Below are 144,179 nucleotides of genomic sequence, written 5' to 3' on the forward strand. Positions count from 1 at the left end.
TCTGCAAAAATCATGCACCAAAAAGTAACAGGGCTTACGGAGGAAACAGGATTGAGAGCAAACTGATCACTCAGAAGCTATGTAACTTTGTAATTAGAGCACTAACAAAAACAGTAAGAATTTCAATAAAATAAACAGCACAGTTTAAAAGATCCTAAACTCCTGACAAACTATGGTAAATATAGGACTTTTTTTTTTTTTCTTTTTAAAGGTAACCTAATAGAACCCTTCCATATAGGGAATGGTTGAGGTTACTGAGTTAAGGACACAAGGCTGAAATAAAATTAAAATGCACAAAGGTCAGGAGGAACAGTATACATACTTAAAAGACAGAGCATGCGGCCAGACTGAGCCAAGAAAAATGTAGGGTGATGGCTATCTGGTCCAGACCTTTATCCCCAACCCTCATGCTGCATTCAGCTGCTGTTACTTGGTGCAAAACGTTAATGTGTTGAGGGGGAAATTGCTTATGAAGTAACATGATTTGCAGGTGTGTTTACTGGCCAGTGAGCTAGCCATTTTTTTGTTTGTTTGCCAGTGAGCTAAATACCATTACAAAACTACGGGTATACCTTACTTTATCGCGTTTCGCTTAATGCTCTTGGCAGATAATGTGTTTTTTTCAAATTGAAGGTTTGTGGCCACCTTGCATCGAGCAAGTCTGTTGGTGCCATTTTTCCAACATCATTTGCTCACTTTGTGTCTCTGCCACACTTTGGTAATTCTCACAATATTTGAAGCTTTTTCATTATTATATTTGTTTCGGTTATCTGTGATCAGTGATCTTTGTTACTGTTGCAAGAAGATTATGACTTGCTGAAGGCTAAGGTGATGGTTAGCATTTTTAGCAATAAAGTATTTTTGAATTAAGGTATGTACACTGTGTTTTTAGACATGATGCTGTTGCACACTTAATAGACTACAGTATACTATAAACATAATTTTTATGTGTACTGGGAAACCAAAAACTTCGTGTGACTCGCTTTGTGATATTTGCTTTATTGTGGTGGTCTGGAACTGAACCCACAGTATCTCCAAGGTATGCCTGTACATGTTTTGTAGCAGAACAGACTTCATATTTACCAAGTCTTTTTTTCACTCCAGAACCCTCACACATGTTCCATCCTCAGTACTAAATTGCAAATAGTTGTCTTTAAAGTGTCTCCCCTCCAGTGGAATGTTATTTGAGAGGAAAGAGAGCTAATACTTAACTGGACAGCCCTGTCTGACATTTAAAGATAATCATTACCTCATTTAATCATCAACAACCATAGCCTTGTATCCTCAGGTGAGGAGACTAAGTCCCAAAGAGGTTTGGGAACTTTGCCTAAGGTCACACAGTTAAGTACTACAGTAGAAATTTAAGTTCACATATTTCTGGTTAGAAAATTGCTTTTGTGTACCACACTGCTTCTGGCAAAATAAGTTTGAGATCTTTAACAAGAGTGGTTGACTAACACACTTAATAGGATTGATGAAGTACCTCTGTTTCTCCCCTCTATGGTCTCTCCTCCTATAGCACTGAAATTGAAAGAGCAATGTAGCATAGCAAGGGGTTAAGCAGAACTGTTGGTACCAGGGTATCTAGATTTGAAATTTGATTTGCTAGCTTTGTTCCCTATTAGTTATTTCATTTTAGTCAGATTGTCTTTATGTACCTCAGTTTTTTGTCTGTAAAATGGTAATAATGAGTACTTACCTCTTGAGATTGAGTATTAAGTGAGTTAATAGATCAAAACTTTTAAATGGTACCTGGCACATGGTGACTGCTCAGTAGATGTTAACTGTTTGTCACTCCTCATTGCTTCTCTCATTTCCTTTTTGGTTCATTCTTTTTCTACTGTAATTCTATACCGTTTTCCTCATTTCTCTCTTCCCCTCCCCATCTCTTCATATCATTGATTTGAAATAGATTAAATATAGATTGTACTTACGACTACTGATGTTTCCATCACTTCCTAAGTTTTCATTGATGTTTTGGGTGAATATGTTTGGATGCCTGTTGTTTGTAGGGCTGGACAATTTTAAAAAATAGTGATTGTGAGGACTTGTTTTGTTTCTTAAGGTAAGTGCTGTGCAGCTATTTTAGTCTAACCTTTTTGTGTGCTGAAGTTTTTAACATTAAGCAAGAAAAGAAATAGTGTTACGGTATATTTCAGTGACAACATCTTACCTTAGTTTGTTTGTTTCTTTTTGTGTGGTACGCGGGCCTCTCACTGTTGTGGCCCGTCCCGTTGCGGAGCACAGGCTCCGGACGTGCAGGCTCAGTGGCCATGGCTTACGGGCCCAGCCGCTCTGCGGCATGTGGGGTCTTCCCGGACCGGGGCACGAACCCGTATCCCCTGCATTGGCAGGCGGATTCTCAACCACTGCGCCACCAGGGAAGCCCCCCTTAGTTTTATCTTTAAGGAGAATTCAGAATTTTTATTATTTGTAGATGGCAGGATTTTATACCAGGAAAATCAACTGAGGAGCTAGTAAGTGGTTTAAATGATTACCATGGCAAAATAAATCTATTTAATTTTCACATGCTTGTGAAATTTCCTTTGGATGAATTCTAATTTCATTCCACTGTGTTCAAAGAATATACTTAACTTTCAATCCCTTAAGTTTATTGAGACTTAATTTACAGCCTAGCATATGGTCAGTCCTGGAGGATGTTCATGTGTACTCAAGAAGACTGTATATTCTTGCTGCTGGGTAGAGTGTTCTATAGATGTCTGTATGATCTAGTTGGTGTATAGTTGTTAAAGTTTTTTGTTTACTTGGTGATCTGCTTAGTTCTATCCATTATTGAAAGTGGGGAGTTGAAGTCTTCTCTTTTTTTTTTTTTTTTTTTTTTTTTGGCCCGCACCATGCAGCATGTGGGATCTTAGTTCCCCAACCAGAGGGATCGAACCTGCACCCCCTGCAGTGGGAGTGCAGAGTCTTAACCACTGGACTGCCAGGGAAGGCCCTGAAATCTTTTAACTATTGTTGTTGGATTGTCTGTTTCTCGCTCCTCTGTCATTTTTTGCTTCATATGTTTTGGGGCTCTGTTAGGTTGCATATATATATATAATTGTCTTTTTTTTTTTTTTTTTTTTTTTTTGGCGGTACACGGGCCTCTCACTGCTGTGGCCCCTCCCGTTGCGGAGTGCAGGCCCAGTGGCCATGGCTCACAGGCCCAGCCGCTCCACGGCATGTGGGATCCTCCCGGACCGGGGCACGAACCCGTGTCCCCTGCATCGGCAGGTGGACCCTCAACCACTGCGCCACCAGGGAAGCCCTAATTGTCATATTTTCTTGATGAATGGACCCTTTTATTGTAAAATTTTCCTCTTTATCTTTAGTAATATTTTTTTGTCTTACAGTCTTTTTTTTCTGATAAACATATAGCCACTCCAGCTTTCTTATGGTTGCTGTTTTGCATGATGGATATTTTTCCATCCTTTTACTTTCAACCAGTTTATATCCTTGAATCCAAAATCTGTCTCCAATTGACAGCATGTGGTTGGATCTTTCTTATTTTCTTTTTTCTTTTTTTTTTAAATTTTATTTACTTTGGCTACACTGGGTCTTAGTTGTGGCACGCGGGATCTTCGTTGTGACATGTGGGATCTTTTACTTGCAGCACGTAGGATCTTTTAGTGGTGGCATGCATGCGGGATCTAGTTCCCCCACCAGGGGTTGAACCCAGGCCCCCCCCTGCATTGGGAATGCAGAGTCTTACCCACTAGACCACCAGGGAAGTCCCTGGATCTTTCTTTTTAAATCCAGTCTATCTTTGTGTTTTGATTGGATTTTATGAGCCATTCACGTTTAATGTCATTATTGATATAGGTGGATTTACATTTGCCATTTTACATTGTTTTCTATATCTCATGGCTTTTTTGTTCCTTTGTTTTTCCTTTACTGATTTCTTTTGCCTTAAGTTAATGTTTTCTAATGTATTTTAATTCCTTTTAATCATTTTTTCCACTGTGTTTTTTGTTAATATTCTTTTAACAGATTTATTGAGACATTCACATACCATACAATTCATCCATTTAAAGTGTACAATTCAATGGTTTTTGTCCTGTCAATAATTTTTTAAATTGTGTTAATATATATATATATATCACAAAACTTGCTACTTTAACATTTTTAAGTGTACAATTTAGTGGCATTATTTACATTCACAGTGTTGTACAACCATCACAACTATTTCCAAAACTTGTTCATCACCCCAAGCAGAAATTTTTAACTGTTATCCAGTAATTCTTTATCTTCCTTTTCCCCCAGCCCCTGGTAACCTCTACTTTCTGTCTATGAATTTGCCTATTCTAGATATTCATATAAGTGGAACCATACAGTATTTGTCCTTTTGTATCTGGTTTAATTCACTTAGCATGATGTTTTCAAGGCTTATCCGTGTTGTAGCATGTATCAGAACTGTATTGCTTTTTATGACTGAAAAACATTCTTTTGTATGGATACACCACATTTTGTTCATTCATTCGTTGATGGACATTTGGGTTGTTAACACATTTTGGCTAGTATGATTAATGCTGCTATAAACATTTGTGTACATGTTTTTGGTGTGGACGTATGTTATTTCTCTTGAATATATACATAGGAGTGGAATGACTGGGTCATTTGTTAATTCTATGTTTAACTCTTTGAGAAATTGCCAAACTGTTTTTCAAAGGGGCTGTACCATTTTGCATTCTTGCTAACAGTGTATGACGGTCCCACTTTCTCCACATCCTTGCCAACAATTGTTATCTGTTCTCCCCTTTTTTGGGTGGTAAAATGTACATAATGTAAAATTTACCATTTTAACTTCTGTTTTTGTTTTTTGGCTGCACTGTGCGGCATGTGCGATCTTAGTTTCCCAGCAAGGGATCGAACCCGTGTCCCCTGCATTGGGAGCTTGGAGGCTTAACCACTGGACTGCCAGGGAAGTCCCCTCATGGCATTTTTGTGGGTAGCATTGTTTCAGTTTTAAAGATCTGGAAAATTAGAGTAGTTGTTACTGGCCTTTAAGATAGGGCAGCTTGTAAGGGGCAGAGGTGGGATTTTGAACAAGAGTTATGTTTGAATCCAGAAGTTATTTTTACTTGCTCCATTCCTCTGTCTTGCTCTTAATCTCTCAGCCTAGCACATTAAGGAAAACGTATCCAATTCTTATGTGATGGTAGAGAGATGACTGTTAAAAACAGCAGAATAGAGCAGAGTATGCTATGCTGAGACCTGCTGTACCTGCCCAGCAGCGTTGGAAATCTAGAAATATGGGGAACTTAGAGGTAGAAGAAACTGAGAAACCAAGAGACAGAAAGGTGAGAGTATATAAGGGATAGGGATGGCAAGCAGCTTGAGGCTTTGCCAGTGGAATACTTTGCAAGAAGCAGAAGGTGATTTAGTTCTGTGGTCTGAGAGAAAGGTATTTTGTTTGGGGAGAGGTTTCATTCAGACTGCCACCTTTTCCATTTACTTTAATGTTATTTTGTTGAAAGAGACAGTCCCTTAGTTACCACAGAATGCTTTTGTCTAGAATAATTTGTCCTCTGACTTTTGCCAGATATTTTTGATTTGTCTATGGATGGAGAGTTATTGGGATGCATACAGATGGAACAATGTTGAGCATAAACAAAACAACACGAGAATATAATTTTAAGATGTTTTAACTCAAATAATCTAATGTTAAAGGAGTGCAAAGCAAGAGAGCAGTTAGTGCCGTGTGTGTGTGTGTGTTTTATTGTGGGAAAAATATATAAACAATTTACAATTTTAACCATTATTAAGTATAGTTCAGTGGCATTAAGTGCATTAACATTGTGCAACCATCACCACCATCCATCTCCAGAACTTTTCATCTTCCCAAACTGCAACTCTGTACCCATTAAACAATAATTCCCCATTTCCTGCTCTTCCCAACCCCTGGTAACCACCCTTCTACTTTCCTTCTCTGACTGTAGGTACCTCATATAAGTGGAGTCATGGAATATTTGCCCCTTTGTGACTGGTTTATTTCACTTAGCATTACATCCTCAAGGTTCATCCAAGTCAGAATTTCCTTCCTTTTTTACACTAAATACTATTACATTGTATGTGTATACCAAATGTTGTTTATCCATTCATCCTTGGGTTGCTTCCCGGAAATTATTTTTGAATAGCGATAACATTGGTTTAGTGGACAAAATAATAGAATTAATTTTTTAGACTTACTGAAACACCACTTTAATTTTGGTGTGCCTCAGGGTTTCGACACTTGGGAATATATTATGCTATTTCTTCCCACCCCCCCAAGATTGTGACCCCCTCACTTTCAGAAGGAGGTGTGTATTCGGGGGGCTCCCAGATGATACTAATGAATCCATCTCCCACTCTTGTGAACATTAGCGTTCTGTTCAAGACCCCCAAGTTCTCCTTCAATTCCTGACTTACAGAGTCAATTGTCTAGTGGGTGTTTTCACCTCTGTTTCAGTGTCGAAAACTGTACTTGTCACTGACATCACTACTACCTACTGTTCTCTACCCTCCCCTTTGAAAAGAAGTAGAAAGGAAAGGAAACTTGAGTCCAGGATTGTATAAGCCAAGAAAGCTCAGACCTTCAAGAAGGGAGGTGGGGGTAGTGGCAGCCAGTTGTGGCTAACGCTAAGAAGAGGGCAAACAGGGTGAACGGCAAGGGGCAGTCATTTGATTACCAGTTAATTGTCAGTTAGTAGAGCATTGGTGATCTGTGAACCAGACCTCCCCCACCCCCAAATGTACCTATTTACAAAGCTTTGCATGTAATTTTACCGGAGTTAATCCTCAAACCTATCCATAGACCTCAGTTAAGACCCAGTGGCTTAAAACAGTTTTGATAGCTTAGATACAGCTAGATGATGAGAGAGAGAGTGGAAAAAGTGAAAGGGAAGGGAGAAGCAGAGGCATTCTTTTTAAGATTTGGGGGGAAAGGGAAGGACAGAGGTTGGTGATTTTTCATTTCAGTAACAAAGATTCAGGCATATTTATAGGCTAAGAACAAGGTTTCCGGGAAAAGATTGAGGGAGCATCATTCATTGGGGATCATGAGCAGTGGGATCAAAAGAAAGAGATTGGAGCAAATTTGAAGTAGAGAGAATGAAGTTGAATTGGTTAGCTGATATTTTGAGTGGTAAGAAAAAAAAATGCCAGCCAACCCAAAGTGGCTGAAGAAAATGATAGGTGGGTTTTTCTGGGTTTTAAAATTGTCTACTTCACATAAAATTTTTTGTTAGTGTATGTAGGTTGTATAAAAATGGAAAACAAAAGTGAAAGGGAGGCTGTTCAACCATGTTATCTTTTGTTTTTCCACTTTATGTATTAAAGATTTTTCTGTTTTTAGCCTCCCCAGTACCCGATGTTATCGGTCTTAAGCTTTTTATTATGCCAATTTGATAAGTGAAAGAAAATCTTGTTAGAACGCCATCTCTGGGTTAAGTGATTATATTTAAGCTTGAAGTAAATACCATGGACTAAATGGAAGTGTGGTTGCCTTATAACCAAATATCTATAAATCAGTCAGCTGAGGTTCTCAATCTCGTGGTACATTAGAATAAGTCATGGGGGAGATTTTTTGAAAAGAACTGATGCCTAGACTTAACTCCCGAATATTGTAATTTATTCAGTCTGGAGAGGGGTTTGGACGTTGGTGTTTTTAAAAGCACTTTGGATGATTTTACTACACAGCTAAGAATGTAGAATTGAGGGTTTGGTGGTATTCCTCTATACACCTTTGCTAGATTTCTGCAAAGAGGAATTCCATTGTTAAACAGTTTGGATCTGTAGCCCTGTCATGGCTCTGGGAGTGTCTGTGGCCAAAAACCTTCCCAAAAGGGGAGAGTCAAGGTCATTTGACAAAATAGGTCATATCGGAGGAGTAGTATACAGTTAACAATCAGATTTTATTACTTGGTTTATGTCTTAAATACATTGTAGGAATGTGTATATTCAAGGCATTAGCAAATTGAAGACAGTTTTGCCACTCCATAACTGAATCGAAATGACAACTAAGTGAATACCTTGATAATGTCTTTGGAATCCCAGGAAGAAACTGAAATGTTATAAGGCTATACTTGTATGTTTTCTTGACATAACTGCTGATGTACTGTTATCAGTTTATTAAGTTAAATGTAGTATTAATGAAACTTGAGCTTTTCAGCTTTGTCCTCTCTTTTATATAGCCACTTTCTCCTGACTAGATTCACTGGTAATATTAAATTCGAACAATTCCTTAGTTCATGTTTTTTATGTCTAAAACAATGTGCTTTTTTTCTTCTACTTGTAGGTTATGCAATGGTCTCTGCAAGATGGTTTATTCTTGAATTGGAGCTTTTTAAGACTGACAAATGCTGGTACTTCATCTTCTATAAGTGGACTATAATTTCTTTTTTCAAGACAACTACATAAGCAGACAAAATTGCAAAGATCTGCCCTGTGTCGAGTATGACAGCCACGACTCGTGGCTCTCCAGTAGGAGGGAATGACAGCCAGGGCCAGGCTCCTGATGGACAGTCTCAGCCCCCCCTCCAACAGAATCAGGTAGGACATTTAAGATACTAGTTAAAGCTACATTGATGTGTCTATTATGGGATATTAAATAATGGAGCATGTTCTGAATAATTTGTGAAGTAACCATAAAACTGTTATTTTAAGAAATATAAACATAGGTCTTACACAGTAACAAGAAACTCAAGTGCTGTAGATGGTGATGCTTGGGTATGCAGGTCCCCCTCCCCCCTTTTTTTCCTGGTGTCTCATACTATCAGTAATCATTAAAATCAAGTATTTAAGCCCTGTGTCAATTCCAGAGCAAAGCATTAAATCATTTGATGTAGCCTATGGTTAGAGTATGGACTCAAGTCATATTGCTTGTGTTCAAATTTTAGCTTTGTACCATGCTAGCTTTATGACTTTGGGTAAATTATATGACCTTTAAGCCTCAGTTTTTTAGCTATAAAATAAGGATAATAATAGTATAACTACTTCGTAGGATCATTAAGAGGATCAAATGAAATAATGTTTGCAAAGAGCTTAAAGTAGATTTTGGTATCTAGATTTTTATGCTGGCCTCAAAGCTCATAGTATTCTTCTTCTATTCTCTGGATGAATTTGTATAAGACTTCAGTTATTTCTTCATTAATTATTTAGATTTTACTGGTGAAACCATCTGGTCTGGGGCTTTATTTGTGGAACGGTTGTAATTGCAGATCCACCTTTTTTTTTTTAATAGGGGAATTTTCTGATTTTTTTTTTTCCTGGTGGCTTTTGGTAATGTGTTTTTCAAGGAATTTGTCCACTTCATCTAGATTGTCAAATTATTGGAGTAAAACTTTATAATATCCTTTTTTATTATCTTTTTAATGTCTTAGGGTCTGTGGTAACATCTCCTTTTTCATCTCTGATACTGCTGATTTGTGTTCTCTCTCCTGATTACTCTTTCCTAAAGGATTTATCAATTTCATCAAACCTTCCCCCAAACTAATTTTTGGCTTTAACTCTCTCCGCCCTTCCCACTTACATGCTTTTAACTCTTTATTTCTTGTTCCCTTTACTTCTTTTGGGTTTGGATTGCTGCTCTTTTTCTCATTTCTTGAAATGTAAGTTTAGATAATTAATTTTCAGCCTTCTATTGTATGTAATTTTATACTGGGACATATTAAACCACATAAGACAAACATTAAAACTTGTGATATGCAGCTCAAACAGCACTTAGAGGTGAATTTGTAGCTGAGGTGCATGCATGTGAATCACAAACTTGCTGCTTACAGGTGGTACATGTTTGTGTAGAATTCTGTATGGATAAGTTTTTAGGCAAAAGTACTGTTATTGTAGAGTACTTACATTTGTCATTTGTGGTTAAGTTCTTATTGTCCGGCTATTATAGATTACGTATTCTCTCTATTACAGGTATGATAGGAAAGAGCTGCGTGTGCGCGTGCGCTCGTGCACTTTCCCTCCCTCCCCCCTTCCCCCTTTCATCCTCTCCCTCTGCCATTTTAGAGAAGTGAGCACGTCAGGTTTTAATGTTTTTTTTTCCAAATAAATGTCAACTTTATTCCTTTTCCTCTCCAGTTCCCACTTTTAGGACATGTAATACTTTGTATATGGTCACGAGTCTTGGACAGAGTTGTTAAGTCTTTCCTGTGTCATAAATTTGTTAGCCAGTACTCATGTTTCTTTAAACATAGTCTAAAGTTTGTGTTGGATGCCAGAGATTTATATTTTTAAACCAGGAGCTTGTAGCTTGAGTTCCAGTATCTTTTGCTGTCTCTTTTCTGTTTCATACCTGCATCATGCATGGACTTTTAACTTCTTCTGCAGTGTTTGTGGTTTGCATGGCTTTAGACAGAAATTAAACCTCTAACCTTACTTTTATTTTAAGGTGTACTTGATAATTCTAAGAGCTCTTGGGTTTGTGATACTCAGCTTAATATTATGTATCTGCATTATGTCCTCTTCCTTTAAATAGCTCTTTACATTTTTGAGGATGAATGATAATTAAAACAAAAAAAGGAACAAACAAATTGCATTCTTCTTTTTTGGGGGCCGCGCCACTCGGCTTGTGGGAACTTAGTTCCCCAACCAGGGATTGAACCCCGGGCCCTCAGTGAGAGCATGGAGTCCTAACCGCTGGACCGCCAGGGAATTCCCACAAATTGCATTCTTAACTATCTGTAGAATCTCTCTTTCACTTTCTTATTCTCTACTTGTTAATGTTAGGATTTTAGTTATTTCAGAAGATTTGACACTTACTGGACCAAGAGGAAGCAACCATAGCATTAATCACTACCCAACTTACGGCTTACTTTGAAAATGCTTTTTTCATATTGGCATAAAGGGAATTTCTAAAACCAATCAGATTTTTCACTTAATCTATAATAGTTTTTAAAAGGGTGTTCCCATAGGAGAGAATTTTAGGCTCTAGTATATATAATAGTAAAGCTCAGTGATAAATGAAACAGCCTTGGCAAAGGCCCTATGGGATGAACACTCTTGGGAGATGTTCTTGGGAGGGTGCAGACTTTCTGGAATGGAATTCAGTAAAATATATGTCAGTAGCCCTAAAAGAAATAATTTATACTGTTGTTGTAGTAATTATATTTCCAGGTTTCTGTCCTAAGGAAAAATTGAAGTTCAACACAAATATTTATGTATAAAAGATTCAGTATAGTTTTGTTTTATGTTAGCAATAAAAATTGCAGAATGTTAAATGTCCCTTAATTTTGTTTAATTAATTTAATACTATGTGGCCATTAATCAACTCTTTAAAAAAGATTGTTTATGATGTGGGAAAATACTCAAATGTTGAATGGAAAAGGACACAGACTTAAGCAAGTATAACCCCAATTTTATTGAAAATTTATACATATATATAGACAGGATTTTTGGGGGGTCACAGAAGAAAAACTGCAAGGAAATAATTGAAAATGTCATTGGTGCTTATCTGTTGGTGTGGTATTGCGGGTATCTTAATTGTTATTTTTGTCTTTAGGATTTCTGTGAGCATGTATATAATACATATATACCGGGGAAATGGGCCTTTTTAAAAAGTAACGAAGCAGACTTCCTAAGTTACATACTTGAAATGCAAATATTTCTATTGGGCTTCTAAAACTTGAATTCTGTTCTATAGATTTTTGCCTTGAAGCTAGCCCTATAGCACCTGCGTAGTGTTCGCCATCTTAAGTAAAAGTTTGCTATTTACTTGCAAATTGGCTCTATGAGTTCATATATAAACTTTGTAAGTAGAATATATTAATGGTGGTATACCCACCTATCTTCAATACAAGTACTTATTTATGCATCTGTTCAATAAATGCTAAAATGATAGGGAAAGGGGCCTTCTTTAAAAGGGCCATCCACCTACAGTAGGTAGAAAATACAAGAATATACGAGTAAAAGTCAGCTTAAAATTTAGATTAGTCTCAATTTGAAAGAGAAAAATACCATCTGCTTTCAAAATTAATAAGGGTCATAAAAGTTCATTCACTTAATTGTGGAAATATTGTACACAGCTAAAGTATGGGGGAAAGAAAAAGAAGCACAAAGAATGAAGAATGAAAGAATAAAATTAGCCTTATTAGTTGAAAATGATGTGACTTATTTAGAAACCACAATGAAGTTTTAATTGTTTGGATAATAGTTGGAGACTAGGGGAATTGTGGAATAAAATTTATTTTTTCTCTTCAGAATGAAAAATAAATGTTATGTCAGAAACTTTAATCTGTAAAATGTGTACAATAATTTCTATCATGAAGGGCTCATACAATGGGAAATGTAGGTGGAGAAGCAGTATACACTGTGGATAAGAACTCAAACTTTAGAATTAGACCTGGATTCAGATCCTGACCACAGAATTGGAGCTATGTGACCTAGGGCTAATTACTTATTGTCTGAGTTTGTTTTTTTCATCTGTTAAGTGGCAGAAGAATACTTCCTTAGGCTCTTGAGGATTAAATGAAATTATTTTAAAGCATAGTAGCACAGAGACTGCCTGAAACATCATAAACTTACAATGATCATATCTTCTTTAAAAGCTTACATTATTTCCCCCTAATCTGTGTTGGTGTTTGAATTTAATTAAGACTTCATCGCCTGATTCTTCCAATGAAAATTCCCCGGCAACTCCCCCAGATGAACAAGGTCAAGTTGATGCCCCACCACAGCTTGAAGATGAGGAACCTGCATTTCCACATACTGACCTGGCAAAGTTGGATGACATGATCAATAGGTGAGTTGATTTTGTTTTGCTTTTTAATGTGTGTCATACCCAGGAAAAACAAAAGTATTTCAGCACAGTGATTAGTACTAAGAAAAGAGGAAGAGTGGATAGGAATATCCCAGTAACCATACTGCCTCCTTAAATAGCCTTAACATCTTAGTCATTGCCAAGTACTTTGCAACTCATGGTTCTTAATGGATTTAAAAAATGAAAGGAAGTATCAGTGTCAATAAAGTGTTCAGATTAATGATGATCACCCTAGCTGGTGTGTTACTGAAGTAGAACCGTATGTGTGATTTCCCTTACTGGCATGTGGGTTACTGGATGACTTTAATACTTTTTGCATGGCTCTGAGGTAAACCAGGTCATAAGAAGATTGAGTTCCTCAGAGCCTGCCCCCTTGTGAACCCTTGATTAGTTTGAGACATTTAACCATCTCAGCTATTTGTTTCTCCTGATCTTCATCTCAGGGGAGTGGTTCAGAGTATACATTTTCATACTCATAGTACAAACATTCACCCACACCCACCTCCCCGCCCCATGCTTTTTTTTTTTTTTTTGGCGGTACGAGGGCCTCTCACTGTTGTGGCCTCTCCTGTTGCGGAGCACAAGCTCCGGACGCGCAGGCTCGGCGGCCATGGCTCACAGGCCCAGCCGCTGCACAGCATGTGGGATCTTCCCGGACCGGGGCACGAACCTGCGTCCCCTGCATCGGCAGGCGGACTCTCAACCACTGCGCCACCAGGGAAGCCCCCGTCCCATGCTTTGATTATTTGGTGTAAGACTCTGAGAGTATGAAAGTTTAAGCTTGTGTGTATGGGAAGGAAAAGATTTAAAGAAGATAAGGGAAGAGCATTTCAGGGAACCATCCTGCATGTCTCTGGTCTTTACCAGGCTGTGAGCTCAACAAGTGAGTCCTAAGGAGGTGTGACACATCCCTCCAACCCCCCAAAAGAAAAGTAATGAAAATACACTTATAGGCACTTACTTGCCTTAGTAAGTTTACTTTTTAAAAGTCAGTTAACACCATTACATATATAATGTCAGGGGAAATAGAAACCCTTTGTGTTTTTAAAAAAACATTCTGATTACAGTAATATAATGTAAGTACATCTTGTTAAACATAGAAATATATTATGTCAGTAATGTTCTTTGTAATTTCCTCTGTAGATACACACCTCCCAACCAAAAGTTACTACTAACAGTAAGGTGTACATTCTTCCAGGTTGTCTTTCTGTTTATTATCATATGTGCTGCTTTCTGTACAAATATGGAATTCTTACTATAATATCATTTTATAACTTGTTTTCCTCACTTCATTTATTTTAAATATTTTTCCTATTAATAAATATATATTTAACTCATTGTTTTTAAAGGTATGTTTGAAAGAACACATTAATGTGATTCTTTTGACAGATGCCTGTAGTAATGGTATATAATGAATTGGTCAAACAAACAAACAGTTGTATAAAGTTGTAATGTCCCTGCCCATTCTCTGTAGCAGAGTTATCATAGCAAAAGGTTGTACTGTTACTTTTCAATTTTTGTCTAGTGGTTGCTGATGATAAAGTGTACTTCTTACGCTCACTCAAGGGCAAAGTTGCATGTTAGCAAATCTGCAAGGGGAGAGAAACACAAGTGATGTTTTTTTATGTAAATAAAAACAATGAGAAAGGGTGGTATACATTGGTTTCTAATAGATTATGTGGTCATGGAGCACTTTTTATCAAAATGGGGTTTTTTGGAGCACTGGTTAAGTTGGGTGGTAGTGAGGGATGAAGGGGTAGGAAGAGGATGGACTCCCAGATGGTTGGGCCGCTGGCACTGGGAGCAGAGAAAGCACCACCTGGGTGTATGCTGCATCGTTGTTTGAGGGAGGAGGGTGCCTGTGGAGGCATAAAGACTTGGAGACCTACGTCTAACTTAACCTTCAGGAAAAGTTGATGAGGCAGAAATTAGTCATTTGCCACCTAGATTTTTTCTTCTTTATGAGGAAGTGGATGACAACTAAGAGGTTCATCATGTCTCCTTTAACCTGAATCCTGAAAGAACACTTTCCTATGAACTCTAACAATAGGTATCCATTTAAGTGATACTTGATTATTATAGTAGTTTTATATTCTAGTCATACTTGATTATTATAGTAGTTTTATATTCTGTTATTAAAATAATTTTATTTTCCCTTCTCTCATTGCTATATCTTTTGTTTGACAGTTCCTTAAAAAATTTTTGTTTGTAGAGACAACAGATGATGCTTAGTCCCACGAAGCAGATGTTCTGCCAACCTTGTGGTTTTAATATTTTAGTTTCATTTTAATATTTTCATGGTGAGCTAAGTGAGTAATTGTAATTAGTAACTCATTTATAGTGCCTCTTTCAGTGTTCAACCAATAAACATCTTTTTATATTATTAAAACTCTTAGGCCTCGATGGGTGGTTCCAGTTTTGCCGAAAGGGGAATTAGAAGTGCTTTTAGAAGCTGCTATTGATCTTAGTAAAAAAGGTAAGTTTAAATGGTCTTAAGCTTTCCATAAGGTATGGTACTAGCTAATAGTTTCACTTCATGCCTGAAGGCTTTTTCTGTGTATTCCTAGACTAGAACATTTAACTAAGTTTTCTTGCTATGGCTTATGATTTGTCCCTAGAGCAAGGGTTCATATCCTTCAGACAGCCTTCAAGGATGTTTGTGAACTTCCTGAAGTTATACATAAAATTTGTATATATTCATATTTAAACTGTCTAGCTTATGTGTTGATTATTCTTTAATACACAGAAAAGGTTTGGATTTTCTCTAAAAGAAAAAAAGACCTGAAAGATGAGGTCCTGTGTTTTTTTAAAAAAATAACCCAATAAAAAGGAGTCATGCTGTTATTCTTGTCTAGAAGTAAAAGCTTAACTTTGGAATTAATCATTATTTTTTTCAGTGACTAGTTTTCTTTAGGTGCAATTGAATTCTCTTAGCAAAGAGCTACTATTGTAATATCTACTCATTTTTAAGGCATTGGAGATTAAAATAAACAGCAATAATGTTTCAATTTCTGAAATAGGGTAGCCATGGATATGTTCTAATTATCAATAGGAATTATCACAATTGAAATTAAATGTTGTAAAAATTATTGTCTTTAGTACCTTGCTTAAGTCTGTCTCATTCCACGGCAAGGGTAAAATTTCCTTTGTCTTAGAGTAATTACCCTCCTTCATTTAAGGAATGTGTCGTTACACTTTACTAATCTTAGAAAACCAATCTAATGAGCTATGAAAATGCATATCAGATTACCATTGTTTTCACCACTCAAATTTCTTTTGTTCATTTACACATTTATTCATCAATTCAGCAAATTTTTGAAGACTTCTGTCCTAGACATGTTTTAGGTCCTGACTGTACAGTGATAGGTAAAAACACACAATGGTATTTCATTTAATATCATTGACATTCATTAGACATGCAATCCCCTCCTCCTCCCCATATTTCTTTGGGACCGTGGTTTATTTTAATTTTAGGCAAGGTTCAGATTTTTTAAACTACAGTACTGGGCTTAAATGTCATGTCTGTTGTACAACCAAAATCGAATAATACTCTTATGTTCAAATTGAATGGCTTCTCATTTTGTCATCAAGAGTTAAAGATTATTTTGTGTGTCTGGGGGCATGTAGCTCTGTTGCCTTTCTGAAATCAGGTGAAATTAAAAGAAAGATATAGGGCTTCCCTGGTGGCGCAGTGGTTGAGAGTCCGCCTGCCGATGCAGGGGACACGGGTTCGTGCCCCGGTCTGGGAGGCTCCCACATGCCGCGGAGCGGCTGGGCCCGTAAGCCATGGCCACTGGGCATGCGCGTCTGGAGCCTGTGCTCCGCAACGGGAGAGGCCACAACAGTGAGAGGCCTGCGTACCACAAAAAAAAATAATAATAATAAAATAAAATAAAGATATAAAGAAACATAGATGTTGAGCCAGTGGAAGAGACTAATATGGAAGATGATAATTTATCTTTAATCAATGAAACTCTTCTGTAGAATAGTAGAATAGTATTTGATGTCAAATGGATAATGTACAACCAAAATGAGATTTTAAAAATAGCTGAGAAACGTCACTTTTTTAAAAAATTTTATTAATTTTATTTATTTTTGTCTGCGTTGGGTCTTCATTGCTGCGTGCGGGCTTTCTCTAGTTGCGGCGATTGGGGGCTACTCTTCGTTGCGGTGTGCGGCCTTCTCATTGGGTTGGCTCCTCTTGTTGCGGAGCACTGGCTCTAGGCGCGCGGGCTCAGTAGTTGTGGCTTGCAGGCTTTAGAGCACGGGCTCAGTAGTTGTGGCGCACGAGCTTAGGTGCTCTGTGGCATGTGGAATCTTTCTGGACCAGGGCTTGTACCCGTGTCCCCTGCATTGGCAGGCGGATTCTTAACCACTGCGCCACCAGGGAAGTCCCCAAAAAACATCATTTAAAAAATTTTAAGATTTGTTGTCAGAGAGTAAAATACTGTGAAGTATTTAAATCCCCTATCACATGGTACTCATAACCATTTTGTATTTAAGGTTGGTCCAGTGTCATAATTTGAAATAGTTTCAATTCATCTTAATATTACTTGGATTAATGTACTTTTATACAGTTAACTATTTTTGAAATTCATTGAAGATTATTTTTGTTTCTGAATCTGTTACCTTTTTGACCTCTTATACGTAATGCTGTGAGTTTTTTTCCAAAGCTAGTCGGCATTTGTTAGCTGTTACTGAATATTTTACAATTATTACTTTTTATCATGTAATTGGACATTGTAAGACAACCAGAGAAATATTTTGTTTACATTAATTTTTCTCCCTTTTCTTAGGCCTTGATGTTAAAAGTGAAGCATGTCAGCGATTTTTTCGAGATGGGCTAACAATATCTTTCACTAAAATCCTTACAGACGAGGCAGTGAGTGGCTGGAAGTTTGAAATTCATGTGAGTCTTTCATTTGAATTTTAAAAATCAGATTTATGTAGTGATGAGTGTGTTTTCTTATATAGTATATTTGGTTATATATTTGATCCATTAATTAAAGGATTTTAAAATGAGAAACTTTAAAAATACTTTTCATTATAATTTTTGTTGAAAGAAGCATGATCATTTAGAATGAGTGTGAGATTTAGAGTTAGAAAACATTGGTTTAATCTGTCTCCTTGGTTCTCAAGTGCCTTGTGACTTTTGACAAGTGACCATATTTCACTGAAAATATGACAGTTGTGAAATGCACCACTCACTCACTTTATGTACCACTGAGGAAGGAAAACACCCAAGATGGGGAATCTATTATCTGAGACACAAAGGGTCAATGCAGAGAGATAAACTTAACATACAGAAAGAAACACCAAAGAAACCTGCACATTTCAACTTTGGCACCTGGTAGAGGGGGAAAATAACTCTTAAAAACTTAAACCACAAGCCAGTATTCAAACAGTTTTGAAGCCTGAATTCAAGTCAGAGTTGTGATACAAAAAATATCAAATGGGGAACTTAAAGTGGTCTCAGGTTGGTGGTGTCCCCAGATGACTGGCAGAAACCAAGACAAATCTCTATAAATACCTTCAGTCTAGGTAAATGCACTATGCATTGATTATGTGATGCAATCAGATTCCAGAGATCTTAAAAAGTGAAAAATGTGCATTTTTAGATTGAAGTATCATAATTACTCCAAGTCTCTGTTCTTGTTTATAATATGGAAATATGGTTATAAATTGTGAATCAGGGCATATTTTTATGCCCTGTGAACTATTTCTCAAATATAACCATAGCATAAAAATACCAACATCTTCTAATTCAACATGTAAGTTTTTAAGTATAGAATGGAAACTTTGGGAGTGGTATCAGACTTTTGCATTGAGGCGTAGATAGCAAACCTACTCCACCTGGGATATTTGATGATACATTGTTTAGATTTTAGAATTGTTGCCTCTAGTCGGAAAATTGCATAGAGAAAGCAGCGGTAATTTGCATCTTGTCTGGGGACATAGAGCAGTGCCTACTTCATTTTGTAAGTCATTGCAAATAGCTTTTGTAAGTAGGTACTATATAAATTGTAAAGTAAATGCTAATTTCTTTTTTGATATATCAATTTGATCCCAATATTAGTAAAATTAAACATAACTCAAATGATCGGTATAGTACAATTGAGAGGTCATTATTAAGATATAATTAATCAAGATCAGAAGATATTTCTGTTCGGGATGGTTTGATCTCATTAATTATTCTGTATATAACAGAGGTGTATTATCAACAATACTCATCGCCTGGTGGAGCTATGTGTGGCCAAGTTGTCCCAAGACTGGTTTCCACTTCTAGAACTTCTCTCCATGGCCTTAAATCCTCATTGCAAATTCCATATCTACAATGGTACACGTCCATGTGAATCCGTTTCCTCAAATGTTCAGTTGCCTGAAGATGAACTCTTTGCTCGTTCTCCAGACCCTCGATCACCAAAAGTGTGTTGGTTTGTTATTTTCAAAGTTAAATATTACAGTTGTTTTGCTCTGCTATAGACCTTTAAATGATCTGAACCTACTGTTAACATGGAGGAGGGTAATTTCACATTGCTCTTAAAGGGATTTTGCATTATTTTGTAATTTTTTTTTTTTAACTTAAAAATATTTTTGGCTTTCTCCATGTAGTTAGTCCCCATTGTCTTCTGCCCAGCCTCTTGGGAAGTAGTCATAATTTGGGTTGGTATGAAACAGAGCATATTTTTCCTTTTAAATAAGAGTAGAGTAGGAGATTACTTCTTTGACCAAGGCCTGGCTAATGTGTCATAAAGCTATAGAAATTACAAATGAAAGCAAAATAGCAAAACTTACAGATACCAATGAAATATATATAGTATACATAAACATAAAAGTTCTCCAATGTAAATTTTCTATGCCAGCATAAACAGAATGTACATTAAAAAATGCATCCCTAAGCTGTACTTCTTTTAATAAATATTAAATAATTAACCATATATAATTTTTAAACTTTAGAATTTAGGAAGACTTTTTAAATATTGATGACTTTATTTTTTAAAAAAACAGGAAGATTTGAACATATATATATATTTGGTTTATTCTGTTAAAAGTGGAAATCATCAAAACTTACTGAACTTAGAGCTGAGAATTTCTGGTATTTCCCAAGGTTCCTATTGTTGCCACTTCAGGCTTTTTTTGTTTGAGTAAATCAAATTAATATTTAAATAATGGCAATGTCTAAAATATACCTGTATTTTTTTTTTTAATTTTACCTAATTTTTTGCTCTGTAGGTCAATAGTAATCTTTAAGAGTCTGAAAGGGTACAAGTTGATTTAGGATGGCTTCTGGTTGAAGACATTTTTAAATATCTTTGAAGCCTAGCTTTTCTTGAGTATTATTAATTTTTGAGTATTCCTAATTGCGTAAGTGTACATTGCAGCTGAAAACATATGAGATTAGCTTTAGACTGATTCTTTACTTTGTGCACATACATATACTGTGTTATATATACATAACTGTTGAGTATATCAACCTAATTGTCTCATTCCAGTTACTGGAGAAATAAAAATACATTACATAATAAGTATGTACTTTCTTAGAATTGCTGAATGCCAGAAGGGACCTGGTGAATTAAATGCTCAGATTTTTAATTTTTTTTTTTTAAATAGCTTAATGATTTATTGCAAAATGAGCATCCATGTAACCCACTCAGGTCAAGAAAAATAGTACATTGTCACTCCCCGGAGGCCCCCTTCCACACTCCCTCCCAGTCATTGCCCCCTCTGGCCTTCCTAACATTAAGTAATGTCCTGACTAATAAAATCATTTCCTTGCTTTTCTTTATAGCTGGACTCAAGCACATGTCCATAATCCCTGTAGTTTAGTTTTGTCTATTTAAAATACCTTATGAAAATTAAATTGACATAAATTCTTTTGTATCTGACTTTATCTCAACAGATTTCTTTGTAAGAATCAGAGTTTTAATTGTTTTGATTTAGCCTTTTAAGGCCAAATAAAAAGGAAAACATTATAATGAACTTACATAGAAATACGGTAGTTGATTTATTTGAGAATTTAATTGATTTAGAGTCTCATAAAAATCATATCAGAACTACCATAGTGTCTCTTTAAAGCAATTACCTTTTACTTAGTGTTTTCCCTTTGTCCTGAACACTGCTTTTTGTTTGTTTTTGAATAGCTGTAGAAATTATTTTTGCTTAAGACTTAAGTAGAGAAAGTGCCCCTTTTTCCCCCTCTTGTTTTTCTTCCCTCAGTGACTTCCAAAATGTGGCCTTTTAGAAGAAGGCAAGGAATTAAAGGTTGTCTTAAGTACATGACTCTTTAGATACATTTGATTCTTTTATCTGTATAAGCTTTTGATTCCTTTTTAATTTGCCTATCCCAGCTGCACTGTACTTGTGAGTTACTTGCCATCCCTTAAAGAGGTTGAAAGATAATTATTACTATTGTATTGTGGTACCTCTAAGATGAGAACTGGGTTTATTCACATGAGTCAAAACAAAGCATCAACCAGCATGTTCTAGTTAGGAACAAAAAATAGAATACCAGGGATTAGTTTTTAATGGATAGGTCACTCTTTGGCTTTAAGATTATTGTATTTCTAGGGTGTTTGTAGTTATTCACAACTACAACAAAAAATAAATTCAAGCAATCTCTTAGGTTACCAAATATCTTTTTTTTAAAGAGTCTTTTTACCCCCTTAAGTTTTTTAAAATACCTTCAGATAATAAGGTATTCTCATATGGTGGGATCTCTGAGATAGAAGCGTGGCTTCTAATTCCTGTTCACCAGCTATATCGTTACAAACAAACAACTGTGCCCTAGTGATCTACTACTTATGCTTTTCTCACAGACAGGATTACTGTGAATAATATGCAATATTTCGTGTCTTTTTTCAAAGATGGTTTTACATAATAATTTTCTTTTATTGAATTTCCTGTTTCTAGTATGTTTCAATCAAGAAATTACTTCAGATAGCATTTTTTCCCCCCCAAAAGCAGGAAGTTAACTTTTTTATTAACTGTATTGTTGCAGGGTTGGCTCGTGGATCTTCTCAACAAATTCGGCACTTTAAATGGGTTTCAGATTTTGCATGATCGTTTTATTAATGGATCAGCATTAAATGTTCAAATAATTGCAGCCCTTATTAAGTAAGTTATGTTTTCAAATTAATCTTCAGTGCATTATAGAAATTGCTACTTAATTGCTTGATAAAAGTTGTTTCTTTTTTCAAATGTGGTTTCTTCTCTTTAGCTGGTAACTTGGATTTTTTTTATTTTTTAAAGGAAATTACTCTGGTTTATTTTATTTTTTTATTTTTTATTATTATTTTTAAAAAATATTTATTTGGCTGTGCTGGGTCTTTGTTGCGGCACGCGGGATCTTTGGTTGCAGCATGCGGGCTCTTAGTTGCAGCATGCAGGATCTAGTTCCCCAGTCAGGGATTGAACCCGCACCCCTGCATTGGGAGTGCGGAGTCTTAACCACTGGACCACCAGGAAAGTCCCCAGATTGTTTTAAAGTAATAGGTACAGTCTGAGTTCAATCCTAGTTGAATTGTAAGAAATTGAATGTTAAAAGATTTTTGTCTTTCTTGTTTCAGACCATTTGGACAATGCTATGAGTTTCTCACTCTTCATACAGTGAAAAAGTACTTCCTTCCAATAATAGAAATGGTTCCACAGTTTTTAGAAAACTTAACTGATGAAGAACTGAAAAAAGAAGCAAAGAATGAAGCCAAAAATGATGCTCTTTCAATGATTATTAAATCTTTGAAAAATTTAGCTTCAAGGGTTCCAGGACAAGAAGAAACTGTAAAAAATTTAGAAATATTTAGGTTAAAAATGATACTTAGGTAAGATATTTACCTCTTGAAATAATTATTTATGTGAATGTTTAGAATCGTATTTAACACTGAATTTCTCTTACAGATTATTGCAAATTTCTTCTTTTAATGGAAAGATGAATGCACTTAATGAAGTTAATAAAGTGATATCTAGTGTATCATACTACACTCATCGGCATGGTAACCCTGAGGAGGAAGAATGGCTCACAGCTGAACGAATGGCAGTAAGTCCTTTGATTCTACTTTCATGAATAAGAATCTATCTAAGGCAAAAATCAGAATAGCTCTACTTAAAGTTAGTAATGTTAATGAAATTGGGAGGTGTTTGGATTGATTTACAACTGTTAATCCTGAGAACTTTTTGTGATAACATGGTTTATTATTTGGTATATTTGGTGATATATAATTGTTTGATGATAATGGATAGCTTAGCACATCTTTTATAAGCTTATTGCCGAATGTAGGTGTTCTGAAGTAATTATTAGCTTGTCGGGTGGGGGTTGAAATTGAGTAAATATAGGTGATTTGGGGAATAGATTGGGTAGTATCTGGTACCTATTGAATGAAGTGGCCTATTCATTTGACGAATTCCACTTAAAGATTTTAAAATAGGAAATATAATTATTGGAATAAGATACACATGAGTTAATGTTTTGTCATCATTGTAAGGACTTTGCTTAAGCACTTATATTTACATCATTTTGATGTTGTAAGTTTAGGAAACTTTATTTACCCTAGATAATTTACATATATTATAGTTTAAAATGAATAAGAATGCTACTTAAATATTGGTTGAATAACTTTAGTGCATACTGTCTGACGGTACTGAGGAGACATCTGTAAAAGAACTGTCCTTGACCTCAAGGAGGCCTCAGTTTAATAGGGAAAACAGTGATTAGAATGTGATAAAAAGTATGTGGAGGATGCCTAGACACATTGGCCCTGTGTTAGGGGGTCAGGTGGTAGACATCTAGTTTTGTGTATCTGATTTGTCTGTTCACCTTGTGGAAAGTCGGGCACAGAGCTACTCAGTGTGGTCTGAGGTCTGGTTCTGGTCCTTGAGCTATTGCCAAGGCTAGATGAATATGGCAGATGGCATTGAGTGTTTAGAAACTTCTGTAGCAATTTGATATTGCCACATTTTAATTGTATTCTACAAAAATATCTGTCTGTAATAGATTAGAAGTAAAAAAGGACCTTTACCAGCTGAGAAGTGTACTTCCTTTCTCTAGCACATTTTGGGGCTAAGTACTTTTTATTCTCATTAAGTTGAATAGTGTAAAATCATACAATATGGACTGTTACCTTTGTATTGTATCATGAGTTAGTTTTCTTTTGTTGATTTAAATATTAAATAAATACCCGTCAAGCAATATAGCATAGTGTTAGAGAAACACAGACTTCGGTAGCTTTCAGCCTTGATTCAGATTCTGGTTCCAACACTTCTGAGCCTGTTTACTTTTCCGTAATAGGGTAATACAGCCTTCATTAGGATTGTTGAGAAGATTAAAAAGCTAATGGATAAGCAATAATAGTGTAATTGGTTAGTAAATAAAAGTAAAAAGTACCTTTTCACCCAAATCAAAACTGGTATAAAAAAATCTAAAGATCCTAAAATAGGTCCTATAACCCACCATACCTAAACCATGGTGATCGCTACATTTATTTATTTAAAAATTTATTTTATTTATTTATTTTTGGCTGCGTTGGGTCTTCGTTGCTGTGCGTGGGCTTTCTCTAGTTGTGGCGAGAGGGGGCTACTCTTTGTTGTGGTGCGTGGGCTTCTCATTGCGGTGGCTTCTCTTGTTGCGGAGCACCGGCTCTAGGTGCGGAGCACCGGCTCTAGGTGCGCAGGCTTCAGTAGTTGTGGCTCGCGGGCTCTAGAGTGCAGGCTCAGTAGTTGTGGCGCACGGGCTTAGTTGCTCCGCGGCATGTGGGATCTTCCCAGACCAGGGCGCAAACCTGTGTCCCCTGCGTTGGCAGGCGGATTCTTAACCACTGTGCCACCAGGGAAGCCCAGTTGCTACATTTAAATAATAATTTTCTGAGTAAATGCTGGAGTAAAATCTTTTTAATGACTTCACTGTTTCTAATTCATGGAAACATTTCTGTATGTGCAAAATTAAGTTCCATGAAATTATTGTGATTTTTCATAATTTTGTATCAAAAGAACACATAACCATGTTACATTAGTGCATTATATTTTGAGGGTTTTTTTGTTTTGTTTTTTTGTTTGTTTTTGTTTTTTTGCGGTACGCGGGCCTCTCACTGTTGTGGCCTCTCCTGTTGCGGAGTGCAGGCTCAGTGGCCGTGGCTCACGGGCCTAGCCGCTCCGCGGCATGTGGAATCTTCCCGGACTGGGGCACGAGCCCGTGTCCCCTGCATCGGCAGGTGGACTCTCAACCACTGCGCCACCAGGGAAGCCCATATTTTGAGTTTTTAAATTCCTACTAATGTTTAAAAGTGTGAACAGGGACTTCCCTGGTGGTTCAGTGGGCAAGACTGCGCTCCCAATTCAAGGGGGCCCGGGTTCGATCCCTGGTTGGGGAACTAAATCCCACGTGCATGCTGCAACTAAAAAAAAGAAAGAAAGAAAGAAAGAAAAAAAAAAAACCTGGAAGCTAAAAGTGTGAACAATACTTTGTATATATTTTTAGAAGCTTTGAAACAAGTGTTTGAATTCTATTTAGGAGTGGATACAGCAGAACAATATTTTATCAATAGTCTTGCGAGATAGTCTTCATCAACCACAGTATGTAGAAAAGCTAGAGAAGATTCTTCGTTTTGTCATCAAAGAAAAGGCCCTGACCTTACAAGATCTTGATAATATCTGGGCAGCGCAGGTAAGGAATTTAAGATGGTGGCTCTTTGGTTTGTAAAAGAAATGTACTAAAAACTAAAGAAATGGTAGTACTTGTAGTTAAATGGGATGAAGACTTATACTGTCTGAATTTCAGTATAGGTAGATGCTTATTGTTTACAGAAGTCCTGTCAAGAATCCTTTTGAGATGGCCAGTAATATTTTTAAAATAAAAAATATTCCAACATCTACTGTATGTATTTGGTAAAGGTTGGCAATATGTAGGTTTTAAATAAGAGGCAAACGTAAAATAATAAGAAATGTCTATTGAAAGAGTATAAGACATCCATAATTGGTTTCTTCATATACTTAAAACAAAGAACTCTGATGTCAGGAAAGTTAAATCACTAGATTATTTATAAAAACCTGTAATAATCCAAAGGATTAATAGCTTTTAGAAGGATAAGTGATCTTTGGTCTCAGAGATAGAAACTATGTGATTCCTTTGATTATCTTAATGACAAGTTTCTATTCATGGATCACTTGGGAAGTATTGATGAGTTCTAGATTACAAAGCTTTGTTTATTGAGTCTGTAGAAACCAAGAAAGCATTCAGTTTTGCCTTTGAGTGCTTAAGGTTCCAGTTTTGAAACAGTACCACTGGTGGGCCTTATTCTCCTAATTTGCAATGTTAGAACTGGCATGTTAAATTCAATAAACTGTAATAAAAGTTCACATGAATTCCCAAAGTCTACGTTAACCATGTATGTCAAGAAATTGAGTTGTCAGGTTTTAGATGGCAGTTCTAAAACATGTAAAATATTAGGAATTTTCTTAGGTTACACAGTTAGTCGGAGATGGGAATACTTTATTAATTAGTAGTTTTCCACAGACAGTGTATGCTACTTATTGCTGTTCAAATTTTAGTATGGTCTGATTTTCTTTGGTTTTTCAATAGGCAGGGAAGCATGAAGCCATTGTGAAGAATGTACATGATCTACTGGCAAAGTTGGCATGGGATTTTTCTCCTGAGCAACTTGATCATCTTTTTGATTGCTTTAAGGTAATAGTTAACATAGTAGTACAGTTTCATTTTTAATAGAATTAATTCATTAAATCTATGAATGGTTCTTACCCAGTAAGTACTTAAATGGAAATCATTAAACAGTTTCTAGTATAGAGGAATTGACCATTGTTTTCTTTTTCAATGAGATCTTGATGTTCATTTTTATAATAATAGTCTTCATAAATAAGGATTTTTTTTTTAATTCAGTTGTCAATTTGGATTGCTTTCCCCTAGCAGTTTGTGTTTTTATTATAGGTTCAAGTGAACTGTAGGGCTGCAGGGAAGGATTAATTGGTTGCAATGAAAAATAAAGAATCAACAGCAAGGACTACCAATACCTTAATAGTCTGGGGTGATATGCACAGGCAAATTGGAAATGTAATTCATGGACTTTATGGAAATGTAATTCAAAAGGTAGCCCAAGAGCTCCTACAGTCATATCTGCATTGGTACCATCATGCACTTTTTAAAGCCATATTGTGTAGTGGTCTCTCTCCAGTTACTAGTGCTGGGTTTGTAAAAGCCAAGTGTTTGGTGAATTTGTGGACTAAGAACACAAGATGTTATGGCAGTGTTCACAGAGGGGCATTCTGTTAACAACTGGCATTAGATCATGAAGGTATCTGGTTAAAAATAACAGTTATAACAGTTATACTGACTGCTGGTGGGAACCTAAGTTCCTACAACCACTTAGGAAAATAGTTTGGTGTTTCTGGAAAAGTGTAAGATTTTCATGACTTAGTCGGTTTGACTTCTGAATATATACTGTAGAGAAACTCATGCATATGTACACCAGTATACACAGTCAACATTTGTGGCAGAATTGTTTATAATAGCTAAAAATTGCTATGTAAGATGGATAAATTGTGGAATGTTCATATAATGAAACGTAACAATGAGAATGAGCAGATTTGAGCAGCTCAACCACAAGGGTGAGTCTAATAAACAGAAGGTTGAAGAAAGGAATGAAGGCACACAAGAATTTCATATACCTTGATTGCATTAACATAAACTTCAGAAATAGACCCAGCTAGCTTCTGGAGTGCTGCTTACCATATTATTTTTGACCTGGGTAATAGTTACATAGGTGTTTACATTATGTAGTATAATGTGTATGTTTGTACCTTTCTTGATGTGTATTTCACAATTGAAGAAAAAATAATACCAATTACTGGCTTCTACCCGAGACCAATTAACTCTGAGTGGCTAGGAATGGGGCCTGGGAGTCCGTATTTTAAGCAAGATTCTCAGATGAATCTTAAGTACATTAAAGTTGTAAATCACTGCCTTATGGAAAAATTAAGTTTGAAGCACAACAAAGGCAGCTAAGGAAATAATAGAATCAGTTACTGGGTACTCTAAAGTTAATTGCCATTCATTTTTAATTTTGAGATGACTTATGAAATGATGGTACGTGACCAGTGATGACCATGATGGGAGGAGAAAGAAGAGGTTGATTGTTATTACATTCTCTGGACCCTCCACCCCCTCTTATAAGAGTGGTCTAAATACAATAATAGTCTAAATATAAAAATAATTCCATCTATGCTCTCCCCCCCTTTGGATTAATAGATGTTTATTGAGCGCTTACTATTTGGTAACAAGCACTGTTTTTTGAGGTGTTGATAAAACTAACGTTCTTATGGAGTGTGTCTTGAAACTTTCTACTAAAGATGATTCAAAAGAAGCATGAAGTCCAGGTCACTTTGCAGTTCTTTATAGAGTGCAACCAAATGATTTCAAAGCTTATTGATTAGACTTATGTACTTGCCTGGTCTAGCTGGCCTGTTTTTTCAATGTCTGAGTTCTAATTCAGTCTTCGTTCTTCAAAGTGGTTATACCAGTTTACAGTCCCATTGAGATTTTCACATCCTTGCCAGCACTTGTTTTTGTCAGAATTTGTGAGTTTTGACAGTCTGCTTGGTATGAAATGTTACTTCATTGTCGTATTGTTTGTTGTTTTTTTTGCGGTACGCGCGCCTCTCACTGCTGTGGCCTCTCCCGATGCGGAGCACAGGCTCCGGACGTGCAGGCTCAGCGGCCATGGCTCACGGGCCCAGCCGCTCCGCGGCATGTGGGATCTTCCCGGACCAGGGCACAAACCTGTGTCCCCTGCATCGGCAGGTGGACTCTCAACCACTGCGCCACCAGGGAAGCCCCCGTAGTGGTTTTTATATCCTTGATCACTAATGAAGTTGAACATCTTTTCATATGTTTCTATTCTCCTTTTGTGTGTGTGTGAAAAGTCTTTTGCCTAATTTTTCCCTTTTGAGTTGTTTGTACTTTTCTTATTGGTTCTTAGGAATTCTTGACATATTCTGAATGCTAGTCATCTTTATCAGTTCAAGTATTGCAAATTGTGGTTGTTTTTTTTTTTTTTTTTTTACTCACCGTATGGTGGCTTTGGATGAACAAATGTTCTTTATTTTTTTAAGGAAGGAATTTTTATTTATTTATTTGGCTGCGTTGGGTCTTTGTTGTGCACGGGCTTTCTCTAGTTGTGGCAAGCGGGGGCTACTCTTCATTGCGGTGTGTGGGCTTCTCATTGTGGTGGCTTCTCTTGTTGTGGAGCATGGGCTCTAGGCGTGCAGGCTTCAGTAGTTGTGGCACGTGGGCTCTAGAGCGCAGGCTCAGGAGTTATGGTACACGGGCTTAGTTGCTCCATGGCATGTGGGATCTTCCCGGACGAGGGCTCGAACCCGTGTCCCCTGCATTAGCAGGTGGATTCTTAACCACTGCGCCACCAGGGAAGCCCTGAACAAATGTTCTTAATGGATTCTCCTTTACATATTTAATGACTTTAGTATATGTCTGTTAGAGATAAGTACATAAAGAAAAACTTCACAATATCCTTATTATACCTAAAAACTAATAATTCCTTAATATTGTCACATAGTCATAAAACTTTAGTTGCCTCAGATTATACCTTATTTTTGGAGTTTGAGCTACGCTCCATAGTTTGTAATCAGTTGCATATGTCTTTTAAGTCTCTTTGAATCTACAGTTCCCCCCTTTGTCTTTACTTTTTCCTTGTAAATTATTTGTTGAGGAAACTGGATTGATTATTGCTTTGCTGTATATCAAAAGTATGATACAGAGCCTTTTTTGTTGTTGTTTTGCTAGAATATATCATAGGTGGTGATGTACTCTTCTTTAGGAGGCACATAATGCTTGCTGGTCTCTCTCTTTAAAATGTTCTTAATTGTAATATAGTCTAATATTTCAGTCTTTTCGTATATTCCTAGCAGCTTTCTCTTATTCCTTTCATAATTTTAAGGGGTCTAGGAGAAATTAGAAGTATGCACTCCAGTTGACTTATGACATATCCTGTATTTATCACATTGTAAATGTCTGAATAATAATTCCATTGAAAGGATCCTCTGTAATTTACTTAATCATCCTTCTGCTATTTGCCATTAGGTTGATTTCAGTTTATTTTCCAATAAACACTGATTATCAACTTTATACATACACCTTTCCTCATGTTGTTTAGCAACATCCCTGACCTCTACCCACCAGATGCCACCAGCCTGCACACATACCCCATTGTATAAACTGGGCATTTAAAAAGTACCATTTTAGAGAGGGTTTGTTTTTTTGTTTTTTTCCATTTTAGAGTTTTTAAATGAGTATTCTGTCTTCTAAATTGAAATAGCATTGTATCATTTGTGTTCTGTGTAAGTCTTGGATAATAACAGACTTTGTTATAGACTTCTGTTTTTAAATGCGTGTAATGCACATTGCTCTATAAAAGGCTTTTTTCATTTATTATGAAAATCTTTGTATATCAAGTTGTCTTTAACATCTTTTAATATAATTTTAAAAGTGCAAATGACAGACTGAATCTAAGGCAGTAGTTTTCAACAGGAGGCTGATTGGCTTCCCAGAGATGCTTGGCAATATCTGGAGAGACTTTTCGTTGTCACAGCTATAGGAGGAGGAGTTGCTACTGGCTTCTAGTGGGGTAGAGGCCAGGGGTGCTGTTCAACTTCATACAATGCACGTGACAGCCCCCCACAAAACTGGAAGAAGAGTTTTCCAGTCCAGAATGTTTGTAGTACCAAGGTTGAGAAACTCTGATCTATGGTATTTAACTGTAAATGGAGATTCTTTTGTTTTTCCTGGAGTTTAAATCTGTCCTGTCTTATCGCTCAGATACCACTTGAATAATGCTGTGCTCAGCTGTGTTGTTTTTCTGATGAATATAGTTTATCCAGTGACAATTTTAAGCAGTGACCAATAAATATGTGTTGTTTCCATATCATTTTAAAAAAATTTTCTAGGCCAGTTGGACAAATGCAAGTAAAAAGCAGCGAGAAAAGCTACTTGAGCTGATACGTCGTCTTGCAGAAGATGATAAAGATGGTGTGATGGCACACAAAGTGTTGAACCTCCTGTGGAATCTGGCCCATAGTGATGATGTGCCTGTAGACATCATGGACCTGGCTCTCAGTGCCCACATAAAAATACTAGATTATAGTTGCTCCCAGGTAAGGTTTTGCTGCCTTGCTCACTTTTTGTGACCCTTCTCCTTCACCATGAGGATGGCTTAGATATAGAATAGTTCCAGGTTTTTCTGACATTGTTATTTTTGAAGTGATCTTCAAGAATTGACATACTTTGTTCATGTAAGTCCACCTTCCTCTTAGGTCTCTATGTCTAAGTTTTGTGCATCATCTAAAAGCAGTTTAGTCTTCTTAGTAGAAAGACGGTATAAACAAAACGAGTAATGTAGTGGTGGTAGTGTCAGATGTATGGTGCTGAAATACCAGTTTCAAATATCAATAGATCATATAAGATATTAAAGTTGATTATGGACTTTAGAGGTAAGAGAAGTTAGGTTTTCTTTGCTTCTTACGGAAGTTAAGAAGAATTAGTAGAACTTCCTAAACACTAAAACATTTAGTGCCTTCCCTATGAGCAGATCACACAACAGCTTCCCTGCATTCTAACTTATAGCATGTGTATCTTTTTAATTCATGGTAAAATGAATATTGCTGAGTAACTAATTTCCTACTTGTTAAAACTATTTCCTATACTAATGAACTGAAATTAGGTAAGAACTACTAAGCTCACGTAGGTGTAGGTGTTTTCTTTTTTTTTTCCACTAGTTGTACTAGTAGTTCATTAAGTATTTAGTGTACCAAATAGTAATAAGAACCTTGAGTTTAAATTATTTCATTAAAGAGAGACACAAACACAAAATAAAAATAATCTGTACTTAAAATTGTTAGGTATACAAACCTACATTTCTGATTATTATTGACTCAGGGAAGGAATAAAGTAAATAAAGTATGAGAAGTAAAATATATCTGAAGTAATTTTGATTTTATAACATTAATTTTTAATTGCTTATACCTGTTTCTGTCTCTCTTCTTGTGTGTGAATTTATTTTTGGTGAATTTTTTTCACTCAGTTGCCGTACTATTTTCTTGGTAAAACATAAATTTTCAATGTTCCTTACTATGCTAAAAACAAACCCATACAGAGTAACAATTGGAGTTACGTGTTATTGCTGGATTTTATTATGTGGTAGAATCTCTTAATACATTGGATAAAGCTAAATGTCTACCTCCTGGCAACTTAAAATCAAACTTTTCAGTGTGCTTAATACCTTTCTGTAGATATATCTGAATCCGTGTCATGTTGAGTTTTTATAATAGTGTTTTACTTTGGGGAGTTTTGGTAGTATATGTGGATTAAAAATGTACTTAAAAGCAGCTTTTTATTATTATTAAATTCTTTACTGCAGTTACAGCATAATGTGTATGATGCTAATCTTATAAGAAAAGCTCTGTTTTGTAATTCTCAAACTAATTTGAAGGTGGAATTCTCCTCAGTATTGACCTATATAAAACATTGAAATTGTTTTTTAAGGACCGTGACACACAGAAGATACAGTGGATAGATCGCTTTATAGAAGAACTTCGTACAAATGACAAATGGGTAATTCCTGCACTGAAACAAATAAGAGAAATTTGTAGTTTGTTTGGCGAAGCACCTCAAAATTTGAGGTAAGGCTTTTAACAGAAAATTTCAATATTTTTATTTATGTATTTTATTGAAAAGAAACGGCATTGTCCGTTGGTGAAAGCAAGTTTTAAAAAAGAAAATTACAGTGGGGTGACAGGACGCTTACACATGGATTAAATTTGAACAAAAGAGGATTCCTTTATCATATCCACCTCTTTTATTGATGAGGAAGTAAGACACAATTTAGTGATAAGTATCAGAATAAAGATGATAATATTGCTTTCATGTTATCTGTTCCCACTCTTATAACCAGAAAGTACAAGAACAAATTATTCCAGTAACTAAAGTTTGGCATGTAAGATATTTAAAGTCGGCTACTTAACAGAAATTTAGCTAAAATAAATCAGAAAAAAGTATTTTTAAACTATACCTGTCATCTTTCATCATTTGAACATACCTGAAATCTAGTGTTTGAAATTAACTTTAAAAACTATTTAAAAAGCCAATAGGTTTATTTTACTGTGAAAACTTCTGTAGTGTGACATTTCAAAGTTAATAAAACGTTAAAACATTGCAAAGTAAACCAATTACGGAAATATAATGTCTGTAAGAAATATATAATATGGATTAGGGTAGATACAGGCAAAAAGGGAAACAAAGAAGGAAGGATAAAATGCAGTGAGGAATGAAATTAATAGATACAACACATGCCACTGAAATTATCTGGCATACTTGATGGAAATAAGAGATAATTCTGTACTTTGAATGCCTAATAAATAAAATTTTAACGAAAGCACTTTCTTTGATTAAATTCTCCACTACATTTACAACCATAATCTTTGTGGTGCTAATGTTACAAGAAATGTTTCTGTTGTATAATTCTGGAAATAATCATGTAAACTTGTAAGTGCTTTGGTACTACTGTAGTATGGGAGAAGAAATCAGTCATTGATTATCCCATAGTGTGAAATTGGAGAATATTAGTGCATAGTTTTTGTATGAAGGAAGAATAGTGGAATTAATGTCTTGTTTTTGAGGCATTGATTATTTTCTTTTAAATAGCTTAATATTGTCATTAAAGAAAATAAATGGCCCAAAGTTAATTCTGTTATGAACGAAACCTTTTTAAGTGTTTAAATTAGTATCTCAGAATTTAGATTGTATAAGCTCTTTCGATTACAACAGAGTTTAATTGCCTAATTATATTGTTAAGTTCTTCTCGTTTCAGTCAAACTCAGCGAAGTCCCCATGTATTCTATCGCCATGACTTAATCAATCAACTTCAGCACAATCATGCCCTAGTTACTTTGGTAGCAGAAAACCTTGCAACTTATATGGAAAGCATGAGACTATATGCTAGAGGTATGTATCGTAAGCTAACATGAACTATGAAAAATAACAGCAGTTTCCCTTACCAGCATTTTTTTTCATCAGTTACCTTAGAAGTGACAACAAATGTATTTTTAAAGATGCGAGGTAGTTGATTTTATAAACTGTGTTCCTTTATGAACTTGTGATCCACTTTTACTCCCAAATCTTACACACTCTAAACTCCAGGCCAGCATTTCAAGGCTCTTTACTAAGTGCTTGCCTTACCCACTCTCCTTGTTAAATTGATTTCTTTTTCTTCCCTGCCTGGGAGCTCTGCCTGCCTATACTACAATTGGTTGTTACCTTCCTAGGTATGTACCTGACTCATTTTCATCCTTTGTTTCCTTACTACCACCACCTTTATCTTTTCAAGAAAACTTTTGCCTAAGTCTGTTCTTGCAAATACTGTAGTTCTTTTGTAATCCTAAGTCCATGTTTCATAAGTTCTTCAGACTTTATGAATTAAAAGTTTATAAGAAAGAGATCCGAGGCTACTAGAATCCACACGTTTACATTGGTTTCAAAGTGTGAATTTGTTTTAACATGTTAAGGTAAAGATTTCTGTGGTGTCAACAGTCCGTTTTTAAGCGCCTGTTGTATGTGGAGCTCTATTTCAATGTGCTTTTGCCCTCTGACAGTTATGTCTGAGTCTGTGTGCTAGGGTACAGATGGGTTCTTAGTACATATTCCTCTGTCTTATGCCAAACTCATAGGCCCCAAAATAAACCCCAGAACTATCTTGTAGGTTTAAGTTTCTTCACATTGCCATAGAAAGAAAACTTTATATTACCACAGAGATAGAATTGAACATAATGGTTACTGAACATACCACTCCTTTAACATGTTATAGTAGAGTCTGCAGAAGCCAATATATGTATTAAAAATGAGGATACATCTAATACTCATTATTTGAAGAATTAGAGTAGACTCTTGGCATTGTTGAATAAAATCCCAACCAAGGTGCTTATAAATCAAAAGGTTTTTGCTTTGCTTAACACTTAAGGTACATACATACATTCCCATATAAAACTCAGATAAACATAATTGAAAAACTAAGCAGCTCTCAAGATACCTGAACTGATTTTGTTGACTCTGTTCTTCCGTTTACCACTCTGGGCCAGCTGAGTCCTCCTAGTTAATAGATTGCATAGCTGGTTTAAGCATCAGGCAACTGATAGGCACCAGGCAATAATCTTTTATCATTCCAGTCCTAAGTTCCATCTAAGTAGCATGATAGAGTAATCAACCATACGATTTATGTTATATACCAAATGCAAACAAAATCTGAGAGAGGCAAAAGAGGTTTGCATGTAGTACTCCCAAGCATTCAGACATCTCGGCTCAGTTTAATGTAACTCACATTCTGTTATGATGCCACCTCTTCTTGGTGGTACAAAGCCCTCACAGATGCCAATGCAGGCCTTCCCCCCAAATGAAGCCTTAATATAAACCACATGTGTTGCATTGCTAATTTTTACTTAATTTATTTGCATGTGGTATTCCATTTAATTTCATTGTCAGAGGTTGAGAATCCTGCTCTCAGGATTCTCGAGGCTATCAGGAGATGATACATGTACAGTTCAGCCTCACTAGGGTTTTCTTTTCCTTTGTAGTCAAATTCTACATGAGTCATTGCTTCATCTCAATTTCATGGACTGAATGTCTTCAGGCTTCAGTTTCCCCTTCTTATATTGTCTGTATTTTCACAAAGTAAGAGATGTGAATCTGCCTAGATTTGAAACATGACCTAACATATTAGGTGTATGACCTTGAACAAGTTATTTATGCTAGAATAATGCCTGGTACATAGTAAGCCCTTGAATTCTTGTTGCTACTGATATGTTCCCCTGACTTTATTGACACCATACCTTCTGTTCATCCTAACTATCTTTGATACCTTTTCTTCCTCTATTGTAGTAATCTGATTAATACTGATCAGTCTCCAGATATTTAAATATGGGGGAGAAAGTAATTTTTAAAGCTAGTAAAATTCTCCTGTTAAAACAAACTTTCACGCCATTTGGAAATCGATCAACCACCGATTTCCAAATTTGCAATTCAAAAATAAATTATGTTTTAGCCTCTAGGTAATAAAAGTGTTGCATGGATCCCATTAGGTATGAGACATTATTCAGCAGGATAACATCAGGCTTCTAGTTTACTGATATTCTCAATTTCTGATAAGTATTTCACCAGTATTATTTGTCCTGCCCATGTTTCATCTGTACTAGTATCTTAAGCTTTGGTGGTGGTGGTGGGGGGTGACGACATTTCCTCAATAGTATGGTCAGCTGATTCTGCCTCCTGTCTTAACATTATTTAGATAAAGTAATGAACTTACTAAAATTATCTGCGATATTTACTCACGTGTTCTTATTGCCTTCAAGCATTGGTGCTTACCAAGTCATTTTTTTAAAGTTTTTTATATGCATACAACACAGTATAAAACCATCTCTCAGTTTTCACTTAAGGTTTACCTTATTAGTAGGATAGACTTTGTACTGGCTTGAACACTTATAAAAGTTTTATTTACTATTTTTCCTGGTTTCTGGATAGAGTTGGAGGACTTGTCTTTATTGTAGATCACATTTTTGCATTCTGTATCTGAGGACTGCCACTTTCAATTACCTCCTCATATACAAGGAAACCCCAATAAAATTTAACAACCGATTTATCAGAACATTGGAGGCCAGAAGGCAGTAGGACAACCTATTCAAACTGCCAGGGGCAGGGGAGGGACCTGACAACTAAGAACCTTACATTCAGCAAAACTGTCTTTCAAAAATGAAGGCAAAGTAAAGACATTCTCAAACATTGCGATAATTTGTTGCTAGCCAACTTGCCTTTGAAGAAATACTAAAGGAAGTAATTAGGCTGAAAGCAACTGACAGCAGACAGTAAGTCAAAGCCATGGGGGGCGGAGGGGGGAATAGAAGACCTGAACACTATAAACCAATAAACTGTACCTAAAAGATATCTGTAGAATACTCCACCCGAAAACAGCAGAATGTATGTTCTTCTCACGTATACACAGAATATCCTCCAGGACAGACCATACTCTAGGCTATAAGCAAGGCTTATTAACTTTAAAAGCATTGAAATCATACAAGTAGGTTTTTTGTATGCAGTGGAATTAAATTATAAATTAAAAAGTAAATTTGGGAATTTCATAGGTGTATGGAAAGTATACATTCTTTACTAACCAGTGGGTCAAAGATGAAATGCCAAGTGAAATGAGAATATGCTGAGATGAATGAAAAAGAACAAAATGTCAGAACTTACGGAGTGTTTCTAAATCAGTGCCTAGAGGAAATTTATACTGCAGAATTCCTGTATTAAAGAAGAAAGATAGCAAATCAGTAACATTTCACCTTCAAAAGGTAGAATAGAGAAAACTAACCCGAAAACAAAAAGGAATTAATAAAGATTAGAGCAGAAATAAGTGAAATAGAGAAGAGAAAATCAATGAAACTGAAAGTTGGTTCTTTGAAAAGATCAGCAAAATTTACAAACCTTTAGTTAGGCTCAGTTGTGAAAGTCAAAAAGGAGAGGCCATCACCACTAACCTTAACAAAAATTAAAAAAATAAGAGAATGCCAGATTACTGAAATTGACTCAAGAAGCAATTGAAAATTTGAATAGATATATAACAAGTAAAAAGATTGAATTAGTAATCAAAAAACTTCCCACAAAGAAAAGCCCAGAACCAGGTTTAGTGAATTTTATTAGTGAATTACTGAATTTACTGAATATTTAAAGGAGAATTAACGCCAGTCCTTCACATATTCTTTCAAAAAGAGGAATACTTCCAGGCTCCTAGTATGAAGCCATTATTATCCTGCTACCAAAATAATACAAAGACATCAAAAGAAAATTGCAGATCAGTATACCTTGTGATGTAGTCAAAAGTTATCAAAAAAACAAGCAAACATAATCCAGCAGCATATAAAAAGGATTATGCACCAGGGCCAAATGGAATGTATCCCTGTAACAATGTTGATTTGACACCCCAAGTCAATTGTAATATACCATATTACTAGAATAAAGGGCCCAAACTATGAGATCATCTCAGTAGATGCAGAAAAAGCATTTGACAAAATCCAACACCTTTCATTATAAAAACATTCAACAAACCAGAAATAGAAGGAAATTTCCTTAACCTGGTAAAGGGCATCTCAAAAAACCTACAGCTAACATCATACTTAATGGTGAAAGACTGGCTGCTTTCCTCTTAGGATTAGGAATGAGACAAGGATGTCCACTCTAGTCTCTTTTATTTAACATTCTACTGGAGATGCTAGCGAGATCAACTAGACATGAAAAAGAAATAAAAAGCATCCAGATTGGAAAAGAAATTGTAAATTATGTCTAATAGATAACACCATCTCATATACAGAAAATTCTAAAGAATCTGCTAAAATCTATTAAAACTAATAAATGAGTTCCCCTAGATTGCAGGAATTAAGTCAATATACAGGAACTTCCCTGGTGGTCCAGTGGTTAAGACTCCACGCTCCTGGACTTCCCTGGTGGCACAGTGCTTAAGAATCCACCTGCCAATGCAGGGGACACGGGTTTGAGCCCTGGTCTGGGAAGATCCCACATGCCACAGAGCAGCTAAGCCCGTGCGCCACAACTACTGAAACCTGTGTGCCTAGAGTCCATGATCTGCAACAAAGAGAAGCCACGGCAATGAGAAGCCCGTGCACCGTAACGAAGACTAGCCCCCACTCGCCACAACTAGAGAAAATCCGCGCACAGCAACAGACCCAATGCAGCCAAAAATAAATAAATAAATTAATTTTTAAAAAAATGACAAGAGCCAGTTCATGTTAGCCTTAGCCATAAGCTAACTGATCTCTTTTATTTAGAGCTGAATGTTTATGGGCAGAACCACCAACCATCTTGTTTATGTTTTATAAGCCCGGAAGCTCCTCTGTGGCGAAGTGTAGGGCTCCTCTATTCCTATTTAGCATAGAGGGATCTTCTTACTTCTTGACTTTTCTTTTTTTTTTTTTTTTTTTTTTTTTTTTTTGCGGTATGCGGGCCTCTCACTGTCGTGGCCTCTCCCGTTGGGGAGCACAGGCTCTGGACGTGCAGGCTCAGCAGCCATGGCTCATGGGCCCAGCTGCTCCATGGCACGTGGGGTCTTCCCGGACCAGGGCACGAACCCGTGTCCCCTGCATCGGCAGGCGGACTCTCAACCACTGCGCCACCAGGGAAGCCCTTCTTGACTTTTCTTGATTATTGTTTGGCTTTCACTGAATGTTTTCAAATCTCTTCCCTATGTTCAGGGTCCCAGCTCTTGATAAAGTGCTGCTACCTAAATAAAAGTGAGAGGATGCTAAAAGTAGTGGGTAAGGGCTTCCCTGGTGGCGCAGTGGTTGAGAGTCCGCCTGCCGATGCAGGGGACACGGGTTCGTGCCCCGGTCTGGGAGGATCCCACGTGCCGCGGAGCGGCTGGGCCCGTGAGCCATGGCTGCTGGGCCTGCGCGTCCGGAGCCTGTGCTCCGCAACGGGAGAGGCCACAGCAGTGAGAAGCCCACGTAATGCAAAAAAAAAAAAAAAAAAAAAAAAAAGTAGTGGGTAAAAGTTTGATAGACAAGCTATTTACATAGTCTCAAAGTATCTCCCCACAAATTAATTAAAAAGAAAAATAGTAACTTTACAGTGGAGAAACCTGGTGGAAACCGCACTGACCAGGTGATCAAAGTTGACATGAATACTGCCGCAGAATGACATATGCTATTCCTCCTGATGATGATTCTTTGAGGAGGATATAGGGTTACTTCTGTGATACTCTTTGTTGCCAAAATGCCTAGCCTGAATCTAATCATGTGGAAGCATCAGAGAAGCCCACATTAAGCAACATGCAACATGCAACACAGTTGGCTCATAGTTTTATAAAAGGTCAAGAAATAAAAAGAATGTTGAATTCTCCAGATTAAAGAAGAATTAGCATGACAGCTAAAAGCAGTGTGTACTTAATCTTGGATTTGGGGTAAAGAAGGCATAAATGGACATTACTGGTAAAATTGGAGATATTTTTTGGGTATCTTAATTTGGGAGGGGGGCAGTTGGGCAAGGATGCTCCTGGAATTTAGTGAGTAGAGGCCTGGGATGCTGCTAGATATCCTACACTGCTGCATAGGGCAGTTCAACACAGCAAAGAATTATCCAGCCCCAAATGTCAATAATGTGCTGTTGAGAAGCCTTGGGTTAGATAATACAATACTATTGTATCAGTGTTAATTTGATAATTGTGTGTGGTTATGTAAGAGAATGTCTTTGTTATTCAGAAATATTCATTGCAGTATTTAGGAATAAAGGGACATGTCGCCAAGTTACTCTCAAATGGTTTAGAAAAATTATACACACACATATACATATATGTGATGATTAGTTAAGCAAATGGGGCAAAATGTAAACAACTGGTGATATGAGTAAAGGCCGTAAGTGTTTCTTATATTATTTTTTAAGCTTACTTTTGAAATTATTAAAATTTCCCCTAAAAAAGAACCTGACAAACAAAACTGTGTGTAAACTCCTTGTTAAGGAAAAAAGTCCATCGTTTATTCAGGTACTTTGACTGATGCTCTGAAAAAGAAAATTTCTACATAGTGGAATAGAATTCTATTCAGTTTCTTGAGAAAACCTCTTGAGAAGTAGTGCTTCAAGTCCTGAGCCCTGATGAAACTGACTTTTCTTGGGAGTAGACAATATGTGTTTAGGACTTGTGTAGATAGCAGTATTATGTGGAAGTAGAAAGCAGGTAGTCATAATACATTGGGCTGCTTTTCTTCACCGAAGCATCAAAAGATGTTTCTAAACATTGTAAGTGGTCCATCTTTACAACATGTTAAGATTTTGTTCAAAGAAACCTCACTGTATTTGAAGACATTTATTGGACTTCCCTGGTGGCGCAGTGGTTAAGAATCCGCCTGCCAATGCAGGGGGCACGGGTTCGAGCCCTGGTCCGCGAAGATCCCATATACCGTGGAGCTACTAAGCCCGTGCACCACAACTACTGAGCCTGCGCTCTACGGCCTGCATGCTGCAACTACTGAGCTGAGTGCTGCAACTACTGAAGCCTGCACACCTAGAGCCCATGCCCCGCAACAAGAGAAGCCACTGCAACGAAGAGTAGCCCCTGCTCGCCGCAACTAGAGAAAGCCCGCGTGCAGCAACGAAGACCCGATGCAGCCAAAAATAAATAAATTAAAAAAAAAAAAGACATTACCATTACTATGTCTAAAGGGTCTCACACAATCAGAATTCTTTGGCACTAGCATACACATACCATAAGATCCAGGGTATGAAAATACCAGTAATTAATGCTAATTATACAGTTTTCTTTTTAAAAATTACATAATTTCTTATTCCTGCATAACTTGCCTCAACTTTCTGGAAGAAAGGTCACTGATTCCCAAGTAGTTGAAAGCACGTGTTCAGGACATTTGCTTCAACTTTCTTTTGCTCTAAGCCACAAATTAACTTGACCATTTCCAGATCATATATGGCTTTTTCCAATAAAATAAAAACAAAAAACCACTGTCCAACATGTTTTTAGGACCGGAGGTGCTTTTAAAGATATTTTTTGCTCTGGTCTTTCATTCCAAACACTGAGACTTTTTTCTTCCATTGTAGGGTATACTCTAATGGAAGTAAAACCAAAGGGTTTACTAGCTTTATTTTATTAAAATTTTTTTAAGGAATTTCCAAATTAAGCTAGGCCTAGTGACCAATATATACCCATTGTCGTGCCGTGATAGAAGGGTAGGTTTTCTTAAATTTATCTGAGAATGTTTCATAACATGCTGGTGGTGATTATGGTATGATAACTTCATTATGTAGAGTAGCATCTTGCATTAACGCCAACTTCCTAGATAGAGGTTGGTAATATGATTTTTTATAACATAGACCACTCAGGTCAGTCTTAGGCTGTAATCAGAAATTACTTCATTATGTATGAAAATTGGGCAAAGGGGTTGTATGAATTATTTTTGACAGCACATTTAACAGACTTTTCTTTTGGTTATGTGAAAGGAAAGGTTATTTTGGTTGGGAAAAAAGGAGATGGGTAGAAACTACCAGTAATTAGTAAATTTCATGTTGCCTTTTAGTGATAAAGGATTAACGACTTTTTAACTGACTTATCTTTCTTTGATTTAAGTAGGCAATGATATGGCTAACCATGTGTATAATGCAAGATTTTTCTTAATTTGCAGACCATGAAGACTATGACCCACAAACTGTGAGGCTGGGAAGTAGATATAGTCATGTTCAAGAAGTCCAAGAACGGCTTAACTTCCTTAGGTTTGTTTTAAACAATTAGTGTTGCTCTTTTTAAGACAAATAAAGAATACCAAGTTGATATCCTGTATGACTAGGTCTTTGTTAGGTGGCTCTTGCCACATTTTATTTCCCCATGTGGAAATCATTACATGAAAGTCACAGGACATTTCCCTATGTGTTCATCATTAAATATTTTTAAATTATTGGTTGAGTTTTAACTTCTTTGACTGCAAAGAAGTATTTGAAGAGAACACACTTAAACCTTTTGTATAGACTTCTGGTCTTCATATTTGTTTATATTTATTTTTAAAGAAGCGGTTTCCATATTTTGACAGAACCAGCTAGAGAACCATATTGACCTTAATGATATCATAGGCACTAAGGAAATGGGGAGAAAAGGCTGTTGGACCAGCACCCCAAAAGAGTGATTGAGTTCTTTGGTGCCTCGTTTATCCTAACAGTGGCTGACAAAGGCAGTCTGGAGTCATGTGTTAACAACACTATTCTGATGGGGACGAAGAAAAGAGGTTTATTCCCTTAAGCCAAAGTTAAATGTAGTCCGAGGCTTGATTTACTCATTGATGTTTAGCTTTTAATGATTATACACTTGTAGATTTGAAATTGTTAAAATTTTTCACGATGAGAGGTTTCTTGTGAATTCAGAAACCACATCACATAGCAGAAGAGCTTATTCAGATCATAAGCATGCTGAAGGAAATGCCCAGATTATCAGTGTCTCAGAAAATCTATTGCATTTATTATTTTGATACACTGGGGAATTTTCTCCTGGGCTACATTAATTATCGGCTTACGTTTATTGAATATGTGCTTACTTGGAAACATTGACATAAGTAGGTACATTAAGATTTTAACTTGAGGGAAAACTCTAGACACCAGATTTTAAGAATTTAAAGTGTGAAGTGGTTTTGTGTGTGTTTTGTTTTTCAACCATCTGGATGGAAGGACCTTCCTCCCCAGATGGAGAATCATTGCCATGGTGAGCCATTGTTATTGATTGGTGTGTGTTGTATCTTTTAGATTGCCTAGAACAGAAGAGTGGTTATCAGCTCTTTTGCTAAATTCAAGTTTGGGATCAGAGAACTTGTTTTTAGTCCTTGCTCTATTAGTACCTATCTATATGACCTACAGCAATTCTCTCAAGGGACGGGAACCGAACTTTACTCACTATGTATTTGGCTTGTGTTAAATGCTTTACATAGCAGTGCAGGGAGGCGGGTATTATCCCAGTTTGATTAATAAGAAAACTGAGATTCGCATGGCTTAAACTAGCTTGTTTGAAAACACACAGCCAGTATATCATAGTGCTGCACTACTCAGCTAGGTGTATCTGACTTAAGTCTATGCTCTTTCTATTAGACCAGTGATTTTTCAAACCTACGTTGGAGCATTAGGGCTTCTGAGGAGCTTCCTCCAAGATTTCTGGACAAGCAGTAGAGGTTTTATCCCCATTTCTCACTTCTTTCCTCTTCCCAACAATTGAAACAGCTCTGCTTTTATTTTTATACATTGGCCTTCCAAATGGAATTTTTGCTTGAAGAAAGTTTTCTGCTGTTGTTTTTAAAAACCAAAACAAAACACAACTCAAAACTGAAAACAACTGTATTTTATCATATTGGACCTCAGTTTCCTATCTGTAAATTAGAGGTGACAGGGTTTGGTGGGACAGGTGCTAGAAGCCCTCTTTAAGCTCAGCAATACTATGAAAATATCAAAGACACTAGAATTGATAACTCAAAATGCTTTGAAATGAAGAGGGAACCTTAAATACATTCACCTTGCTGTGTAATTGGGAATGGAGCCACCATTACATTAGCTAAAGATTGTGTTAAGTTCTTCAGAATAAAATGAGATGTTTATTCTCTTGTCATTCAGAGATATGGCAGACAGGGTGGGTGGATGAATGCTAAAAGAAAAAGAAAGCTAACTGAAGAAACTAGTTGAAACAGAATTCACTTGAACTAAACCTATAGTCCCAAAACTAAAAAGACCCTCGAGAATGCCACTGAATAATTAGTAAGCATCCTGTTGAGTTTTGACATTAAAAAGTTTAAAATATGTCAGTTGTTCTGTTCAGTGTGGCCAAGTACTGAGTGATGAATATTAGATTATCATCAAATATTAAAATTTAAGCAATTTTAACTCTTCAGCATTGATAAGTGGGTTATCTATAAAGTCACATAATACGATACCTCTTTCTCCAATGATGCCATATAAGCACAATGCTAAATCTCAGGTAACCTATTAAACATACTTTCAAAATGGCTGGTTTCAAAGATGAAACTGTTTAAGTTCAGGGAGCAAATCTTTTTTTCTCCCAATGTGTATCCTTTTATTTTTATTGAAGTATAGTTGATTTACAGTGTTTCACGTGTACAGGGAACAAATCTTTTTTTTCAGTTTAGGTCCAGTGATGTAGCAGAGTTCCTGGCACATTGTAGGTGCTTAATGTGTGCTTGTTGAATGAATTAATATCTAGTATTTTTTAGTAATAGATAAAAATTAAGAAATAAGGTATTTTAAGATATTGATAAAAACTGACATCTTTTTACCTGTAGTTAAAATATAATTGTGATAAATGGATTATTTCCCATATAGAGAGACAGATTGCCTTTCAGGATAAAAAATTATGTAGATCTAATTGCTAATTTTTTATGTTTTTTAAGATTTTTATTGAAGGATGGCCAACTGTGGCTCTGCGCTCCTCAGGCAAAACAAATATGGAAATGCTTAGCAGAGAACGCAGTTTACCTTTGTGATCGTGAAGCCTGTTTTAAGTGGTATTCCAAGTTGATGGGCGATGAACCAGACTTGGATCCTGATATTAATAAGGACTTCTTTGAAAGCAATGTACTTCAGCTTGATCCTTCTCTACTGACTGAAAATGGAATGAAATGTTTTGAGCGATTCTTCAAAGCTGTGAATTGTCGAGAAGGAAAACTAGTAGCAAAAAGGAGAGCATATATGATGGATGATTTGGAGTTAATAGGATTAGACTACCTTTGGAGGGTAAGTGAAAAGTAGGAACTTTGTAAGCAGTGTATCTGATGTAGTTTTTCAAATAGGTAAGAAATCACATTTGTACAGATGAATTATATGTATGTATGCTGCTCTGATGCTTGTCGCAGGAGGTAGTGATAGTTCATCTTTATCTTACTTTTCTCCCTCCCTCCACCTCCCCCTCCTTCTGCCACTGATGTTCCTTTTGTCTTGGCTTAGAATCTGTCTGTCCCAGATGTGTTTAGAAGTAAATGCACTAACCATACAGATCTTTCATGCCCCTCCATGAAAGTTATTTTCTTCCCTTTTTAAATTTAATGTAGACCTCTGTTTCTTCTTTTAGCTTATCCATTTAATGCTGAAGTAGAGGACAGAAAAAAAGACTTTATTTAGAAAGGATTATGAATGTATACTTTATCGGCACTGTTTAACTTGTGATATTTTTAGATACCTGAGTAAAATATTACCTACTTAAGGCTAATTTTTCCACCTTTATAGTATTTATATATATATATATATTTTTTTTTTAGTTGAGATATAATTGACATACAACACTACATTAGTTTCAGGTATACAGCATAATGATTTGATGTGTACGTATTGCAAAATGATCACCATAAGTCTAGTTAACATCTATCACTACACATTTACATTTTTTTTTCTTGTAATAAGAACTTTTAAGATTTACTGGAGAATTCCCTGGTGGTCCAGTGGTTAGGACTCGGTGCTTTCACTGCTGTGGCCTGGGTTCAATCCCTGCTTGGGGAACTAAGATCCCGAAAGCTGTGTGGCTTGGCCCCCCAAAAAATTTACTCTCTTACCATTCACTCTTTCAAATATGCAGTACAGTATTATTACCTATAGTCACTGTGCTCTGCATTACATCCCCAGGACTTACTTATTTTATAACTGTAAGTTTGTACCTTTTGAACCCGTTCACCATTTGGCAACCATTAATCTCTTTTCTGTATCTATGAGTTCAATTTTTTGTTTGTGTTTTTTATTTTTTTAGATTGCACATATAAGTGAAATCACACAGTATTTGTCTCTCTCTGTCTGACTTATTAGCACTTAGCATGATGCCCTCAAGTTCCATCCATGTTGTTCAAATATAGTATTAATACATTATTACTATCTTTAAAAATCTGATCTGTTCACAGCAGTTTATATTGTTTTCTGGATATGAAATATTTTTCTGCAGACAGACCAAGTTGTTTACTTTGGTATTTGAGTATTCAGACTTTAAGTATGTGGTTTTCAACATTTTTAAACAGCAGAGACCCTTTTTAAAAGTCAAAATTTAGATAATACTCCAAAATGTAAAACTAGTTGAAGTGAGAAAGGAAAGCGTGATTTTTTCTTGCGACTCAGTCTCCCTATGCTTCACTCCCTTCCCCCTCCCAAGCCTATTATAGGGTTCATCCCTAAAACTCGTCATCACTCCTAGAGTTCTATACATAATTTGAAAACCACTGATATGATTAGATGAGTGATGAAGATCTATACAAATGGGGTAGGGGTGGGTAGCCTTCTGTGGTAAGCTGTATTTCATATAATCTTTGTTTCCTTTAACTAATTTGAATTCCTTCCTTAATATCTCACTGCTTGGTTACCAGGGTGTTGAATTGCAGGGTTTAAATAATACTAACGACAGCATTTTTTTTTTTTTTTTTTTTTTTTTTTTGCGGTATGCGGGCCTCTCACTGCCGTGGTCCCCCCCGCTACGGAGCACAGGCTCCTGCCCATGGCTCACGGGCCCAGCTGCTCCACGGCACGCAGGATCCTCCCGGACCGGGGCACAAACCTATGTCCCCCGCATCGGCAGGTGGACTCCCAACCACTGCGCCACCAGGGAAGCCCATGACAGCATATTTTATTCTTTGTAAAATGTGTCTTTCTTTCTTAACTTGATTTATTCAAAGACTTGAGTTTTGCATTTGTTATATTTTTGGTCTGTTTTCTCACTTTAATTTTACTTGATTATCAAAGTCGATGTTCCCTGTCAAATTATTGAATGCTGTATTAAAAACAACTGAAGGTACGGTTTGAATGGAAATGCCCAACTAAAATATTTCTTGAAAGGTATTTACACTTGAATCTTTTTGAACCTAGGTGGTGATTCAAAGTAATGATGATATTGCCAGCAGAGCTATAGATCTCCTTAAAGAGATATACACGAACCTTGGTCCAAGGCTACAGGTCAATCAGGTGAGAATTGACATGTATTAAAACTTACACAAATTTGAATTCTGATTGAAGAACTGTTGCTAATAAGAATTTTTTTCTTTACTTCAAGATTAACTAGAAATTGTTTTTGTTTCAATTTGTATTATAAAAACATACCTAAAATATTTAGTCTACATTTCTCTCCTACAAAATGCTGTCTAAATGAGTCTCATCTTGATATAATTATCTTGAAGTGATTATTTTGAGTATAGTTATGGTAGGAGATTTCGGCCAAATTTCTTTCCATTCTGACACCTAATCCTGAAGTTCATTTTTTGTATATATAGTTTATACTTGTTAACTTAAATAACATAAGCTTCCTTTGACAAAACATAGTGTGTGTGTGTTATTGTTCTTTCTATTTTATTGATGTATAGTAGATTTTACAATGTTGTGTTAATTTCTGCTGCATAGCTAAGTGATTCAGTTATACATACATATACATTCTTTGTTTATATTCTTTTCCATTATGGTTTATCAAAGGACATTGAATATAGTTACCTGTGCTATACAGTAGGACCTTGTTTTTATCCATTCTGTATATAGTTGTTTGCATGTGCTAATCCCAAACTCCCAATCCATCCCTCCCCCACCCTCTCTCCCCCCTTGGCAGCCACAAGTCTGTTCTCAAACATATTTTATTATCAATTATCAATATAGATTCTCTCGTTAAATAGGATCATGGTTAAATGAGATCTACCTTTAAATTGTTGCCATCTTTAATTAGATTAATGTTTTATTAATATATATATATGAAATACTTTATATACATATAAAATTTGAACTGTCTTTATTTGGCCCATTATTTGTAGGTGGTAATCCATGAAGACTTCATTCAGTCTTGCTTTGATCGCTTGAAAGCCTCCTATGACACGCTGTGTGTTTTGGATGGTGACAAAGACAGTATTAATTGTGCGAGACAGGAAGCTGTTCGAATGGTTCGAGTATTAACTGTGTTACGGGAGTATATAAATGAATGTGACAGTGATTATCATGAGGAAAGAACAATTCTACCTATGTCAAGGTTTGTGAATAACTGATCTACTAGTGCTACTTAATTATTTGACATTTTCCTAGCCATTTGATTTTAAAAAGTGATGATGTACAGGAAGAAGGAGAGAGGAAATTTTTCATTTTTTGAAAACATTAGTGTCTTGCTTAAAAACAGTATTTGTATCCTACAGAATTTTTTTTTTTTTTTTAATAGTAGGCCTTTTTTGTTTTGTTTTCAGGATCTGTTTTTTGCTTGTTTTTGTTTAGGGCATTCTCAAGTAAATCTAGTTTCTTCTTTTTTTTTCTTTTAACTTAATGGCTTTCTTCTTTTTTTTTTTTTATTTGGCTGCGTTGGGTCTTCGTTGCTGTGCGTGGGCTTCTCATTGTGATGGCTTCTCTTGTTGCGGAGCACGGGCTCTAGGTGTGCGGGCTTCAGTAGTTGTGGCACGCGGGCTCAGTAGTTGTGGCTCGCGGACTCTAGAGCACAGGCTCAGTAGTTGTGGCACATGGGCTTAGTTGCTCCGCAGCATGTGGGATCTTCCCAGACCAGGGCTCGAACCCATGTCCCCTGCAATGGCAAGCGGATTCTTAACCACTGAGCCACCAGGGAAGCCCTCTGGTTTCTTCTTTTTATTCTGGTTGGTCTTTTTTTGTTTGTTTGGGGTTTTTTTTGCCATTTACTTTGTTGCCTGTTAAGTGTTGCCAGGGTATTTTGCCGTTGAAGTGCTTTGATGCCATTCATTTCCACTGTGAAAAATAATAGCATAGTCTGGTTGCAGAGTAACTGGAGAGAACTCTTAAAAGCTGCTTTGACAGATAGCCAGTATAGCAAGAAATATTTTTAAATGGTCTACTAACATTTCTCTCTTTTTTTCTTCCAGTTTTATTGAGATATAATTGGCATACAGCCTTTATAAGTTTATAATAATTTGTCTTGGTACATCATGAAATGATTACCACAATAAGTTTAGTGAACATCCATCATCTCATATAAATACAAAAGAAAGAAAAAGGAAAAAATACTCTTCCCTTGTGACAAGAACTCAGGATTTATTCTCTTACCAGCTTTCATATATAACATAGAACAGTGTTAATTATATTAATCATGTTGAGCATTACATCTCTAGTACTCAGTTATCTTATAACTGGAAGTTTGTACTTTTTAACCGCCTTCATCCAATTCTCCCTCCCCTGTCCCGCCCCCCAGCCCGGTAATCACAAATCTGATCTCTTTTTCTGTGAGTTTGTTTGATTTTGAAGTATAATTGACCTACAACACTATGTTAGTTCCTGGTACACAACATAGTGCCTGAATATTTCCTTACATTACAAAATGATCACCATGATTAGTTACCACCTGTCATCCCATGACTCATTTATTTGGTAACTGGAAGTTTGTACCTCTTAAAATTTTCCTTACCTAATTCACTCATCTTCGGGTCTATTAACGTTTCTCTTAAGATTTCACCATTTAGTATACTCAAACAATATGTATAATTTAGAGATATTTATAGAATGTGAGCCATTAGTATTTGAGTTCTCTTTTTAACCATGAAATTATTAAAATTGCTCCTTGAATATGTTTTTTATTTTTTTGTATCTTACCTGCAGGAAGATAATATGCCAACATAAATAGCATTTTGGGGATGACTTTTGACATTAGTTGGGCTTTTATAGCATTAAAAATAAATGAAATGTTACTCATGTCTCTGTTTTAATGTCTTATAACTAGATACCTGTAAACTATAGGTCCAAGAGTAACAACAGTGAAATATGATTGTGTTTTGAAGATTACTATAATATTTGTAGTTAAAAGGAGCAGTAAATACTTTCAAGATCCTAAAAATAATGTGTCTTTAACTCACTTTCTCTTGTTTAGTAAGAAAATATTCAATTTTAAATTGCTACCTTTATTTTCTTTGCAAGAAGATTTAAAAATCTGCTGAATATGATAATGGTTTCCCTTTTTTTCCCCCCAGAGCTTTCCGTGGTAAACACCTTTCTTTTATAGTTCGATTTCCAAACCAGGGCAGACAGGTTGATGACTTGGACGTATGGTCTCATACAAATGATACAATTGGTTCAGTACGACGATGTATTCTCAATCGTATCAAAGCCAATGTAGCTCATACAAAAATTGAGCTCTTTGTAGGCGGTGAACTGATAGATCCTGCAGATGATAGAAAGTTGATTGGACAGTTAAACTTAAAGGATAAATCGGTAAGTATCTATAATTACCAAACTTTTCAAGAAAATCAAATCGGGGACTCTTTCATTTTTGTAGTCAACATTTCACTCAGTAAATGTTAATGGAGCATCTGTTATGTGTGAGGCTTTGTATTTTCTGTATTAGGTGTTTGAATTATAACACTAAATAAGACAGGCATTATGGTACCTATAATATAGAGGAGAAGATTTCTAAAAACGAAGCTATTTAAGTGATTATGTTAGACAACAGTTGTAAATTATATTTCTAAGAATGTGTAGTTTTTTGTTGGTATGTCACTAGCTTCTCTTTTGTGTATTTTTCCTTGTCTTTGGTACTAACATAGTATATCATTTTCAGCTAATTACAGCCAAACTTACACAAATAAGTTCCAATATGCCTTCAAGCCCTGATAGTTCTTCTGATTCCTCAACTGGATCTCCTGGAAACCATGGTAATCATTACAGTGATGGTCCCAATCCAGAAGTGGAAAGCTGTTTGCCCGGAGTGGTGAGTAGATAGTTTTGAGCTATTGTATGCAAGACATTTTGCTATGTTATTTAAGAATAAAGTATACAGAATAGTTCTTTTTTCTTGAACTTATGATTTAATGTGGCAAAATATCATTAACTGTACATTTAACCATCAACTTCAGAATGGATCCCTTTGAAAGGTGATTGTAACTTGGTCGAAATTTAAAACCACATTTTGTATAGACATAGTGCTGTTATATTTACATAAAACTAGCCCATTATACAACTTAATTATAACTGTTGAGTTTATTGAGCAAAATAACCACTGTATTTTGTATTTCTACCACAAAAATGAATTCTTCAGAACTGTTTCTGTAGGAAAATATCTGCAGTCTTTCTTAGATTGTCAGTAACATATCTTGTTTCTAAAGAAAGTGATTCCTTCCTCCCTTACCTCCCCACAAAAATTTTAATGGCTACAATAATACCAGCCACTCCAATGTCAGAAGGATTGGCTCTCTACAACAGTTGGATTAGGAATTTAACTGTTAGTGGGCATGGCAGCCATTTGTTCATACAGAGTCTGACTTGTATGTACAAGAGGAATAGTTTAACAAAACCGTAAAAAAGCTGTCACACACAAAGTACAGGAGGTGGCTTGGATAATGTATTCAGTCTACATTATGAAGGATTTCTAAAAGTGAGATGATGGGGTAGGCAGACCATTTCAGGATAGAAATGACATAAGCAAAACTGGAGATTAACCAACACATTTATTTGGGGACTCTTCTTTTGGGGAGGTGTAATTTACAGGTAAATATTTTGTGTATTTTATATTCTAGATAATGTCACTGCACCCCAGATACATCTCTTTCCTTTGGCAAGTTGCAGACTTGGGTAGCAGCCTAAATATGCCACCTCTTAGAGATGGAGCAAGAGTACTTATGAAACTTATGCCACCAGGTAAGAAATTTCTTTTTAAATGATAATAATGTTGGATAGTAAAAGGGTATGTTAGCAAATTCTCTTCCTAGATGGAAAATAACAGAAGTTGGCAAACTATAGCTCACTGGCCAAATCCAACCCACTGTCTGTTTTTGGTACAGCCCAAGAGTTAAGGATGGTTTTTACATTTTCTAATTGCTGAAGAAAAAATCAAAAGAATAATATTTTGTGACTTATGAAAATTATATGAAATTTAAATTTTGGTGTCCATAAACGAAATTTTATTGGTGTTGTACAAGCCATGCTCATTCATGTACACGCTGTCTTAGCTGCTTTTGTCTTAGCACAGCAGCAGTTGTGGCAGAGACCATATGGCCTGCAAAGCCTTAAATATTTACTATCTGACCCTTTACAGAAAAAATTTTCTGGCCCCTGGACTGTGTTTTGGGTCATGTGTCATCTATAGCATTGTTCCTTTTTTATTCCTGGGAAACAACCACTTTCAATTGGTAGCTCTTATTCTTATCTATGTCTATACTATCTGTAAATAACACCCTCATACAACTAACTGTTTGTCAGTTTTAGATACCTACTGATTTTCTGTTGTGTAAAGAAAACTTAACTCTTACTTCCACATTCTTCCAATTTTTTCTTTTTTCTTTTCTTTTTTTTTGCCACACCATGTGGCATGTGGGATCTTAGTTCCCCAACCAGGGATCAAACCCGCGGCCCCTGCAGTGGAAACCTGGAGTCTTAACCACTGGACTGCCAGGGAAGTCCCTCTTCCAGTTTTTTCTTAAATTCATATTCAGCGTTTGTTTTTTCAGGAGTGTGTGAAAAGTAGTTTGCTGGATTAATGGCAACTTTTTTTTCAGGGTTTAATAATTTCCCCTTTTCATTTTCTTGATTTTCTATACACCTATTACTAATTCTTTCCACATATTCTCTAGTAACCTCTCGGAATAATTTTCCATTATTATGTGTATTATATAATCTGTCGGCTCCACTGTTGTCCTGGAACTTTGCTTCTGCCTCCTCTCATCTGGTTGTTGTTCACTACACAGCTACCATTTGGGGACTTCTTTCCTCAGCTATCCTATGGAGGATATCTGTTCACTGGCTCCTACGTCTTGAGCCTTTCTTGAGGGACTCTGTCATTTTGCTGAAGCACACCCTCCTGCACTTATTTCAGAAAGGGTATGTGGGAGGTGGTTTTGTTATTTGTTTCTGAAACATTGCTAATCTGAATGCTTAACCTTCACATTTGATTAGTAGTTCGGGTATTGAATTCTAGCTTGAAAATTTACTCAGCTGTCTAGCTGGTAATGTTGCTTGTGTGAAGACCAAAGCTCTCCTGAGTTCTATTCCTTTACTTTTCTTTTTTTTAATAGTTACGTATGCTTTTTTTTTTAACATCTTTATTGGAGTATAATTGCTCTACAATGGTGTGTTAGTTTCTGCTTTATAACAAAGTGAATCAGCTATACGTATACATATATCCGCATATCTCCTCCCTCTTGCATCTCCCTCCCACCCTCCCTATTCCACCCCTCTAGGTGGTCACAAAGCACCGAGCTGATCTCCCTGTGCTATGCGGCTGCTTCCCACTAGCTATCTGTTTTACATTTGGTAGTGTATATATGTCCATGCCACTCTCTCACTTCGTCCCAGCTTCCCCTTCCCCCTTCCCGTGTCCTCAACTCCGTTCTCTACGTCTGCGTCTTTATTCCTGTCCTGCCCCTAGGTTCTTCAGAACCATTTTTTTAGATTCCATATATATGTGTTAGCATACGGTATTTGTTTTTCTCTTTCTGACTGACTTCACTCTGTATGACAGTCTCTAGGTCCATCCACCTTGCTGCAAATAACTCAATTTCGTTTCTTTTTATGGCTGAGTAAGATTCCATTGTATATTTGTGCCACATCTTTATCCATTCATCTGTCGATGGACACTTAGGTTACTTCCACGTCCTGGCTATTGTAAATAGAGCTGCAATGAACATTGTGGTACATGACTCTTTTAGAATTATGGTTTTCTCAGGGTATATGCCCAGTAGTGGGATTGCTGGATGGTATGGTAGTTCTATTTTTAGTTTTTTAAGGAACCTCCTTACTGCTCTCCATAGTGGCTATATCAGTTTACGTTCCCACCAACAGTGCAAAATATTCCTTTGCTCTTGATCTTTGTTTCTGGAAGTTTTGGTTTTATCATTGAGTTTAGAACTTTCCTGATGAAATGCCTTGCTTGGTATGGGTCTGCTTTGTGATGGGTTTTCAGTGGGCCTGGAGATTCCTAATTTGTGAGAGATTTCTGTTCTTTCTTTGCTAATTTACTTCTCTGTGTTTTGCTTTTTGTGGATCTTTGAAATGTCTTTGACTGTGGTGTTGAATCTACTAAATCTGATTTTCTTACCTTTCCTTTCTCCTCTCATTAATTTTATTCCAGCTTTGGGTGGTATCCTTAACTTTTTCCAGCTCTTCTGTTGACTTTTTGCCCCCAGATATTCTAGTGTTAAATTTTCAAGACCTTCCTGCAAGTGATCCTTTTCCATAGGATTTTTTCATGAGCACATTTCAGTGTTTCTGCTCTAATATATGTGTTTTCCTCTAAAACTTAACGTTCTACAAAGTTATGCACTAAAAATAACAGAGCTTGTGGAAAGAGAGAATCAATCAGATCATTCAATCCTATACAACTTAAAAGAAATTTTTTTTAATGTTTTTTGGAAACATTTACAACCTTACAGAAAAGTTTGAAATATAATTCAAGGACTTCAAGAACCATTTGAGAGTAATTTGCTGCTGGTCTGATGTCCCATCATCCTTAAATACTTTATTGTGTATTTCCAACAAGCAAGGATATTGGCATTCTACTATAAAGCAGAGCTTTGCCTTCTCCCCTATTAATTATGTGTTATCACTGTTTACTCATGGATTCTTATTTTATCCATTGGGTTATAGCCATCATAGTCATTATTTATTTTGATGCTCAGTTGTCCCAGGTATGGTCAGTGGATGTGTACTCAACTGTCTTTTTTACATAAACCCAGTGCTTTTTTTTAATATAGCTTCATCATCCTTTGAGTACTTCTTACTTTCTGGCATAAGATATTTAAAGTTTATCTAGTACTTTCTCTATTCCAGCCCTAGAATCAGACATTTCTCCTTTTAGTGAGGGAAGATATTTAGAAACCAGAATGTGAGGGCTAAATTGTGCTCATTACCACTGGGGTGTTATTGTGGTCTAGGCATTTTCATTGGACTTAGGAAGTAATACACACTTACACACACACATGTATGTAAACACATTTATATCAAAAAACAAACATGGGTTCATACTGGTGCTAATCCAGCTTTTTAGTCTTTTGCATTCCATATTTGTATCTATTCTCTACATTAGTGAGATATCTGCTTCTCAGCTTCATCAGTCTATTGGGGAGGGAGGTAGAGTAGAAATTTGCCTCTTAGGCAGATTTCAGGCACTCTGTTTTTTTGTTGTTGTTTTTTTCTTTTTTCGCTGTACGCGGGCCTCTCGCTGTGGCCTCTCCTGTTGAGGAGCACAGGCTCAGCGGCCATGGCTCACGGGCCCAGCCGCTCCGCGGCATGTGGGATCTTCCCGGACCGGGGCACGAACCCATGTCCCCTGCATCGGCAGGCAGACTCTCAACCACTGCGCCACCAGGGAAGCCCAGGCACTCTGTTTTTAAGTCTTTGGTTCATCTGTACCTTCTTAAATATGTTTTGTTTTCATATCCTTAACTTTTCTAGGACTTGGTGGAGTGCTGATTTATAGGTACCCTCTCCCTCTTTCTCTTACCCCCAAGAAGCACTTCTTGGGTTCAGCTAAGCCAGCTATCTTCCATCCCCTCTACACCTTCAGTAATTTGCTGACATCTCTAATGTTCCTTCAGCTTTTAACTTCTTTATCCTTCTGAGTTTATGTATTTTATATTAATTTATTCTCATTTTAGTGGGGTTTATGGATGCGTTGCTGACGAATGCAGTTCAATAATTGGCCCAGATAATTTTTAAAACTGTTGTGTTTACATTATCTCCTTTTTCTAAAGTAGACACCGTGCTGACCTTTCCCATCTGATCTCACTTTCTGAGTCATATGGTACAGAATCGATTCAGATGTTAATTAGATTCTTAAATAAGGCTTTTCCTTTTTTTTCTAATTGAGTTTTTATTTGCTCTTTTAAGAAGGCTTTTCTTAATGATTTAATTTGATCCTTATCTGTTGTGTAGTTTAGAATTTGTATTGTTTTACTTACTAGTATCTGAGTAACAGCTGTTGTTGCTTATGTACTTTTCAACATTTGAAAAGGAAAACCCATCTCATAATCCCTGACCTTGTGATTTGAGCATAGTGCCACTAGATGGCGAGAGGAAGCTCTTGCCGAGCAGCTCAAGCAGGAAACTTACGAGGGTGCTTTTATCTTATTTTATATAATCGAAGTATAGTACCTAAATTTGAAGTAGCCAGCTTCGAAAATGCCAGTAATGATTGTATGACAGTAGACAAGTCATAGGCTTTGGACTCAAATGGACTTGAGTTCAAGTCCTGCTTCTTCAAGTTGCTACTCCATGGCCTTAAACATGAGTTTTCTTAGTTTCTCAGAGCTTCCTTGTCTGTAAAACTGAGCTAATAATAACTATTTCATAGAATTGCATGGATTAAATGGGGTCATGTATGGAAAACCCCTAGCCTAGTGACGGGTATTTAATCACTATTCAACAAATGTTAACCTACTCTTTGTCACTGTGGTTGTTACACACATGGGCGTGTGTGTGTGCACATTCTTCTTTAAGATAGGAAGCAGGAACTCTAAGAAAAGGAAGTAGTTATAAATTCTGTTTCTAACATTTGGATAATCATTTAGTGTTTGTGCACACGTGCACGTATTTTAAAAGGAGGAAAAACCAAGATGGAATTAGAAGCTTTTTTATTAGTCATTGACTTTACTTTTGTTTGTTCTGAATCTTTGCCTAAAGTCCAGTGCCTCCATTATGATTTGCTGTTAAACTTAGAACTTCTACAGTAGTCTCTGTAGGTAATTTAAACTCTTGTAATTTAAACTCCTCAGGAGTTCCTGTGACCTTTATACGCATCAGGAAAACAGGTTCTTGCTTGATACAGAGAAATTAAAATGTATATTGCTTTACTAAGCAGAATGAGTTGCTTTTCCTCTTCAGAGCTTCCTTTTTCCCAGGAGTTTGGTCTAACATCTTAAAATATGGCAAAATCTGTTATGAGCACTTCACACTTGTTAACTCATTTAAACCTCACAACATTCCTAGGGAGGGAATTACTATTTTTATTTCTATTTTAAAGATGGGGAAACTGAGGCACCAAGAGATTGTTCCTTTTGACCAGAGACACACAGCTTAAAGGCAATTCTAAGATAATGCATGCAGTTGGGCTCCAAAGTTTGTACTGTTAACCTGTGTGTTACTGCTCAACGTTTTCTAGACTTTTTTATACTGTGTTGCTATAATCATTTAATTGATTAGGCTTATTAGGTATCTCTTCAAAAGACTAGAAAGAAATAAACTAAAATCCAAGATTATGGGCAGTTTAAATTTGTTGTCTCTATTTTCCATATTTTGTTAAATGAGCATGTGCATAATCGAGGACCTAAGATTATTTAGGTTCATGAATGCTGAAGCTGGAATGGCCACTAGTGATCATTTGGTTCAGATCCCTCAAATGAATAAACTATAATCCAACAACATTAAATGATTTGCTTAAAATTCAGCGCTTCCTTTTCTTAGAGCTCTTGTTTCTTTTCTCCTATTCCCTTTGCCCTCCCTCCTTCACTCAGATTTTTTTTTTTTTTTTTTTTTTTTTTTTGCGGTACGTGGGCCTCTCACTGTTGTGGCCTCTCGCATTGCAGAGCACAGGCTCCGGACGCGCAGGCTCAGCGGCCATGGCCCACGGGCCCAGCCGCTCCGCGGCATGTGGGATCTTCCCGGACCGGGGCATGAACCCATGTCCCCTGCATCGGCAGGCGGACTCTCAACCACTGTGCCACCAGGGGAGCCCCACTCAGAATATTTTTAAACTAAGCAAGATATTTTCAGATACAGCATATGAATTGGTTTCTTTTTAGAGAGTAACTTGGGTCTTTATTGTTTAAAAAAAAAATTGAGAAAACCTAAATACCCAGTGTTAGAGATTAAATTAGTGTACTGGCAAAAGGACATGTCATTTTAATCATTAATATAAAACAATACAGGGGATGGATATTTAATGACAGGAGAAGATATTCATAAATGTTTTATTATTAAAACTGAATATTTCATTTAGTTATATGTCACTCTCCCTTCAGAATAGGGAAAGCCAACAATTTTAACACAAATTGAAGTTTTTTTGATATTTCCAGGCCTGTAAAAATTAGCTTACCCTAAGGAAATTATAGTAATTTTCAGTTATCTTTATTCTTCAAGAAAAGCTTTTACTTAAAAAGAAAATCTTATTTATCGAGTGGTATTTTAATCATAGGGCATTTACCTTGGAAACATTTACCTTTGATTATTGAAGTACTTTCTGAAGTAAGTTTGAGTGTTTGGTAGCTAATAATGGGATTGTTTCTTTCTTTTTTACTGTATCTTTTTAGTGTGATTTAAATGAAACTCATCTTTTAATATTATCAAAAAAATCTTCTTACTTAATGTGCACATTAGGCACTGTTCCCTTTTTTTTTAATGTTTGCTTTTTAAGGTTCAGTTTCCAAGGATCAGTAAGCTTCTTTCATTGTAACAAACCAGTTAATACAGGGGTCCCCAACCCCCAAGCTACGGACTGCTACCGGTCTGTGGCCTGTTAGGAACCTGGCCGCACAGCAGGGGGTGAGCAGCAGGCCCCACCAGGGATTCAGAAATTCATCTGTATTCACAGCCGCTCCTCATTACTCATTACTGCCTGAGCTCCGTCTCCTGTCAGATTAGCGGCAGCATTAGATTCTCATAGGAGCCCGAACTCTACAGTTAACTGCGCATGCGAGGGATCTAGGTTGCACGCTTCTTATGAGAATCTAATGCGTGATGATATGAGGTAGAGCTGAGGCAGTGATGCTAGTGCTGGGGAGCGGCTGCAAACACAGATTATCATTAGCAGAGAGGTTTGACTGCACAGAGACCATAATAAATCAATTGCTTGCAGACTCATATCAAAACCCTATCAGTGAGTGACAAGTGAAAACAAGCTCAGGGCTCCCACTGATTCTGCATTATGGTGAGTTGTATAATTACTTCATTATATATTACAATGTAATAATAATAGAAATAAAGTGCACAATGAGTGTAATGTGCTTGAATCATCCCAAAACCATCCCTCCCACCCCGGTCTGTGGAAAAATTGTCTTCCACGAAACTGGTGCCTGGGGCCAAAAAGGTTGGGGACCGCTGAGTTAATACACAGTGTCATGGAGGCTAACATAAGTTGGAAGGAAGAGCTTGTCATATTTCCGTTTTTTTATTTTCAATAAGAACTACTTCCTTTTGAAGTGTGTTGTAGTTTTTTGGTCTCTAGTGCCTGAGGAAGACATGTTGATTTGAGGTCTCTGAGTAGGAGGAGACTGGTTCCTTCGTGTTTGGGTTGAGTGATTAAAGAGCCCTGGTTGATTGTGACTTTTTTTTTTTTTTTTTAAACCAATCCAGATCTGGTTATGTCTTGTGAAGTTTGAGCCTGTAACTCAGCTGAATTGATTCTTATTCCATACTAAAGTAGTTTTCAGAATATCAAAAGTAAAATACTATGAATGTATGAATTATGTTTTATTTTAGACTATGTATCTTTTTTTCTTACAGATAGCACAACAATAGAAAAATTAAGAGCTATTTGTTTAGACCACGCCAAACTTGGAGAAAGCAGCCTTAGTCCATCTCTTGACTCGCTTTTCTTTGGTCCTTCAGCCTCACAAGTGCTATACCTAACAGAGGTTGGTTTTTACTTTTTGAATTTATTCCATGTTCTTGAAATTTGACCTTTTATATGATAATGTGAAGAACATGGATAAAATTGTAATGAAATATTTTTGAAAGAATTTCAAAATATGGGAAAATTTTAAACTAATGATGATGAGGAAAATAAGAAATTATCTTAAAACCTTTTAATACAGTTCTTCTACTTTTTTCCAGGTAGTCTATGCCTTGTTAATGCCTGCTGGTGCACCTCTGGCTGATGATTCCTCTGATTTTCAATTTCACTTCTTGAAAAGTGGTGGCCTACCCCTTGTCCTGAGTATGCTAACCAGAAATAACTTCCTACCAAATGCAGATATGGAAACTCGAAGGGGTGCCTACCTCAATGCTCTTAAAATAGCCAAGCTGTTGCTAACTGCCATTGGCTATGGCCACGTACGAGCTGTGGCGGAAGCTTGTCAGCCAGGTGTGGAAGGCGTGAATCCCATGGCGTCGGTAATACAGACTTTTTAAAAATCTTTTTGTAATAATAGATGGCAACTTTTAAAGTTAAACTTAGAAACTCTTAAGAGTTGCTTATAGAGTTCAGAGTTGATTCAAAATGTTTTCAGTTCCTTTCCAGTGGTTCCTCATTTTAATGGTTTCCTTCTATTGAATTATATTTGTATTAAAATTACAAATGCTTTTCACTGACTCTACTCTGAGAGGGCAGTTCTTCCCTGTTCCCTTAAATCCTGCTTGACTTTTGGTGTTTTTTTTTTTTTGACGTGTAGTTGACTTACAATATTATATTAGTTTCAGGTGTGCAACAAAGTGATTTGATATTTTTATAGATTATACTCCATATAGTTATTATAAAATATTGGCTATATTCCCTGTGTTGTACCTTACATCCTTTTTTTTTTTTTTTTTTTAATTTATTTTTGGCTGCGTTGGGTCTTTGTTGCTGCGCGTGGGCTTTCTCTAGTTGCCGCGAGCGGAGGCTACTCTTTGTTGCGGTGCGTGGGCTTCTTGTTGCGGAGCACGGGCTCTAGGCGCACAGGCTTCAGTAGTTGTGGCTCGCGGGCTCTAGAGCGCAGGCTTAGTAGTTGTGGTGCACGGGCTTAGTTGTTCCACGGCATGTGGGATCTTCCCGGACCAGGACTCGAACCCGTGTCCCCTGCACTGGTAGGCGGATTCTTAACCATTGCGCCACCAGGGACGTCCCCACCTTATATCCTTATAGCTCACTTATTTTATACCTAGTAGTTTGTACCTCTTAATCCACTTCACCTATTTTGCCTCTCTCCCCTCTGGTAACCACTAGTTTGTTTTCTGTATCTGTGGTTCTGTTCCTGTTTAGTTATATTTGTTTGTTTTATTTTTTAGAGTCCACGTATACATGAAAATATACAGTATTTGTCTTTTCTTTGTCGGACTTATTTCATTCTTCTTACGGCTGAATAATATAATATTCCATTGTATACACACACCACATCTTTTTTATCCATTCATCTGTTGATGAACACTTACATTGCTTCCATATCTTGGCTATTGTGAATAATGCTGCTGTGAACACTGAGGTGCATATATCTTTTCAAATTAGTGTTTTCATGTTCTTCAGATATATACCCAGGACTGGAATTGCTGGATCACTGTTTGCAGATGATCATGGTACTATTCTATACGTATAGAACCCTAAAGACTCCACCAAAAAACCATTAGAACTAATAAGTGAATTCAGTAAAGCTGCAGGACACAAGATTGATATACAGAACTCTGTTGCATTTCTATACACTAATAATGAACTATCAGAGAAATGAAGGAAGCAATCATGTCAAAAAAAAAACACCTAGCAATAAATTTAACCAAGGAAGTGAAAGACCTATACTCTGAAAACTATAAACATTGATAAAAGGAAATTGTAATATGATACAAAGAAATGGAAAGTTATCCTGTGTTCATGGATAGAATTAATGTTAAAATGTTCATACCCAATGCAATGTATAGATTTAATTCAATTGCTATCAAAACTTGTGACATTTTTCACAGAACTAGAACAGATAATCCCAAAATTTGTATGGAACCGCTGAAAACCCCAAATAGTCTTTCAATTATTCTATTTTATTTTTCGGCCTCACTGCACCACTTGAGGGATCCTAGTTCCCCGACCAGGGATTGAACCCAGGCCCTCAGCAGTGAAAGCGCAGAGCCCTAACCACTGGACCGCCAGGGAATTCCTTCTTTCAATTTTTAAACCTACTAAAAACTCCACGTGAATCTCTTCCTAGCTTGTATCTAGCATATATATATATATATATATACACAGATGGTAATAAAAAAGATATACAGTTGACTCTTGTACAACACAGGTTTGAACTGCTCGAGTCTGCTTATACATGGATTTTTCAATAAGTACTACAGTACTACACGATCCTAAATTTACTGGAACCACAGATACCCAGGGCCGACTGTAAAGTTACATGCAGATTTTCGACTCCTAGAATGTCTGTCCTCCTAACCCCCATGCTGTTCAAGGATCAACTGTAGTTGATTTAGCCTGTTGCCAGCCTCTCTTCCCACCTTGACAGTCTTAACCTCCAATTCTGAACTTACTTTGACTCTGTTTTTACCTTGATCCATTTTACCAAAGGTTCTCAAGACATGCCACAATTCAATGCCTATTTATGAGAAGTCAAACTACGCATTTGACTTGTTTTATATGCATCATAAGTGATGGTTTACTAAGTTACCAATAGAAGATAAAAGCTTCAGGAATATAGATTTTCTATTTTAAGAATGAATGGCTTAGGCCTTGAGATTAGAATATTGATTAGATATGTGATACTATAATAATCACATGTAATTGAGGTAATAGCATTTATAATTGTTTTAGGTGTGATGATGATACTGTGGTTATGTTTAAAAGGAAGAGCCCCCTCTTTTAAAAAAAATTGTTGAAGTATTACAGATGAAATTATATTTAGGATTTGCTTCAGAATAATCCTGGGGTGGGGCAGGGATGGAAAGTGAGGGGAGTGGTTAGACAAAGTAATTTTGGTCCTTTGTTCATAATTGTTGAAGCTGGGCGGTGGGTACATGTGAGTTCATAATCCTTTTCTCTCCATTTTCATTAAAAAGGGTAATGAAAAAAAGTGGCCCAAGTCTTAAATTGTTTTGCATTAAAGGTACCACGCTTACTAGGATTTTTTAAAAGTGGTGTTCTTCTTAAGATAAAAACGGATTCTTGGGCTTCCCTGGTGGCGCAGTGGTTGAGAGTCCGCCTGCCGATGCAGGGGATACGGGTTCGTGCCCCGGTCTGGGAAGATCCCACATGCCGCGGAGCAGCTGGGCCCGTGAGCCATGGCCGCTGGGCCTGCGCGTCCGGAGCCTGTGCTCTGCAGCGGGAGTGGCCACAACAGTGAGAGGCCCGCGTACTGCAAAAAAAAAAAAAAAAAAAAAAAAAAAAACGGATTCTTATCGTAATCCCTGACACAGGAGCTTAATGAAGAACACAGAAAATATAAATGCTCCCCTCTTTCACTTTTCTCTTTTATTCAGAAAATGTGCCACTGTGTATACAGAGGTACATAATAGCCTCTAATCTCAAGGAGCTCACAGTCAATAGGGCGCTAAAGGCAAAATTAGTAAAAACAGACTTGTCTTAAATACTGTTGTAGAAATACTTACAATATGGAGAAGAGTTAGAACTTGAAAGGCAGTCAGAATTGCCTGGCTAATAATGACTTAAAAGTAATCTTTTTTCTTTATGGGCTTAAAAATTTGGCCTGGTACCTTTTATACATTAGTATTTTTATTCTGTTATTGATATTCCTTAATTTTTCTTTTCTAAAAAGAGTTTGATGACCAGGGTGAATGGGGAGCAGGGTCTGCCCAGGAGCGTGCATGTGAAGTACTTAACTGAGTTTCTAGATAGGACTGCAACCAGTCAGTTCAAGTTTATCACTCACCTCTACAAGTTATGCTGAATGCAGATGTAGAGACACAAGTTGGATTGATCTAGAATGGGGGTTTGCAGAGGGATATGTGGCACTCCACTACACAAGAAAAAGAGGAAGCCCACACATTGTTGGCAATGCAAAGAACTTTTTGTGTAAGTCACACGGGTTCTACAGTGTATTGAATATATACAGAAGGGAGGTCATCCTGAGGGAGTGATGATGAGTGAGGAGCAAATGATTGGATTTGGTTATGTACGCAGTATTAAAGTAAAATATTTATCTTTTTTCAGATCAACCAAGTTACTCATGATCAAGCAGTGGTGCTACAAAGTGCGCTTCAGAGCATTCCTAATCCATCATCTGAATGCATGCTTAGAAATGTGTCAATTCGTCTTGCTCAGCAAATATCTGATGAGGTTAGTATAAATTTGTAAGGCTCTGAAATTCTGGAAGGTTCGTTTCTTTCACTTTTGACCCTCTCTTTATGTAGAAATAACCCTTATCACATTTTGGGGCTTAATTTTCCTAGGCCCACTCACTTTAATCACTGGATCAGTCTAGATAAAGTTCCCTTAACATGAATTTTACCTAATGATAATATTAGCACTTTCTGGTTTTAATCACCTTTATGTACAATGAACAGCATCCTTTTAAAGCATATAATTAAGTGAAATTTGACAAATACATATTTGTGTCACACGTCCACCATAGTCGAGACACAGAATGTCTCCATCACTCTTTCCATATGCCCCTTTGAAGTCTCTTCTTCTTCCCTGTGTGCCCCTGGCCTCAGATAACCACTGATCTTTTGTTACTATATAGTAGTTTTCATTTTCTAGAATTTTACACAAGTGGAATCATACAGTGTGTTCTTTTATGTCTGGCTTCTTTCACTCAGAATAATGACTTTCAGAATTATCTGTGTGGTGTGGACCATTAGTCCATTCCTTTTTATTGCTGAGTAATATCCCATTATGAATATTCCACGTTGTGTTTATCCATATACTTGGTAAAGGACATTCTCTTTCTTAGCTGTGAATAAAGCTGCTGTGAACATTCTGTACAAGTGTTTGTGTGGACCTAAGTTTTTATTTCTCTTGGGTAAAAAACTAGGAGTGGAATGGTTTGATCACCTCTGTAGTCTTTTTAAGGTTCTTCTGAAAGTTGTGTAGAGCCAGATAATAACTTGGAGAACATACTTTGTGGTGTTGCTGTTAAACGAAATAATGGGACAAAGGCAACTTGGGAACCTAAAGACAGTGGTACTACTTCACAGCCATTCCTGTTTCCTTTACAGGGAGAAACATTTTTGCTTTTCTAGTGATTATTCCACTCTAATACTGTGTCAGCTGTTTTGATTACTCATTATCTTGCAGGCTTCAAGATATATGCCTGATATTTGTGTAATTAGAGCTATACAAAAAATTATCTGGGCATCAGGATGTGGGGCATTACAGCTAGTATTTAGCCCAAATGAAGAAATCACTAAAGTTTATGAGAAGGTAAGAATTATCGCAGAAATTTATTACCTTTAAGAAAATGTTTAATTGTGCAGGAGGCTGAATTATTATGTCTGCCATCTTAATATAAAACTGTCTTTTTCTACTTCTCACTAAAGTCAGGTATAATTATTTCATACTGAATTTCTTTTCTCCTATTCTCTTTATTCTTCTTTCATCATCTTTCTGTCCTGTGTATTTTGGTTTAGGTAACTCAGTTGTGATATCATGGCATTTAAGTATTTTTGGCTCTCTTAAAGCATTCAAGAGTGTCAGCCAATTAGGTATCATCCTTGATCTTCCATTAGATTAATCAAGTTATTTACAGAAGAGAGACTGTGTTTGACTCTTTGATTTTCTGTTATATATACCTGCCCCTGATAGCCACTGCTGCACATTTAGAAGGGGAAATTAAGTTATAGGAGCTTCCCTTTTATGGCCAACATAACCGTGATTTGCCTGGGATGTATGTTGATGTCCTATACTGTTGGTTATTCACTCAGCTAATATTTGAATGCCTGTTCTTTTTCAGGCATGTACTGTAAATATTCCTTATTGATAACTTCAGGTTAGAATTTATTAGCTACCTACCCAAGCATATTTTAGGTCGTAAAACCTTCAGACCTTTCCTGAACGGTTGTCTGAGACAATTGCTTTTGAATAAAATGGCACTATAGGTAAGCTACATAATGGGACTAGTCAGAAGTTGGGTACTCTGACTGCAGTGCCAGAGTGTTTCTTGAGGAAGGAATGATTGTTGGTGCAGAAGTACACAACTCAGAAGGTCTCTAGGAGCTTGGGGGACAAAGAAGCAGGTAATATGCTCAGTGTGCTCCTTCAGCTATCCTTGGGATGTAGCAAAAGAATAGAATTAGACTTTTATCATCTGTTTATACTCATTTCCGTGCTATTTCAAAGGGGCCTCAAGAGTTGTAGGTAAAGAAGCTGAGGCCAAGTGGTTTAAGTGACTAGGTAAGTTTTAAGCACTAACTTGAAGTTTGTATGAGATTTTTCTTAAATACATCTCTAGGTAATTTGTCCTTGACTATAATTTTACAGACCAATGCAGGCAGTGAGCCAGATTTGGAAGATGAACAGGTTTGCTGTGAAGCATTGGAGGTGATGACGTTATGTTTTGCCTTGATTCCGACAGCCTTAGATGCTCTTAGTAAAGAAAAGGCTTGGCAGACATTCATTATTGATTTACTGTTGCACTGTCACAGCAAGTAAGTGTCTTTTTCAATTGTAAGAAATTTGATCTTATTTTTTTAAGCAGAAATGAATGAATTTATGTTGGCAGAATTTATCCCAGGAATCAAATATTTATTGTCTCTATAGCACACTAATGTTTAGGAAATTTTTATTTAACTGTGTTTTGCCTGGACCTGAATTTGTTTGGTTTTACTGTCTACAAAATGTGAACATTAATTCTCAAAGTAAAATTAATTTTTCTGTAGTTCCAGAATTTAGTTTCACCTAAGAGGTATGTATTTTAGCCCATTAAAAAAAATCTGGTTTACAAGATTTAAATTAAATAGGACATTTAGCTTCCTTTCTTAGATACCTAGAGCCAAGTGTTTTTTTTTTTTAGTGAAGTTGTTAAGTCAATGTGGAATTCACAAGGCATGGTTATGGTAAGAACTTTTGCATTTTACCCTGAGAATTAAGACCAATTATAAAGTCCTAGTTTTTCTTTTTTTATTTTTTTAAAACATTTATTGGAGTATAATTGCTTTACAATGGTGTGTTAGTTTCTGCTTTATAACAAAGTGAATCAGTTATACATATACATATGTTTCCATATCTCTTCCCTCTTGCGTCTCCCGCCCTCCCACCCTCCCTATCCCACCCCTCTAGGTGGTCACAAAGCACCTGATCTCCCTGTGCTATGCAGCTGCTTCCCAGTAGCTATCTATTTTACATTTGGTAGTGTATATATGTCCATGCCACTCTCTCACTTTGTCTCAGCTTACCCGTCCCCCTCCCCATATCCTCAAGTCCATTCTCTAGGTCTGTGTCTTTATTCCTGTCTTGCGCCTAGGTTCTTCATGACATTTTTTTCCTTAAATTCCATATATATTTGTTAGCATACGGTATTTGTCTTTCTCTTTCTGACTTACTTCACTCTGTATGACAGACTCTAGGTCCATCCACCTCACTACAAATAGCTCAATTTCATTTCTTTTTATGGCTGACTAATATTCCATTGTATATATGTACCACATCTTCTTTATCTATTCATCGGATGATGGACACTTAGGTTGTTACCATCTCCGGGCTATTGTAAATAGAGCTGCAATGAACATTTTGGTCCATGACTCTTTTTGAATTATGGTTTTCTCAGGGTATATGCCCAGTAGTGGGATTTTTTATTGCCACTTTTAAAGTGGTTTCCTTTGCTGTGCAAAAGCTTTTAAGTTTCATTAGGTCCCATTTGTTTATTTTTGTTTTTATTTCCATTTCTCTAAGAGGTGGATCAAAAAGGATCTTGCTGTGATTTATGTCATAGAGTGTTCTGCCTATGTTTTCCTCTAAGAGTTTGATAGTGTCTGGCCTTACATTTAGATCTTTAATCCATTTTGAGTTTATTTTTGTGTATGGTGTTAGGGAGTGTTGTAATTTCATTCTTTTACATGGAGTGGTCCAGTTTTCCCAGCACCACTTATTGAAGAGGCTGTCCTTTCTCCACTGTACATTCCTGCCTCCTTTATCAAAGATAAGGTGGCCATATGTTGGTGGGTTTATCTCTGGGCTTTCTATCCTGTTCCATTGATCCATATTTCTGTTTTTGTGCCAGTACCATACTGTCTTGATTACTGTAGCTTTGTAGTATAGTCTGAAGTCAGGGAGCCTGATTCCTCCAGCTCCATTTTTCGTTCTCAAGATTGCTGTGGCTATTCGGGGTCTTTGGTGTTTCCATACAAATTGTGAAATTCTAGGTTTTCATTTTAAGAGCATTTATTCAGTGACATTAATTTTGTTTTGGGCTTCTTTTTGTGCAAGTCAATCAAATTTGTACAAAATTTAGGTTTTCCATCCTCTTATGTCAATCTAATTTTGACCTTCATAAGGTAACTTTTTAAACTTGAGCTCTAATCAGTATCACTGTTATATGTAATTAATCTATCTCGTATACATTTTGTAAAAAGACACAGGAAATGTTCACTTTATTCTTTCACGTTCCATTCAACAATTACAGAAATCACTGATGAAAAGTTAGTATAAAGTCAAAATAAGCACTTTGCTGACATGAAGCCTAGTGGTAAAGTTTTTTTGTTTTTTGTTTGTTTGTTTGTTTAAGTGTACGTGGTGTGATGGAGTAGTAGGTTCAACTCACTCCAGGGGATGCTGTAAAGTAATTTAGTGGTCTCAAGTGGGAATCTCTATTATTTTAGAAGTTCCTTGAAGACATCTAGTTCAGCCTATTCAGAAAGTTCTTTGATGGGATCCCCCCCGCCCCCGCAAATAAGCTTGAGCTTGCTATCTCTTTGAGAAAACTTTATCATCGTTAGACAACTCTGTATGTTAAGAAAGATAGATAGGTTGAATAAGTCTGGAGGAGAGGAAAGATGATTAGCCATGAGTTTTGATGAAGTCAGACCTGGAGGTACAAATTTCTTAATCTATGCTGATTTTTTTAAATTTTAAACTAAATTAGTTACTTATGTCACTTTCTTTGCTACTAAGTATCAAGGAACTTCGTTTAATAAGTTTTCTGCTCTCTACTTTTACGAAAATCCCCATTATAGGAAATTAGAACCGTTTGACTCCTCTTCTCCCTGAAACTTGTGCACAGTGAAGTAAAAAGTACCGTACACAGCACTTCTTCTCATGCCTCTGTTATCTTGTCTTTGACAACAAGGGGGGTCTTCTAAGGTTAAGATCTTTTTTGAACTTTAGGTATCTGACTTTCTTCCCTAGTACTGACTCTCACCCTGCCCTGCAGTTTTAGTTATGTATGTATGTATTTATTTATTTTTATTTATTTTTGGCTGCTTTCATTCATTGTGTGAGCAGGCTTCTCATTGCGGTGGCTTCTCTTGTTGTGGAACCCGGGCTCTAGACACACGGGCTTCAGTAGTCCTGGCTTGTGGGCTCTAGAGCGCAGGCTCAGTAGTTGGGGCGCATGGGCTTAGTTGCTCCACGGCCTGTGGGGTCTTCCCGGACCAGGGCTCGAACCCGGGGTCTTCCCGGACCAGAGCTCGAACCCATGTCCCCTGCATTGGTAGGCGGATTCTTAACCACTGCACCACCAGGGAAGCCCTGCCCTGCAGTTTTAAATCATCCTATAAATATCAGAGTACCGGGCTTCGATACTTGCAGAGTATATCTTGCAAAATATGATCGTGTTGTTTTCCTGCTTAAAATCTTTCCATGTCTTCCCATTGTCTTTGAATTAAGTGTAAACATTTAAATTTGGTTTATAAGCACTCCACAATTTGGCTCTTGCTTCTACGCAGTCGAAAATTTCAACTTCAGGGCCACATTTTCCAGTAAGTTTTCCTTATCCCTAGAGGTCTCCCAGACCTCTGTTCCTATTAGAAGAGGTCTGCTTCCACATAACGACACTGATATTTTGTTGTAATTGCTCGTAATTGGATTTGAATTCCTTTAAGTGGATTTGTGTTTTTTTTTTAAGCCTCCTCCAGCACCTGTTGCTTTATACTCTGCCTGTTTAACTCCTTTATGTTACCTTGATGATCCATGGAGGCATTTGAGTTTGCCACTCCTGGCATAGTGCTTTCAAGGCACAGCTGAGTATTCTGGTAGAAGAGAAAGGGATAATGCAGAAAAGGAGATTAGTAGGCGTCAGTTTACAGAAGGCCTTTGATGCTGAGATCCAAATAGTGTTAGATTTTAATATTGTAGGCAGTCTCACTGATGAATAATTTATCAAGTACCCATTATGCACCAGGCAGTGTTCTAGCTACTGGGAATATAGCAGTAAACAAAACAGACAAAATGTCAGCCTTCTTGGAGTCTGTACTAAAGGGGATAGGGAGTGGGAAGGGAAGACATATGGGAAAATATATAGTATGTTATATTAATAAATGCTATCGAGAGAAATAAATCAGGAATGGGGATGAGTGGGGAGGCAGGGTCATTGGAGTTCAGTTTCATGTAGGATAGTCAGAGAAGACTTCCCAGAGAAGGGTGACCTTTTAAACAGAGCTCTGAAAGAGTGAGGTAGTGATCCATGCAGTTAATGGGGGAAGTGTGTTGGGTTTTTGGGTGGGAGTGTTTTGTGTTTTGTTTTTCATTTTAAATTGTATTTTTTTATTTTGTTCAGCTTTATTGAGATATAATCAGCATATAACTGTAACTTTAAGGTGTACAAAGTGTTGATTTGATAGTCATATCTTACAGTATGATTACCACCATAGCCTAAGGTTAGCTAACACCTCCATCATATTTCATTTTAAATTTTTATTTTATTTTTATATGAGAAATATACATTTTGGTCATCTGAATGACCAAATGTATATATTTTTTAATTTTTATTTTTTAATTGAAGTATATATAGCTGCTTTACAGTGTTTCAGGTGTACAGCACAGTGATTCAGTTATACATATATTTTTTTTTTCAGATTCTTTTCAATCATAGATTATTACAAAATACTGTATTTCCTGTATTACATAGTAGGTCCTAGTTGTTCATCTATTTTATATGTAGTAGTCTGTTAATCCCAAATTCCAGCTTTACACACACACACACACACACACACACACACACACACACACACACACACACACACACACACACACACACACACACACACACACACACACACACACACACACACACACACACACACACACACACCCCGCCCTGGGGGAAGTGTGAGCAGAAGAAACAACAGATGCAAATGTCCCAAGGCAGGAACATGCCTGACATGTAAAGAACAACATGGAGCCGAGTGTGGCTGGAACAGCAGAGGTGGGGGAGTTGTAGGAGGTGAGGCCAGAGAGGCAATAAGCAGCCTGTAAGGATTTTATAGATCATTGTAAAGACATTAACTTTTACCCTAAGTGAGATGGGAATCCATTGGGGTTTTTTTTTTGTTTGTTTTTTTGGGGGTTTTTTTGGTTTGTTTTTTTTGCCGCAGCATGCGGGATCTTAGTTCCTTGACCAGGGATCAAACCTGTGTCCCCTGCATTGGGAGCATGGAGTCTTAACTACTGGACCACCGGGGAAGTCCCCCATTGGAGGGTTTTGAGCAGAAGAATGATATGCTCTGAGTTAACATTTTAAGTTTATTCTGGTTGCTTTGCAGGAAAGGCACTTAGACTATTTCATTAATCCAAATAAAAGATGAGAGAGTCTGGAAGTATGGCAATAGTAGAAGTGGTGAGAAATGATCAAATTTTTAGTATGTTGTGAAGATACAGGCAACAGGATTTTTTAGTAGATGTGTTTCTTTTGAAGCATTACCGAAGTCTGCATGTGTGAGGGGAGGGTTCATCAGGAACTGACAAGCATCACCTCTTTATAGACCCTCACTCTATTTGGGCCGCATACCTAACTTTTTAAAAATAAACTAGGGCAGTATGAATGACGTATACCTCTGAAAATCTGGTAAAAGTTATGGACCTTCTCCCCAACAAAACCAAGTACTCCTGATGTCAGTTTATTTGAATTCCACCAAACCTAACCCACAAAGCTTCTAAAGGTCCCTATGGTTTATAGGACCATGTACAGGTTTCAGAAACCTAAAAAATATCCAGGAGGGAGGTTAGTACACAGAATGTATACTGTCAAGTTCTTACATTGAACTAAAAATTTCTAAGCTGTCTATCAGCTAGCACATTGGCAGAAACATAGTTATTCACCAAATGTAGTTTGTAATGTCTGTACGATAGACAAATGCTTCGTTAGCAGATACTTTTTGAGCATCTTCCGTATGTCAGATGTTGTTCTAGGTGCCAGGAACTCATGCTTCAACAAAGCAAAGCCCTGCCCTGAAAGAGCTTACTTTCTAATGGAGACAGACCTCCATCTTGTAAACAAACAGTATTTATACATCTGGTAACTGGTTCTTAGCACCTGTTATATGCCAGACATCATTTTTCATTCTGGAGGCACAGTAGTAAACTAAATAGATGATGTCTTTGCCCTCTTGGAGCATTTATTCTAGTGAGATCTGTATAGTATACATATTTTTTAAGAGACCCATGATGCTCAGGTAAAATTCCCAGTACTGTGACCAGAGACAAGTTTTTCGCATGGGTAATCATAGAATGTTGTATAATACGGTTGTTCTCAATCTTTAGCACACGTTAGAATCACCTGAAGGTTTTATTAAAACACAGGTTGCTGGGGCCTGAGAAATTGCATTTTTAACAAGTTCTCAGATGCTGCTGATGCTGCTGATCTGGGTAACATGCTTTGGGAATCACTAGTATAATATCAGGGACATCTGCAGCAGCATCCTTATTGTGTAGTTGCAACAGAATTTGTACAGAGTTGTTCGCTCCAGAGCACAATGGAATAATTCTATGGAATGCCCAAAAGATGCTTAAGGCTTACTGTATAACTCTTATACCTAGAGGAACATTTCCAGCCTGTTCCAAGAAAGGGGTGTTAGAAGGTATCCCTTGAACTCTTCAGTGACAATTTGAGGTTTTAGTTCTTGACACACAGCCTAAGTTCATCTGTTAAACGTTGCTGCTTAAAGGGGTGTTATGTATTCTTGTATTTTTACTTTCAATTTACCTACCCCTTAACACCCCACCCCCACCCCGAGAGACAGTGTTGGAATCTTTTTTTTTTCTTTTTCTTCATGAAGATAATATATTAAATGTGAAACTTTTTTTTTTTTTTCAGAACTGTTCGCCAGGTGGCACAGGAGCAGTTCTTTTTAATGTGCACCAGATGTTGCATGGGACACAGGCCTTTACTTTTCTTCATTACTCTGCTCTTCACCGTTTTGGGGGTGAGACATTTTTTAATATACTTATCATTGTGATTCATTCTTGTACATGGAACAGTCAAGAATTTATGGTTTTAGCTTGTATTAAAGTTAGAGCAGTCTATATTTATTTTTTAAATATTAGTAATTTCCCATCCTATGTTAGTCATTTACTCTAGTTAATTCTGGATTTTAAAAAGTGGATTCTGAGCATGGATATGTAAATTCATATTATTCTACTTTATTGTTTCAGAGCACAGCCAGAGAGAGAGCTAAACATTCAGGCGACTACTTTACTCTTTTAAGGCACCTTCTTAATTATGCTTACAATAGTAATATTAATATACCCAATGCTGAAGTTCTTCTCAATAATGAAATTGATTGGCTTAAAAGAATTAGGGTAAGTTGCATTTAATACTGTGTTTATCATCAATAAATACGATATTTTATTAATAGTTTATAGTTTTGAGCATTTTGGTTAAATGAAAAACAAAGAGTAATAAAAAGGACCAAAGAATATACTCTGTGTTGGTGGATATTACTAACTCATGATTCACAGAATGAATGCGTAAGTAGTTTTGTCAAATGCCTTGCTTTAAGACTTGAAACACTGATATTCAGCTTCTTCCATTTTAAAATGGGCCTATTTTGCAAATTTTCATCCTTTAAGTATTCTTGAATTGTTTTCATCAAAAAATGAGTCTGATAGACTAGCACTTAATTTAACTTTTGATCTTAACACCTGATACTTTTTACTTAGAGTTGTATGAGAATTTATTTCCGAAGAGATTGGTATCTTTTAGCCTTCAGATTAGCATTTCTTCTACTAGTTTGTAAAGCCTACTTCTAGAAAGTTCTGAAGAGAAAAAATCGCTTAGAATGGAAAGGTTTGAAGGAATTGCCTCTGTCTAGCTCACTCTTGTTCTGACATCTCACCGCCCTTTCGTAAGTTAGGCATTTGATATTTTTCTTTGGCAGGATGATGTTAAAAGAACAGGTGAAACAGGTGTTGAAGAGACAATCTTGGAAGGCCACCTTGGGGTAACAAAAGAATTACTGGCCTTTCAAACCCCTGAGAAAAAATACCATATTGGTTGTGAAAAAGGAGGTGCTAATCTCATTAAGGTAAGTTCTGTTGGCTTGGTCCTAAGCTGTGTATCATTAACGTTCTACATGTTTATAAGCAAATCTGTCTGGTTAATTTATGGTATCATGTCTTTGGTGTATTTTCTTTATCATTTCTCTTTTCCACTTTTAAAGAATATAGAGGCTACAGTAACTTTTAAAATATCGTTTCTAAATTTTGTACATGAATAAAATTTCAGTACTGTGTGAAGTAAGTAAGCACTATTTAATTTTTCTGTTTAGAAAATCTGAACTTTTTATCAGACTATTCAGAATGAGACAGACCTCTATTATGTAAGACTGTGCATGTTTACCATGTTTCTTTGATGAGTTTTTTCACATACGTGGTAACTCAAGGAAACAAATAGTATCATTTTAGGACATTTAATTTTTATTCAAAATGAGCTTTGGTATACATGTGATTAAAAGAGTAAATTTACTTAATGTGAATTTTTGTTAAGTGCTACAGTCAAGTCATCCTTGATGAGTTTTTAACCTGAGAAATTGGGTTTGTTTGTTAATTGTAGTAAATAGTGTTCTGAAGTGGGATCTTTTTATTAGAAAATCCAAGTAAGTTTTCTGAAATGTAATGAAATCTTGAATTCTGACAATTAATTTAACATTATTTCCTTCCAAGAGACATTTCTTTCTTTAAAAAAAATACACACCCATACGCATATATAACCTCACATGTATTTTTATATAAATATGTATCATTGCTAATACATAATCCGTTTTTCAACTTTGTAGGAATTAATTGATGATTTCATCTTCCCTGCATCCAATGTTTACCTACAGTATATGAGAAATGGAGAACTGCCAGCCGAACAGGCTATTCCAGTCTGTAGTTCACCAGCTACCATTAATGCAGGCTTTGAGTTACTTGTAGCATTAGCTGTTGGCTGTGTGAGGAACCTCAAACAGATAGTAGATTCTTTGACTGAAATGTACTACATTGGCACAGCAATAACTAGTAAGTATTTTAAAATACAAAGTTCTGATGACAGTTCTCTAATGTGTTCAAATTCTGTTTTCCTTTTAGTAAACATCTTCAACTCATGTTTTCCTTTCTTTCAGCAACTAGTATAACATTTAAGACCATTACAAGCAATGAGTCTTAATGTAGAAAAGTTTTCAGATGTTTGTTAAATGTCTTCCTGTAAGTGGTACAAGTATTGAGCAACAAAGTAAATTTCATTTCAGTCAAATCTGGAATAAAATCCAAACTCCAGAATAATAAACAGTCAAAATAAATTTCAGAGTTCAAACTTAAAAATTCAAATTACATGCGTTGGAAAACCTTTCAGGCCCTCACTTTAGAAGCTCTTTAATGTTATTTTCATATGAGTTCTAAGAAAATCTGGTTTTAAAGATAAGAATGTGAGAAGATAACATTTTAGTGCCCTTGGTCCTCAGTTAATGCTCACATGAAGCCCATGAAATAGACTGTAGACTGTAGATCTTACTGATATAGAACTGAAGCTCAAAAGGGATGAGGGCAATATAAAATGACTGAGACAGCAGAAATAAGAAAGCAAACCACAATGGAGGCTGTTCTGTTTTAGGAGAAAACCATTTATCTACAAAGCTTAAGAATATAATTGATTATAGTAAATTTTTAAGAACATGTCAAATTATTTTTTGCTATGTTGTATTTTGGAATATAAAGACTTTTTAATAACATTTTAGGAGATTCTGATTAAAGTTCTTAAAACGTTAGACAGTTATTCTATCAAATTTGTATATAGTAGGGTGAGGGTTTTTGTTTGTTTGCTTTTAAACAAATCCACACTTTTATTTATTTAGTTTTCAATAAGTTTAAACCCTCAAGGGATACAGCAGCACACAGATTCTGTGGCCAATGGCCTTAGCAGGAAGGTTGCTTTGGTATTTGACACGAACCAAGCCACTGTTTCCATGAGCACAAGTTACCTTTCCCCAGATTCTTCTGGTTTTGTTCAGTTTGCCACCAGGAGTCACTGTTGTTCTTTGCTTTGTACACATGAGCACATCTCTTGCCCAAGTAGAATTCAGTTTCATCTTGGGCATAAACACCTTCAGTTTTAAGAAGAGGAACCCTCTGGTTTCACAGGATCCTGCTTATAGCCAGCAAAAATAGAGCCTTGGACCACAGCCTTCCAGACCTATTTGCTGTTTTAGAAGTCCTGTTCCCAGCAGTCCTCCACAGGCTCCAAGATGGCAGAAAGAGAAAGGCTGCTTGTTTTTAAGTAGTACATTTGTGTGGTAAAAATTTCAAGTACCAGAGAAGGATGTATTCTAAAACATTTTTCCTGCCCATTCCATTCCCCTGGTCCCCTTTGATAGCTGTAACCGTTACCTTCAGTTCATGTCTATCCTCCCAGAATCTCTGAGTATGCAAAATCCACATATAAAATCTTTGTTTGTTTGTTTTTTTAGTTTTTTAACCACAGATTGGTGTGGAGTGCACAGTGTTCTTCACTTTGTTTTCCCCTTAATATATCTGTGATTGTTTCCTATCAACACGTAAATATTTATCTAAATCCATTTATTAGCTATATACCTTTCTACCTTTCAGTTCAATATACTATATAATTTAATTGGTCTTATAGATGATGATATTTACATTGTTTCCAGGTTTATACTAGGTAGAGGGAGATGGGCAGTGATGTACAGTTCTCACAGAACTCAAATCCAGTATCTCGTTAGCTCCTCAAAATAACATGGTGATTATAGGCAAAGCACGTGTTACTCTTATTACTACATTTATTAAGAAGGAAACAGAGGCTTGCCTGAAGATGAAAGAGTTGCTAAGCATCAGAACCTGGATGTGAACCCAGGTGATATCTTAGGATTATTTAAAACTTAGTAAGCTATCATATGTTGATATATTTGTATAACATTTCATGCCAGAAGGAGTTTGAAGGCACTTGAAAAAACATATAAAAGTAGAAGTTAAAGTTCATAATGACTAAGTTATAATAAAGTTAACATGTAGAAATTAGCCTTGTACCATCTTGTGAGACTGCCATAGAAGCAACATCAGATAAAGCATGGGTTCATAGATGGTGGGGTAAGAATCTATATAGTGGTATGTGTTGCTGTGTATCTTCGATTTGTTGAGGGTGAAATGCATGCCTAGAGCACTACTTCAGGTGGCTATAGGAGTAGTGGAATTGGTAATGTTAATTTATCAGCTTAATAAAGTCTAAAGAGGACAAAATGTTTTTATTTGTACTACAAGGATCTCTTGTCTTCTCTCAGCTTGTGAAGCACTTACTGAGTGGGAATATCTGCCACCTGTTGGACCCCGCCCACCAAAAGGATTTGTGGGGCTGAAAAACGCTGGTGCTACTTGTTACATGAATTCTGTGATTCAGCAACTCTACATGATTCCGTCCATTAGGAATGGTATTCTTGCAATTGAAGGCACAGGTAGTGATGTAGATGATGATATGTCTGGGGATGAGAAGCAGGACAACGAGGTAAATTTTATTTAGCATTTTTGTTTTCTGTGTTTGAAGTTCTGATACAAGATACTGTTGTTCTCTCTTAGAAAGCGTTAGACTTTCACTGGACCTGTTGGCAAATATTTGAAAATAAAGCTAGAATCTCCCGGCACAGACTGCTACCTCGACATAGTGCTCACTACCTACTAGACTTGCAACTACAGTTAGTTTTTATGATAGTTTATATGTTTTAAAGCAACAGTTAATGTACTCACTTTTGGGGGTTTGGTATAATTTAGAGTTTGTATAATGATAAGAATCTTCATTTTTAGTAATAGTCTAAATTATATTTTTACTTTTCTGTTTGATATTTTAATTATGTATCTCCATTTATTTATGCCAAGATACGTGCTATGCCAGTTTCATTGTCTGTGCTTACTTTTAGATTACTTTTGCATTTCTTCCAGATCATAACTATTTTTGCTTAGGAAACAAACTTCTACTTGTAACAAAATTTAGGCTCCTACCAAGTATCCAATGCAGAATAAAGCTGTGAAAAAATTAGGTTGTAGTGGTGGATCAGAGTTGACATAACTATGGCATGGTTCTTTAAAGAAGAGACTATGGCCAGACTTAAGCTGTGGTCATGTTTGTGTCCACCCTGTATTTCTTTGTTTTTATTTGACCTTTTCCCACTCATGGTGTTGTGTTGGTGAGAGCTGAAGAGAGAAGCCAGAGCATGCTCTGATTGTAGTAAATATCTTAAATGGTTCTTTTCTCATTCCCTCTCTTCAGTCACCGAACTATTTTGCTCTGAGGTAGTTTATCACTTACAGGGAGGGCTTCTGAAACATACACTAGACCCCAACTCTTCCCTAGGTCTGCTGAACCGCATCATCCAGGGATTGGGGTCTGAGCATTTTTACTTTTTTAAGAAGTTTCATAAGCATTGCTCACACCATATACCTGGTTAAGAACCACTGCTCTGGGTGAAAATTGGAGTTCAGATTCTAGTTCTGTGATTCATCACTTCTCTAGGTTGTTGAGTTAAGCACAGTAGAGATAGCTAATTGTACCAGCAGACAAAGTATGATACAGTTCAAATAAGGTGTCTCAACTTTGCTCTCATGGTACCCTCTGCTCTGTGTTGTTTCGGCACCCCATTGCACTGTGGGGTGTTTTGGTTTTGGTTTTTTGCCTGTGTGCTTTTTTCCTTCCCTAGACTAAGTTTCTCGTGGGCAGGGACTGGACATTGTCTATTTCTACATCCACGTCCCACACAGAGTTCTGCAGCCACCATTCTCTTTCCATCTCTATGAATTTGACTATTCTAGGTACCTCATATAAGTGGAATCATACCATATTTGTTTTTTTGTGACTGGCTTGTTTGACTTAACGTAACGACCATTTCATAGCATGTGTTAGAATTTCCTTTCTTTTAAAGGCTGAATAACATTCCTTTGAATGTATATACCACATTTTGTTTATCCATTTATTCATCAGTGGACATTTGGGTTGCTTCCACCTTTTTGTGGGGGGTGGTGCACACGGCGCGGCCTGCGGGATCTTAGTTCCCGACCAGGGATCGAACCCGCTTCCCCTGCATTGGGAGCACGGAATCTTAACCACCGGACCGCCAGGGAAGTCCCTGATTCCACCTTTCGGTGGAATTCAAAATTGTGAATAATGCTGCTCTGAACATGAGTATACAAATATCTCTTCAGGACCTTTCTTGAAGTTCTTTTGGGTGTTTTGCCCAGAAGTGGAATTGCTGGATCATTTGATAGTTTTATTTTTAATTTTTTTAGGAACTGTTTTCTACAGTGGCTGCACCATTTTACATTTCCCACCAACAGTGTGCAAGGGTTCCAATTTCTTTGCACAGAACTTTTTCATTTTCATGAAGTCCAGTATGTCTCTATTCTTCCGTTGCCTGTGCATTTGGTGTCATACCCGATAAATCATTGTCAAATCCAATGTCATGAAGTTTTTGCTCTATGTTTTAGGAGTTTCATAGTTTTAGCTCTTACATTCAAATCTTTGATCTGTATTGAGTAAATTTTTGTGTATAGTGTTAGGGAAAAGTCCAACCTTATTCCTTTGCATATGGATATCTAGTTTTTCCAGCACCATTTGTTGAAGAGTACTACTAATCTTAATACGTATATTGTATTGAATGTTTACAAGTCCGAGCACTCTATATACATTGTCTCATATAATCCTCACAACAGCTACATGAAGAATGTGTTAACCCATTTACACATGAGGCACTTAATTGCTCAGTTACTTAGCTTATAAGTAGCAAAGCCTGCATTTGTGTCCAGTTCAGTCTAAGTTAATCACTTTACTGTATTTTGCTATATTTACCTACCTCTACGATACTTAGTGAGGGTTATTCCTTTATGACAACTCTTAGTGAAAGGGGTGGGGATATAAACACTGATATTGTAAACTAAAATTTATAAATTGAAAGTTAAGTGCTTTGGAAATAAATAGAAGTACAGGTGATTTGTTCACTAATCGTTTAGCATTTGTCTCAACATATTTTTACTCTACTTTGAAGTTAGGTTAGCTCATTAATGATAACTTTTGGTTTCTAGAGCAATGTTGATCCCAGAGATGATGTATTTGGATACCCTCAACAATTTGAAGAGAAACCAGCATTAAGTAAAACAGAAGATAGGAAAGAGTACAATATTGGTGTTCTAAGATACCTTCAGGTCATCTTTGGTCATTTAGCTGCTTCTCGACTACAGTACTATGTGCCCAGAGGATTTTGGAAACAGTTCAGGTAAAATATGGATGAATAGTAATTGGGATACTGCTTAAACCTTTATGACTGTCTCATGACACTAACATTAAACTTCTAAAACCTATACTGGAAGGCACTTTTATGTTTAATATTTAAGCAGTAGTAATAATCAAACTTTACTTCCTAGTTAGGTTTGTTTTCTCATTGTCCCCAAAGGAGGTAGAAAGTGTCATAGTAAGAGGCAGCATTCTTTAGTCTCTTAAGATGTTAATAATTTTTTATTTTGAAAGCTTCTACTATTTACATAAGTAGGGAGAAGAGTATGAACCCTTATGTATTCATCACTCAACTTCAACAATTGTCAACTCATGGCCAATCTTATTTAATCTACACTGCCATCTACTTTTTAGATTGTTTTGAAGCAAATACATAATTTCATCCATAAGTGTGTCAGTGTGTATCTCTAACGTCTTTTTTTTAACATGACCATGATACTATTATCATGTCTTATAAAAATTCCTTAATATCCTTGTCAATGTCTGATTTTACCCAATTACCTCATAACTGTTTTTTACTATAAATTTTTTGAAATCATGATCCAAGTGAAGTCCATATGCTGCAGATGTTGACTTGACTCTTTAGTCTCTTCTAATCTTTTTTCACCCTTGTAGTTATTTGTTTGGGAGAAAAAAAAAAACAGGTAGTTAGCTCTGTAAATTTTCCCATCTGGATTTTATTGATGGGATCCCTGTGGTGGTTTCTGTTTTCCTCAGTCCCCTGTATGTCATATAAATAGGTAGTGAGATCTAGAGGCTTGATCAAATTCAGGTGTGATTTTTCTTTTTTGGAGTGGATAGACAAGGCTTGCTTCGTAGGTGATAACGATGACCTCAGTGAGGAGAAGTACATAATGTCTGTCTGTCTGTCTTATAATAGCCATTGATCATCATTGCCTAAATGCAGCATTTCATCAGGATTACATAATGGCAACATTCTAATTTTATCATTCTTTCATTTATTAGCTAGAGGAGATCTATAAAGGAAAACTTCCCCATAGCAACTCTTTGGCTATTCTAATGTACAATTTTATAGGAAAGGTGCGATAAATACATTGGGTTTTGTTGTTGTTGTTAATTTTTTTTAAAATCTTCGATTATGGCTTGATCTTATTTCTCTGGCTTCATTTATTTCATTTTTTTTTATCATCGCCTATCATGTCGTGCACTGTGCTAAAATACTGTAGTACAACCACATATCTGTACTGTGTATGAGAATGCTATAATCTTTCATAGCATTGGGTTTTTTAAATAATAATACTTTTTTTTTTTTTTTTCTGTTTTTTGACCACACTGCACGGCTTGTGGGATCTTAGTTCCCCAACCAGGGATTGAACCTGAGCCCTTTGCATTGAAAGCACGGAGTCCTAACCACTGGACAACCAGGGAATTCCCTTAAATAATACTCCTTAGAATCCCTTCAAGGTATCTCCCAGACAGCTGAGAGCAGGGGAAGCAATGGGTCACCTGACACTGCCACTCTCGTCCACCTTCCCTGCTTCAATCAGAGCAGCTCCCCTTTTACCTACAAGGATACTACTTAGATTTCTCTTGAAACCACTGTTTTATAATACAATGACCTCCCTGTGACTCACCGTATAAATTCCTCTAACTAGGCCCCCTACTTAATCCATACTTATTGCTTGCGTGCACCACCCTGCTTCCCAGCTCTGCTTTTGCTCTTTTGGTCCCATCACCTCTCAACACCTCTCATCTTCCTCTCTGACTATTCCTGTTCTCATTCTTTCTCTAGCTTGTCTCATCTCTGCCATAAGGCTTTTAGCATTTCTGTTCTTCCTCTTCCAAATTACTCTCAAGCTTTTTGAGCTTTTGTCTTAAAATTTGTCATTCAGTTATAGTTATTGCTTATCTTATAATGCACTTGAATTTTGGACTTCTCAATTAATTACTCCCTATGCTAGTGGAGCTCGCAGTTTGTCTAGACTAGCACTTTTGGATTATCCACACTTTAGACACATAATATACTCTAGATACATGTGGGTTCGTTAACCACATTTCCCACCCCCGATTTTTTATATTGAATAATTTCAAACCAACAGAAAAGGTAAAGTAGTATAATAATCACCTTTATGATATATAGTCTTTACCCAAATTTACCAATTGTTAATATTTTGCCATATTTACTTATATGTATACTTGGGTTTTGGTTTTTGTTTGTTTTTTCTAAACGAGTTAATAGTTGCAAATATGACACTTTAACCCCCCTACATGCTTCAACATGTATCCTCTAAGAATAAGGACATTTTCCTACGTAGTGTTTAATACAATTATCACATGCATGAAATTTAATATTTAGTAACGCCTGATATTCATCAATATGTATTTCAGTTTCCCCAAAATATTCTAACTTTTTTTTTTCCAATTCCAGACTGGTATCCTAGAAGGAATCACAAGAATTTGGTTGTTACCTCTTTAGTCTTCTCTAAAATAATCTCCCTAACTTGTCATGACCTTTATGGTACTTCCTTGATTTGTGTGATTATTTCCCCATGATTAGATTCAAGTTAAACTTTTTGGCAAGAAAACTACATAGGTGATGTTATATGCTTCTCATTGCATTGCATTCAGAGGCACATGGTATCAGTTTATCTGATTATTGGTGATGTTAGCTTTGATCCCTTGGTGTCTTAACAAATCTCTTCATTGTAAAATATCTTTTAACAAGTGATATATTTGATTTCTAACTCACTATATGCAAATTTAACAGCTGAAATATAATTAGGCTGAGATTATTTGCTACATAGTAAAAGTGTTACAAAGGAGTTTATTAAAAGACAGTTCCTCTTGCATACTTAAAATACATTTGTCATATCTGTTGCTTGAATGAATTCACTTATATTCTCAATGTATATTACTCTATAAATACAAAATTAGATGTCATAGTTTCCAGCAGTGCCTAGGTTTTATTAGTATCACTTCTCATTTTGTCATTCACATAATTGTTACTTTCTTTTCTCGGGATTGATTTGCCTAATTTAAATCCTCAGATTATTCAAAAGAGATGAACTGTAAAGTCAAACCTTTCTCTTTTCGATCGGAAAAGTCAATTTAATTAAGAGTAAATATTATCTTTGCACTGTATCTGTAACCCAAATTTAAGCAAAATTAAAGAAATGAAGTAGTAATTATCTACGTAAGAGTGAGATCAGCCACCCAATTTTAACAGCATCTTCAGTTGGATTCAAAATGCATGCTTATACTATATTACCTACAGAAACCATCCTTCCTGGAGCTATACTGTCCATCCAGCCACACCAGTAGTTTCATGGTATTTCTTCCCCACTGAAGTACCACTTTTACTATGAATCTCACTTTCTTCCCCACAGCAATCGATACATAAACGGCATTTGTTTTTTTCTACTTCCTGTAGTTGAGGAATAAAATCTCAGTTTTTGTGGTGTCATTTGTGGTTGTATTGCTTTTTTCCTGAAAAATATATTGTATATATTGTTTTGGGAGTGTCGCACATTACATATTTTACTCCATTCATTTCTTAGGCTTTGGGGTGAGCCTGTTAATCTTCGTGAACAACATGATGCTTTAGAATTTTTTAATTCATTGGTGGATAGTTTAGATGAAGCTTTGAAAGCCTTAGGACACCCAGCTATGCTAAGTAAAGTTTTAGGAGGTTCCTTTGCTGATCAGAAGATTTGCCAAGGCTGCCCACATAGGTAAGTGCTAATTTCATACTTAAAGTGTATGTTGTACTGTTTATTTTTACTATTAGTTATGTGCAAAAGTGAAGTACGCTACCGATTACTAAATACCTGAGGCTGGATGAATTACATATTGCACATACCTTACTACTGTGGGGGGGTTGTTTGTTTTCTCATTTTATTACAATGAAGTTTAACAGTACAGAAAAGTCTCAGTGAACTTTATGGGTCTGTTTGTTTTTGTCAAATAATATTTGGTTCCTTTAACTCCACCTAAGCTCTTACTATTTCATACTCTTACACGTTCTTATGTATGATCATGCCTAAGAAAATAAAATGGCATTTTGCATAGCTACAGGTATTGCTTATGAATTTGCCCTTTATCTTAGAATTAAAATAGTTATAATATTGTAAGTATGTTAAGTTTAGAAGACAGGCATGGAGCACTATTTCCTATACAAATGAAATACTGACTTTTTGATAATAGAATAGCATTGATTACTGTCATTGTCTTTAAGGTATGTTTCCCACACAAAATCTTTATAGCAAAAGTTGACTAAACAAATTGGTTTTTGGGGGGGGTTTTTTGTTTTTTGGTTTTCTTAAAGGGGAAGTTGATTAAGGGCTCTTATTGAAAATAGTTAAATAACTATTAAAGTTCATTAGTGATAGATACACGTTTATGCCTATTGTATGGAAGTTTTACTTTGGAACTTCTCTTGTATGTTGTCAATTAATGTTGGTTTGAAATCCCTTCTCACCAGACAATCACAGTAGGATAGTATTTTCTGCAAGTCTAAACAGCATTATATGCAGTCATAGGTTGTGTGTGTATGTGCTTTATTTTTGAACACAGGGAAATGATTGAGGGGGTGCTAATACTATATGTAAATGTTAAACTGCTCATTCTGAATGAGGCCATAAAATTGTTTGCATAGACTAGGCAACTTTTTTTTTTCCTTAATGTCTTTATTGGAGTATAATTGCTTTACAGTGGTGTCTTAGTTTCTGCTGTATAACAAAGTAAATCAGCTATATGTATACATATATCCGCATATCCCCCCCAGGTGGTCACAAAGCACCAAGCTGATCTCCCTGTGCTATGCGGCTGCTTCCCACTAGCTATCTGTTTTACGTTTGGTAGTGTATATATGTCCATGCCACTCTCTCGCTTCGTCCCAGCTTACCCTTCCCCCTCCCCGTGTCCTCAAGTCCATTCTCTAGTAGGTCTGTGTCTTTATTCCCGTCTTGAGACTGGACAACTTTTGATCCTTTTGAAAGACCTTGTGCATTAGGTGGACAATAAAATTGTCATTTTAACCTCCTGTTTTTAATTACTGATAAAAATAAAATTTTCTGGTCATCTGTTTTGGTCAGATTTTCTTGGTTTGTTTTAGATAGTTTTCAAAATTATTTGGAAATTATTGATTTTCTTTGCCAAGTGAAAATGTCCAGAGAGCATGATCTTAAGTAAAATCCCTAAAGTTCAAATACCTATTCCACAACTAAATTAGTCTTGTTATATGCTGGAAGGTTACACAAAGGGTCCTGAGACAGTCTGTTTTAGGGTATCTATTTATCAAGAGCAGGGGTTAACAAACTATGGACCATAGGTCAAATCCAGCCCTGCATCTGTTTTTGTAAAGTTTTATTGGAACATACTCCTTTACTTACAGTCTGACCGCTTTCACTATAACAGCAGAGTTGAGTAGCTGCCATAGGGACCTCATGGCCCCAAAAAGCCTGTAATATTTACTATCTGGCCTTTTTACAGAAAAACTTTGCTGACTTCTCAGCTTCAAATGTCCTAGTTTTTAACTGGAATCATAAAATCTAATTTCCCTTTTCTCTTCTCTGGGCTGTTCCCCAGTTATAGTAACAGTTTGCTTAATACTTCATATTCCATTCATGTCACTTATAAATGCCTTTATTTGTGCACCTTTTCCCCTAACAAAATTGAAAAGCCCTAAATATGGGGGACTGTCTTAAACATTGACTATCCCACGGGGCTTTAAACGTGGTAGGCACTCAGTGTATTTGTTGAGTGAATGAATTTAATGGTTGAGAATGAATTCCTCACATCCCATGTTCTAAATGCATGAATATGTCTCACCAGAAATCTGAAAATTCCTTTGGTAGAAAATTGCCACAAGGTGGGATTGTGGCTCCTATTCACATTGCTTATCCCGTATTCATTTGTGTGTTCAAACTTGTGCTTTAGTAAGGTTTCCATTACAGAAGAGGAGAAACATTTAAAAATTCAGCTCATTAATAGATCTAAACAGATGATGGCAGAAGCAGCATGGTAGACTATAAAGAGATTGAGCTGTGAAACCAGACAGAGCTAGCTTGAAAACACCATTTCACCTAGTAATCTTGACCAAATTCACATTCTGAACCCCACTTCCCTCATTTCTGACGTGGAGATGGTGATAGAGAAATATTTGTCATGAAGACAAAGCACCTGTTATGTGTAGTGTGTAAACAACCTAATGTATGCCCAGCAGAGGATAAGTGACCCATAAATGGTAACTGTCATTTATTGGTAACATTTTATGACTTATGGGTTTTGTGTTATAAAAATTGCAACAGTAGTTTTCATTGAGTCTGTAACTAAATAAGATGTTTAGAAAACTAAGGAATAAATTCTCTTTGATCATTTCTTAAATAATATCTTTAGATACGAGTGTGAAGAATCTTTTACGACTTTGAATGTAGACATTAGAAATCACCAAAATCTTCTTGATTCTTTGGAACAATATGTCAAAGGAGATTTATTAGAAGGTGCAAATGCTTATCATTGTGAAAAATGCAATAAAAAGGTATGAATTGCCCAGTTTTGTTTAAAATAATTATGATTACATTTAATGGGTTTGGAAGAATGGTTGTTTTTGTTTGTTCTCAAAATTCACCCTCTTTATTCCCTACTCTGCTTTGTTATAGTGGTAACAGAGTAGTTAAGATAACTGACTTAAAGGTCTGTCAGGTAAAGATGATTGAGAGAAAGGTTTGTCAGGTAAAGACAATTGAGAGAAAATAGTGCCAGAAGGGCTAGGGAAAACAGGTAAAGGTAAGAGTGAATCACTTTAGAGGTCATAGTAGCTTAATATCAGTCTCTTGTCTGAGTTACACAGGCATTTTTCATCCATATTCAACCAACCTGCTCTTGAACTCCTCAAAGCTACAGAGCTCATAGAGGAAAACATTTCTCCTCTCATGTCCAGAGTTGCTACCCAAGACCAAGAAGTTTGCTGAAGCCAAACCGTTAATTACTTTATTTAGCCACAAAAGATTTCTTCTACCACCTGTGTTTTTTAAACCACTTGGATCAGATTTTTAGACTTACTTGATTGGTTTTTGCCTGTGGGCATTTAACAGTTCTTTAGGAGAGACAATTTACGCATACATATGGGAAATAATGTGTATTTTTCTGGGCTCCCAAGCCCTCTCACCTGTAAGTCACCTGTATTGTTTTGACTTTACATACCACTTAGAGAGGTATTAAAATCTAGAGGTTGAGGGCTTCCCTGGTGGCGCAGTGGTTGAGAGTCCGCCTGCCGATGCAGGGGACACAGGTTCGTGCCCCGGTCCAGGAAGATCCCACATGCCGCGGAGCGGCTGGGCCCGTGAGCCATGGCCGCTGAGCCTGCGCGTCCGGAGCCTGTGCTCCGCAACGGGAGAGGCCACAACAGTGAGAGGCCCGCATACCGCAAAAAAAAAAAAAAAAAAAAAAAAAAAATCTAGAGGTTGAGATCATGAGCTGTAAAGTCATACTCCCTGCCGCTCCCAGCTCTGAGACTTGAGGCAAGTTCTCTCTCTACTACTCCTAATTCTTATCCTTAAGTTTCAGGGTTGGGAGGGTTGGGAGGATTAAACATGTTACTACTTGGACAGCACTTAGCATCATATAACTTGGTACCTAATTGCCCAATAAATATTAGCTGCTGCTATTATATTTCTATAGTTTGCTCACAGCAAACTTCATTAAAATAACAGTAAATATCAAACAAGTAATAATGGCTAGATAGCACTTCCAGTATAGAAATCAGACAGCAAATAATGTATATCACTAATTTTTGCAAGTTGTAGCAAAAGGCATCAGCTGCTTCGTATTAGTTTTAGTGAACATTTTAAAAATATCAACCGACAAATGCTCTGATTATGTTCATTATCATGTATTTGTTCATACTTAAAATTTCAGATTAATCCTGAGAATTTAATAGTAGAGTTTTAAATTTTGTGTTTTTTTGCAGTGGATTATAAGAGAACATCTAGTAATTTGCTCTGTTCATTTTAGGTTGATACTGTAAAGCGCTTGCTTATTAAAAAATTACCTCCTGTTCTCGCTATCCAACTAAAACGATTCGACTATGACTGGGAAAGAGAATGTGCAATCAAGTTTAATGATTACTTTGAATTTCCTCGCGAACTGGACATGGAACCTTACACAGTTGCTGGTGTTGCAAAGCTGGAAGGAGATAACGTAAACCCAGAGAGTCAGTTGATACAACAGAATGAGCAGTCTGACAGTGAGCCAGCAGGAAGCACGAAATACAGACTTGTGGGGGTGCTTGTACACAGCGGTCAGGCGAGCGGGGGACATTACTACTCTTACATCATTCAAAGGAACGGAGGAGATGGCGAGAGAAATCGCTGGTATAAATTTGATGATGGAGATGTAACTGAATGTAAAATGGATGACGATGAAGAAATGAAAAACCAGTGTTTTGGTGGAGAGTACATGGGAGAAGTATTTGATCACATGATGAAGCGCATGTCATACAGGCGCCAGAAAAGGTGGTGGAATGCTTATATACTTTTTTATGAACGATTGGACACAATAGACCAAGGTGATGAGTTGATAAGGTATATATCAGAGCTTGCTATCACCACAAGACCCCATCAGATTATTATGCCATCAGCCATTGAGAGAAGTGTACGGAAACAGAATGTGCAGTTCATGCATAACCGAATGCAGTACAGTATGGAATATTTTCAGTTTATGAAAAAACTGCTTACATGTAATGGTGTTTACTTAAATCCTCCTCCAGGTAAGTATCAAGAATTTAGCTTCTTAGTAATAAAGCATACCTCTTCTTTTACTTGCAGGGTTTCTTAGCAGGCATCAACATGTTTGTTTTCTTTCTTTTTGGTTGTTAGAAAGTCGTGTTTCAGATGACTGTTACCTTTGAGCGGTATATATTGTCTTGCCATTTAGAGACAGAGGAGCTTTTGTTTGTTACAACAGTTTGGTTTTTTTACTCAAGCATTAGTTGAAGGGTGCTTTACTGAGCTACTAAGAATTATTTCATAAGTAGCCCAGGGGTTTTAACATAGGACTTGGAAAATTGTTGATAATGCAGATTTGTTTTTGAAAATGAAAATGGGGCTTGAGCACAGAAATTTGTTCGACTGTTTTTTAATCTACATTTTATTTTTAGGGCAAGATCACCTGTTGCCTGAAGCAGAAGAAATCACTATGATTAGTATTCAGCTTGCCGCTAGGTTCCTCTTTACCACAGGATTTCACACCAAGAAAGTAGTCCGTGGCTCTGCCAGTGATTGGTACATTGCTTTGAATTTTCATTCCTATTGTTACTGGCATTAGGTTTGGTTCTTTAATATACTGCTTTATTTTTTCCAAGCCATGATAATCTCATTTCAGATTTGGAATGCAGAATTTTAAAAATCTTGGTAGCAATAGTGAGAGAAATCATATTTAAATAATTACTGAGTGGTGGGATGAATTGGGAGATTGGGATTGACATATATACATTAATATGTATAAAATAAATAACTAATAAGAACCTGTATAAAATAAATAAATTTTAAAAAATAATTACTGAGATTAAATACCACCTTTTATTATTCAGAAGTTGGCTTCTGCTTCTGTTACCTTGTATCATATCTTTGACATCTCTGTACAAAACATTACAGGATGATACTTAAAAGTCTAAGCTATTTAATCACAAAAGTATTAACATTTTAGCTTCCCTAGATTAAATTCAGCCATAGATTAAAAAGGTAGAAACTTAAAATGAGTTTAAGTTTCTAATTGTATAAATTTAGAGGCCATTAAAATACCTCGATTTAACAATATTTACTTACTATTCTAGTAGTAAGATGTTAAGGGAATGGGGATTATTGTTTTGTCATTGAACCTAGGAAGAGTTTGGTCATGGATTTGTAGAAGCCTGTATAAGTTTTCATCTATTTATTTTGTCACTCTGTGAGAATAGACCAAGTCATAGTATTTATCTTTTTAATATTAGTATTAGAAGCTACCATTGCTGGTTCTCTCCCTCCAGTAGTAAAAGAAGTTCTTTGATTTTTTTGTTTGTTTGTTTGGTTCATAGAGACCTATCCCTGTACTATAGGAAACATGTTACTGAATCGATATTCATAGATTTTTGTTTGGTTTTGTCTTAGGTATGATGCATTATGTATTCTCCTTCGTCACAGCAAGAATGTACGTTTTTGGTTTGCTCACAATGTCCTTTTTAATGTTTCAAATCGCTTCTCTGAATACCTTCTGGAGTGCCCTAGTGCAGAAGTGAGAGGTGCATTTGCAAAACTTATAGTTTTTATTGCACATTTTTCCTTGCAAGATGGGCCATGTCCTTCACCTTTTGCATCTCCAGGACCTTCTAGTCAGGTAATTTTGCCCAGTTAACAGAAATAAATTCTGTTTCCTGGAAGTTGAAGTCACAAATATATGTGCATCTGTTGGTATGTTTACCTAACAAACGTTCATGAGCATGTAATAACCATATAGTCCGATAACTCAGTGTTTATATGAGTTCCATTAAAAGTACTTCCCAGCAGTGAATAGTGACTATTGGCTCTTTAAAACATAACGGAATTTTCTGTTAATTCAGTTACGTTCAGTGGCTTAGTTATACACTTACTTTTATATAAATTGTATATAAATTTAAATGGACTTCCATTTGTTAAAACTTAGAACAGTATTAAGCCTCTATAATGAAATCTACATTGGATCATCATCCCCTTTCCTAAAAAGCAACCCTTTTTAATAATTTCTTGTGTGATCAGTCCTTCCAGAAATTTCTGCCTATATTTAACATGTATATGTGCATGTCCCTTTTTCATGCAAAGAGAATTATATCATACCTGCACCTTGTTGCTGAAAAACAACCAATGTTTTATCTTTTACAGGCTTATGACAACTTAAGCCTGAGTGATCACTTACTAAGAGCAGTACTAAATCTACTGAGAAGAGAAGTTTCAGAGCATGGGCGTCATTTACAGCAGTATTTCAACCTGTTTGTAATGTATGCCAATTTAGGTAAGAATTTAAGTTTTCATAATTCTCTCTTAATGTATTAAGTAATGAAGTCATGTAAGTCACATGATGAAATATAACCTGGTCTAAAATAGAAACAGTGTTCCATAAAACCTATTGTGAATTTTATCTGAAACTTTTTTTTTTTACACTGCACTTTTCACCTTGTACTTTATCATTATTTATGCATGTGTCTTATCTCTGCACCAGACACAGGTCAAAATCTGTATCTTAATCATATTTTTATCTCCTAAAGTAGTGGTGCTAGACCTTTTTTTCTTTTAAATACTGATGCCTAAGCCCCATCCCAAACCAACTGAATAAGAATTCTGAGAGCTAACACAAGGAATCCACATTTTCAAAAGGTCCCAGATGGATGTGTAATACTCACCAAGTTTGGGTAAAGGACTTAGTCTGTACGTAAGTTTTTGTTGACGTAAACTAAATTAAAATCAGGGATAATATAAATATTCACTTAAATTATCTGTTATTTATGTTAAGTTCTAAACCCAAACATCCCTGTCATTCCAGGTTTTTTGTGCATGAACTTACCAATCGCCAGTTGATCCATGGCCCTTTTAACATAAGCAACATTCTACTTTGCGTTTGTCGTCTTTTCCCTTACCTTCCCATACTGGAGATGCTTGCATATTTGTAGTTGAAAAGAATATTTACGCAAACAAGCATAAGGGGAATCTGTATTTCACACTTAGAAATGCCAAATCTTAGGTATTTATAAAAATCTCACTCTGTTAACTCCCTTTTTAGGTATTCCCTGTTCAGAAAACATGCATCGTTGGTCCATAATCTAATCTAATTAAAATTTCCCTGCTAAAAGCAAATATGGGTCTATAAACTTTAATACGAAATCCTTAGGACCAGATAGATAGATATGCTTTGTGGTTCAGAACTGTTTGGTTTTAAGAAAGGTAAAATAGCCCATGTGCCCTGAATTATGTAACATCCCTAGAGCAGGGTCCGAAACAGCACTTTGTAATCATACACGTGAATATTCACACTGAGAGGGGATGATTGAAGACTGTAAATAGCCTCTTGTCAGTTCAGGCCAGATTTTCACAGCAAGTTTATGAATGAACTTTGTTTATATTGATGTTAAGAGCTGTTTGAATCTCAGGATTTCAGATAAGGGATTTGTGGACCTGTATTTATTATACTTCTTGGAACATGGCAATAAATAAGACACCTATTTTCTAATGGGGTATAGAAGCAAATTAAAAGGTACTTGCCATAAAATATGTTCATGGCTATAATGGGGAAAATACAAAGTGCTATGGAAGTACATCATAGGGGGAGTGTGGGGGACTTAGTGGAGAAGATGTGGGAATTGGTTGAGTTTTTCCATCCAGAGTGAACAGCAGGTGCAGAGACTTGGAATAAACTCAGCATGGCTCATTGGAGGAAATGAAAGTTATTCAGTCTGACTAGAATTGATGTAATATGGGGATGGCAGGAGTGGTGAGCAGAATTTTCTAATTGTGCTATTCTATCAAGCCTTGTGAGAGATTCTGGACTTTATCCTGAGGGCATTGATGAGCCATTGTAGAGTTTTGAATAGACATGGCTTCTAGAAAGATCCAGGCTGCAGTGTGGAATGGATTATTGGGGAGTAAGACCAGAGATTGTTAAAGTAATCTATAGATAGAAAATCGTTGTGGCTTATACTGAGGAACTGGCAGTGAGTGGGATACAAGTAGTCAGATTCTGGTGCTTTTTATTGGAGATAAGGACAATAGGATTTGGTGATTGGATATTCAGGGAAGGGGAACACGGAAGAGATGTTAAGAATGATGCCCAGAATTCCAGCTTGACAAACTGAGCAGGTAGTAGTGCCATGTACTGAGAAGGGAAACACAGGAGGAAGAACGTGGACAGGGAATTTGAGTCTTTGTGACACCCAAATAGAGATGTCCAGTAGAGTGGTGATCTATTTGTCTGGAAATATTTTGGAATCAGTTGAATGAAAATAGCTGGAACTTGGAGCCATTAGAGTGGGTTTGATCGTCCAGGGAAGGCATACGGTGTGAGAAGATAGCCTGACGTGGGAACTTTGAGGACCATCACTTTTGAAGAGAGGAAGGAGGACTCACAAATAAGAATAAGAAGAGGTAGAAAGAAAATAAGAGAGGAACCCAAGAAAGGAGGAAATGGTTATGGTTTCAGAACTATTCCTTAGCTTTAAACCAGAAAAGGGGGCAGAAGCCAAATAGGCATGGGTTGAGGACTGGGAAGACGAGAAAGTAGAGGGAATGAGTTTAGGCGTCTTTCAAGAAGCTTGGCTGAGGAAGAAAGGCAAGTCATAAAAGAATTCTTATTTCTCAGTTTTCGTCATTCATCTAATGATGAGGATTGCAGACTAGGCAGTTCCCGAGACTCCCCAGGCCATAGAAGGTGTTTCTCTTCCTTATGCCCAGTAGGATTGGAAAGTCATAGTCACTGTTTAACCATTTTAATACTTAAATCCAGTTATACTAACTCAGTAGATTTTTGGTTCTGATTAAATAATACTCTGAATGCTAAGTAAAAGTGATCTTCTGATCATAAAAGTTGTAGAAAAATATTTCATTATGAAGCCCTTCCGTCCCAGTTCTTTCCTCTCATATAATTCTTCCCCTCTCTTCCTGCTTCTCCCTTCTTTATTGTAGGTGTGGCAGAGAAGACACAGCTTCTGAAATTGAGTGTACCTGCTACCTTTATGCTTGTGTCTTTAGATGAAGGTCCAGGTCCTCCAATCAAGTATCAGTATGCTGAATTAGGCAAATTATACTCAGTAGTATCACAGCTAATCCGATGCTGCAATGTCTCGTCAAGAATGCAGTCTTCAATCAACGGTAAAGTCAAATACTCCATTCTTTACATTGGTTTTAAAGTACTGCTGGCCATATATAGTACCTGATTCAAAGTAATTCCAAAGATATTTAAAAATAAAACAAGAGTCTGAAAGTCCATGCTTTGGAATATTTTATAATATTTTGAGTCCTATACCTTTTTCTCATATTTGAAGGGAGTCTTTCTGTCTACTTGCTACTGAGGTTGGTACCTTGTTTATGAAGTAGTTTAAGAATTAACTTTTATATAAAGAAAACGCCAGTGTTGGCATTTCAGTTTTACATTTTATCATCTTGATATATGTGATCATTATAATGCTTAATATTACTTTCTTTGTTGTACTCAGGAAACTTGATTTAAAATATTATTTTCATAAAACAAAAAATTCATAAGCTGTTTTCTGTGGTGAAAGCTGAGTATCATTGTGGAGAAGCCGATTAGTTTTTCATTGATGACAAATCTGTATTCTAGGTAATCCTCCTCTTCCCAATCCTTTCGGTGATCCTAATTTATCACAACCTATAATGCCAATTCAGCAGAATGTGGCAGACATTTTATTTGTGAGGACAAGTTATGTGAAGAAAATCATTGAGGACTGCAGTAACTCAGAGGAAACCGTCAAATTGCTTCGTTTTTGCTGCTGGGAGAATCCTCAGTTCTCATCTACTGTCCTCAGTGAACTTCTCTGGCAGGTTAAAGGAAAATATACATTCATATGTCTCTATAATTTGATTTGTTGTTCCTTTATTTTATTTTTTTAAATAGTTTTTTTTAAGTATAATTGACTTTACAATTATATTAGTTTTAGGTATGCAACATAGTGATTTGATATTTTTATACATTACACATTACAAAAGGATCACCACTGTTGCTGCTTTAAATAAGTTCTTCACCATGTCTTACCTGTTTTTAGGTTGCATATTCCTATACCTATGAACTCCGGCCCTATTTGGATCTGCTTTTGCAGATCTTACTGATTGAGGACTCCTGGCAGACTCACAGGTAGATACCCTTTTTTGTTCCTTGCCCAGCTTTTAGAGTAACTGAAATTACCAGTCGGCACATATTTTTTTTTTTAACCTCTTGAATATCTAATAAATGTTTTATCTTAAACAGAACATGAATAAAAAGGTTCCCCCTTGCTCACAGTTTTATTTCATTTTTTACTTTTTGCTCTCATTGCCCAAGTTGCATACTTAATATACTAACCTTTTTCTTTCAATTGTTGTTGTGTTTTTTGTTTGGGGGGATTTTTTTGTAAATGTTTCAATTTCATTAATGATACTCTAGGGTTATTTTAGGATTAGATTACGTTAGTTTTAGAATTACATGAGATAACATTTGGTTATCTAAAAATAGTGCCTTCAGTAAGTACAGTCAGTTCCCATTATTCATGGTAGTTATGGTCTGAAAGTCACTGTGAACACTGAATGAGCAAATACTAAATCATTGCTCCTGGGGGAAAAACAGGGTTAGGTTCTGGCCAGTCTCTGGTTTTTTTTTTCAACCAATCAATACATAACCTTTTTTTAATGTGTGTTTCTGTTTAAAGACACCTTATTTAATATATTGCTGACTTATTAACGTTGAATTCACAATTAATCGGGTCTGAACAAAGCTTATCTGACACATATTTTCTCTGCAAAGCACATCACAGCCTTCTTGGGCTTAGGAACATTAGACAGCACTTCAGCACTACACATTTGAGGCCCTTTCTAAACAGTGAGATCAACACAAAGCACAAAAATGTGAAAAGCTGTCACTGAAATAGATGGGAAAAAGGATACTTGTTTACAGTATGAGCTAAAACAAGGCCGAATATCACTTTGTTCCACTTCAGATGGGAACGTGTGTTGGGCAACTCAGATGTTTTTGCTACTCTGCACGTGACTGCAATTGCAAAGAATTGATTTTTGCCATTACAGATAAAGTTTAGCAAGTAGGCAAAACTGCAGATATGGAATCCGTGAATAAATGAGCATGAACCGTAACTAGTTTTTCGGTATACATACGAGAGGTTTAGGAGTTAGCAATTTTTTATTTATTTTTATTTTATTATTTAATTTTTAAATTTTATTTTTAATATTTATTAATTTAGGGCTAAGGTTATTCAGCTTAGCGGTCCCTTAAGCTTTCTCCAAAATTCCTCTTTTTACGTAAAAGCTTAATACATTATCCTTAATCCCAAGAGCAATACAGATGATGATGAACTATGGAATTAGTTGGCAACTTTGCCAGATTTTATAACTTCCCTCCCTACATGGACAATAGTGTAAGAGTTTATGTTGAGAAACAATTGAGAATCTATATAACAGACTGCCTCCTGTCTGTCAGTGTAATAATTAAAACAGAAACCTGGGACTTCCCTGGCAGTCCAGTGGTTAAGACTCTTTGCTTCCATTACAGGGGACAAGGGTTCAGTCCTTGGTCAGGGAACTAAGATCCCACATGCTGCACGGCACGGCCACACAAAAAATAAATAAATGCATACATACATACATACCTACATAGTTTTATAACAACAAAATGCTTAAAGAGAAATTAAAATCTTGAGTCTTAGTGGGGATTGCAAATGCCAGAATTCATGAGATAATATTTTCAAATTATTCACCAGAATTACCATCATAGATTTCCAACAGTTGAATTAATATTGTAAAAATAGCATTAAACCAGAAATCAATTTTCATTAAACACAAAATTTAGTAGTTCTAAAACTATAGCTGCTTATTTTTAATACTACCAGTACTCTTCTCAATATGATCAAAGGATCTGAAACTTAAGAGTTGGTTGAAATGGAATCTAACTTTTCATTGTTTTCTTTTGAAAATAGTGTAAGCATTTATAGCTTTAAGCCAATTAGCCACATCTTAGTTCTCTTGTTTCATTAGAGCAAGTAATAATGCTAAAGGCATGTGTGCTGGATTAAACATGGGAATTTGACTTTTGTGTAATGATAAGATTGTTGTTGAGTCCCTGGCACCAAGCTTGAAAATAATTTTCTCATAGTGGGCTTTTTAGGTCATTTAGTAAGCAGTGTGTATTTATGGAGCATCTCCCGTGGGCCTGGCACCGTTAAGCATTGGGGAACAAGGGAGGGAAAGGTAATATTGATAAAAGTGGCATTTGAAAGCACTTGATTCATTATCACTTGACAAAACTGAAGGTAAAAACAGAATATACACTGCAGTGTTTCAGATTAAATAGCAGGAAGCCTGTACATGGTTGATTGTGTGGTCTGAAATGATTAAACTTTGCAAAATTACAAAGTCATGATTTCCAAACAAAACAGATTTTATAAATGCATGTAATACAAAAAAACAAAACAAACTTGAATTTTGATTTGGAACATTCTATTAAGTAAAATATAAGGTATACAAAAGGTTTTTTAGGTATTGTTTCTTTATTGAGGTAAAATTCACTTACCATAAAATTCACTATTTTAACCATTTTAAAGCATACAATTCAGTGGCTTTTAGTACATTCACAATGTTGTGCAACCATTACCACTGTCTTATTTCAGAATATTTTCATCGCTCCAAAAGGAAAATCCAAACCCAATTAAGCAGTCACTCCCTAGTCCTCCCATCCCCCAGCCGCTGACAACCACTAATCTGCTTTCTATCTCTATGAATTTGTCCGTAGGCAAAATATCCAGGACTTGCCTGGACATCTCTTATGAATGGAATCATACAATGTGTTCTTTTGTATCTGGCTTCTTTCACTTGGCATAATGTTTTCACATTCATCCATGTTAGAGTACATATCTGTACTTCATTGCTTTTTATGGCTGAATAATATTCCATTGTATGGGTACATTACATTTTGTATATTCGTTCATCTGTTGGTAGATATTTGGGTTGTTTCCACCTTTTGGTGGATAATACTGTTGTGAACATTCATGTACAAGTTTTGTATTTCTTTTTAAACACCTGTTTTCAATTCTCTTGGATATATAGCTTAGAGTAGTAGAATTGCAGGCAGGTAAATTTTTAAATATTTTTTGAAAAATTGTAAAATATTCATAACAAAATTTACCATTTTAACCATTTTTAAGTGTACAATTTGGTGGAATTAAGTACATTCACAATATTGTGTTAACCATCACCACTATCCATCTCCAGAACTTTTTCATCATCCCAAACTGAAACTCTGTACCCATTATTCTTGCTTTCTCTGATTTTTGCCTATTCTCTAAATACCTCATATAACTGGAATCATATGATATTTGTTATTTTGGATTGGTAATAAATTGGTAGTAGGCGGCCATATGACCTTGGGTTGCAAGCCTTTTAACCTCTCTGTTTTTCTTATCTGTGTTCAAGGGTTTAAGAAGAGGACTTACTGTCTAGCATTAGATTACATGACTACATCAAAGACATTTATTGAATGGCACATAGTAGGCACTCAGTAATGTTAGCTGCTATTTGATTTTAGAAGTTTTTATTTATCTGGTTCTCTTTCAGAATTCATAATGCACTTAAAGGAATCCCAGATGACCGAGATGGGCTCTTTGACACAATCCAGCGCTCTAAGAATCACTATCAAAAAAGAGCATACCAGTGTATAAAATGTATGGTAGCTCTCTTTAGCAATTGTCCTGTTGCTTACCAGATTCTGCAGGTGAGGGTCTCTCTCCCTTTCTCTCTCTCTCTCTCCCTCCCTCTCTCACTCGCTCTCTCGCTCTCTCTCTCTCTCTCTCTCTCTCTCTCTATATATATATATATATATATGTGTATATATATACACACACACATATAATTTTGTAGAAATCTGAATCAGAATTAAGGATTGTTTTAAAAGAGAATTGTGAAAATTTGGAGTTGTCGTTTAAAGTTACCTTTGAAAAGCATTCCAAAACCTTTTACATATATAGTTTTATTTTCTTTTGAAGGGCAATGGAGATCTTAAAAGAAAGTGGACCTGGGCAGTGGAATGGCTTGGAGATGAACTTGAAAGACGACCATACACTGGCAATCCTCAATACACTTACAACAATTGGTCTCCTCCGGTGCAAAGCAATGAAACATCAAATGGTTATTTCTTGGAGAGATCACATAGTGCTAGGATGACACTTGCAAAAGCTTGTGAACTCTGTCCAGAGGAGGTAAAAAAAGCCACCAGTGTGCAGCAGATAGAAATGGAAGAAAGCAAAGTAATTCTTTACTTTATAGGCCAGTGTTTATGTATTAATGGGGAAAAAATTATGTTGAAGTTTTGTTTATATGTGGTCTTAATGAGGGAGCCTTCTTTTAGAGAAATATTTGTGAAATTGCCTGAATCTAGTATTTCTAAGAGAACCCAAATCAGGTTCCTTTCAGTTACTTTATCTGTAGTAAAAGAAAAGTTGTTAGTGGGTCAGTTTTAGATTTTAAAGATTTTATTTCAAATAGAAAAAAATTAAAAATAAACTTGAATTTGGCTACATAATTCTTTATCTTTAAATATTTAAAATCAGGAGCCAGATGACCAAGATGCCCCAGATGAGCATGAGTCTCCTCCACCTGAAGATGCCCCATTATACCCCCATTCACCTGGATCTCAGTATCAGCAGGTATATTGGGCTTGGTTCATGTTTTTATTCCCTAGAACCAATCTTTATGCTTTATTTAAAGGATGGCTAAGTTTTTTGTTGTGACTGTAAACTAATAGAGGGATTATCTAGACTAGCTTTGGGGGCATGATCAAAAGAGGAATGGTTAGCATGGGGTCACAATGTGGCTTGTTTGAGCTTGCCCCTGTGGTGTTTTCCTGGTCAGATATGTGCCCCTCTTGTACTAGTAGATGACGTTCGTAAAACTGTGATTATTCACGTCAATATAAAATGATAATCAATATTTAGTATAATGGATTAAGACGACATTTCCTGTTAGGCTAAGTGTGCGAGTGGATTTTGAAGGCACTAAGATATGGCAGTGAAGGGAGAAGTGTTTGCTTATTACTTAGCATAACCAAGACTTCAATGACAGTAAAAATTGTTGGAAAAAAATCAGGGATTTGACAGATTTCCATGAGTTTTTCTGTGAAATCAATAACTAAATAAATTTAGATGAAGAAACGTTCTAAATGAGAGCGTCTCTTTCTAAACCCCAGATGTGACTAATTCAGATCTTTTGAGGCAGTGGTCCTTAAACTTGCACAAACATGGGAATCCCCTGGTGAGCTGTTGCAGCAGAGTGCTAGGCCCCACCCCAGCATTTCTCATTCAGTACATTTCTGACGAGTTCCCAGCTGCTGCTGCTGCTACTGGTCTAGGAACCATGCTTTCGGAACCATTATTTAAGCATTCTGTCTTATATTTCAGGGTGGAAATAGAAGCATGCTGACTAGAAATGTTGAATATGACTGGAGAATGCATATTCAACATACTAATTTTCGTAATAGAAATTACAGAAAGTTAAAGCCTATAATCTTCTTGGCTTGACTGGTGGGAATGTAGAGAAAAATGAGAGTTCAGTGGTTTAAAACATTAAGGACCCAAATCCACAAGAAGAGTTACTTTCCTCGGCCCTGAGAAAACTCATATTAATCATGCCTGGTTAATCCATTATTTTCAGTGTTGTTTTGTTTTCATTAACATCATCCTGTGTTCAGGTTTGTTGCTCATGCAGACCTCATATGATCATTCAATCAGATTTCTCATATGGGAGTTTCAGGGTGCTCAGAAGAGTGAGGATAGATGTGTTCCAGCTCACAGATCCCTTTTCATGAATTTTTTCTCTTTCTTTCTTTTTTTTTTTTTTTTTTTTTTGCGCTACGCGGGCCTCTCACTGTTGTGGCCTCTCCCGTTGCGGAGCACAGCCTCCGGACGCGCAGGCTCAGCGGCCATGGCTCACGGGCCCAGCCGCTCCGCGGCATGTGGGATCTTTCCGGACTGGGGCACGAACCCGCGTCCCCTGCATCGGCAGGCGGACTGTCTGTCAACCACTGCGCCACCGGGGAAGCCCCCCTTTTCATGAATATTTTTTACCACAAACAATAATGGGCTGTGTTATCCCTTATTTGTCAGACTTGAATCTAAATAATTTTTGGCACTTAAAATCACTTTGGCCAAAGAATTAAACAGACCTACACTGCTTTTATTTGGGGCTTTGGGGTTTGAATTTAGGCTACCTTTTAAATTTAGGCTACCTTTTCTCTTTCAAACCACTTTTTTTTTTCTTTTCCATCATTAGCCCAAGTATATTTACTCTTTTTAAGTCCTAGGAATAAAAGAAATGTTTACATTTCCACAAACTTCAGCCTGTGATCTTTAAAGTTGAAGTTTAATATATGAAAAGTTTTAACATGCAGATCTCTTCTCCCCTCCCAGAATAACCATGTGCATGGACAGCCGTATACAGGCCCAGCGGCACATCACATGAACAACCCTCAGAGAACTGGCCAACGAGCACAAGAAAATTATGAAGGCAGTGAAGAAGTATCCCCACCTCAGACGAAGGATCAGTGAAATGCACATGATTAACTGGTTCCATCAAGACTGTGCACCCAGGCCTTACAGTCCAACCTTTTTCTTTGTCTGGCTAATATTTAAAACTAGAAAAACTATTCCTAATCAACATGGAGTGGAAAGTTTATTCACTGTCTTACCTGCAGAAATTTGCTGTCAATATATAACCCGCCTGCAGTGGAAAGTGTATAGTGTTTTGTAATAAATGGCCTGATGCTAACGTGTAAATGGCAAAGGTGTATATAGTATATTAATGTTTGACTGTTAATTCTTAAGCAAGAAACTTTTTTCTTGATGAGACTCAACAGATCTACAAAACCTACAAAAGTTACTTCCTTGTTATACCCATTGCACTCTGCAACCAGTGTTGCCTGCCTTAACGGCAGTTGGATCAACTCCTTTACAAAAACAAAAAATAAACCAACAGCAACAAACCAGAGCCCATCCATTTCAACCACACCAATAGTTTCATGTTAATTCTTTGCCACTGGAGTCAGTTTTATTATGAGCAGTGAAAGGCTGGTAACCTTTAAATTATTTGGTTGATGTGGAAAATTTGGTGATGTAACATTGTTTCTAGATCTTTTTCATTGCCTTTTTATTCTGAGGTTAGGTTAATCACTTTGAAGCTATAGTTACGCTGTAACATGTAGCATGGCTTCACACCAGGTTAGTGTAGCCAATGAGGAAAAAATTACCATAATGACAGCAGTTGTCCCAGTGCGACAGCTGTATTGCTCAGAGCTTTTCTTGCACCTAGAATATAAAATACAAAACAAGGAGAGAAATGTGATAAACAGGTGGTTTTCAGTTATACATATGTTGCTTACATCTAATGTTTGACAGTTCAACCTCTGGGTGGGATAAGGAAACTTAAGTATCAGTAATGGGAATTTTAAAAGATTTAAAACAAATATGCAAAAATTTGCTATGCCAGGATGCTTGGAGCATAATAGAAGACTGTATTTGGTGTGCTTGTTCTGTTTCTTTGGTAGAGCTTATTAGGAGAACCTTTTAAAACTTTCCTTCTGCTGGATCCCAGTGAAGTGGAAGTCATCAGAATCCTACAATACTTGGAGTACCACTGCACCAAGATGTCTGGCTGAGCTTCTGCTCAGTCACAGTTTTACTTGAAAGCAAGAATTGTCCTAGCTCCTTTTCCATTATTCCAAAAATTTTAACATTTGAAGCAGGGTCTAATTAAAAAGGAAACTGGTTAGTTAATATAATTGAGGTATAATTTCAGAATAAGCATTTAATTAAAGATAAGGAACTCATCAGTTAATACTGTATTTAAAAGAGAATTGGTCACTTGAATGTGTGTAATTTTTTGGAACCTGTCTAAAAACCAAATACCCCTGCAAACAGATACAGTCCACCCTATTCTATTTAAATATTTTGCTGTTTTATTTTATAGAAATTATTTTGCTGAATTCACAAGTAGACTTTGATTTAAGAAGAACTTTTTGTCCTGTGGTGTGTTTTGGTTTTTTGGTTAATTTTTTGTCTTTTTTTGTTTGTTTTTTAAGGACTGCATATTAAAAATAATTCAGGGGCTTCCGTGGTGGTGCAGTGGTTGGGAGTCCGCCTGCCGATGCAGGGGACACAGGTTCGTGCCCCGGTCCGGGAAAATCCCACATGCCGCAGAGCGGCTGGTCCCGTGAGCCATGGCCGCTGAACCTGCACGTCCGGAGCCTGTGCTCCACGACTGGAGAGGCCACGACAGTGAGAGGCCCGAGTATCGCAAAAAAAAAAATAATAATAATAATTCTGTGCATAGCATGCCTAGGCATGACACTGAATTCAGGAGTTCAGTCACACTGAGTTTTTGTGCACAGAAAGATTTGACCTGGGCTTCCCTGGTGGCGCAGTAGTTGAGAGTCCGCCTGCCGATGCAGGGGACACGGGTTCGTACCCTGGTCCGGGAAGATCCCACATGCCGCGGAGCGGCTGGGCCCGTGAGCCATGGCCGCCGAGCCTGCGCGTCCGGAGGCTGTGCTCCGCAGTGGGAGAGGCCACAACAGTGAGAGGCCTGCGTACCGCAAAAAAAAAAAAAAAAAAAAAAAAAGATTTGACCTTTGGCCCTTTACTAAAAGATTTAGAGAAAAACAGGATTGTTGACACTGTAAAAGTTTCCTAACATAATCAATCTTGTACTTTTTGTATGTTTTTTATATACATGTATATTTAATGAGCACAAGCTTGGTTGTATTTTTTACAATTCAGTTAATAGGCAAATGTTTTGTCAAAAAGGCTATAGTTGGAATTGAACAAAGCAGAAACAAAATTGAGAATTGTGTTATTTTGTGATTAAAAGGGGCAGGTATTTAAGATAAAGCTTTGGGTATCTTATTTGCAGTACTCTGTAGTCAATCTGTGCTTCTAGGTTTTCTGTAATATTAGGAAATTTTGACACCACATAGATCCTGTTTTTACCTTAAGTATATTACATCTGAGTTTGTTAAGTGTGAGCCAGAGTCATACACACTGTCTGCAGTTCCAGTTGGTAATTTTAATTTAGAAGTTCCTCATTCCAAGCCTCCTTAACAATGAGCAGAATAGGCTAAATTTATTTGGACAAGTTGCTATCATTAAATACACCATCTAACCATCTGAGATGATTTTTGTGTTTCCTGGTCCTTAACAAAAAAGTATGTAATATACTTAATTTTAAAACGAATGACTTTCTAGACATGAAAAACCTGACATTTTAAAAGGCTGTGAATTTTTCTCCTTGGAGGGAGATCCCACCTTCCGTTGCTTTGAATTTACAAGTCCCCTAGTGCCAGGTGAGGGCTTGTGAATCCTTTCCCCCTCCATTTGAGGAAGAGTGGTCTGTGTTGTGACCAGGATCTAGGAGAGGTGAATGGAGAGTGTTCTTTTTGTTTGTTTGTGCAAATTATTTTCTATATTTAACTCTTAAGCAAGCATTAATGTATAACTGAAAATTTTAAGATGCATGTTATTGTAAGAGCAACATAGTGGTGGATTTTGAGGTCTTTTTCTGAACATAAATGGCACATTTTAAACTTCCAAGTCTTCAAAGTGCCTAAAGATTATTTAATTCTCCCTCAACTGATTTCTTGAGCCATATATATATTTCCTACTTTACATGTTTGTTGCAGAATCACTAGTCTTCCTTTCAAAGAAGTACCCCCGGAATTCTAAATGGCATGATTACTTTATAGAAGACAGTAGAATCTGTTAACAAAAAGACTGAAGATATTTTCATTGTTAATCTGTGTGAACAAGGGCTTTGCCCTATTGGATCTAAGTATTTCAGTGCACAACTTGGTAAAAACCATATTGCTGCTGTTTCTAAGCCCTCCACCAACCAAATTTTCATGTTCAGCATTGTAGAGGCAGAAATAAGAACATAATCATATTTGGGGTTTTTGTCTTGGTTCATTTTTCTCTCAATGCTAATTTCCCAACCTTGTCTCTTTTAGCTGTTATATGTACAAATTTAGAATTAAAATGTTTTATATTTTTTTCATGATTAACTTTTATTAGTGAATGATAACAACTTAAGTATTTAATCCTAGTAGTGGGTTAAAAAGATGAGGAGCCTTTTTTATTTGAATTACATTTGTAAATGAAAGCAAGTCTGTGAATACTCAGATGACTACTCCAAAATAGTTCCTTTCCGTTTTTTCTTAGTATTTTTCCAGCTTATGTTCTCCCGTGAACTCTTACTTTGCTGAATTTTGTGGTTACTTTGGTGGATATATCCTGCCTTATTTAGAATTATAACTGGATTTTTTAAAAAATTGCCTTTTCATAAGTGCCCAATTTTGGTCTCTAGTTTGAAGGTACTACATACTGCCGAGAAAGTAAAACACCCCTCCCCTCCCCCCAGTTCTTGTGTTACTGAGAAAAACCATTCAGTACTGGTTTCCTAGCAGGGCTCAACCAAAATTGGTCCTGCACCTATGTGAGTGTTTAGTGTTTGAAAATAAGGTTTTGGGTGTTGGTAAATCACTACAGAAGTGCTAAATGTATTAAGAACTTGCTGCCGATTGTATTTACAACGATTATTTTAGATTATTTTACGTTTGCAGAAATGTAGCACTTTTCCTCCGAATTTATAGGTGTAAGAAAAAAGGGGGGAAAGGTGCACCATGTTTTAAACTTGGCAAATGAGTGAAAATTTTTTTTCATTTTGAAATCCAGATTCCCAAGAGGAAATCTCACCACCCAGATCACATACTTCTCAGCCTTTTACAAGCCAACAGACTGACTGAAGATTGTCCACAGTTCCTAAGATTTAGCACATATACAAAAATAAAACTTTATAAATTAAATTTCGGTTTCCCCTTTTATTTATTAAAATAAGATTTCTAAACGGAAAGTAGAAGTGTAATCGATTTAAAGGGAACTTGAAAGGGGAAATGTTTACAAGTAGAGGAATTCAGCCCTTATTTTCTATATTCACATCTAAGCCTTTCAAAAATGGGATTGTGATCTAATTGCTGGCTTAACCGTTCATTCTAAGGCCAAGATTTGTCAAGCACTTTGTTGTTTCAAAGTTCATTTAAATCAAGTAAAGCAGGCCACGTATTTGACGGGAGTGATAGAAGTGAAAATTCACTTGATTCTCTAGCAAATTCCATCTGCTCTGCTTTTGGGTATCTGAAAAGTAATTATTTGTTGCCATGTTCCAAAGAAATATGACTTCCATAGAAACCTGTTGGTGCTTCCCTACAGTTGGGTTACTGCAAGGATTACTGCTAAAGAAAAAGACATACTCTCATTTTCCTCAAACTCTATTATTATTTTTTTAAGAGAACCAGAAGATTAATAAACTAGTGTTCTGCAGTTTGGAAAACTCCAGTTGGATTAAACCGTTTGAATTTTAAGTATTTTTAGCCACATGAACACAACAATGAAAATATGGCCACTAATATTTTGAACTGCTTCATTGTAATCTGATAATTTACAGGTAGGTAGAAAATTGACAGTTTTTATACCTCAAAGTTTAAAGTTGGGGTTATATCAAAGGCTTTAATAACTCGTTTTCTTAGGTTGTAAAGTCTCAAGGGAAATGTTCTTAAACCACACTAAAACTTTCCTGAACAAAACAAATTACAGACCCATACAAAAATCAGTTAATTGTTTTAAATACATTCCACTGAGATGTACACAGCTCAAGAGTAAAATGGAAATGCTTTTAGTTGTCATCTGAAAACAAGGTCGTCTCGTTGGGCTCCATCAACATTTATCTAGAAATAGTTTTTCATTGTGGTGGGCTTTTCTCGAGTTGCTTATTTTTCCATTAACCTGCCGAAATATAAAAACCCTATTTTTATGTGTAATTAGTGATAAACTTGTAAATTGGCCACTTTTATGAAGAAAAGGCTTGATGGAACTGAACCTTTGAGGAGTTGTCGGTACTGTCCAGTAGGGGCAGACCTCTGAGACGTTTCTGTGTCACGGCTTCCAGTTCCCTTTTCACGTACATGACTTCAGACACCGGGCCGACTTTCTGGCGCCCCACGGTGCGTATCCTCCAGCTGCCCCGGCCTCGCTGCCTTCCCTTCGCCACCCTCCTGCCCCAGAGTGAGCCCGGCGGGGGCCACCCTGCAAGATAGATAGAAGTTATTCATTTTCTATTTCTCTTCAATTGTATAGATGTAAAAATATTCAAAACGGATGCTTTGGACACGGAAGTTTTTCCATGGGTCCTGCGGATGGATTCACCTGCGTGAGGATTCGAAATGTATTCTTAGAGTTACCATTTAATTCTTCCCCACCCATTAAAACACTGGGTGCACCTTCTTTGGAATTCAGAAGTAAAGATACTTTGGGGTCTTAAATCTGGTGCTTTAGGTGGGACCGGGGAGAAGGAAGTATTCCTATCGTGAAGGTTCGGAATGTCCTTCCCTTCTGACTTAAGAACCGCGTGCACCGCACCTGTCAGCAAGGAAGAGTGTCTGCGGGATGCCAAAGAAATAGGTCAGTGCCTAGGGCTCAGTGTGTGTTGAGGAAGAGCCCTCCATAATCCTTTTTCCAAAGGTCTCTACGTTTAGGATGTGTCCCTGAAGGGGATGTAAATTACTGTGTTCTGTTGGGTGAATAGGGAAACAGCTTTTTCAAGCTGTGTGTTTAAAATCAAATCTAGATGGTGACTGCTTAAAGTTGGTGAGTACCTCCCCTTACTGGAAATATTAATCAGTAGTACTAGTAGTTCGTTCTTTCAGCCATCTACTTTCAGAATGTCTTAAGCATTTAGTATAAATCCTTTCTCAGCAAAATGGGCCTTATGCAGATTCCCATGAGGCTGTGTTACCATATCTTCCTTAGGAAGTCTGACTAGGTCAAAGGCTAAGACTGTGAATGTACTAAAGAGACTTAAAAGCTTAAGTTACTAAGTCAGTGTTAAATACCAAGCTCTTAGCTTGTAGGTAGCCTTCTGTATTGCCCCAAGGTTGGGATTTTTAATTAAAAACCAAAAATTCAGATTTGCAGTAAAATATGAACAGATTTGCCTTTCTAATTTACTGAAGCTTGGTTTACTTAACTGTCACTAGTAATATGTGCTTAGATAAACTGGATGTTGAGTTTTTGTTTTGCACTTATCCACACAGCGTTAGACACTTGAGATGATAGGCTTCTTACACTGAGGTTAGCAGATACTCCATTCTTACAGGGAAAAGAATCCAACATACTGTTTTGGAAGGAGTGCAGGCTAGCGTAGAATGTAGTGAGTGCTGGAAAAACCTTACACTCATGATAATAAATGAGAAATGGCTACAGGATGTCCCTCTCATTGTGTTTTTGTCTTTAGAAAAGCATGATGCCAAGTAACCAAGAGCAGCAGTTATATTTTCAGGTGCTTTTCAGCAGTGATAACTTATCAATATGCAATTCACATTTAAGTCTTTTTTTTTTTTTGGTTTTGTTTGAAAGGAAATGTTTTTATTTTATTAAAATTATTTAATGATAAAGGCTTAGTGTTTCTTAAGTATTGTTTACAGAATCAGCCTTAATTTACAGCTTAAAAAAATGACTATGCTTTTTAACATTTTTATTGGAGTATAATTGCTTTACAATGGTATGTTAGTTTCTGCTTTATAACAAAGCAAGTCAGTTATACATATACATATATCCCCATATCTCTTCCCTCTTGCGTCTCCCTCCCTCCCACCCTCCCTATCCCACCCCTCTAGGGGGTCACAAAGCACCGAGCTGATCTCCCTGTGCTATGCGGCTGCTTCCCACTAGCTATCTACCTTACATTTGGTAGTGTATATATGTCCATGCCTCTCTCTCACTTCGTCCCAGCTTACCCTTCCCCCTCCCTGTGTCCCCAAGTCCATTCTCTAGTAGGTCTGTGTCTTTATTCCCGTCTTGCCCCTAGGTTCTTCATGACCTTTTTTTTTTCACATTTAAGTTTTTAATCGCTGTTCCCCTGTGCCGAAGTGTGACGGGCAACAGTCATTATAAAATCAGTTTGAGGCCGAAAAGAAGAGTAAGAGAGAAGCCGATTTAACTATAGAATGTTTACATTTAAATACTTTATTTAAAGTCAAGAATGAACTGAAGGGCTTCCCTGGTGGCACAGTGGTTGAGAGTCCGCCTGCCGATGCAGGGGACACGGGTTCGTGCCCCAGTCCGGGAGGATCCCACATGCCGCGGAGCGGCTGGGCCCGTGAACCATGGCCGCTGAGCCTGCACGTCCGGAGCCTGTGCTCCGCAACGGGTGAGGCCACAACAGTGAGAGGCCCGCGTACCGCAAAAAAAAAAAAAAATGAATGAACTGAAAATGTAAAGCTAGAACCAAAGGAAGACATAAATGTCACACCTGAATCTCCTAAATACTGAGGTTCGAGGTTAGGTTGGTTTAAAAGCAGTTGTTAAAACGTGACCTTCTAAATTTGGCTGGTGAATAAGGAAAAAAAAGTAAGGTTTTTTTGTGTGTTCTGAATTTGTTTACAGATGTATTAAATCTGAAATAGTGTTACATTTTGAGTCTAGGTTAAAAGAGGAAATACAGCTGCCTAAAATAATATCCTGTATTTTAAATTATGCTCTACATTAACTATAGGTAGACCTTTGCCATGCATTTAGTGTGAGCTCCCATTGAGGAACAGCCTTAGTTAAGAATTTGACGTGGGGTTACAACTTTGAGAACTGAAATATGCCTTTTACTTTTTCTTAGCTCTGATTTGAAAATAAGTACATTTTGAAAAGCTATACTCACACATTTCTGGTAGCTCAGATGAGGGGTTTCTTGTAGCCAATTCTTGGAATGAGAAGAAAAGATGCTAACGTTCTCTTCAAAACACGTAGGTTCCTGGGGAAAAGAAAATGGCAACTCATATTTCCAAGTGACAGCAGGATGTACCCTGACCCAGCACCGCTCCCTGCCATGTCCTCGGCAGCTCTAAAGTATGGATGCCATGGGCCCCAGTGGGTGACTTCAGTCCAACACCAAACAGAAGAGGTAGCCTGTGAGCTGTGTTCTTGCCCAGTCAAATGGCAATGCCTAGAACTAAAAAAACAGTCTTTGTATATGGTTTTTTTTTTTTTTTTTTTTTGTGGTACGCGGGCCTCTCACTGTTGTGGCCTCTCCCGTTGTGGAGCACAGGCTCCGGACGTGCAGGCTCAGCGGCCATGGCTCACGGGCCCAGCCGCTCCGCGGCATGTAGGATCTTCCCGGACCGGGGCACAAACCTGTGTCCCCTGCATCGGCAGGCGGACTCTCAACCACTGCGCCACCAGGGAAGCCCTGTATATGGTTTTTAAGTTGGATCTCAACTATGAATGTTTTCTTCCATTAAAAAATAAAAAGCTTGTTTATTCATATTAAACCCAACCATGGTAGTTTTGATTAAAGACACACCTCCTTATAACTCTTTCTGGAATGGTCTGAATTCAAACTGCACATGGGTAGCCTCAGACCAGGGATTTTTCTCATTTGCATTTCACTCTGGTCTTTGTTAAAGTGAGTTTCCATAATGGGCTTCCCTGGTGGCGCAGTGGTTGAGAGTCTGCCTGCCAATGCAGGGGACTTGGGTTCGAGCCCTGGTCTGGGAAGATCCCACATGCCGCGGAGCAACTAGGCCCGTGAGCCACAACTACTGAGCCTGCGCGTCTGGAGCTTGTGCTCTGCAACAAGAGAGGCTGCGACAGTGAGAGGCCCGCGCACCGCGATGAAGAGTGGCCCCTGCTCGCTGCAACTAGAGAAAGCCCACGCACAGAAATGTCAGCATGTCCTTGCTGGGGGTTTTCAGATGTATTTGTGTCTTTTATAAGAAAAGCCAGTTTTCTTTACAGACAATGCAACCTCCATGTTTTAAGAAAGGCAACCAGTCAAATTTTACAGCTTCAAATTAAAATCGAAAAAGTGTAAGTTTAGGATTTCTGTAAATAAAATCTTACGTTGAGCTTGGTTACCTGGATAGGTTGATACGGCCCAAAATGATTTGTTTGTATTGTTGGCTTTTTAGTTGCTTGTTCGTATTTACTTTTTAATATCTTATTCAGATTTTGAACATAAACACATTCAAGGAATATTATTTTGTCCAAATTTGTCTACTTTTCTTTGTATTTGTTTGTATTAATTTTCAGTGAAAATGATTAAGGAATTTCCCTGGTGGTCCAGTGGTTAAAACTCCACGCTTCCACTGCAGGGGGTACAAGATTTGATCCCTGGTTGGGGAACTAAGATCCCACATGCCACGTGGTGCAGCACAAAAAAGAAAGAAAGAAAGAAAAGATTGAACTCTTTGCTATTCCAGTGCTCCCGTAGACTTGAACTTGCTTTCCTGTTTCTAATGTTATAAAATCAAGGAACCAGCAAGGGCTGCAGTGGCCCTTAAGAAAGTCCTGGAGCCAGCCAAAAAGAGCAGAGACACCTCACATGAGTACAGCTGGTCACTAGGTCTCCAGCTCTGCTCTTATTATAAGCCTTTCCATATCAGTAAATCTGTATACAAATCAGAGGATAAGGGAATTTTACATTGAGAAGAGAGGAACCTTCTCAATTTTTGCTATTTACTGAAATGTACGTATGACATTCTTGGACATATGACAGGTATCCCAGGAATATGGATGTAGGACACTGGAACGTGACAGGGGTCCCAGGAGTACCTGATGATTCCTACTGAGTTGGGCAAAGAATCTGCCCAGCCTGAAGCAGGCCAGCCTCACCGGCACACTCATCCCAAGCACAGTCCTGATAGCTGGGGCCGAAGGGCCCTTCCAACCTGGAAGTTCTTCTCACCTGTTAGAGAATCAATCTTAAATTTTAAAAGGAGAAAAATACAGCCTAGTCTTAGGTGTCATGATGGAAGCAAACCATAACATATGCTTGCTAAAGGGAGAAGATATAGGGGTATATGTATACGTCTAGCTGATTCACTTTGTTATAAAGCAGAAACTAACACACCATTGTAAAGCAATTATACTCCAATAAAGATGTTAATTTAAAAAAATGCTTGCTAGAAAGCCATAGGTGGTCATAGAATTGTCCTGGTTTTGATTTATTAGGTTTAGGTACCTGCTACCAAGCTGCTGTCAAATAGCAAAGAGAACTATTTAATTTCACTTCCTTGTTTTGTTTGCTTACCATCTCATGGAGGATGGGGGTAATGGCAAAATAATAATAATAATTGTAGTAATAATAATAATAAGCAAGAAGTAAGTGAGGGACTTCACGTGTGCCACTGGGGCATCAGTGCCAAAGAGTGATTGTGCACATGTAAATGTAAGTATGCATATGTGGACTTAAAACTCATTACCTTCAAAACAATCATTTTGAGTGAACATGGGGGAATTCCCCTGTGGTCCAGGGGTTAGGACTCTGCACTTCTACTGCAGGCCTGGGTTTGATCCCTGGTCAGGGAACTAAGATCCCACAAGCTGCGCAGCCAAAAAATAAATTAATAAAATTAATAAAATAAATAAAAATTAAAAATTAAGTGAACATTGGAAAAGAAAATTATGGCTAAAAACGAGGACAATCAAAAGAAATCTTGTGTACAATTTGATAATATCCAATCCTACCATGAAAAAGATGCTATTGTGAAGAACTGGGCCTAAACCTGGCAGAATTAAAACTACAGATTGAAAAGGAAATTCCATTTATATTGAAAGGCCATTTACAGATTGTGTTGTAATCTAAGCTATTAAAGTTTAAAACTTTAGCTCTAAAACTGCACAAGGATCCTAGTCTATATACTGTCAAATGAGTTTTGACCCAGTTTTCACAAAAAAGACTAAAAAAAACCCAACAACCCAGCAGTGTAAGTTAACACAGTTTGGGGTTATCCATAGGATTGTATTATAATACTTATAAGTATACACAGAATGACTTTTGCAAGGTAGTGGTGTTTCAAAGCTGAGGGCTAACACTGGACTGGCTGAATGAGGAATATCTGGAGAGCTTTTTAAGAAACCCAGTTTCTGGGTCGCACTCTTGGAAACTGAGTATAGGTATGGCAGCCCCAGGAATCTGAAACATTTTTTAAAGCTCCACATGTAACTGCAGTCAGGTTTGAAAACCATTTCCATAGTGTACTGCTGTTCTTAAAAAAAGGAGGGGTGGTGGTTTGCCAAACTTTATAGAGAAGTAGACAAACACCCAGGTACCTATTACCCAGAACTGGCATATTTGCTTCAAGTATTATTTTCGTTAAAAGAAATCAGATACTGGACTTCCCTGGTGGCGCAGTGGTTGAGAGTCCGCCTGCTGATGCAGGGGACATGGGTTCGAGCCCTGGTCCGGGAAGATCCCACATGCCGCAGAGCAATTAAACCCGTGTGCCACAACTACTGAGCCTGCGCTCTAGAGCCCGCGAGCCACAGCTACTGAAGCCTGCGCGCCTAGAGCCCGTGCTCCACAACAAGAGAAGCCACTGCAATGAGAAGTCCACGCACCGCAATGAGAAGTCCACGCACTGCAACGAAGAGTAGCCCCCGCTCGCCGCAAGTACAGAAAGCCCGCGCGGCAGCAACGAAGACCCAACGCGACCAAAAATAAATATAAAATAATAAATAAATTTAAAAAAAGAAATCAGGTACTACAATAAAGCCCCCGTTTCCCCCCGATCCTCAGCCTCATTCCCGTCCCCCGCTTCAGAAGCCACCATGGTCGTGACTCAGGGCACATCCTTCAGGCTCCGTTTGTGATGGTGCCCAGCCCTGCTGCCAGGTGGCCAGCGCAGGAGCCGCAGCAACCTGACACTGGGCATTTGACAGGGAAGAGCGGAAGGTGGGTTTCTCCAGAGAAGGAGCACGAGGATCTTACTTAAAGAACCCCACGAAAAAAGAAAAAGATTTGGTAAATTCAGGAACATCGACAACACATCGTGTGAGCAAAACGACCATAGTGTAGTATTTTCTAGGCAAAGGTGTCAGAGGTCCAAAAGAATTGACAGTGTTTCTCCAGAAGTGGTCACAGGGTTCTGGGTTAGAAATGGTTTTCTTCTCCATGGACGTGGGATATGACATGACTGCTGATGGAAGAAGGTTTCACAATATTGAGGTATGGGGAAGTCATTCTGGCTTATACACGATTTAACTCAAGTATCATGCTAACTAAAACAGCCTGTTTGGGGCTTATGAAACATACATTGTACATCTGCTTTAATTATTACAGAGAAGGGCACATTGACTAGAAGTAAGGAAAGTCCATGTTAAAAATAAAGATTAGGGCTTCCCTGGTGGCGCAGTGGTTGAGAGTCCGCCTGCTGATGCAGGGGACATGGGTTCGTGCCCCAGTCCGGGAAGATCCCACATGCCGCGGAGCGGCTGGGCCTGTGAGCCATGGCCGCTGGGCCTGCGCGTCCAGAGCCTGTGCTCCGCAACGGGAGAGGCCACGGCAGTGAGAGGCCCGCGTACCACAAAAAATAAATATATAAATAAATAAAAATAAATAAATAAAGATTAAAGGCCACCCTTCCTGGGACGCTCAGGCTGGTACTCCTTCGTTGATAAGACTCCCTTCCCAGGTGCTGACGCCATACTGACTTGCTGTGTATGTGCTGATCTGTTTTTTTTTTAAACATTGAAGGAATGTATCCCTGACTCACTTAATGTTCTTTGCTCTGACAAGATATAAAACTATGCTGAAAACCATGCTCCTCTGGAGTTATCTGAGAGGCTGTCTCCCAGGCTATAGTCCTCAGTTTGGCTCAAATAAAACTCTTTTCTATTCCTATTTAAATTGTTTATTGATTATTTTTGTCAACACTGCCTCCCCCATTCGTAGAAACAAGATTTCTAGTCATCTGATTTTTCTGACCTGTGGGAAGAGTCCCATGGGCAAGAAGAGGATGGTTTCTTTGCTGAATGTTCCTTTTTAGAAGAGGAAAGTACTGAGCCCCAGCTTTGCAACTAGGGGCTTTGTTTCTGCCCAAGACAATTCCTCTAGCTGTAAGGATGCAATCCCAGCAGCCCGACTTTGCAATATTCCCCGAACAAATAATGACGAACGAAATAGCACTTTAACCATCTGTTCGAGTTGGTGCATTTTGCCTCTGGTGTTTTTAAACCAGCTTCAATAAAAAGCAAAAACAAAGCCCAGAGTTTAGCAAAAAGCATGGTTGGGTAAGCAGCCAAAAGCAATTTCCATCTCAGAAAGAAACACAACTTAATTTATATTTAGCCAAGGTGTTTTGGGAACATGTAATTTGCTTTCAAGCAATAAATGCAGTGTGCTCTGGTGTTGCTTAGGCACCCCTCCTTTTTGAAGAAAAGCAAAGAGAACATGGGGGTGTCACAACTTTGAGGGTGTGCTTTTATGTTTAAATTTGGCTTTGTTGCTGAAATTCGCAGAAAGGATCTTCTGGAACATTGGCCTAACTAGTTCACCAAGCTATTCTTGGTAACGCTTGGGGGACGATTTTCATGGAGGACCAATTGCAGTTAGCTTTGCTCTATATTTGCATAACAAACATAAAATCCAGTTTTATGTTTGCATAAAATCCTGTGGGGATTTTTCCCTGTTGATTTGCTAAGTGATATCACAAGATAGTATTATATTTATTTGCTCTCTTCTACAGAATAGGAAGACATGAAAAGATTGGATATTTCATTAAAAATACTCTATATGGGATCAACAGCAGAATAACTGAGGCAGAAGAACAGATAAGTGACGTGGAAGATAACATAGTGGAAATAACTACTGCAGAGCAGAAGAAAGAAAAAAGAATGAAAAGAACTGAGGACAGTCTCAGAGACCTCTGGGACAACATTAAATGCACCAACATTCGAATTATAGGGGTTCCAGAAGAAGAAGAGAAAAAGAAACGGACTGAGAAAATATTTGAAGAGATTATACTTGAAAACTTCCCTAATATGGGAAAGGAAATAGTTAATCAAGTCCAGGAGGCACAGAGAGTCCCATACAGAATAAATCCAAGGAGAAATATGCCAAGACACATTAATCAAACTGTCAAAAATTAAATACAAAGAAAACATATTAAAAGCAGCAAGGGAAAAACAACAAATAACACACAAGGGAATCCCCATAAGGTTAACGGCTGATCTTTCAGCAGAAACTCTGCAAGCCAGAAGGGACTGGCAGGACATATTTAAAGTGATGAAGGAGAAAAACCTGCAACCAAGATTACTCTACCCAGCAAGGATCTCATTCAGATTTGATGGAGAAATTAAAACCTTTACAGACAAGCAAAAGCTGAGAGAGTTCAGCACCACCAAACCAGCTTTACAACAAATGCTAAAGGAACTTCTCTAGGCAAGAAACACAAGAGAAGGAAAAGACCTACAATAACAAACACAAAACAATTAAGAGAATGGGATTGGAACATACCTATCGATAATTACCTTAAATGTAAATGGACTAAATGCTCCCACCAAAAGAAACAGATTGGCCGAATGGATACAAAAACAAGACCCATATATATGCTGTCTACAAGAGACCCACTTCAGACCTAGAGACACATAAAGACTGAAAGTAGGGGGATGGAAAAAGATATTCCATGCAAATGGAAACCAAAAGAAAGCTGGAGTAGCAATTCTCTTATCAGACAAAATAGACTTTAAAACAAAGACTATTAGAAGAGACAAAGAAGAACACTACATAATGATCAAGGGATCCATCCAAGAAGATATAACAATTGTAAATATTTATGCACCCAACATAGGAGCACCTCAATACATAAGGCAAATACTAACAGCCATAAAAGGGGAAATCGACAGTAACACATTCATAGTAGGGGACTGTAACACCCCACTTTCACCAATGGACAGATCATCCAAAATGAAAATAAATAAGGAAACACAAGCTTTAAATTATATTAAACAAGATGGACTTAATTGATATTTATAGGACATTCCATCCAAAAACAACAGAATACACATTTTTCTCAAGTGCTCATGGAGCATTCTCCAGGATAGATCATATCTTGGGTCACAAATCAAGCCTTGGTAAATTTAAGAAAATTGAAATTGTATCAAGTATCATTTCCAACCACAACGCTATGAGACTAGATATCAATTACAGGAAAAGATCTGTAAAAAATACAAACACATGGAGGCTGAACTATACACTACTTAATAACGAAGTGATCACTGAAGAAATCAAAGAGGAAATCAAAAAATACCTAGAAACAAATGACAATAGAGACACGACAACCCAAAACCTATGGGATGCAGCAAAAGCAGTTCTAAGAGGGAAGTTTATAGCAATACAATCCCACCTTAAGAAACAGGAAACATCTCGAGTAAACAACCTGACCTTGCACCTAAAGCAATTAGGGAAAGAAGAACAAAAAAACCCCGAAGTTAGCACAAGGAAAGAAATCATAAAGATCAGATCAGAAATAAAAGAAAAAGAAATGAAGGAAACGATAGCAAAGATCCATAAAACTAAAAGCTGGTTCTTTGAGAAGATAAACAAAATTGATAAACCTTTAGCCAGACTCATCAAGAAAAAAAGGGAGAAGACTCAAATCAATAGAATTAGAAATGAAAAAGGAGAAGTAACAACTGACACTGCAGAGATACAAAAGATCATGAGAGATTACTACAAGCAACTCTATGCCATTAAAATGGACAACCTGGAAGAAATGGACAAATTCTTAGAAATGCACAACCTGCCAAGACCGAATCAGGAAGAAATAGAAAATATGAACAGACCAATCACAAGCACTGAAATTGAAACTGTGATAAAAAATCTTCCAATAGGGCTTCCCTGGTGGCGCAGTGGTTGGGAGTCCGCCTGCCGATGCAGGGGACGCGGGTTCGTGCCCCGGTCCGGGAGGATCCCACGTGCCACGGAGCGGCTGGGCCCGTGAGCCGTGGCCGCTGAGCCTGTGCGTCCAGAGCCTGTGCTCCGCAAGGGGAGAGGCCACAACAGTGAGAGGCCCACGTAACAAAAAAAAAAAAAAAAAAAAAATCTTCCAACAAACAAAAGCCCAGGACCAGATGGCTTCACAGGCGAATTCTATCAAACATTTAGAGAAGAGCTAACACCCATCCTTCTCAAACTCTTCCAAAATATAGCAGAGCGAGGAACACTCCCAAACTCATTCTACGAGGCCACCATCACCTTGATACCAAAACCAGACAAGGATGTCACAAAGAAAGAAAACTACAGGCCAATATCACTGATGAACATAGATGCAAAAACCCTCAACAAAATACTAGCAAACAGAATCCAACGGCACATTAAAAGGATCATACACCATGATCAAGTGGGGTTTATTCCAGGAATGCAAGGATTCTTCAATATACGCAAATCAATCAACGTGATACATCATATTAACAAATTGAAGAAGAAAAACCATATGATCATCTCATTAGATGCAGAGAAAGCTTTCAACAAAATTCAACAGCCATTTATGATAAAAACCCTGCAGAAAGTAGGCATAGAGGGAACTTTCCTCAACATAATGAAGGCCATACATGACAAACCCACAGCCAACATCATCCTCAATGGTGAAAAACTGAAACCATTTCCACTAAGATCAGGAACAAGACAAGGTTGCCCACGCTCACCACTCTTATTCAACATAGTTTTGGAAGTTTTAGCCACAGCAATCAGAGAAGAAAAGGAAATAAAAGGAATCCAAATCGGAAAAGAAGAAGTAAGGCTGTCACTGTTTGCAGATGACATGATACTATACATAGAGAATCCTGAAGATGCTACCAGAAAACTACTAGAGCTAATCAATGAATTTGGTAAAGTAGCAGGATACAAAATTAATGCACAGAAATCTCTGGCATTCCTATACACTAATGATGAAAAATCTGAAAGTGAAATCAAGAAAAGACTACCATTTACCACTGCAACAAAAAGAATAAAATATCTAGGAATAAACCTACCTAAGGAGACAAAAGACCTGTATGCAGGAAATTATAAGACACTGATGGAAGAAATTAAAGATGATACAAATAGATGGAGAGAAATACCATGTTCTTGGATTGGAAGAATCAACATGAAAATGACTCTACTACCCAAAGCAATCTACAGATTCAATGCAATCCCTATCAAACTACCACTGGCATTTTTCACAGAACTAGAACAAAAAATTTCACAATTTGTATGGAAACACAAAACACCCCGAATAGCCAAAGGAATCTTGAGAACGAAAAACGGAGCTGGAAGAATCAGGCTCCCTGACTTCAGATTATACTACAAAGCTACAGTAATCAAGACAGTATGGTACTGGCACAAAAACAGAAAGATAGATCAATGGAACAGCATAGAAAGTCCAGAGATAAACCCACGCACATATGGTCACCTTATCTTTGATAAAGGAGGCAGGAATGTACAGTGGAGAAAGGACAGCCTCTTCAATAAGTGGTGCTGGGAAAACTGGACAGAGACATGTAAAAGTATGAGATTAGATCACTCCCTAACACCATACACAAAAATAAGCTCCAAATGGATTAAAGACCTAAATGTAAGGCCAGAAACTATCAAACTCTTAGAGGAAAACTTAGGCAGAACACTCTATGACATAAATCACAGCAAGATCCTTTTTGACCCACCTCCTAGAGAAATGGAAATAAAAACAAAAATAAACAAATGGGACCTAATGAAACTGCAAAGCTTTTGCACAGCAAAGGAAACCATAGAGAAGATCAAAAGACAACCCTCAGAATGGGAGAAAATATTTGCAAATGAAGCAACTGACAAAGGATGAATCTCCAAAATTTATAAGCAGCTCATGCAGCTCAATAACAAAAAAACAAACAACCCAATCCAAAAATGGGCAGAAGACCTAAATAGACATTTCTCCAAAGAAGATATACAGATTGCCAACAAACACATGAAAGAATGCTCAACATCATTAATCATTAGAGAAATGCAAATCAAAACTACAATGAGATATCATCTCACACAGGTCAGAATGGCCACCATCAAAAAATCTAGAAACATTAAATGCTGGAGAGGGTGTGGAGAACAGGGAACACTCTTGCACTGCTGGTGGGAATGTGAATTGGTACAGCCACTATGGAGAACAGTATGGAGGTTCCTTAAAAAACTACAAATAGGGCTTCCCTGGTGGCGCAGTGGTTGGGAGTCCGCCTGCCGATGCAGGGGACACGGGTTCGTGCCCGGGTCCGGGAGGATCCCACATGCCGCAGAGCGGCTGGCCCCGTGAGCCATGGCCACTGTGCCTGAGCGTCCGGAGCCTGTGCTCCGCAACAGGAGAGGCCACAGCAGTGAGAGGCCCGTGTATAGCAAAAAAAAAAAAAAAAAAAAAGACTACAAATAGAACTACCATATGACCCAGCAATCCCACTACTGGGCATATACCCCGAGAAAACCATAATTCTAAAAGAGTCATGTACCAAAATGTTCATTGCAGCTCTATTTACAATAGCCCAGAGATGGAAACAACCTAAGTGTCCATCATCGGATGAATGGATAAAGAAGATGTGGCACATATATACAATGGAATATTACCCAGCCATAAAAAGAAACGAAATTGAGCTATTTGTAATGAGGTGAATAGACCTAGAGTCTGTCATACAGAGTGAAGTAAGTCAGAAAGAGAAAGACAAATACTGTATGCTAACACATATATATGGAATTTAAGGAAAACAATGTCATGAAGAACCTAGGGGTAAAACAGGAATAAAGACACAGACCTACTTGAGAATGGACTTGAGGACATGGGGAGGGGGAAGGGTAAGCTGTGACAAAGCGAGAGAGAGGCATGGACATATATACAGTACCAAACGTAAGGTAGATAGCTAGTGGGAAGCAGCCGTGTAGCACAGGGAGATCAGATCGGTGCTTTGTGACCGCCTGGAGGGGTGGGATAGGGAGGGTGGGAGGGAGGGAGATGCAAGAGGGAAGGGATATGGGAACAGATGTATATGTATAACTGATTCACTTTGTTATAAAGCAGAAACTAACACACCATTGTGAAGCAATTATACTCCAATAAAGTTGTAAAAAAAAAAAAGATTGGATATTTCAACCTCAGCGAGCAGGACAGCCCTAATCCTCATAATCATATGAGGCAGACAGAATATCCTCATCATACACATGAAGAAATTTCAGCTCAAAGAGCTTAAGTGACTTTTCTGGGGTTGCTCAGCAGGGAGAGAGAAAAATGAGAAATTGCCGTCTTTGTATTAAACTATTGGTCAAATAAATAAACAGGAGGTAGCATTTCAAACGTACTCCATGGTTTATGAACGGTACTGATGGCTGTAGCTCCTGTGTCATGATTGTTGACTGTGTAATCTGTCAGCGTTTAACAATGAAATGCTTCATCTGTAGAACTGGGGACAAAAATACATGGTTTTATTTCTTTGAAGAGATCACTGGCGTTTTCATGGCTGTGCCGGATACTATTTGTTAACCAATTCTCTCCCCGCAAGATTAATGCTACATACCCAGAGGAGAGAATATTGAAGATGTTTTTGTCCAGAAACAGGTTACACTATCTTCAAAGGAAACAAAGGAAAAATTGAGCTTTAAATTTGCACAATGTAATGTGTTAAATATATTGCAGTTAGAAAAACTGCGCTGCAGGGATTAAAGTTATTAATTATTGGCGAATAAATTGTAATAAGGGTTGTATTTTTAAATATGTGATTTTTTTTCTTCTCCCTTCTAAATTCACTACCAAAGCAGAAAAATCTAATAAAATTGCATAAAACTAGAAATGCAGAAAATAAGATAAGGAGAACTTCTGTAGCTTTCATGGCCTCTAATAAATGGGCTCTGCAATGCTGCAGATTCCACAGAAAGCGCCACTCAGACTTTTTTAAGTCATTTTTTAACAATGAAAACCCATTTAAGAATTAAGGCCTGGCAGACAATTGTACTTAGTCTTGCTATGGTAAGGAATATTCTCGCCTGAAACGATAAACATAAGGAAATGAATTCTGAAGCATCTCCTAGATCATGTGGTTTCTCCAAGTTTTCTGTACCCTGTGTCTGTTCCTCCTCTGCTGAATCATTAATAAGTTCCCATATTTGACATCTTGCTAACCCCCTTACCCTCCTCTGGTCCTTTTTGTAAGTCCCTCTGTACTAGTAGCCAGAACACAGTGGTAACTAACAGTTACCACTGTTAGTTAACAGTGCTTTCTCAGGGGTTCCAACCTGGGCAGTTTGACTCCAGATGCAAACTCAGGCACCTAAGAATCAAAGGAATCAAATTCTTTGTATCATAGCTTTAGTCATCTATGACATGAGTGATTTAGTTAATAGAAGTGTCAACCACACAGTAATTTAAGTTATGATCTGGATGTAAAAAGCTGCCTGATAACACATAAGCACTTATTTTTGTAATATTTTTTTAAAGCCCCCCAAAAGAATGATTCCAGTAGATTCACTCTGGGGTCCCTTAAGGACCTCTTAGGAAGCCCTCACTCCCTGGGGACAGCAGCTGTTTTGAGCACTGGCCTTTATGGCTACACCTTAGAAACCATCTGAGTTCTGACTGAAATGTACAGTTTGCAATGTATTAACAACAAGCAGAATTCTTAATAAGCTGGTTTCCTGTAGTGCATCAAAACAAATCCAACTGATTGATCAAAGGGGGAGAGATGAAGCCTACTGCTTGTAATAAATGGTTTTATGCTCTTCTATTTACCTATACTTTCAGCCTATCAAATAATTTTAGGATAAAAAAATTAGAAAGCTGCCTCTATGTGACTAGTTTTCAATTCTGCTGATATTAACATTTTAGTAACTGGCAAGTAGCACTGGTTGCTCATGAGCATAAACCTACTTGGTTGCACAGGCATGCTCCCCTGGAAGAAAATACATATTCCCCCCACAGGACTCAAAGTTATTTTCATTTGGAATGCAAATACAGGCATCCCCTAAGCATTATTTTTCCCCATAAATTGGCTCTTGCAGGGGAAAATAAAGGTGGCTCACGCTAATATACTAATGTAGAGATTTCTAGAAGCTATAAGACGTTCTAATTTGAGCAGTATGATTTCTAATTAGCCAAAGACCCTATGAATGCCTGACAAAGAAAAATGGGTGGAAGGAGGGTAAGGGGTGCTGTAGGTCAAAGGGTACAAATTTGCAGCTACAAGAAGAATAAGTTCTGAGGCTGTAATGTACAGCATGCTGACTGTAGCTAATAATACAGTACTGGATACTTGAAAGACAGCAAGAGTAGATTGTAAGCATTCTCACCACACACATACCCAAAAAGAGTTAACTATTTTAACTATGTGAGGTGATGGATGTGTTAACTATCTTGATCTTGGTAATCATTCTATAATGTGTATATATATCAAATAATCATGTTGTACACTTTAAATACAATTATATTTGTCAATTATTCCTCAATAAAGTTTTTTTTTTAAGCAAACTGGAAATCATCTATACTTCAATTTGAAAAAAAGCAAACTGGGAATACCAAGGCAATGTACAGATTCAATGCAATCCCTATCAAATTACCAATGGCGTTTTTCACAGAACTAGAACAAAAAATTTTTAAATTTGTATGGAAACACAAAAGACCCTGAAATAGGGCTTCCCTGGTGGCGCAGTGGTTGAGAGTCCGCCTGCTGATGCAGGGGACACGGGTTCGTGCCCCGGTCCGGGAAGATCCCACATGCCACGGAGCGGCTGGGCCCGTGAGCCATGGCCGCTGAGCCTGTGCGTCCAGAGCCTGTGCTCCCCAACTGGAGAGGCCACAACAGCGAGAGGCCCGTGTACCACCAAAAAAAAAAAAAAAAGACCCTGAAATAGCCAAAGCAATCCTAAGAAAGAAAAACGGAGCTGGAGGAACAAGGCTCCCTGACTTCAGACTATACTACAAAGCTACAGTGATCAAAACAGTATGGTACTGGAACAAAAACAGAAATATAGATCAATGGAACAGGATAGAAAGCCCAGAAATAAACCCATGCACCTACGGTCAATTAATCTATGAAAAATGAGGCAAGAATGTACAGTGGAGGAAAGACAGTCTCTTCAATGAGTGGTGCTAGGAAAACTAGACAGCTACATGTAAAAGAATGAAATTAGAACATTCTCTAACACCATACACAAAAATAAACTCAAAATGGATTAAAGACCTAAATGTAAGGCCAGGATACTATAAAACTCTTAGAAGCAAACATAGGCAGAACACTCTTTGACATAAATCGCAGCAATATCTTTTTGGATCCACCTCCTAGAGTAAAAACAAAAGTAAAAAAATGGAACCTAATTAAACTTAAAAGCTTCTGCACAGCAAAGAAAACCATAAACAAAATGAAAAGACAACCCACAGAATGGGAGAAAACTTTTACAAATGAAGCAACTGACAAGAGATTAATCTCCAAAATAGACAAACAGCTCATGCAGCTCAATATCAAAAAAACAAACAACCCAATCAAAAAATGGGCAGAAGATCAAAATAGACATTTCTCCAAAGAAGACATACAGATGGCCAAAAGACACATGAAAAGATGCTTAACATCACTATTTATTAGAGAAATGCAAATCAAAACTACAATGAGATATCACCTCACACCAGTCAGAATGGCCATCATCACAAAATCTACAAACAATAAATTCTGGAGAGGTTGTGGAGTAAAGGGAACCCTCCTACACTGTTGGTGGAAATGTAAATTAGGACAACCACTATGGAGAACAGTATAGAGCTTCCTTAGAAAACTAAAATAGAACTACCATATGGGGACCTCCCTGGTGGTCCAGTGGTAAAGAATCCGCCTTACAATGCAGGGGACATGGGTTTGATCCCTGGTCAGGGAACTAAGATCCCACATGCTGCAGGACAACTAAGCCCACGTGCCACAACTACTGAGTTCGCATGCTGTAAACTACAGAGCCCACGTGCTCTGGAACCCACGTGCCACAACTACAGAGCCCATGCGCCCTGGAGCCTGTGTGCCACAACAAGAGAAAATCTGCATGCCACAACTAGAGAGAAGCCCATGCACCACAACAAAGAGCCCATGTGCTGCAACGAAAGATCCTGCATGCCTCAACAAAGATCCTGTGTGCTGCAGCAAAGACCCAACAAAGCCAAAACTAAATAAAATTTTTAAATAAATAAATAAATAAAAATTTAAAACTGCTAACAAAAAATTCTTTGGAAAAAACAAAACTACCATATGATCCAGCAATCCCACTCCTGGGCACATATCTGGAAAAAACTCTAATTTGAAAAGATACATGCACCCCAACGTTCATAGCAGCACTATTTACACTGGCCAAGATATGAAAGCAACCTGAATGTCCATCGACAGAGGAATGGATACAAAAGATGTGGTACAGGGAATTCCCTGGTGGTCCAGTGGTTAGGACTCTGTGCTCTCACTGCTGAGGGCACAGCCAAAAAAAAAAAAAATGATGTGGTACACATACACAATGGAATATCACTCAGCCACAAAAAAGAATGAAATAATTTGCAGCAACATGGATGGACCTAGAGATTATCATACTAAGTGAAGTCACACAGAGAAAGACAAATATCATATGGTATCACTTATATGTGGAATCTAAGGAAAAAAAAGGTACAAATGAACTTATTTACAAAACAGAAATAGACTCACAGACTTTGAAAACAAATTTATGGTTACCAAAAGGGAAATGTTGGGGGAAGGATAAATTAGGAGATTGGGATTAACATATACACACTACTATACATAAAATAGATAATCAACAAGGACCTACTGTATAGCACAGGGAACTCTACTCAATATTCTCTAATAACCTATATGGGAAAAGAATCTGAAAAAGAATGAATATATGTATATGCATAACTGAATCACTTTGCTGTATACCTGAAACACGACATTGTAAATAAACTATACTCCAATATAAAACAAAAATTAAATTAAAAAGATAAATAAAAAAATTTTAAAGCAAACTGGGAATAATAATTGAAGAAGGAAACAAGATAACTAGATGAGAAGATTCCAGGGGTCCTGGTGGGGAGGTCAGGGAGGAGGTTTCTAAACCTTGGGTTGGTCCCCAAATCTCATACTCTGAGCACTTCTCTGGTCAAACTGAGGAAGAATGAGAGAAATCGGGACAACATAGTAAGATTTTCATAAGACTGAATTTGCTCCATTTGAAAGACTGCCCTATGAGATTATAGGATCTTTGGATCGTATTTTGGTAATTAGTTTTTAATTTATTTTAAATTTTTATTGAAATGTGTATGTGTATGTGTATATATCTATATATATTCCTTTTTTATATTATCTTCCATTATAGGTTATTACAAGATATTGAATGTATTTCTCTGTGCTATAGAGTAGGTCCCTGTTTGTTATCTATTTTATATAGATGGATCTTTTGAAATTTAAATCTCCATCCTTATATGGTGAAGATAGTAGTGGGTGGTTGTGTTTTTTTGTTTTTTTTGTTTTTTAATTCTCTAATTGGTTAAACACAAAGTTGGCAAACACCTTCGAGATGACAGTAAATAACTGTTTCTCCTAAATTCATAGTCAGACAAACGTAAGTAAAATGAAGCAGAGGAACCACTTCCAATTAAAAGAACAAGAGAAATCCCCTGAAAGAAAAAACAGTGAAACAGACCTCTTGAGTCTACTAGATCCTGAGTTCAAAAAGGAGGTTATAAAAATACTGAAGGAACTATATTGGTTCAACATGGCGGAGTAGAAGGACATGCTCTCACTCCCTCTTGCGAGAGCACCAAAATCACAACTAACTGCTGAACAATCATCGACAGGAAGACACTGGAACTCACCAAAAAAGATACCCCACATCCAAAGACAAAGGAGAAGCCACAATGAGACGGTAGGAGGGGCGCAATCAAAATAAAATAAAATCCCATAACTGCTGGGTGGGTGACTGACAGACTGGAGAACACTTATACCACAGAAGTCCACCCACTGGAGCGAAGGTTCTGAGCCCCACATCAGGCTTTCCAACCTGGGGGTCCGGCAACAGGAGGAGGAATTCCTAGAGAATCAGACTTTGAAGCCTAGCAGGATTTGATTGCAGGACTTTGACAGGACTCGGGGAAACAGAGACTCTACTCTTGGAGGGCACACACAAAGTAGTGTGTGCATCGGGACCCAGGGGAAGGAGCAGTGACCCCATAGGAGACTGAACCAGACCTACCTGCTAGTGTTGGAGGGTCTCCTGCAGAGGTGGGGGTTGGCTGTGTCTCACCATGAGGACAAGGACACTGGCAGCAGAAGTTCTGGGAAGTACTCCTTGACATGAGCCCTCCCAGAGTCTGCCATTAGCCCCACCAAAGGGCCCAAGTAGGCTCCAGTGTTGGGTCGCCTCAGGCCAAACAACCAACAGGGAGGGAACCCAGCCCCACCCATCAGCAGTCAAGGGGATTAAAGTTTTACTGAGCTCTGCCCACCAGAGCAACACCCAGCTCTACCTGTCACCAGTCCCTCCCATCAGGAACCTTGCACAAACCTCTTAGATAGCCTCACCCACCAGAGGGCAGACAGCAGAAGCAAGGAGAACTACAATCCTGCAGCCTGTGGAACAAAAACCACATTAACAGAAAGATAGACAAAATGAAAAGGCAGAGGGCTATGTACCAGATGAAGGAACAAGATAAAACCCCAGAAAAACAACTAAATGAAGTGGAGATAGGCAACCTTCCAGAAAAAGAATTCAGAATAATGATAGTGAAGATGATCCAGGACCTCAGAAAAAGAATGGAGGCAAAGATCGAGAAGATGCAAGAAATGTTTAACAAAGACCTAGAAGAATTAAAGAACAAACACCTAGAAGAATTAAAGAACAAACAAACAGAGATGAACAATACAATAACTGAAATGAAGAATACACTAGAAGGAATCAATAGCAGAATAACTGAGGCAGAAAAACGGATAAGTGATCTGGAAGACAGATGGGTGGAATTCACTGCTGCTGAACAGAATAAAGAAAAAAGAATGAAAAGAAATGAAGACAGCCTAGGAGACCTCTGGGACAACATTAAACACAACAACATTCACATTATAGGGGTCCCAGAAGAAGAAAGAGGGAAAGGACCCGAGAAAATATTTGAAGAGATTATAGCCGAAAATTTCCCTAACATGGGAAAGGAAACAGCCACCCAAGTCCAGGAAGCACAGAGAGTCCCAGACAGGATAAACCCAAGGAGAAATATGCCGAGACACATAGTAAGCAAATTGACAAAAATTAAAGACAAAGAAAAATTATTGAAAGCAGCAAGGGAAAAATGACAAATAACATACAAGGGAACTCCCATAAGGTTAACAGCTGATTTCTCAGCAGAAACTCTACAAGCCAGAAGGGAGTGGCATGATATATTTAAAGTGATGAAAGGGAAGAACCTATAACCAAGATTACTTTACCCAGCAAGGATCTCATTCAGATTCAATGGAGAAATCAGAAGCTTTACAGACAAGCAAAAGCTAAGAGAATTCAGCACCATTAAACCAGCTCTACAACAAATACTAAAGGAACTTCTCTAAGTGGGAAACACAAGAGAAGAAAAGGACCTACAAAAACAAACCCAAAACAATTAAGAAAATGGTCATAGGAATGTACATATGGATAATTACCTTAAATGTGAATGGATTAAATGCTCCAACCAAAAGACACAGGCTAGCTAAATGGATACAAAAACAAGACCCATATATATGCTGTCTACAAGAGACCCACTTCAGACCTAGAGACACATACAGACTGAAAGTGAGGGGATGGAAAGAGATATTCCATGCAAATGGAAACCAAAAGAAACCAGGAGTAGCTATACTCATATCAGATAAAATAGACTTTAAAATAAAGAACGTTACAAGAGACAAGGAAGGACACTACATAATGATCAAGGGATCAATCCAAGAAGAAGATATAACAATTATAAATATACATGCACCCAACATAGGAGTACCTCAATACATAAGGCAACTGCTAACAGCTATAAAAGAGGAAATTGACAGTAACACAATAATAGTGGGGGACTTTAACACCTCACTTACACCAATGGACAGATCATCCAGACAGAAAATTAATAAGGAAACACAAGCTTTAAATGACACAGTAGACTAGATAGATTTAATTGACATTTATAAGACATTCCATCCAAAAACAGCAGATTACACTTCCTTCTCAAATGCACACGGAACATTCATCAGGATAGATCACATCTTGGGTCACAAATCAAGCCTCAGTAAATTTAAGAATATTGAAATCATATCAAGCATGTTTTCTGACCACAACACTATGAGATTAGAAATCAATTACAGGGGAAAAAACGTAAAAGATACAAACACATGGAGGCTAAACAATACGTTACTAAATAACCAAGAGATCACTGAAGAAATCAAAGAGGAAATCAAAAAATACCTAGAGACAAATGACAATGAAAACACGACGATCCAACACCTATGGGATGCAGCAAAAGCAGTTCTAAGGGGGAAGTTTATAGCAATACAATCCTACCTCAAGAAACAACAAACATCTCAAACAAACAATCTAACCTTACACCTAAAGGAACTAGAGAAAGAAGAACAAACAAAACCCAAAGTTAGTAGAAGGAAAGAAATCATAAAGATCAGAGCAGAAAAATGAAACAGAAACAAAAAAAACAATGGCAAAGATCGATAAAACTAAAATCTGGTTCTTTGAGAAGATAAACAAAATTGATAAACCATTAGCCAGACTCTTCAAGAAAAAGAGGGAGGGGACTCAAATCAATAAAATTAGAAATGAAAAAGGAGAAGTTACAATAGACATCGCAGAAATACAAAGCATCCTAAGAGACTACTACAAGCAACTCTATGCCAATAAAATGGACAACGTGGAAAAAATGGACAAATTCTTAGAAAGGTACAACTTTCCAAGACTGAACCAGGAAGAATTAGAAAATATAAACAGACCTATGAGGACTTCCCTTGTGGCACAGTAGTTAAGAATCCGCCTGCCAATGCAGGGGACATGGGTTCGATCCCTAGTCTGGGAAGATCCCACATGATGTGGAGCAACTAAGCCCACGTGCCACAACTACTGAAGCCGCATGCCTAGAGCCTTTGCTCCACAACAAGAGAAGCCACCACAATGAGAAGTCCACACACCGCAACGAAGAGTAGCCCCTGCTTACAGCAACTAGAGAAATCCCATGCGCAACAATGAAGACCCAACGCAGCCAAAAATAAAATAAATTAAAAAAAATAAAAAAATAAACAGACCTATCACAAGTAATGAAATTGAAACTGTAATAAAAATTCTTCCAACAAACAAAAGCCCAGGACCAGATGGCTTCACAGGCGAATTCTATCAAACATTTAGAGAAGAGCTAACACCTATCCTTCTCAAACTGTTCCAAAAAATTGCAGAGGGAGGAACACTCCCAAACTCGTTCTACGAGGCCACCATCACCCTGATACCAAAACCAAACAAAGATATCACAAAAAAAGAAAATTACCAACCAATATCACTGATTAACATAGACGCGAAAATCCTCAACAAAATACTAGCAAACAGAATCCAACGACATTAAAAGGATCATACACCATGTTCAAGTGGGATTTATTCCAGGGATGCAAGGATCCTTCAATATATGCAAATCAATCAATGGATACACCATATTAACAAATTAAGGAATAAAAACCATATGATCATCTCGATAGATGCAGAAATAGCTTTTGGCAAAATTGGACACCCATTTATGATAAAAACTCTCCAGAAAATGGGCATAGAGGGAACCTACCTCAACATAATAAAGGTCATATATGACAAACCCACAGCAAACATCATTCTCAATGCTGAAAAAATGAAAGCATTTCCACTAAGATCAGGAACAAGACAAGGATGTCCACTTTCGACACTCTTATTCAACATAGTTTTGGAAGTCCTAGCCATGGAAATCAGAGAAGAAAAAGAAAGAAAAGGAATACAAATTGGAAAAGAAGTAAAACTGTCACTGTTTGCAGATGACATGATACTATACATAGGAAATCCTAAAGATGCCACCAGAAAACCACTAGAACCAATCAGTGAATTTGGTAAGGTTGCAGGATACAAAATTAATGCACAGAAATCTCTTGCATTCCTATACACTAACAATGAAAAATCAGAAAGTGAAATTAAGGAAACAATCCCATTCACCATCACAAGAAAAAGATTAAAATACCTAGGAATAAACCTACCTAAGGAGGCAAAAGACTTGTACTCAGAAAACTATAAAACACTGATGAAAGAAATCAAAGACAACATAAACAGATGGAGAAATATACCATGTTTTTGGATTGGAAGAATCAATATTGTGAAAATGACCATACTGTCCAAAGCAATCTACAGATTCAATGCAATCCCTATCAAATTACCAATGGCATTCCTCACAGAATTAGAAAAAAATTTTTACTGTTTGTATGGAAACACAAAAAGCCCCGAAGAGACAAAGCAATCTTGAGAAAGAAAGATGGAGCTGGAGGGATCAAGCTCCCTGACTTTATACTATACTACAAAGCTACAGCAATCACGACAGTATGGTACTAGCACAAAAACAGAAATATAGATCAATGGTACAGGATAGAAAGCTCAGAGATAAACCCACGCACATATGGTCACCTAATTTATGACAAAGGAGGCAAGAACATACAATGGAACATACATACACCACCTAGTGGTGCTAGGAAAACTGAACAGCTATATTAACAGAATGAAACTAAAACATTCTCTAACACCGTACACAAAAATAAACTCAAAATGGGGAGGGTAGGAGGGAGGGAGACACAAGAGGGAAGAGATATGGGAACATATGTATATGTATAACTGATTCACTTTGTTATAAAGCAGGAACTAACACACCATTGTAAAGCAATTGTACTCCAATAAAGATGTTAAAAATAAATAAATAAATAAATAAAATCAAAATGGATTAAAGACCTAAATGTAAGACCGGATACTACAAAACTCTTAGAGGAAAACATAGGAAAAACACTCTTTGACATAAACCACAGCAAGATCTTTTTTGACCCACATCCTAGAGTAATGAAAATAAAAACAAAAATAAACAAATGGGACCTAATTAAACTTAGAAGCTTTTGCACAGCAAAGGAATCCATAAACAAGACGAAAAGACAACCCTCAGAATGAGAGAAAATATTTGCAAACGAAGCAACGGACAAAGGATTAATCTCCAAAATATGCAAACAGCTCATGGAGCTCAATATCAAAAAAACAAACAACCCAATTAAAAAATGGGCGGAAGACCTAAATAGACATTTCACCAAAGAAGACATACAGATGGCCAAGAGGCACATGAAAAGATGCTCAACAGCACTATTAGAGAAATGCAAATCAAAACTACAATGAGGTATCACCTCACACCAGTCAGAATGGCCATCATCAAAAAATCTACAAATAAATGCTGGAGAGGGTGTGGAGAAAAGGGGACCCTCCTACACTGCTGGTGGGAATGTAAATTGGTACAGCCACTCCGGAGAACAGTATGGAGGTTCCTTAAAAAACTAAAAATAGGGCTTCCCTGGTGGTGCAGTGGTTGAGAGTCCGCCTGTCGATGCAGGGGACACGGGTTCATGCCCCGGTCCGGGAAGATCCCACATGCCATGGAGCGGCTAGGCCCGTGAGCCATGGCCGCTGAGCCTGCGCATCCAGAGCCTGTGCTCTGCAACGGGAGAGGCCACAACAGTGAGAGGCCTGCGTACCGCAAAAAAAAAAAAGAAAAAAACTAAAAATAAAGCTCCCATATGACCCAGCAATCCCACTACTGGGCATATACCCAGAGAAAACCATAATTCAAAAGGACACATGTACCCCAGTGTTCATTGCAGCACTATTTACAATAGCCAGAACATGGAAACAACCTAAATGTTCAACAACAGATGAATGGATAAAGAAGATGTGGTACATATATACAATGGAATATTACTCAGCCATTAAAAAGTAACAAATTGGGTCATTTGTTGAGTCTGTCATACAGAGTGAAGTAAGCCAGAAAGAGGAAAACAAATATCATATATTAACGCATATATGTGGAACCTAGAATAATGGTACAGATGAACCTATTTGCAGGGCAGGAATAGAGATGCAGATATAGAGAACGGACATGTGGACACAGTGGGGTAAGGGGAGTGTGGGACGAATTGCGAGATTAGGTTTCACATAAATACACTACCATGTATAAAATATATAGCTAGTGGGAACCTGCTGTATAGCACAGGGAGCTCAGGTCAGTGCTCTGTGTGACCTAGATGGATGGGATGGGGGGTGGGTGGGAGGGCTTTCCAAGTGGGAGGGGGTATAGGTATACATATAGCTGATTCACTTCACTGTACAGCAGAAACTAACACAACATTGTAAAGCAATTATACTCCAATTTAAAAAAAGATAAAAAACAGTTCATCATTTTAGTTAGATCAAAAAAAAAAAAGTCTACAGGGACTTCCCTGGTGGTGCAGTGGATAAGACTCTGCGCTCCCAATGCAGGGGGCCCGGGTTCAACCCCTGGTCAGGGAACTAGATCCCACATGCATGCTGCAACTAAGAGTTCGCATGCCACAACTAAGGAGCCTGCCTGCTGCAACTAAGGAGCCCACGTGTCATAACTAAGACCCAGGGTAACCAAATGAATACATAAATATTAAAAAAAAAGTCTACAAAAAATAAATGCTGGAGAGGGCATGGAGAAAAGGGAATCCTCCTACACTGTTGGTGGGAATGTAAATTGGTGCAGGCACTATGGAAAACAGTATGGAGGTTCCTTAAAAAACTAAAAATAGATTTACCATATGATCCAGCAATCCCACCGCTGGTCAAATACCTGGAGAAAACTCTAATTCAAAAAGATACATGCACCCCAGTGTTCATACCAGCACTATTTACAATAGCCAAGACATGGAAATAACCTGAATGTCCATCAACAGATGAATGGGTAGGGCTTCCCTGGTGGCGCAGTGGTTGAGAGTCCGCCTGCCGATGCAGGGGAAACGGGTTCGTGCCCCGGTCTGGGAAGATCCCACATGCCATGGAGCGGCTGGGCCCGTGAGCCATGGCTGCTGGGCCTGTGCGTCCAGAGCCTGTGCTCCGCAACAGGAGAGGCCACAACAGTGAGAGGCCCACATACCGCAAAAAAAAAAACAAAAAACCAGATGAATGGGTAAAGAAGATGTGGTACATATATACAATGGACTATTCAGCCATAAAAAAGAACGAAATAATGCCATTTGCAGAAACATAGATGGACCTAGAGATTATCATACTAAGTGAAGTAAGACAAATATATCAACAGACCCACAGTCAGAGAAAACAAACTTATGGTTACCAAAGGGGGAAGGGGGAGGAGGGAGGGATAAATTAGGAGTTTGGGATTAATATATACACACTACTATATATATTGATAAAATAGATAAACAACAAGTTCCTACTGTATAGCACAGGGAACTATATTCAATATCCTGTAATAAACTATAATGGAAAAGAATCTGAAAAAGAAATTCATATATATGTATATATAACTGAATCACTTTGCTGTACACCAGAAACTAACACAACATCATAAATCAACTGTACTTCAATTTTTAAAAAATGGATCTAAAGAAGAAAAAACAAAACAAAGTTGGCAAACTAATGTTGGCCCCCTTTAAAATAAAAAAAAAAAAAAAAAGAAAGAAGTGAGGGACTTCCCTGGTGGCGCAGTGGTTGAGAATCCGCCTGCCAATGCAGGGGACACGGGTTCGTGCCCTGGTCCGGGAAGATCCCACATGCCGCAGAGCAACTAAGCCCAGGAGCCACAACTACTGAAGCCCGAGCGCCTAGAGCCCGTGCTCTGCAACCTACAACTAAGAATAGCCCCCGCTCACCACAACTAGAGAAAGCCTGCACGCAGCAACAAAGACCCAATGCAGCCTAAATAAATAAATAAATTGATCAAAAAAAATCTTTAAAAAAAAAGAAGTGAAACCTGGGAATCTGAGAGCAGCTCATCCAGGACATCTCAGTAAATGCTGAATCCCAAATGCGGTGAGCTGGGTGGGGCTGCTTGTGTTCACTGGAACAGCCGATTTAGACTCTAGCAAAGGGCAGGGTGGATTAGAGAGGAGAGCGGAGGGCTTCTTTTCTGTAACTAGAGGACTCGATGGATCAAAGGATCCCAGGCCATTAAAATCCTACCTTGACGTAGTTTGTTCGTTGATCCACAGGCTTATGGAGGATTCCCTGCATGTGGATTTTTGTGGATTTGGGGAGAGATTTCCCCTGCCAAGGCCCACTGGCTACCTTTTCCAAAACTGGCGATCATAATTTGCCCATCTCCCTTGGTAAAGGACCACCTGGGTCTGCTTGTCTAAGCAGGGTTGCCCCCCTGCCCCACATACACACACTGCCTCCCCCCTTCCTGCTTCATATCAGGGTCTGGGCAGACCGGCCCTGATGGGGGCAGGAGGGCCCCTCCCGATCTCCCCTCCGCATTTTCCTGGGCCGTGGCTTCCATGTCCCACCTTGTCCCACCCTCCAGTCATGTGTACAAGTTGTCATCAAGAGAATAAGTAAAAATGAAAGTATGTAGGCTCATGTTTTCGAACTGTCACCTTTGTTCCCTCATGTCCCCCATCTTCTAGTGTCTTCCGTTGTCCCTGGCTCGTCTTGTTCTCTGCCTTACGGATGTATTAGCAGAAAACAGAGAAAAAGGAGCAGATTCTGGTGTCTGAGTTGTAAAGGCCTAGCCCCTGAGAGGAAACAACATAACTCCAGTGGACCCTCTCTGTTTGAGGTGGTGACTGATGAGTCCAAGCTCCCCCCCGCCAGACCACACCAAGGTTCCCTGGGCTGCGGTGGGTTGGGAGGTGGGGTAGATGCTGGAAGACCTGCTCACAGCCCAACATTCACAGAGAGCTGCCCTCAGAGGGGCCCACAGATGACAGCAAGATGCAGACGTCAAGGTATACGTTCTTCTGTTCACAATCACCAAAATGTGAAAACAGCCCAAGTGCTCATAGACATAAACAGCTTGTGAATGGATACACAAAATGCAGACTATCAACACAATGGAATATTATTTGGCCATAAAAATGAATTAAGTACTAAATACCTACTACAACATGGATGAACTTTAGAAACATTGTGCTGAGCGAAAGCCAGACACAAAGACCACACGTTGTATGATTGCATCTAAGTGAAATGTCCAGAATAGGCAAATTCACAGGGACAGAAAGTAGATTATTGGTTGCCAGGGGCTGGGGGGAATAGGAAGTGACTGCTAATGGGTGTGGGTTTCCTTTTGAGATGATGAAAATGTTCTGGAACTAGAGAATGTTGATGGTTGCACAACACTGTGTATGTATTAAATGCTACCGAATTGTATGCTTTCAAATTTTTTGGAGGACTTCCCTGGTGGAGCAGTGGTTAAGAATCCACCTGCCAAGGCAGGGGACATGGGTTCGAGCCCATCCTGCCCTGTGGCGTCCTTAGAGGGTGATTGGCATTGGTCAGGGACCAGTGGGCTCTGCGGACCCCATCAGATCCTGCTACCCAGCCCAGGGCGGTGTCACCAACACAGGCCCTCCAGGACTAGAGCCGGAAGAGCAGCAGCCTGGGAGGCCCTGAGCCTTATTCTCTAGCTGGTGGTCCCACCCATCACAAGCACCCTAAGATCACTTAGTGAACACCCCCTCCCCATCCCACACCCCTCAAATCAAGGAGTGTCCCATGCACTTCAGGAGCCTGAGGTATGGCAAAGTCCCCAGGGGAGGCCTGGTAGCTGGGAGGGCCCCTCCCAGGCCACGGCAGGGGTCACGGCCCTTTGCCCATCAGTAGGGAACCGGCTAGCTCTCTGAGGCTCCTGTCCCATCGCGAGCGGCCATTCAAAACCAAGCAGGTTCTGCACAAGGCCCTGCCTGGTTTACCAGTTTTCTGTGGGTGTCGACGTTTCCCATGGAGCACGGTTCGTGATTGTCGCACAAAGTATCTACAGTCCTGGGAGACTGGCCAGCAGCAGCTAGACTGCCGCTGCCGTCGCCTTGGCAACCCAGCCCCCAGTCCCGCGGCCGCCCCGGCTCCGGGACGGGGGTGTGGTGCCCTCTAGAGGCCGCGTGCTGACACGGCGGGGGACCCTGACTGGGCGGGCGCCAGGGGGCCCTTCGTGCGTGGGAGGCTGGGAGGTGAGGGACCAAGGCGAACAGAGAGGGGCACGATCTGTTCAAGGTCACGGGGAAACACAGGTCCAAGCCTTCCGGAGTCGGCCCTTTGGTATTCCGCTGCCGCTTGTCAATTCAAAGAAACAAACAAAAACCCCTCACAGGCTCGTACCTATACAGAGCTGATGAAGCTTAAGCGGCAGGGTCCCTCATTTGCAGAAGACTCTTGGCAGGGGCCTCAGAAATGGATTCACCTGGTCATACGTGTTGGTACAATCTGCAGAAGTGAACTGTAAATTAGGTTAAGATCTGTATTGAATTGTAATTGGTTAAGATGGCTCTCTCCCCACACTGATTCTGTCACACTTCCCCTCGGGTCCTGAAGCATTAGAAGCTGCCTAAGAGGAAGTTGAGCTGGGGACACATTTTACTGTGACCTTCATGGGATCTGTTTACATAGTTTTTACTGACCATGCTGGGGCAGGAATGACTTCCAGGAATAATCCCACTGCCCACCTGGCATCATGACACTGAGCACTAGAGCAGCTGGGATGTGGGAGGAGGCGGAGGAGAAACAAGGTTTGAAATGGACAGAGCCGGAAGCTGATCCGTGGGAAATTCTTCCAATCATCAAATGCCTAAACTTATGAGCAGCTCAAAACGGAAGTTTTTCTTGTTAAGTGTATCATCAATAATGCAGTGGGGAAAAAAATGCAGTGAATATAATTGCAAACTCCCTATGAAATGTAATTATTTTTCAAGTATGCCCATCTGTAACCAACAGAAATGATTCTGGCATGGAGAAGTAAATTGTAACAAATTTTTTTTCAGATTATACCAAAAGAGAGAGATAAAATCTGAAAAGAGGCAATATATGGGTTTGGGGATTAATAATATACTTAATGAGAAGAAGTGAAGTATATGAACACACTGGGAAAAAAATTAAATGTCTTGCTGACTTGACCAAAATACTGATATTAACAAAAATAACACAAATCTCATAATAGATCTCTACAAGACACTGAGGTCAGGTTGCCTGAGTATTGTCAATTCAGAGTATTTAAGATGGGTGTCTGAACATGAAACCTTGATATGCCCAGAAAATTTACAGCTTTTATATGAAAGAAACTTGATAGAGGTTTCCCCCAATTTGACAGCAGTCCTAAAAATGTACACAGCATTACTAATAACAAACTGCAAAGCTGAAATTTTTCTACAGTATCAATAATGAAAACCAAATTTCCATCAACCATGCTAAAAGAAAATCACAATGAATTATCTTTCTATTCTCTTGCTAGAAAATGATATTACAAGATTGTTGTCATATGAAAAGTCAAGCAAAGCATCTGCAGACAAAAATTGTCGGGAAAAAAAGTGTTATAGAGGTTTGTCAGGCAGTTAACAAAACGTTGTCAGTTTTCTGAATTATGTGAGATTTGAGGTATTTCTCAGCTTTTAAAATGTTATGTACTGTGTTTTCTTTCTGATTCTAAAGAACATTCCTTTCCTGATTCTGTATTCCTAATTTTCTGGGTTTTTTAAGTCCCCCCAAATTATATAATCTTCAAAAACCCACAAAACCTGGAGCCACCTCATACAAACACCCACGCACACCCACTCATCACATACATGAGAATCAAGAACTATAGGCTCATTAAGTAAAAAGAAGCACAAGACTCCTTTTCTAGAGACATGTGTGTGCTTTGGGGCAGCTCTTTTTATCAGTAAAAAGGTGCTGGTGAACATAAGTGCAACAGCTGACTTCCATTCCAGAATACTCAGAGAATCACAAAATTACCAGAGTTATTAAAAGCTTGATCCAATGAGAATGACTTTACTCAGTTAAGCTACTTTTGCTGTTGGTTCCCCCAGAGCCTTCCATTCCCTTAGTGTCACCCCCAAGGAAACTGCAGAGGACGGCTTGGGGCCATCCTGTCACCATTCCCTCAGACAGAAGGGATGGGTTTTCTTCCTCGTTAGTCTCTTGGGTATTTTAAGATTGTCATCATCTGTTATGCAAAAAACCCCACCAAACTTTCATTTTTTACCTTAATGTTTCATGAGGTAAACTTCTTTCATCTTGTTCTACTGACATTTGTAGAAAGAGGATTTTTTGAAAGTCTGTTGCTCAGAGTTAAGCAGCTACAACCTGCAGAGAGGTGCCTTATCCATTTGAATGTACAATAATATCCTCTTTGGTGGAGAGCTTCTAGTCCCACGATGGCTTTTTCCTGTGAGGCTGTACTAGAAGAAACATAAGAGACATAAGGGTACGCCAGATGGTGAAAAATAGGTTTACGGCACCAAAATAGTGTTGTTTTTATTAAAAACTAGGCTAGCACTGAGTGCCAGAAGGTGTGAAACCCAGCTCTGAGTAACAACCTCCACATTTACGGTTAATCTTAGCCTGTATGAACCTCCCACCAGGTGAAGCAGGGTGGGCCCGCAAGCCTTGGGGGGGGGGGGCGTGGAGGGGGCGGGGGGAGGTTGGCGAGAGGGCCAGCGGGAGTGTTGCAGGGCTGCCTGCAAAGGTTGCTGGAGGCACATGGGGGAGCCGGTGGGCCTGCTTCTTGGAGGGCCAGCCTGGCTCCCCACCCCTTCCTATTCCCATGCCCCACCATCACCGCACTGAAAGTCCTCAGCCAGGTGCTGACTCACCCACATCTCATTCATATTGGATTCTGATGTCCAAGAACGGGTAAGGCTGAAAACTTGAACCTGGTAAGGCTGGAAACGTGACCTCCAAGCAGTCCTAGGCTTCTTCAGCGTTATTGAAGGTAACGGCCACGTCCAAGTTTTCCCCAAACCATTAGTGTTACTGAACCAAACTTGGGTCCGGCTCGCCTCACCGGCGCAGTAAAGCCAATCTACTGACACTGGGTCGTGGCGAAGGGAAGTGCAGCGTGAATTGCAGGGCCCCAAGCAAGGAGTCCACGCACCTAATGCTCAAAAGGCCCGAACTCCTGATGGCTTTCAGGGGAAGGTTTTTAAAGACAGGGTGAGGGAGAGGGTTGCTGGGTATGTGATCAGCTGGTGGACATTCTTCTGATTGGTTGGTGGTGAGGTAATCAGGAGTCAACATCAACCTTCTGGTTCCAGCTGGTCTGGGGTCTGAGTGCTTGTGGGCAGCAGACAGTTAACTTCTTCCACCTGGTGGGGGCTTCAGTGTCTGCAAAACAGCTCAAAGGATTTGGCTCCGAAGATTATCTATAGCCCTTGAGGAGGAACTAAAGGTCCTGACTTTGTTTAATGGCCTAACTATTATTTTGTCTTGTTTGACTGTTTTCCTTTGTTTCTGCATTTTCTCACTTCTCTGATTAAATATATTCTTTGAAACTCAGGGAAGGCCTAGGAGGCTAAAGTTTTCCTATAGACAAGAGGCAGATGGAGGACTTGGGGGGTGGTCTGTCCTGGGAAGGCCCAATAGGGTCCTGCTTGGTTACATTACCAAATGGTGTCCCTCAAACTCTCCAACTTAAGGGAAACCAGCATCTGAGAGGGTTAGGCTCCTCATCAAAAAAAATCCTTATTTATCTCCATTGCCATACTCTGAGTCAGTTAGCTGTTGCTACAAAACAACCAACCACAAAGCTTAGTGCCTTAAGGCACCAACTCTTGATTTAGCTCTGGATTCTGCAGACTGGTGATCTGGGCTGAGCCCCACTGATGCACCTGGCTCACACCCGCGTCTGTGATATCTGCTGCCAGGTTGGCTGGGGATAGGCTGGTCTGAGATGGCCTCTGCTGGTCAGGTTGTCTTTCTTCTGTGTGGTCTTGCATATCCCAGCAGGCTAGCCTGGGTTTGTTCGCAGGGAGGTGGCTGAGTGGCAGGAGGGCATGGTGAAACAGCAAAAATGCTCGCGGCCTCTTGAGATAGGCCTGGACCGGGAATAACGTTTTGTATTCAGTTGGTCAGAGCAAGTCCCAAGACCAGCCCGGGTTCAAGGGCTGCAGCTCTTGATGGGAGCAGCTACTCTGCGTTGAAAATGGATGCAGGTACAGAGAGGATAATAACTGTGGCCACTTTTTCTTTTTTTAAATTTTTTTTATTAAGGTAACCTTCATTTATGTAAGTTTCATGTGTACAACATTATATTTCTATTTCGGCTTGCGGGATCTTAGTTCCCTGACCAGGGATTGAACCTGGGCCCTCGGCAGTGAAAGCGTGGAGTCCTAACCACTGGACTGCCAGGGGGTTCCCATATTTCTACTTCTTTATACACTACAACATGCTCACCACCAAAAATTTAGTTTTCATCCATCAACATACAGTTGATCCCCTTTATCCATTTTGCCCTCCCCTTCCTTTCTTCCCCTCTGGTAATATTGCGGGACTGAGGGAACGAAAAGTGCCCATGAAACTGAGAAAGCATCTTGAGACCAAAAATTGAGGCAAGCAGCTCCATATAATCAATGGATCAGTTTATTATAGGGTAACTTACTCACAGGATGGGATCTGGATCTGGTGGACAGCAAATCAGCAGCATTGGTAGCTGCACTCTGTACCACTGAGGGACCATTGGGACAATTTTATAGTTAATCTAGGGTATGGGTGTAGTTGCTTGGAAATGGGCCATGCATTCCTAAATTAAGATTTATGAATGGGTAACTAGTCACATGGGTGCTGGGAATACGTCACAAAAGGTTTTCATCACTGTTTGGGGCCTAACGGAGCATAGAGCCTACCAGGTCCTAATGATTATTAAACAATATCTATTAACTACAAAACCCTTGATGACAGAGAAGTGCTTCACTGCATAGTACAGTCCTGGGTAGGGTCAGTGAAAGGATGGGAGAACTGTAAGGGCCCAAGATGGCATCAGTTACGCTACCAGCCATACAGGTAGCCACTACTCTGTCCGCTGTATCTACATGTTTGTTTTTGTTTCCTTTGGTTTGTTCATTTGTTTTTGTTTTGTTTTTTATATTCCACATATGAGTGAAATCATACAGTATTTGTCTTTCTTCGTCTGACTTATTTCATTTAGCATAATACCCTCAAGGTCCATCCATGTTGTCACATGGATGTGATATATATATATATCACATCTTCTTTAGCCATTCATGATCATATGGCTTCTCTTGTCATTGATATAGTGAATTGCACTGATCAATTTTTGAATATTGAACCAGCCTGACATTCTCAGGATAAAACCCATTCAGATATGATGTATTTTTCTTATTATGTATTATTGGATTTGATTTGCGCAAATTTTGTTAAGAACTTTTGCATTAATGTTCCTGAAATACATTGGTATATAGTTTTCTTTTCTTATAATATTTTTGTTTGATTTTGGTATAGGGTAATGCCGACCACCTCATGAATGATTTGGAAAATAGTCTCTCCTCTTGAATTTCCTGGAAGAGTTTGTGGAGAATTGACTCATTTTGTCCTTAAATATTTATTGGAATACTCCCATGAAGCCAGCTGGGCCTAGAGTTTTCTGTGTAGAAATGTTTTCAACAAATTCAATTTCTTTAATAGATATAAAGCTAAATAGGTTATCTCTTTCTTCTTAATTGAGCTTTGATAGTTTATGTCTTTCAAGGACTTTTTCCATTTCACCTAAGTTGTCAAATTTGTTGGCATAAATTTCATAATTTTTTCCAACAGATATTAAAAATACTATAAAGCCTCTAGAATGAAAACAGTGTAGTACTTGTACGTGAATAGAAGAGAAACCAGCGGAATAGATCAGAGAAAGTCTAGAAAGAGACTTTATCCACGCATAAAATTGACCATTTTAACCAGGTGTACAGTTCAGTGGCATTAAATACATTCACACTGTGGGACTTCCCCGGGGGTCTAGTGGTTAAGTCTCGGCGCTTCCACTGCAGCGGGCATGGGTTTGATCCCTGGTTAGGGAACTAAGACCTCACATGCCGCTCGGCGCAGCCAAGAAAAAAAGAATACATTCACATTGTTGTACAACCATCACCACCATCCATTTCCAGCACTGTTTTTTAATAGACTTTTTCAAAAATCCTACTTTTCATTCATTTAATGATTTCTTTTCTTTTCTTTTTTTTTTTTTTTTGCAGTACGTGGGCCTCTCACTGTTGTGGCCTCTCCCGTTGCGGAGCACAGGCTCCGGACGCGCAGGCTCAGCGGCCATGGCTCACGGGCCCAGCCGCTCCGCGGCATGTGGGATCTTCCCGGACCGGGGCACGAACCCGTGTCCCCTGCATCGGCAGGCGGACTCTCAACCACTGCGCCACCAGGGAAGCCCTCCCTCATTTAGTATTTCTACAGTTAGTACAAGACCATTTCTTTTCAGTGACTCAAAAATCCTCTGTGCTCCTCCTTTTCGTGCCTCCCTCTCCCCAGCCCCTGGCAACCACTGATCTTTTTAGTGTCTCCATAGTTTTGCCTTTTCCAGATGTCATATAGTTGGAATCATAGAGTTTGCAGCCTTTTCTGATGGGCTTCTGTCACTTAGTAATATGCATTTAAGGTTCTGCCATGTCTTTTCATGGCTGGCTAGCTCACTTCTTTTTAGCATTGAATCATATTCCATTGTCTGGATGGACCACAGTTTATGCACTCACCTACTGAAGGACATCTTCGTTGCTTCCAAGCTTTGGCAGTTATGAATAAAGTGGCTATAAACATCTATATGCATGTTTTTGTGTGGAAATAAGTTTTCAACTCCTTTGGGTGAATACCAAGAAGCACAAGTAGTGGATCATATGGTAAGTGTATGTTTGTTTTCTAAGAAACCGCCAAATGATTTTCCAAAGTGGCTGAACCATTTTGCATTCCCACAGGCGATGAATGAGCATTCCTGTTGTGCTGCATCCTTGCCAGCATGAGGTGTTGTCAACCCCAGAACTTTTTCATCATCCCAAACTGAAACTCTGGACCCACTGAACAATAAT

The 144,179-nt window shown here is 37.8% G+C and overlaps 1 protein-coding gene and 1 pseudogene across 5 annotated transcripts; one reads left to right on the plus strand and one right to left on the minus strand.

Moving 5' to 3' along the window:
- Positions 1-8,433: 8,433 nt before the first annotated feature.
- On the plus strand, positions 8,434-102,144 carry USP9X (ubiquitin specific peptidase 9 X-linked; the record flags this gene model as incomplete). 4 transcript variants are annotated; one of them, XM_079727685.1, is made up of 44 exons in its annotated part: positions 8,434-8,529; positions 12,576-12,721; positions 15,136-15,215; positions 17,536-17,648; positions 18,947-19,165; positions 21,738-21,853; positions 22,306-22,557; positions 22,634-22,772; positions 25,239-25,391; positions 26,307-26,411; positions 30,698-30,904; positions 32,292-32,428; positions 33,601-33,749; positions 41,987-42,074; positions 44,738-45,080; positions 47,184-47,279; positions 48,110-48,321; positions 50,270-50,510; positions 50,857-51,006; positions 51,812-51,932; positions 59,727-59,857; positions 60,057-60,335; positions 64,072-64,197; positions 65,158-65,283; positions 66,340-66,506; positions 73,106-73,214; positions 73,444-73,590; positions 74,169-74,315; positions 75,066-75,288; positions 77,559-77,779; positions 80,344-80,534; positions 84,070-84,243; positions 86,909-87,050; positions 88,526-89,279; positions 89,670-89,793; positions 90,658-90,883; positions 91,405-91,534; positions 94,195-94,380; positions 94,850-95,070; positions 95,292-95,380; positions 98,842-98,998; positions 99,270-99,530; positions 99,834-99,929; positions 101,688-102,144. In XM_079727685.1, the coding sequence occupies 44 exons, from the start codon at positions 8,434-8,436 to the stop codon at positions 101,823-101,825; spliced, it is 7,728 nt and encodes a 2,575-aa protein (XP_079583811.1). In that variant the 3' UTR covers positions 101,826-102,144. The 4 variants fall into 4 exon arrangements, with proteins under 4 accessions (XP_079583811.1, XP_079583813.1, XP_079583810.1 ...); XM_079727687.1 differs by having other exon boundaries at positions 99,270-99,482; XM_079727684.1 differs by having other exon boundaries at positions 33,616-33,749.
- LOC307069049 (large ribosomal subunit protein eL33-like) lies at positions 76,134-76,552 on the minus strand (annotated as a pseudogene). Its single transcript has one exon. The product of its transcript is annotated as a large ribosomal subunit protein eL33-like (transcript).
- Positions 102,145-144,179: the final 42,035 nt, after the last annotated feature.

This window comes from Hyperoodon ampullatus, assembly GCF_949752795.1.
Source record: "Hyperoodon ampullatus genome assembly, chromosome: X".
NCBI lineage: Eukaryota > Metazoa > Chordata > Mammalia > Artiodactyla > Ziphiidae > Hyperoodon > Hyperoodon ampullatus.